General features: G+C 41.8%; 1 protein-coding gene across 1 annotated transcript; it reads left to right on the top strand.

The window, feature by feature from the left end:
* Nucleotides 1-38,052: 38,052 nt before the first annotated feature.
* HECTD2 (HECT domain E3 ubiquitin protein ligase 2) lies at nucleotides 38,053-90,283 on the top strand. Its single transcript, XM_087701915.1, has 21 exons — nucleotides 38,053-38,555; nucleotides 50,731-50,860; nucleotides 54,266-54,401; nucleotides 57,862-57,964; nucleotides 59,506-59,595; nucleotides 63,684-63,748; nucleotides 64,435-64,480; nucleotides 66,263-66,372; nucleotides 71,657-71,805; nucleotides 73,515-73,638; nucleotides 76,403-76,499; nucleotides 77,471-77,578; nucleotides 78,669-78,801; nucleotides 79,775-79,863; nucleotides 81,148-81,306; nucleotides 83,293-83,367; nucleotides 85,463-85,550; nucleotides 85,727-85,833; nucleotides 86,814-86,929; nucleotides 87,013-87,156; nucleotides 89,258-90,283. The coding sequence occupies exons 1-21, from the start codon at nucleotides 38,283-38,285 to the stop codon at nucleotides 89,376-89,378; spliced, it is 2,463 nt and encodes an 820-aa protein (XP_087558041.1). The 5' UTR covers nucleotides 38,053-38,282; the 3' UTR covers nucleotides 89,379-90,283.
* Nucleotides 90,284-127,570: the final 37,287 nt, after the last annotated feature.

Here is a 127,570-nt window from a genome sequence, read left to right as displayed (position 1 = left end):
TTCAAATCTCACCGGCTCAAGGTTGACTCAGCCTTCCATCCTTCCGAGGTGGGTGAAATGAGGACCCGGATTGTTGTTGGGGGCAATATGCTGACTCTGTAAACCGCTTAGAGAGGGCTGAAAGCCCCATGAAGCGGTATATAAGTCTAACTGCTATTGCTATTGCTAATCCATAACCCAATTCATTCAGATTCGGCTTTGGATGTCAGAACCAAATTACTGTAATTTATTTTTATAAGCCCTAGTTAAAGTAATCTCTGATTTAGCTAAATCGTGAATTCTACCATTGTGGTTTCTGAACCATGCCTTATAATTTAATTATGAACTATGACTAGCTAAAGAAGCCATGATTAAAAAGACAGCTTCTTGAAAAGCATAAACCTGGCTGTTTCTTTTAAAAACATTGAAAAGGTAACTTTTCAAGTAAATACCGTATTTTTCAGAGTATAAGACACATCTCCCCCGCCAAAAAAAAGGGTGAAAATCTGGGTGTGTCTTATAGACTGAATACAGCATTTTTTGGCCTACCGAAACCCCGCCCACTTTGCAAAGATGGACGTGCATATGATTTGGGAGACTTCCAAAGTGCTCCTGAGGGCTGGGGAGAGCCGTTTTTGGCTGTTTTTGCCCCTCCACGTCCCCCAGGAGCACACTCAAAAGCATCCCAAAACTCTGCATGCCCCTTTTCTTTGCAAAAAAACTAGGTGTACAGAGGGTTTGGGAGGCTGCAGGGTGAAAAAACGTTTTTTTTTAAAAAAAATTACCTCTTCAAAATCATGGTGCATCTTATACTCCGGTGTGTTTTATAGTCCGAAAAATACGGTAACTATTGGGAAAATGAACTGAAGTTGTAAATTTTATTTATTTATTTATTTTTTATAAATTTTTATTTTAAACACATAAGCACATCGACAGAAACAAACACATGACTTAAAAACAACATAGGAACAATAAGTTCCATCGTATATCATACCGCAGTTCCGAATCGGTTTCTTTGCAGTTGGTGTTTTCCCTTCTATACATTTCTATCTTGCATTCATAATCTCCTTATTCGTTATCCATTTTTATGTACAATTCTTTATTTATTTATACTTAGCTATTTATGATCAAGTATTAATTATCTATATTGTGCTTTATATTTTTACTGTCATTTATTCTCTTACATACAGTTCTAGGTATACATTCACATAGTTATTCTTTTTCTTTGCCATTCTTATATTATTATTATTCCATTTAAAAGGATATAAGGTATAGTTTGGAATGCTTTGTTTACCATCCTTCGCACCTGCTATGACACCACCTTGTTTTCTCTTTCTTTTCTTTTCTCCCTCCCTTCCTTCTCTACTTCCTTCCTTCCTCCTCTCTGTCCCCTTCTTCCTTCCCTTACCTCTCCCCTACTCCCACCCTCTTTCTTCTCCTTCCTACCCTCTCTCCTTCTCTTTCTCTCTCTTCCTCCCTCCTCTCCTTCTCTTTCTCTCCCTTCCACCCACCTCTCCTTACCTCTTTCTTCTTCCCCTACCTCTCCTCCACACTTCTTTTTCCTCTCCTACTATCTCTCCTTCTCTTTCTCTCTCTTCCATCCTCCACTCCTTTCCATTCCTTCATCCCGCCATTCTCTACTTCCTTCCTCCCCTCCTTTCCTTCCTTCTTCCCTTTCTTTCTTTTTCTATTGTTATAGGTGTCTCTTTTAAATCCCAGTTTATGTTTTTTGGGGGATGGTATTTCTTGGGGATGGTATTTCCAAGCCCACTTTTGTTTCATATCATTTCCTTTTTTTTCTCTGGCATTCTACAGTCTATATGCCAGCTATCGTCCTGATTTGATTTCACCAATCATGACCCCCTTGTTTTACTCATAGCTATTATTTTTGAGTGTTATTCTATTCTTTCATTGCTTTTTATTTCTTTGCTCCATCCATCTATACCAATTGAAGTTGTAAATTTTAAAGAGCAGAAGCCCATCACAACTTAACTGCTTCAAGGAAGCATTGTTGAGGTTATTTCACACATAAATTCCAAAGAGCAGCAGTATATAATGGAATATAGCAGATTTATGGAGGAAAAAATGGTTGAGGTTCCACTTGTCAGTCTCTACACTTCAATCCAACACCTATAATCACAGAATATGGAGAACATATGGAGAGACATATGGAGCACATGGCTGAACAAAACCTGGAGCTGTAAATCTTCTGTTTTGCGGCTGATAACATGAAGTTAGGTCCATCATCGCTCTCTGTTGAGAGAAGCAGTGGCGGGTTTCAAAAAATTTTCGAACCTACTCTGTGGGTGTGGCCTCTTTTGTGGGAGTGGCTTGCCAGCCATGTGACCTGGTGGGAGTGGCTTGCCGGCCATGTTTTTTCTCTTTCTCTCTCTCTGTGCCACATACTTCCCAACGACCGATAAGATCGCACAGGGAGGGCCTTCTCTGGGTGCCGTCAGCCAGACAATGTCGGCTGGCAACTACCCGGGGAAGGGCCTTCTCTGTAGCCGCTCCGACCCTCAGGAATAAACTGCCCCCGGAGATCCGGACCCTACCCACTCTCATGGCCTTCTGAAAGGCTTTTAAGACCTGGCTATTCCGGCAGGCCCCGGGAATGAGTGAGGGAAGGAGGGAGGGGGGATGAGTGAGGGAAGGAGGGAGGGGGGGATGAGTGAGGGAAGGAGGGAGGGGGATGAGTGAGGGAAGGAGGGAGGGGGATGAGTGAGGGAAGGAGGGAGGGGGGGATGAGTGAGGGAAGGAGGGAGGGGGATGAGTGAGGGAAGGAGGGAGGGGGATGAGTGAGGGAAGGAGGGAGGGGGGATGAGTGAGGGAAGGAGGGAGGGGGGATGAGTGAGGGAAGGAGGGAGGGGGGATGAGTGAGGGAAGGAGGGAGGGGGATGAGTGAGGGAAGGAGGGAGGGGGGGATGAGTGAGGGAAGGAGGGAGGGGGGATGAGTGAGGGAAGGAGGGAGGGGGATGAGTGAGGGAAGGAGGGAGGGGGGATGAGTGAGGGAAGGAGGGAGGGGGGATGAGTGAGGGAAGGAGGGACGGGGGATGAGTGAGGGAAGGAGGGAGGGGGATGAGTGAGGGAAGGAGGGAGGGGGATGAGTGAGGGAAGGAGGGAGGGGGATGAGTGAGGGAAGGAGGGAGGGGGGATGAGGGAGGGAAGGAGGGGATGAGTGAGGGAAGGAGAGAGGGGGGATTAGTGAGGGAAGGAGGGAGGGGGATGAGTGAGGGAAGGAGGGAGGGGGATGAGTGAGGGAAGGAGGGAGGGGGGATGAGTGAGGGAAGGAGGGAGGGGGGATGAGTGAGGGAAGGAGGGAGGGGGATGAGTGAGGGAAGGAGGGAGGGGGGATGAGTGAGGGAAGGAGGGAGGGGGGATGAGTGAGGGAAGGAGGGGGGGATGAGTGAGGGAAGGAGGGAGGGGGGATGAGTGAGGGAAGGAGGGAGGGGGGATGAGTGAGGGAAGGAGGAAGGGGGGGATGAGTGAGGGAAGGAGGGGGGATGAGTGAGGGAAGGAGGGGGAATGCGTGAGGGAAGGAGGGAGGGGGGATGAGTGAGGGAAGGAGGGAGGGAGGAAGGGAGGAATGAGGGAGAGAGGGAGTGAAGTCTAATAAGGTGAGAGGATGATTACTATTAAATAATAATATGTTTGGAGGATGAAAAGCTCTACATTATATCTATGAAACCTTGAGAAAACTTAAAGACAAGACACAAATATTGGACTCAAATCTCAGAAAACATCTTACATAAAAATATTATGCAATGAATAAAAATCTACTGAGAAAGAGCCTTAACCGTTGAAATAGTTAATCCCACCTATTCAAATCTGGAAATGTTTTAATATCCACCCTTGTAAAATGAATGGTCAAGGACACACCTATTGTTCAATTGACAAAAGGTTTATTGAAAGGATATTCTTCTACCGGTATAATGAATATATTTTATTTTTAAAAAATCCATTGCGGGGCAGAAATGTTGAACACAAAACTTAACAAACAGCATTAGTTTGATAAAAACGTAATGCTTGTCAAACTCAGTATCACTTTTCCTTATACTAATGTAGTCCAGCTATTGAAAACATCCACTGATCTGAATAACCTCCCACACAGGTTATCACCATCTGAGCTACAAAGATTTTAATTCAACTGAGCACAGGAATCTTAGACCCACTAGCTTACTCAGCCACTCAACATTAACTTTATTCTTTGGGGGTTTTCCCCCCCACTTGTATTTTTCAGTTTATTCTGATTCAGGAGCACTTTTTTCCCCCCTCCTACATTCTTTGAGATCTGTACCCTTGTCATTGATATTTTGAAATAAATACTATCACCATTCCAGAGAAGGTTCCATGTGCCTTCCATTTTTTCCCCTCCAGTCATCATCTACTTTTTGGAAACAATGAAACAGGCTCAGCACCATGTCAAATTATCCATAATACTGTCAGGACTGCTTCACTTAATAACCAAGAAAGAAACCACTCAACTCCATTTTGCAGAATTAAGAGTACGTTTACTGGTTATAAGTAGATAGTAGCTAAGCAAAGCTGGATCTGAGATAAAAGCGCGCACAAATATAGATATCAGTGTATGACCCATTCCCCTCCCCTTGGTAACCCCAGCCCATAGTCCAATCCAATTACTCCACAGGTGTCATGTGGGAGACATCTTCAAAAATCATCATCAGGTTGGTATGCCGGACAGTTGGCCTTGGCGGGAAACTCCTCTCCCTGCTCACATGTTGACCAACACCTTGTGTGTGTTTGTGTGTGTGTCTGTGTGTATTTCCTATCATAAAAATAACTCATTATACTTTGGTTAATATTTTAATAATGTTATACTGATTGTTGACTGTATACTTTTAGTAATTTTCTTGGTGCACTTATTGATATCATCTAGAATTATATCTTTATATGAGATACGACACAAAATCCAACTGCCGCTCATTTAGATGGACAAGAAGATCTGAAGAGACCCTTGAATTATACGAATCATCATGAGGACCAGGAATGAGCTGCTGGGGGTTCGCAGGGGTTAGAGAGAACCTCTAGCTAAGATTCTGTGCAGTTCGGAGAACCCCCAAATCCCACTCCTGGTTGGTTCCTATCCAAGCCACAACAAACAAAATTTAACCCATTCCTCTACAGTAATTCAACTGTTTCATAGTTAAATCTGCTTCGGTATCTCCTTTGTTCAAGAACATCTATCTTAAAGTCCAGGGACAGAGGCCCTTGCCGGATCTTAAACTATCGGTAAATACAATACTTTGTGTACCTTGGTAGCCGTAATTTCATCCCTTAACAAAGAGGGTTACGAGATGAAGATGCCATCCACGTTTTGCAACACAATGAGCCCTCTTCAACAATGTTAGACTTGTTCTAAATCTCAGCATATCCTCATTGTTTCCATGAATGGAAAACTTCTGCTTCAAAGCTGTTTGCTCTCCCTGAAAACTGACTAGCCATGGAAAATTGAAACTGGAAACAGCCTGGACAGACAGTTGGGTCTATTGTTAGTTAACTAGGTCAGTTTCAGCCCCAGATCATTTCATTTGGACGATGAATGACAGGAAGGAAGAAAAGAAAAGAAAAACAGAGCTGCAAACAGTCAAGACAATCCAGGTCAATCTTGGGTAGATTTTACGGAAGAATCCGCTGGTTGAGAATTTGTCATCTAGAAGCATCCAGTATTCTCTAGACTTATACAACACAGCCCCAATTTCATGTTGGTTCAACTTCCTTTTCTTTCAGGCCTATGAGCAGAAGAAACCCATCACTGTGTCAGTGCTACCCCTGAAAAGCATTCGGAGACTACAGCTAGTCCAGAATGCAGCCGCGCGAGCGATATTGGGTGTACCGAGATACACCCATATTACACCTGTCCTCCGCGAGCTGCACTGGCTGCCAATTGGTCTCTGAACGCAATTCAAGGTGTTGGTCATTACCTTTAAAGCCCTACATGGCTCAGGACCAGCGTATTTGCGAGACCAGTTGTAACCAATAGACAAAAATTGGCTCCATCAAAGGACATTTTCAAATCATGTATATTGCTCTAAACCTTACAATCTCCCTCCCTGTGCCCCATGAATATCCAAGAGTGGGGAAATGGCACCATGGACAGCGACTATTGGAAGGAATGGCAAAGCTCAGATCCGTTGTGTGAAGGGATGTAGACCTGAACTTGAGAATGGGAACGAATGAACAAGGAGGAACTTTGGAAAACATTCGTCCTGGAAAAGAAGAAAGCATGAGAAAGAAACTCAAAATCAACAATGCCTTGATGTTATTTGGCATAAAATGGAGGAGAGAAAAAACCCTTTAGATACTATTGATCGGTTCCACCACAAATCCGCGAAGCCCTTATCCGCGGAGACATAAGCGTGAAGACTAATTCGCACCGTTCTAAGCGCTAAGGAAAAACGTGACCCTACCGCGATGACATAATCGCGGAGGGCAAATTCGCGCATTCCCAAGCACTCAGTACCCTAAACCTAACCCTAAGCCTAACCCTAACCCTAAACCTAACCCTAAACCTAACCCTAACCTTAAACCTAACCCTAAACCTAACCCTAAACATAACCCTAAACCTAACCCTAAACCTAACCCTAACCCTAACCCTAAACCTAACCCTAAACCTAACCCTAAACCTAACCCTAAACCTAACCCTAAACCTAACCCTAAACCTAACGCTAAATCTAACGCTAAACCTAACGCTAAACCTAACCCTAAACCTAACCCTAAAACAAACCCCTAAACCTAATCCTAATGCTTACCTTAATTGAAGTCGGCTTTCTGCTGCGGCGCCGTTTTAAAGCGCCCTTCTGTTACCGCGCTGTTGTCGCAGCGGTGATGATGTGCGGTGATGACGTCGCGGCTTTAGCGCCACGATTTTATCACCGCGATTTTATCACCCGATTTTGACGAGCGCGGTTTTGTCGTGCCACGCTATTGATCTACCTTCTAAACCAATAAGGAGCATTCCTGAAATCCTTCCCATGCTGACAACTGGAAAGGATGGTGGGTGGTTACAAAACACCAGGGTTATCACTCTGAAGCTGCACCTGAGCCATAGGTTGATATTTTCAGCTGCAGACGTCTTCGGAACCATATTCAGCTGCAAAAAACAACCTTGGGGAGATGGGGAGATATCAACACAGATCCTCGGTCAAGGCATCCTGCAGGTGTGTAAGGGAGCTTTGTGTCACCTGTATATGATTACGAAGGCCTTGAATGTTTATGCAAAGAAAGAGCTAGATTGAAAACCATCTTTGCAGCCAATGACCCCCCCCTGCCCTCCTCCCATCCTTACCATCAACATTTCCCCCATAGAAATGGGGGGTGTCCCACATGTTTATGATGCATTATTTATTGATGTGCTCACTGTTTCCGCTAAAGGCAAAGTATCTCACAAGTGCCAGATGTCAATGAAAGAAATTTGAAATGGTTCTATTTTGGGAGGTTCACAATCTCCAGGCCTATCATACTGGGAGAGAATTGAGACTATTCAACCAAACAAAGGATGAATGATAATCAATGGTTCTGGCATTTCCATTCACACGATTCTACAGTTCCACTGGAGCCAATTCTTCCCAATTCAGAGCTCTTGTTTGAATGGCCAATTGGTAGTAAGATAACGGTTCTACCACAAAACCGCGGACGACAAAATCGCGGTCGACGAAAGTGTGTATGTGACGTCATCACAGCGCGACGAAAAAGATCGAAAAAGATCGAAAAATGTAAAAATAAAGCTAAAACCTTCCCCTAACCCCCCCAAACCTAACCCTAAACCTAACCCTAAACCTAACCCTTAACCTAACCCTAAACCTAACCCTTAACGTAACGAAAAATGTAACACTAACCCTTAACCTAACGCTAAACGTAACGCTAATGCTCTAACCCTAACCCTTAACCTAACCCTAACCCTAACCCTTAACCTAACCCTTACATTTATGTGAATCGGCTTGCTGTAATTTAATTTTTATTTCAATTTTTCGATCTTTTTCGTCGCGTTGTGATGACGTCACATACGCGATTTTGTCGACCGCGCTTTTGTGGAATGCGCTTTTGACGGGTCACGAAGATAACAGCGTTCCGTGCGCCTTCGGCATTTAGTCATGGTGGCCCCATCACCACGGAGATGTCTTTGGACAAGTGTTGGCTCTTCAACTTTGAAACGGAGATGAGCATCGCACCCTAGAGTCGGAAATGACTAACACATATGTGCGAGGGGAACCTTTACCCTTAACACACTTTTCTAATTTGGACTATGTATTCAGATCAGCATTGGGAATTGGTTCACCACTGCTGATGCAAAGTCAAATTATGTCTTTGTCATAGGCCAGATTATCTTTACAAAAAACAAACCAACTTAGATCTTCAGAGAATAGCACCGGTTTGCCAAAAACAGGACTTGCTCCAAGTTTTCATTTTTAGCACACACCCATTTCTGGGAAGCATTGGACTAATGTTGAACTAATAATAGCTCATCCTTCTTTTGGAGCCAGGCATTCTGCAACAATATTTTCTTTTTCTGAATCCCCCTTAAGTAAAAATTTTAAAAAATCAACCACAAAACTCCCACCAAATTTGGAAATGTATTAATCCTGCGGTTCCACCACAAAACCACGGTCGACTAAAGTGCGCTCGACGAAACCACGTATCTGACGTCATCACAGAGCGACGAAAAAAGCACGCTGTGAGCGGTAAAGCTAAAATTAACGCGTAAACCTAAACCTAACCCCCCAAAACCTAACCCTAAACCTAACGCTAACCCTTAACCTAACCCTAAACCTAACCCTAAACCTAATGCTAAACCTAACGCTAACCCTTAACCTAACCCTAAACCTAACCCTAACGCTTAACTTAACCCTAAACCTAACCCTAACCCTAAACCTAACCCTTACCTTAACGTGAATCGGCTTGCTTTAAAAGCGCTTTTTAAAGCGCCCTTTTTTCTCCGCGGTCGTATTTGTCGCGCTGCTGATGACGTCAGGTACGCGCTTTAATCGGGCGCGCTTTAGTGGACCGCGGTTTTGTCGTGCCACGTACTCCTGCAGGAAACAGTTGCAATTCTGGGATTTGCTTTCTGTACAGTACTTTTATTCACTTTGTATAGTTTTCTTTCCGGAAGGGCAGGCCACAATTTCTCTTTCATTGAGCATTTTTAACCACACCGCAAAGAAGTTACACCCATCGTTTCCTCTAACAACGGCAAAAGAGAAAGCAATCATTGTATGATCTATGTCCCTGCTGTAATTGTTTCTATCTATTCTTTTTTTTTTCTACACTGAGCCATTCAATAAGAGCTGTATCTGCTGTTCATGGAGTTCATCAGTACAAGAAAGTAGCATTTTTGGCATCCAGACGCTGCATAATAATAACATTTATTTTTGGTACCTGAAATCAGGGATTGTAGCAATAAAGTAGTGAAAAGCAGAATTTTTGACTGTTTTAAATACGGTGAGGGTATAAAAACTTTAAAAATGAAAAAAAAACACCAAAGAAATTGCAGTTTGGTATAGTGGTTAAGGTGCTGATTTAGAAACCAGGAGAATGTGAGTTCTAGTTCTGCTAAAGTAGAAAGCTGGCTGGGTGCCTGGGCCAGTCACTCTCTTTCACCCAACCCAACAGTGGTGGTGGTGTGAGTAAAATGGGACAAACGCAGTAGTCATCCTTACCTTTCACAGAGGCACTGAGTTTTATAAATAGGAGCATGATAGTGTAGAATAATCCTATCCAAGGACCAGTGGTGGGTTTCAAAAATTTTTGGGACCTCATCTGTAGGTGTGGCCTGCTTTCCGGGTCCACTGGTGGAACCTCTTCTAACCGGTTGGGTAGATTTGACGAACCGGTTCTACCGAATAGGTGCGAACTGGTAGGAACCCACCTCTGATGTACATGTGCATGCATGCACAAAGCAAGCAGGCACACGCGGGGCAAACACGTGGGAGGTAACAAAATGTGAAACCCACTGCTGTGTCTTGACCTCTACAGCACGCAAAGTTATACATCGAATAGCCCATATGGAATGCGTAGGAAAGTATCTTTAAAAGTAACTTAACACATCCCTTCCCAATCTTGTGTTCATGAAGTTCCCCCGTGCACCAGTCCTTGTTGTTCCTCTGTTGTTTATCACCAGCACTTAATATTCAGGAGTGGACTATTTTAGCTCCCTGACATTCAGGAAACTTTTAAAGACCTGGCTGTTTTCCCAGACTCTGAGACAGGATGAAGGTTGACCCTCTGCTGGATGGGTTTTCTTTGGCGATGTGATGTGTTTTTTTTTGGGAGATCTGTTTGTGAATTTCTGTAACATGCTTTGCATTGTTTACTTTCAAGCTGTCTGGAGGTGTTGGGAGTTGTTGAAAAGTCTATGAACTGTATGAGTAAATACATAAATGACCAGTAAAAGGCATGAAATCACCAGCCCTTAAAAAAAAATCCCATTAGTTAGGCTTTAAGCTGTGAAAGTTGGCAGGAAAGCTGTTGATCGTTCTCAGCCAGACATCCACCAACCAGCACTCCTAGCATAAGAGGTGTTAGCCACACACTGGACTTGGGATTCTTACTGCAGTTGGTCCAGAATACAGCCGCGCGAGCGATACTGGGTGTACCTAGATACACCCACGTTACACCCATCCTCCGCGAGCTGCACTGGCTCCCCATTGGTCTCCGGACACGCTTCAAGGTGCTAGTCTTTAGTTTTAAAGCCTTACATGGTTTAGGACCTAGCTACCTGAGAGACCGCCTCCTGCCATTTACCTCCCAAAGACCAATAAGATCACACAGGTTGGGCCTCCTCCGGGTACCGTCAGCCGGTCAATGTCGGTTGGCGGCTCCCCGGGGGAGGGCCTTCTCTGTAGCTGCGCCAGCCCTATGGAACGATCTCCCCGTAGAGATCCGGACCCTTACTACTCTTCCGGCCTTCCGTAAAGCTACCAAGACCTGGCTGTTTCGGCAGGCCTGGGGCTGTTGATTTTATGTTCCCCTTTTTCCCCCTTGAATTGTTCGCCGCCCTGAGTCCTCCCGGAGAAGGGCGGCATACAAATAATAAAATTCTATTCTATTCTTTCTATTCTAGTATCCAGCCCCACTCTTAACAGTATGCGTGGTGTGAAATTTTAATAATTGTGTTCTTATTTTAATTTTTATATATGTTTTTTGTCTTGTTGTGAGCCGCCCAGAGTCCCAAGGGAGTGGGCGGCATACAAATGTCAATAAACTCGAAACTCGAAACTTACTGGTGCGAAAAATCCACATGTCACAACTGTTAAACTGGGACAGCGACATGGGAAGGTTCTGAAGAAATGTGGGGAGGTTCTAGCCAGGGTTTAAGCTGCCAATGGCCCCTTCCACAGAACAATGCAAGGGAGATGTAGCAAAGAGAATATGAATAGGCAACCTACCCATTGTTTCCACTCGCCAGTTGGCCCACAGCAAATGGGTCACTGCTTACTTGTTGCTATTAAGACTCTCACAGGGTTAGGTCTCCTCCGGATTCCATCTGCCAGCCAATGTTGGCTGGCGACTCCCCGGGGGAGGGCCTTTATAGCTATGGCTATAAATCATCTCGACTCTAGGAGATGCCACCATCAAAATCACACTGACATTTCCTGTGATGCTTTGGGTTTATATCTCATTCCCGTATATGTTCCAGGTTCCACCATAAAACCGCGTTCCACTAAAGCGCGCTCGACGAAACCGTGTAGTTGACGTCATCACAGCGCGACGAAAAAAGCACACTGAATGCTAAAGCTAAAATTAACCCCTACACCTAAACCTAACCCCCCAAAACCTAACCTGAAACCTAACCCTAAACCTAACCCTTAACCTAACCCTAAACCTAACCCTTAACCTAACGCTAAACCTAACCCTTAACCTAACCCTAAACCTAACCCTTAACCTAACCCTAAACCTAACCCTAACCCTAACCCTTAACCTAACTCTAAACCTAAACCTAACTCCTAACCTAACCCTAACCCTAAACCTAACCCTTAACCTAACGCTAAACCTAAACCTAACCTCTAACCTAACCCTTAACCTAACCCTAACCCTAACCCTAACCCTAACCCTAACCCTAACCCTAACCCTAACCCTTACCTTAACTTGAATCGGCTTGCTTTCAAAGCGCTTTTTAAAGCGCCCTTTTTTCTCCGCGGTCGCTGTTGTTGCGCTGATGATGACGTCAGTGACGCGGTTTAATCGGGCGCGCTTTAGTGGAGCGCGGTTTTGTCATGCCACGTATGTTCCATTCCTTTAGGCAACTGTCAAGCTACTCCACTTTGTTCTTTAAGTAAGACAAACGCATAAAGCTTAAGAGCACACTCGGTGAAGCCCATTACTTATCTGAATAAGAGACTATAAAACGGAGCATTTGAAATTTGGAAAGTGATTTCACATAGCCTACATCTGTATCTAAAGAACGAGAAAGGGGAAAACGAGAAGGGGAGAGGGAAGTAGAGCTTGGGGGAATAGCTTTAAATGTGTTTCTAAGGTGGAAAGATATTTTTTCCTCTAATCTGATGTCAACCTTTTACCACGTATTTCTCATTGCTTTATCCAAGTTGACTGCGTTGATTTTGTTGGCGATTCTGCGTATGCGATTGTTGCCTCCTCTTGTTTTCTCAGGAATTTAAAAAGAGCTTTAGAGTTGTTTCCGTGAGCTTTATATGGGATTTTGAAATGAAAATCTTCCCCATGTACAAGATGGGGAAGTATAGGTGCATTTGAGACCCCTTATGTATTGAGACTGACTTAACAAAGTTTGTTAAGCTCTGAAGAAACTTCTGAAGCCCCCTTTTTCCCTCTCTTTCCTTCTATCTTCTACTCCGTTCCTGAAATCTTGAAGAAGATCTGAGTGGAAGGATTAAAGATCATTTACTGGGAATTAAAAGGACCGGAACTCTTCAATTGTTAAGAGTATTTAGCCTGATTAATAGCAGTCTAAATTAGCTTTTGCCTGTAATCCCGGTATAGAAGAATAGAGCCAGGAAGGTTTTTTTTATTGTTATCTTTTTGTTTTATAGCAATAGCAATAGCAGTTAGACTTATATACCGCTTCATAGGGCTTTCAGCCCTCTCTAAGCGGTTTACAGAGTCAGCATATCGCCCCCACAGTCTGGGTCCTCATTTCACCCACCTCGGAAGGATGGAAGGCTGAGTCAACCTTGAGCCGGTGAGATTTGAACCGCCGAACTGCAGATAGCAGTCAGCTGAAGTGGCCTGCAGTACTGCACTCTAACCACTGCGCCACCTCGGCTTATGTCAAAACTTTCCTCTGAAGCATAATAGAACAGCATGACTGTTTTAGAAGTCTGTAAAATACAGATATAAAGCTGCTTATTTTAAAGCAGGGGTGTCCAAATTGGGCACATTTTAAGACCCGTGGACTTCCAGGATTGTTTGGATGGGGTGCTGGGGAAAGTCTGGGAACTGAAGTCCACAACTCTTAAAGTCACCAAGTTTGGACACTCCTGTTCTCAAGTTCTCAAGTCAGGGATGGAATTCTGTTGTGACTCAGCAGAAGTTTGCTGTGAGTTGAGTCAGGATGCAGGAATAACAATGCAGCTGGGGCTCGTTAGTGTCGTCTTCTGGAGATAAAAGGACGGATGGTGCCACACCCTGGTTGCAGAAGTCAACGTTCATCGTTCGTTCGTGGTTCGTCGTTCATTGGTCGTGGTTCGTTTGTGAGAGGCACTTGGATAAGTGATTTGCTTTCTGTAACCCGGATTCGAAGAGACACTTGGAGAAGTGATTGGCTTTCTTTCTGTAAACCTGGTGTTGCTGTAAGAGCTCTTTGTTTTTGCATTCTGCTGTGTAACCTTTTTTGCCAGAGACATTATTTATGTTTATTTTTGGGCTCGCAGCCAGCGTGAGCCAGGACTGATAAAGTTATTTCCTTTTAAGTCTGTCTGACTGTCGTCTGTGAACAAGCGAAGGAGGGGGGGCTCAGAACAGAATTCTATCCGTTTGGACAGGTTCAGGCAAACCAGTAGCTCCGATTATCAGCTAGGACCGAACTGGTTCGCTCTGACTTTCAGCTGGGCCCACCTGCCCACCCCTGCGCTATACTCACCTATATTCCCTCTTTTGAAGCCCATGTGATAGGCGAGGTAGAGTGGATTACCACACCTCAGCTGTTTTCCTATGAAATGTGCACGCATGCGCAGTGCACATTGGGCATGTCAGGCGTGCGCTCAGTGAACCAGTTGTTAAACCAGTAGGATCCCACCCCTATCTCAAGTGTAAATTAGAAATTAATTGAAATAATCATTCGAAGATGGCCACCCCCCCCCCGCCGTAGATCTCTGGAGAGCATTGTTTCCGACCTGTTGGGGAACTTGCCTCGCTCCCCGCAGTCGCCCAAAATGCCTCTCCTTGATCTCCGTCCCTTCAGGACGGTTCCGATCTGCATAGGACCTCTCGACGGTGGTTTGCCGGCTGGGTTTTTGCGTAGCTCCACGGAGCTCGCTATTTCCCCAGCCGTTCTCGCCACAACGCTTCCGTACGCTCAGTGATCCGGTTGTTAAACTGGTAGGATCCCACCCCTACCTCAAGTGTAAATTAGAAATCAATTGAAATAATCATGAGCGTTTTCTTCTTTGTTATTTCTCTTTGGAAAACGAAGAAAGAAAGAGCATTCGCTACATGTTCATAAACTACCATGAAAGGGTGAAGGTTGAGGATTTATTATTAGCTCTTATTATTTATTATTATTAAGGTCATAAGCACTTTCCAATGTTAAGTATCTGAATCATCTTCAGGCCACTTTCCCGCTAAAGGTGGCATCATACTATACATACATTTCATGTCCTGCAAACGGTTTATTTTTAAACATGCCCTGAAGGTGTTTTCATGAGTGCTGACAACGTGGTGATCAGCTTTCAGTTCGGTGAGATTTGAAACTTTCAACAGATAAACATTGGGCAAGACTGTCTCTTGCGCGAGCATGAGCCATCTCTTGTGACACGCCGAGCATGTTGCTGATGGTATGCGTACACTGACCTGCCATCACTCAAGCTTTCCCACCATTTGTTTATGATGGATTTATTTGATTGATTGGATTTGAGGAAACTCTCGTTTATGAAAAGAATAACTAGGGAGTCCATATGTGTCCCATTGTGACCTCCAGAATGTCCAATGGTGACAATAGCAATAGCAGTTAGACTTATATACCGCTTCATCGGGCTTTCAGCCCTCTCTAAGCAGTTTACAGAGTCAGCATATTGCCCCCAACAACAATCCGGGTCCTCATTTCACCCACCTCGGAAGGATGGAAGGCTGAGTCAACCTTTGAGCCAGTGAGATTTGAACCGCCGAACTGCAGATAACAGTCAGCTGAAGTAGCCTGCAGTGCTGCATTTAACCACTGCGCCACCTCGGCTACATGTGTAGTAGCCGACAGACAGCCTGGACCATGTGCTTTTACAATGAAATGGATTTTAGAAAAGAATGTAGATGTATCATCAATAGCAATAGCAATAGCAGTTTGACTTATATACCGCTTCACAGGGCTTTCAGCCCTCTCCAAGCGGTTTACAGAGAGTCAGCATATCGCCCCCAACAACAATCCGGGTTCTCATTTTACTCACCTTGGAAGGATGGAAGGCAGAGTCAACCCTGAGCCGGTGAGATTTGAATGGCCGAACTGCAGAACTGCAGTCAGCTGAAGTAGCCTGCAGTGCTGCATTTAACCACTGCGCCACTCTTGGCTCATCAGAATGACTCCCCTGAGGCTGGATTCATCCTTTTCAGAATTCTTCTTCTACCAAGGCACATATGTGCCAGAGGTGTAGGATCAAAAACTTTCAAGAAGGTATTGTCGGGCATCTGTAAATGCTATGGTGGTCCCAGTCGCAATGGATGGCTGTGAAAGTTGGACTATAAGAAAGGCTGAAGCGCCAAAGAATTGAGGCCTTTGAACTATGGTACTGGAGAAGACTCCTGCGAGTCCCTTGGACTGCAAGGTGATCAAACCGGTCAGTCCTAGAGGAGATCAACCCTGACTGCTCTTTAGAAGGCCAGATCCTGAAGAGGAAACTCAAAGACTTTGGCCACCTAAGGAGAAGGAGGAAGGACTCCCTGGAGAAGAGCCTCACGCTGGGAACGATGGAGGGCAAAAGAAGAAGGACTGCAAGGCCATCCAACTGGTCAGTCCTAGAGGAGATCAGCCCTGACTGCTCTTTAGAAGGCCAGATCCCGAAGATGAAACTCAAATACTTTGGCCACCTAATGAGAAGGAAGGACTCACTTGGAGAAGAGCCTCATGCTGGGAACGATTGAGGGCAAAAGAAGAAGGGGACGACAGAGAATGAGGTGGCTGGATGGAGTCACTGAAGCAGTCAGGGTGAACTTAAATGGACTCTGGGGGATGGAAGAGGACAGGAAGGCCTGGAGGAATGTTGACCATAGGGTTGCAATGGATCGGACATGACTTTGTAACTAACAACAACATCTAAATGCACTATTGAAGGTCCATTCTTTTTTCTTCATGCCTTTCAGATGCCCCCAATAGCAATTTAAGACCACTTAGGCTGGTACTAGCTTGCATTTCCCAATCAGAGCTTAATATGCTTCATCGGTGCTTTTACAGAAACATACAAAGAGTGAATGACAGCTCTATTTCCCTAAGCAATTATCTTGATGTATCTAGGAATCCTGATAGAATTACAATTCCCCAGGGCATATACTTGAGTGTTTAAACATATGCACCCGTCATTCACACTTTTACATATTTGCTAGGGGAAGAATCATCATCCTATAAATCAGAGGCCCTGCCCAAAATTGAATTTTAAGAAAGCCCCCACCGTTTTCTACATGTACCACAGCAGACGTAAAATAAGGGTAGGGTTTTGAAGTCAGCAGCAAAACAATTTAGCCCTGTTGAATTCATGTAGTCGGAAACATTCCATGATTAAATATATTATCGTCATTAAAAGCTGATTTCATCTTTCTTAATTAAATGAAAATGGTGGTATGGTGATGGTAAAATATATAAATTTTTAACATATACAATTCAAACTGAATGGAATATATGTGATTGTGGAAGAAACGCACGAAATGTACTTTCTACAAGATGTAATGAAAGATTATTATTATTATTATTTTGTGCTTTTCCTGTAATAAAAGCAATAAAAAAATTTTAAAAAAAAAGTTGATTTCATCTTTTCAATATTCCTACATAATACAGCCATTCTGCAATTATATTTGTGTTCAGCTTGAAGAGGTCTATCATAATCAACCAAAGTTTTTCAGGAAGCAAAACTTTGGAAAACATTGTTGTCCAATGGAATCTTCCAGAAATCCCAAGGCTGTGGTCTTGCCTGGGAAGCAAATAGAATAGAATAGATTTCTTTATTGGCCAAATGTGATTGGACACACAAGGAATTTGCCGAGGTGGCGCAGTGGTTAAATGCAGCACTGCAGGCTACTTCAGCTGACTGCAGTTCTGCAGTTCGGCGGTTCAAATCTCACCAGCTCAAGGTTGACTCAGCCTTCCATCCTTCCGAGGTGGGTAAAATGAGGACCCGGATTGTTGTTGGGGGCGATATGCTGACTCTGTCAACCGCTTAGAGAGGGCTGAAAGCCCTATGAAGCGGTATATAAGTCTAACTATTGCTATTGCTAGATAGATGATAGGTAGAAAAAGAGAGAGAGAGAGATGTAAGTAGGTAGGTAGAGATATATAGATAGATCATAGATTGATAGATCGATAGATTGATTGATCAATAGATAGGTGATAGATAGATGATAGATAGATAGATAGATAGATAGATAGATAGATAGATAGATAGATAGATAGATAGATAGGTTGACTCAGCCTTCCATCCTTCCGAGGTGGGTAAAATGAGGACCCAGATTGTTGTTGGGGGCGATATGCTGACTCTGTAAACCGCTTAGAGAGGGCTGAAAGCCCTATGAAGCGGTATATAAGTCTAACTGCTATTGCTATTGCTATAGTGTGGGAAGTCCAGTTATTTTTTTAATCTGTAACATTCACATGGTTGCCCATCTTAAATAAATAATTCTAAATGAATAATAACCAAGGCACCAAAAAAAGCAAGAATTTCCTTTAGGTGTGTGTGTACATATATACACATAGATACACACACAGCATACGCATACACCCACCCACATCCTATTCGGTATATATTAATATATATATATATTATCAGCTTCTAATGTCAACATTTCTGGTCTTTCCTAGGAATCTAACAATTACTAAAATCAGCATTTCCTGGTGAGTTTGGCGAATCTCATTACAAGCTACAATTGCCACAACAATCTAACCATTCCAGAAATAATCAACCTGTGATAAGGAAGCCTAAACATATAAAACTATCCACCCCCTCTCCCTATTCTTTTTGATCTATAGAATTTTAACTCGGGTTTTTGAAAAATATGTGATGCTTCTTCCTCTTTCGCAACACCATCTAGTGGCGCTGATTTTTAAAAAAAAATAATACTTTCAAAAAAGGAAGGAAAGCAAGAAAGAATATCCTGAAATGTTACATTCCCATCAATTCAAGGACTCTTTCTGAACCGTCAACTTATCTATTATGCAGCAAAGAACCTAATTACATCTAGCAATAGCAGTTAGACTTATATACCGCTTCATAGGGCTTTCAGCCCTCTCTAAGCGGTTTACAGAGTCAGCACATCGCCCCCAACAACAATCCGGGTCCTCATTTTACCCACCTCGGAAGGATGGAAGGCTGAGTCAACCTTGAGCCAGTGAGATTTGAACCGCTGAACTGCAGATAACAGTCAGCTGAAGTGGCCTGCAGTACTGCACTCTACCCACTGCGCCACCTTGGCTCTATATCTCTATACATCTGTGTGCTTGGGTGATGTTTAGGTGATGTTTCTTCGTTTTATACTGTTGGAAGAAATATCCATCTGGTTCCATTCCAAGCTGGCAGAAAAAGACTGGAAACACCATGGAGGCTGATTGGAAAGATGCTTTATTGAACAAGAACCACAAAAACAGTTCTGGGTCAGCTGAACAAAATGGTTGAATGAGTGGATGGATCTTTATAGGTTTCTGTGACTTTGAAGTTTGGGCTGTACTGGGCAGTGGTGGGTTTCAAAAATTGTTCGAACCTACTCTGTGGGTGTGGCCTCATTTGTGGGAGCGGCTTGCCACCCATGTGACCGGATGGGAGTGGCTTGCCGCCCATGTGACCGGATATGAAATTATGAATTAGTACTTAGGTTGGTCCAAGTAGCTATTCAGAAACTCTGGCATTGAAGCACGCAAGTCTTAAAGCTGTCAAATTACAAGATCCTTGCACCCCTAACCCTTTAGGGGAAAAAAACCCCAGGGGTCTTCAAACTTGACAGCTTTAAGACTTGTGGACTTCAACTCCCAGAATTCCTCCTCCAGTCACGTTGGCTCAGGAACTCTGGCATTGAAGCATGCAAGTCTTAAAGCTGTCAAGTTACAAGATCGTTGCACCCCTAACCCTTTAGCAGTGGTGGGTTTCAAAAAATTTTGGAACCTCTTCTGTAGGGGTGGCCTGCTTTCCGGGTCCACTGGTGGAACCTCTTCTAACCGGTTCGGTAGATTTGACGAACCGGTTCTACCGAATAGGTGCGAACTGGTAGGAACCCACCTCTGGTACTGGGGATAGTGCAATGAAGGGACTTGTGTTCTGAAAGAGTGTTGGGCAATTCGTATTGCGGCTAATGTCCTGTGTTGGATCTTGGGTGAGGGGTTGTTTTCTAATTCTACCATTCTGCCAAGGAGCTTCAAAATATCCTGTCTTGAATGGATTTCTTCCTGCACTATTCGCTTTGCTTGTGAATACAGCTATCTAGATACTTGTCTTCCTCTTTCAATAAACTCTTTATCTCTTAAGTGCTGGCATCTGGTGGGGGCTATTAAGCAATAGCAATAGCAATAGCAGTTAGACTTATATACCGCTTCATAGGGCTTTCAGCCCTCTCTAAGAGGTTTACAGAGTCAGCATATTGCCCCCAACAACAATCCAGGTCCTCATTTTACCCACCTCGGAAGGATGGAAGGCTGAGTCAACCTTGAGCCGGTGAGATTTGAACAGCTGAATTGCAGAACTGGAGTCAGCTGAAGTAGCCTGCAGTGCTGCATTTAACCACTGTGCCACCTCGGCTCTATTAAGAAAGAGTTCCTACAATAGTTTGTAATAATAAGCAAACTTAATCTTAAACTTCTTTAATCCAGTTAGAGAGTTTGTAGGATCTGTTGTTCAAATTGACATTTTTCGCTTATTTCGTTGATGTTATTTACTTAAATGCAGGTCAGTAGCTTATAATCATTCTCGATTAAATAAATGTAAACTATTTATAATTCACAAATAAACATGCATTATGTATTGCAGTAAAAATAGACCTTTATATGGTGATGATGTTAACACGTAGTACCTGTGACTCATTTCTAAATATACATCACTTTTCATTAGAGAAAGGAAGGCAAAGAATTTAAGCCAAGCTTTGGCACTCTTTCCTCGCTTTTAAAATTTAAAATCTAAGCTTTCAATGCTTACTCTTCTCCTGTAGCCACTGGCTGACCCCCTGGTCTTTCCACACTGCATAGGAAAGCATTCCTTATTTCAACACACCCTACACAAAGTATTTTTAGCCACACACACTCATGCTCTTCAGATTTGAATCAGAAGTAGGCAATAGCTCATTCTGGAAGTATTATGTCTTAGCTATTCACAATTTCACATCCAATTGCATGGCTATTATGCCCTTTCAATTTTATTTGAGAAATATGAAGGCAGAAAATGTTGCTCTTGAAAGTAAGCCGAATTAATCATGCACAATTCAACAGTAGTATGCTCAAAATATATATCCTTGGAGCACACAACCGTATTTTTCTGGGCAGGCAGGGATCAGCTGATCACTTACCAGATTAATAAAAGCTACTGAAAAGCTCTGTCAAAGTCCAATTGATGCTTTTCCCCCCCTCTCTTTCTGAATTTATCACCTTGGTGATAACAGAAAGTCATTGTTTTGCTTTAACTGTATTGGGTCTTTTTGTCCTAGGAACTGCCTGGTCTATTTTTCCCCTAAGAGGGACGGAGATTAAATGTTATTACTCACAGTTTAGCTCTCAGGAGCTTTCTGAAGTAGCTAAGGAAAGTAGTGCAGATCAAAATAACAGAATAAGAATAACAGAATGTCCGATCTTTTCTTAAAACCCTCCAGTGTCGGATCACCCACAACTTCCGGAGGTAAGCCTAGCTTGCTCAAGATTCACAGGGTCCCAATTTCCACACTCAGTCCATTAATTGCAGTGGTTGTTCAGACCAGTGGTGAGTTTCAAATATTGTTCGAACCTACTCTGTGGGTGTGGCCTTCTTTGTGGGAGTGGCTTGCCACCCATGTGACCAGATGGGAGTGGCTTGCCGCCCATGTGACCGGATGGGAGTGACTTGCCGCCCATGTGACCGGATATGAAGATGCCGACGACACTTGTCAGAACCACTTAAATGACCTCACACACAGCACTGGGCATGCATAAGAATAGGATGTAAACTTGTTATTTAAAAGGCATCTTTGGTTTGCGTTAAAACAACTTCAACACACGCAATGTTCTGATTGCACCACAAACGCAGTAGTCATCCTCACCTTTCACAGAGGCACTGAGTTTTATAAATAGGAGCATGATAGTGTAGAATAATCACATCCAAGGACCAGTGGTGGGTTTCAAAGAATTTTGGAACCTCTTCTGTAGGTGTGGCCTGCTTTCCGGGTCCACTGGTGGAACCTCTTCTAACCGGTTCGGTAGATTTGTGTCGTCTGCATATTTGATGAGTTCCCCATCTATCCCCTCATCCAAATCATTGAGGAAATTGTTGAAGACTCGTGGGCCTAAAACAGAGCCTTGGGGTACCCCACTGCATACTTCCCTCCATGTAGATGCAGTTCCATTGAGGTCTACACGTTGAGTGCGGTTGGTCAGCCAGTTATGAATCCATCTGCTGGAGATGCTGTCTAACCCACATTTTTCTATCTTAACAAGTAATAGTTTGTGGTCTACTTTATCAAATCCCTTACTGAAGTCCTAGTAAATTATATCCACAGCATTCCTCTGTTTTTGGCTCCATCTCTGGTTTCTAATAAACTGGAATAGTTAGCTAATAAGCATCCTAGGAGCTAGAAAAGCAAGTTCTACAAAGTGAGATGTTGGAGCTGAAGGCTTCACCTTCAGAAGAAGAGATTGGAGTGGAAAAGACCAACACCCTAAATAATTGTTACACCAAAGAGTGCATTAGCTTGTTGCCTATTAGCCCAGAAAGCAGACATAGAATAAAAATAAATCAGAACAAGACAAACATTGGTTGAATATTAGGAAAACCTTCCAAAATGGTTATACCAGTCTAGGGGTGGAATAAATTACCTAGGGAAGGGAACAGGTCCTTTTCCACCAGCTTAAGAGACATTGTGGGTGTATACAAGGAGCTGATTATGTGATTTTGTTTTTTTTTAAAGTATCATGTTTGCTCTAAGTAGTAAAATATCTTGGGCTGATCGTGAGTCAGTTCTCTTATTCTCAGAGGCTGGGAACATTACTAAGAAAAAATATTGCATGCTTAAGGACAATCGGTGAAGCTAGTACATCTAGTACAGCTAGTCCAGAATGCAGCCGCGCGAGCGATATTGGGTGTACCGAGATACACCCATATTACACCTGTCCTCCGCGAGCTGCACTGGCTGCCAATTGGTCTCCGGACGCAATTCAAGGTTAACTATGGTTATGTGGCATATTGGTTATTACCTTTGCTATATAGTAATAGTAACATGGTTATTATCTATGCCATGTGGTTATTACCTTTAATGCCATGTGGTTATTACCTTTAAAGCCCTACATGGCTCAGGACCAGCGTATCTGCGAGACCGCCTACTGCCATACACCTCCCAACGGCCGATAAGATCCCACAGGGTGGGCCTCCTTCGGATACCGTCAGCCGGACAGTGTCGGCTGGCGGCCACCCGGAGGAGAGCCTTCTCTGGGGCTGCTCTGACCCTGTGGAATCAGTTACCCCCAGAGATCCAGACCTCACCTACCCTCATGGCCTTCAGAAAAGCCGTTAAAACCTGGCTGTTCCGGCAGGCCTGGGGCTGTTGACCTTAGTGTTAAGGTCCAGCCCCGATTAGAACGTATGTGTGTTGTGAATTTTAAACTATTTTTTTACTTATTTTGCTTTTCATTTTTTCCTTCTTTCGTTGTAAACCGCCCGGAGTCCTTCGGGATAGGGCGGCCTATAAATTTAATAAATGAAATGAATTTACAGCAGAGATGGCATTCAAACCAGGGATTTTCCATTTCAATGAATCTGAAATCTGAGCAATTCTGCTATATCACCATGTATCTGACTATGTGTCCATTTCTAAAATGTATATCCTACATTTTGATTATTAAAAACGAATGCAAACCACATGATTCCCCTTGCTTGTTAAAGACACATTTTCTTCTTATGATTTTTCTCAACATGTCTTGTTAAGTAATCCCATGCAGCATACGGCAGAATAATATACATCTGTTTTAAATATCTGATTGCTGTTAAGCACTGAGAAACCAGCTGGTAAGCTAAACAGAGAGCCAAATGTGGCACAGTGGTTAAGATGTTCAAGTAGGAATGAGAAGATTGACTAAAGGGATTGCAAATCTAATAAATATATAAACATATTGGCCCAGACAATAGGCTTATATTCCTTGGATACTTCAACTAGAAGAAACAAATATCTGTCTGGGAAATAGAGATTTACTGATGACTCTTATGGATCCAACTTTTTTACTACACAATATTATGAAACAATGGCATATCACATGTTATTGGGCATCATTTTATTGCATGTCACAAATCCTGCATTTTTTTCCCTTTTTTTTAAAAAGTGTAAATGTGTTTTATTTTCCATTTTCATTTTCGTACAGTCACATATATACTGTGCATAACCGGGGTCATATAACATTAAACAATAAACACAGCCATTCCTCTTGTCAACAATACCCCCCAAAATAGAAACCCAATGTACCTCTTTGACCCTCCATACACCCTTTCTTTCGCCCCCCTCCAACTTTCTATCTTCCCTCCATCATTCCCCTCTACCCTACTTCCCCTCCCCCTCTACCACTCCTCTCTCCCAGTACACTCCCTCCCTTCCTTCTCTCCTCCCTCCCATCCTCTCTCCCACCCTCTCTACCCCTCTTTCTTCTATCCCTCTACTCCTCCCTTCGGTGTATTTCTACTATCTATTAATATATTCAGCATGTCCTATTTTTACAGTGGAATTATAGAGCAACAGTATACAAGTGCAGTCGCGTTACTTTAAAATCTAACACATACTATATATCCCCCCTCCACCCTAACACCCCATCTCCCTTCCCCCCCGACTTCCCAGAGCCCGTACACGGTATAGCTTTTTAACAAACACAGTCTAAAATATATTAAGACAAAAGAAATAATAAAAAAAAGGAAATTAATAACATCTCTGCATTGAACTCAGCTTCTTCCTGTTACCCTAACTTTGAGCAATATTTTTTTTATAACACACCCCACCAGTAAAAAGATTACGATTTGTTGAAGGCTCAGATGATGGTTAGCAATTTTGGTAATCAAGTATTTTTTTAATGTCCGTGTATTGGATTTTTTTAGACATAATGCTATTGCATGCTAAGTAGATTACCATATAGCATAAACATAACTTTTAAATACACTGGAAAACCAAAACATTCGTGTGACTTGCTTAATTGCGATATTCACCCACATTGCAGTGGTCTGGAAATAATTCTTTGAGATATGCCTGTATTCTAATGTTTGATAGTTAGATCAAAAGGATGAATGATGACTGGGAATTCTGTTTTTATCCTATAATTTCATTCACTAACCTAAACATATCATTCACCATCCTCACTGCTAAGTAGACAAGGTGCCTCATTTTGATCTTTGCTGCTCTCACAAGCAAGGAGTGAACCGATGATGAATTTGAGCAGATGTGCTATTCAGCAGTTTCCCACCAGTTCTGGAGAATCGATAGCAGAAATTTTGGGTAGTTTGGAGAACCGGTAACAGAGGTGGGTTCCTATCAGTTCGCACCTATTCGGTAGAACCGGTTCGTCAAATCTACCGAACCAGTTAGAAGAGGTTCCACCAGTGGACCCGGAAAGCAGGCCACACCTACAGAAGAGGTTCCAAAAATTTTTGAAACCCACCACTGACACACACACACACACACAGACAGACAGACTGACACAGAGAGAGAGAGAAAGAGAAAGAAAGGAAGGAAGGAAAAAAGAAAAAAGAAAGAAAAAGAGTGAGAGAGAGATGAAAGAAAAAAGGGACAGAGAGACAAAAGGAAGGAGAGAGAGAGAGAGAGAGAGAGAGAGAGAGAGAGAGAGAGAGAGAGAGAAAACACATGGCCGGCAAGCCACTCCCACCAGGTCACATGGCTGGCAAGCCACTCCCACAAAGGATGCCACACCCACAGAGTAGGTTCCAAATTTTTTTGAAACCCACCACTGACCGGTAAATACCACCTGTGACTGGCCCCGCCCCCAACTATTCTCTGCCTCCTGAGTCCCCAGAGAGGGAATGGGGATTTTGCAATAACCTTCCCCTGGAGTGGGGTGGAAATAAGAGATTTTACAGTATCCTTCCCCTGCCACTCCCACCAAGCCACCCCCACCAAGCCAAGCCAAGCCCACCAAGCCACACCCACAGAATTTGTAGTAAACTTTTTTGAATTCCACTACTAAATTGGAGGATTAGGAATATGCCAAGTTTGGGCAACTGAATGGATCCAGCAGAGTGTTTAATGGCCGGATGCCCTTCCTGTTGCCAACGTGGAGTTTTATTCAGCATTTATTCTTATTGTGCCCAGAGAGAGAAATATCTGCCTCTACCTAGGATCGAACTCACAGCCTCCGGATAGTGAGGCGAGAGCTCTAACTCTAGGCCACCACACCACTCCAAACTCTATACTTTTATAATTGGACTATTTGGTATAAAGGTGGCTCAGTGGTTAGGGTGCAGCACTGCAGGCCACTTCAGCTGACTGTTATCTGCAGTTCAGCGGTTCTAATCTCACCGGCTCAAGGTTGACTCAGCCTTCCATCCTTCCGAGGTGGGTGAAATGAGGACCCAGACTGTGGGGGCGATATGCTGACTCTGTAAACTGCTTAGAGAGGGCTGAAAGCCCTATGAAGCGGTATATAAGTCTAACTGCTATTGCTATTTCTATATTTTGCTTCTTCCATATCAATAAACTTCTGTGGCTCTCCAGATGTCACTGAACCTGCCAACTACTCCTCCCTCATCATTTAGGAAGCCAAGACTAATTATAATAAGTCAAGAATAATTATAAGACGCCGAGAGCCCATCGTTCTCTACATCACCCTTCCAAATACTGTACATTACTTGGTTTTCTCTACAGGGGCAACACCTCTTCAATTAAACGAGGCCAAACTAAGATGCTTTAACCAAGAAAGCCTTAATTACAAGGACAAATGAATTAGTCAGTTGATTTTCTAGTTCTGCAGGTACAGCCTGCCTTTCTTCAAAAGCAAACATTGTACTTCTCTCGTTAATCTCCCCCTAAAGCAATGATTCTGTGAGTTGGGTAAGTTTGGAAAATAGAGACTAGCCCAGAGGTGGGTTCCTACCGGTTCGCACCAGTTTGGTAGAACCGGTTCGTCAAATCTACCGAAGCGGTTAGAAGAGGTTCCACCAGTGGACCCGGAAAGCAGGCCACACCTACAGAAGAGGTTCCAAAAATTTTTGAAACCCACCACTGGACTAGCCCATGCAATGAACTTTCCCGGCTGAGGGAACCCTTCAGCCTGAGTATCCTTGAGTCTAACCCAACACCTCACCCAGTGGTGGGTTTCAAAAATTGTTCAAACCTACTCTGTGGGTGTGGCCTCCTTTGTGGGAGTGGCTTGCCGCCCATGTGACCGGATGGGAGTGGCTTGCCACCCATGTGACCGGATATATAGATGCCAACGACACTTGTCAGAACCACCTTAAATTACCTCACACACAGCACTAGCATGTATAAGAATAGGATGTCAACTTGTATTTTAAAAGGCATCTTTGGTTTGCGTTAAAACAACTTCAACACACGCAATGTTCTGATTGCACCACAAACGCAGTAGTCATCCTTACCTTTCACAGAGGCACTGAGTTTTATAAATATGAGCAAGATAGTGTAGAATAATCCTATCCAAGGACCAGTGGTGGGTTTCAAAAAATCTTTGGAACCTCTTCTGTAGGTGTGGCCTGCTTTCTGGGTCCACTGGTGGAACCTCTTCTAACCGCTTCGGTAGATTTGACGAACCGGTTCTACCGAAGAGGTGCGAACTGGTAGGAACCCACCTCTGACCTCACCCCTATACTATCTCTAAACCATCTTTACCAGTACAATTGTAGAAATTAAAATGTATCTCAGGGACAATGGCATGCATCTCAGGAAGTGAAAACATCTTTGAGGTTTTAAGAGCACGTGGCTTTGTTTTTCCTAAGGAGATTCGCCCAATGTCAAGGGTGAGTGATACCTTCTTGTTTCAGCTAGCCTTCTGACCAGTTTAATTGTTTTACCTAATGTTTAGCTTAATTCTGTCATTTTCTCCCTCGCCTCTTGGGCAAAATGCTCTAGGCTTTTCTGGACAGAAAAGCAATATAGAAATTGAAAGGAAATAAATAAACCACGGGGAGAAGTGATCTGTCTACTTCCAGTCAAAATTAACGATCAATTGATGACTCTGAGGAACAGGTTCACTTGGTTTAGCAAACCAAACCACGTGTCAGGCCTGCATTTATATTCCTTTTAGGATTTTGGCCTGCCACATTTTCTCTTATTTCATTGTGCTGTTTCTTTAAGTATAGTCAATGGGAGGCGGGATTAGAAGGAGTAGGATTGTGGAATGTATTGTTTTTCATTCTTTGCTAGAAGCCAAGGTCATCCTTTGTCTCCACACCAGTACACCTGACCGGAAGAAGCTGGGCATGGACGCCAGCGTGGAAGGAGGAGATTGGACCACGTGATGGGCCTGTGGGTGTGGGGGCAAGATCATGAACTTTTAACTGGGTGGGATTCTGATGTAACTTCCAGAGTTGGGATCCCCACAGCTATGTGCCAACATGCCTGCTTTATTAAATTGGAACTTTAAGCATGGTTTTGCCTGATTTGATTCTACATGGCATTTGGAACGCTGGCACCATGATGACAAAGTTCATTTTCTACAGATTGTTTCCAAGGTGAGCAAAAGGACCACATTCCTCCGTTATTTCGAGGCACATGCCTTGAGTGGGAAAATGTCTCATTAACTTGCTGTTGTAGAAGCACACCAACGCTCACAACTCCCACGTTCTTCAATTGATTGCTGGTAAGTAGTCAAACATTTGATAGAAGCTAAGGCTAGATGGTCTTTTAATAGCTGGTAATCTATTTAAAGGATTTGGTCTGTAGTGCATGGCAGAATCAGGAAGTAAACTCTAGAAGGGAAAGGGGGGGCAGAGAAACAAACATCAAAAGTGGGGGGGCAATCTTAATTTCAAGAATCCAAGTAAGAGAGAGCTTTAGGTAGAACAGTGTACGAACAGCCTGGTAAAACTGCCTACTTAATTGGCTAGCGGAGTAATTCGTAATTTCGTAATTTAATGAGTTTATATGCCGCCCAATCCTGTAGGACTCCGGGCGGCTTACAAATATGAGATAAAATAAAGTAACAAATAGGGGAGAAATGAAAACAGTTTAAAAAAACACAACATACATTCGGCTTAGCTGGGGGCTGGACCTGGTTCATAGATCAACAGCCCCAGGCCTGCCGGAACAGCCAGGTTTTGGTGGCTTTTCGGAAGGCCGCGAGGGTGGGAAGGGTCCGGATCTCTGCGGGCAGATTGTTCCACAGAGCCGGAGCAGCTACAGAAAAGGCTCTCCCCCGAGTGGTCGCCAGTCGGCATTGTCCGGTCGACAGCACCCGGAGGAGGCCTAGCCTGTGAGTTCTTATCGGCCACTTAAACTTCTATTTGTGTTATGTTTTGTTTTATATCTGTTTTTTTAAAAATTTCTCTTTATCTCTTTCTTTCAAGCAACTTCTCTCTCTTCTTTGATTCCTCACACAGCTTCAGTGGATCTTCCACTTACACGATTGTACCAGAGAGGTGGGTTGCTACCCATTCACACCAGTTCGGGCGAACCGGTAGTGGAAATTAAGACTGGGCAACACAGCAGCAACTCTGTGTATAACTCTGGACTGGACATAAGACTACAATCTGCAATTTGAGTTCACAATCAGGAAATATTCAGCAGGGTTCCTTCCCGTTTTCCCCCCCCACGTTGCTATGTGTGAAGTGGTTATGTCACTGCTATTCAATGTGAGTCTAAAAGTTCTATTTATAACAACTTTTCAAATAGCTTGTGGCTATGATTGTAAGCAACACTTATGATCTGCAACATTTAGAGCTGCAGAAGACCCTCCTTGTATATCTAAATACCATTAATTTTTAAAGATTTATTAAGTTGAAGATTTGCATCTATTATGTCACCCAAGTTGGATTGTATATGTGGAATATAAAATCTTTGTCAAAAGTAATTATCCCCAAACTGGATAATAGCAATAGCAGTTAGACTTATATACCGCTTCATAGGGCTTTCAGCCCTCTCTAAGCGGTTTACAGAGTCAGCGTATCGACCCCAAGTCTGGGTCCTCATTTTACCCACCTCAGAAGGATGGAAGGCTGAGTCAACCTTGAGCCGGTGAGATTTGAACCGCCGAATTGCAGATAACAGTCACCTGAAGTGGCCTGCAATACTGCACTCTAACCACTGTTCCACCTCGGCAGGGTACTTAGGCAACCACAGGCGTTCCCAACACGAGTGACGTTGAGCTGGCCATGTCAACCCTGGCCACCACCACCCCCGCGAGGTCAAACACAACCCTGATGTGTCCCTCAATGAAATTGAATTTGACACCCCTGCTCTAGCTCATTACTTGGCAGATATTTGATCTCATTCGGGAATATGGAGTAAACAATATGATAATAATATATTTGCTCTTCCTCTTTGCTCCTCTTTCTATTTCCTTTGGTCCTTTTCGTTTAACTGCCCTTCTCTCACCTTCAATTCCCTGCCTCGGTTTTTCTCTTCGAGGTTTCCTCAGAGTGGCACTCCTTCTTCCGCTCATTTTCTGCTGCCGATGACTCTCCTGCCTTGTCATATCCCTTATTTCCATAATTCCTTCCTCTCTTCCCACTCTCAGAGCATCTGGTTCCTCTAAAGTGGGCTGCCGCACGGCTAACATCCTGCCAAAGCATTGCCGTTAAGCATTTCCTTCGAACTTCCTACTCACAAATCCATCCTATTAGTTGTGATGCAGCACAAGAAAAGCCTGTCATCTCAGCCAATAGATCTGCAGGTTCAAGCTGAATAAAGCCGGTAAAATAAGTAGAAGCTATATTAGATATTGGCCTAATCTTTGCTTCCTGAAATAATCAAAATGATTGTAGCAAAAGGTTTTATAGATGGTACCAATGTGGAGTCTCCTAGCCTAGCTGCCACATTGGTTAGTAATATTTAATATAAAGATCAGTAAACATTTTGTAGATGAATTTTTAGACGTCAGTAAAGCATGAAATTTCAAGAAATGGGGAATGTGTGTCTTCTAGAGATTGTTAGAATATATCTCCCATTTGCTTTAGGCAGCAAAATCAGTGACAGAATGAAAGGAATGTGTTTTATTTATTTATTATTTATTTGTTAAATTTATTTGCTGCCTCTCTCCCCAACCCACCTCTCTGGTACAATCGTGTTAGTGGAAGAGCCACTGAAGCTGTGTGAGGAATCAAAGAAGAGAGAGAAGTTGCTTGAAAGAAAGAGATAAAGAGAAGTTTAAAAAAAAACAGATATAAAACACAACACAAATAGAAGGATATATATGGTTCTGGATGGTCCTGTCCACAAGTTAGATACGGCCCTCAACCCGCGGCAAAAAAATTGCTTATAACCTTGACCGTAGCTTTATGTCGTAGTCCTCGAGATGCATTTCTTGAAAAATGCATTTTCTGTCGCCCAGTGACGCGAGTGGAGTTTCTGTGGCAGAGTTTCAACAAACTGTAGTCTATGACTGCCCCTTGATGGCATGAAGAAGAATAGAATTCTGTTACCTGAAGTGTTAGTTCTGTGCTTTACCTTTTTTCCCCAAAACCATACAAAATTAGATATATCCATCTATGGTTCTTCCTTCAGCACTCCTCCAGGGCAGGTATAAGAGAACACCTATAGCTGAACGAGTTTGTATATGTGGTAAAAGGAGAAGTGGAAGATAATTCACATGTTCTATTGCACTGGGAGCTATACAGAGCTTGTAGGTCTGCACATATTCTCCCCTTATTAGAGAGATTGCCAGGGAGGGCAGACAATTTTTATCTAGGCTTCCTCCTCCGGGACACTAACCCAGTTACCACGTATGCAGTGGCAAAATTCTGTGCTGCTGCAATGTCCATAAGAAAACAAATTGGCTACAGAAGTATAGCACCATCTTGTACCAATTATCTGGACATACCTTTAACAATCTTTGGACCATAATGTTATTATCCACTTTCAATGTCAATACTTTTTAATTATATTTTAATGTTAGTATTTTTTAATATAGTGTAAAGACAAATGTATATTGCTGGTCTTTGACCGTAATAAAGATCTTACTTACTTACCATCTATGGTTCTTTTTAAGAAGTTGCAGAATGTCATTAATTCACATTTTTTTCTTTTTTTTATTCATAGAAAATATTTGGATTTAGACATCTTTGCCATGTAAAAAATAAACCAAAGTACCATAGTATGTAAAAAAAAGTTTTGGATTAGTATTTGCATTCTCCCTCCCTCCCTCCCTCCCTCCCTCCCTCTCTCTCTCTCTCTCTCTCTCACACACACACACACGCACACACACACACACACACATGAGTTAGATAGCATATCCCTCCTCTCTTCCCAGGAAACATTTAGACAGTTAAAGATCATTTTTAAAAAAATATATACTGTTTCTCCTGGTGTTTTCCACCAAATATTCTGCTGATAACGACAACCTTAACCAATTAAGATTCATGAAATAAATTCAGTCTTTTTATAAGGAGAGTCTTTCAGGTATCCCAGCCTTAACTTCGTTGGGAAATGTTCCCTGAGCAAAAAAAAATTGGTGTTGACATTTTGAATTTGCCTGTTGTTAAATCAATCCTTTAAAATACCCGATGCGTTGAAAAAATAATTTAGGTTTCCTTAAACCAAGTTGACTCAATAAAAGATTACTTGGAGCTGAACTCCTACATTATTAATATTACTGGGGAAGGATTTGAAAGTTGCCAAATCTACAATTCATGTCAATAAACAATTGAAAGGCATTTGTTAAGATATGTAGATATAGGAAGCTAGCCGGAAACTTTAACAAATAATAATAAATCAAAGTGCTAGTCATTACTTTTAAAGCCCTACATGGTATTGGACCTGGCTACCTGAGAGACCGCCTCCTGCCATTCACCTCCCAACGACCAATAAGATCGCACAGGTTGGGCCTCCTCCAGGTACCGTCGACCGGTCAATGCCGGCTGGCAACTCCCCGAGGGAGGGCCTTCTCTGTAGCTGCACCAGCCCTGTGGAACAATCTACCCGCAGAGATACGGACCCTTACCACTCTCCCGGCCTCTCCCCCCTTTTTTGAACTGTGAGCCGCCCTGAGTCCCCCCAGGGAAAAGGGCGGCATACAAATAAAGGGAAAATGAAAATGAAATGAAAAATCTCAGAACCAAAGATCCTCTGAAAAAGTAGGTAGAAAACTCTTAGGATTAAACCCTGGGATGGATGGAAATCTGGAATTTGATCCTGTGCTCTTCATTAGATTTACGTTCTGTACATTTATATACAGTATATGAATTATTTCTTTGTAATAAAGCAATTTATCAAAGCCTAGGAAGCCTCTCTCGTTACAATATGCAGGAATGAGTTTTTGGAGACTTATTTATTATGAGGTTGACAAAGTCTACTATTATGAATGCTTCTTATCACACACAAATTGTCCAAGAGGATAATTTAAAAAAAAAAGTTCAGCAGGAATAAAATCCCTAAATAATAAAGATTACAATACTTGTTTGCAAACAGCTGTAAAATGTTGCCCAAAGGAAAGCAGCAGAACATGCAAGAATAACAATACATTAAAATCAATAGTAAACAATACTGTATATGCTTTACTGCTTCTTTACACCCATTGTATCCCTCCCGCGCTTAATCAGCTCCAGACAGGGGCAACAGGGATGGAAATTATGACTGCCATTTTATTGCCTAGTGCACTGATTTCCTTGGCTTGGAAAAATATTATTTAAAAATAAACCAGTCATGAAGCACCAGAATGCTTAAAATAACTGAAACAAAACATTCCATTTTGTCCCCAAGCTAGTGCAAAAGTCTGGAACATGGGAAGCTTTGTTCTGAACTCAAAAAATATGAAATCTGTAATTTCTAATTTACATCCAAAACTTGTTCAAGCTTTGGGTTTGAAATGACTAACAGTTTTATCTCTCTATCTGGGCAGCTTTCAGTTAATCTGGAATGTTCTTCGCCATCTTGACTTGATATGAGCAGAATGAGAACAGGTCTTACAGTTATCCAGCATCATATAACAGAGGCATTTTAAACAGCTTTCACTAAGTGCGTTTTACTGCAGTATCTTTCTATGTGAAGACTTTTTTCTTATGTTTTCTTATTCACAAAAACACATTATAGAAATGATAATTAAATATAGCAATAGCAATAGCAATAGCAGTTAGACTTATATACCGCTTCATAGGGCTTTCAGCCCTCTCTAAGCGGTTTACAGAGTCAGCATATTGCCCCCAACAACAATCCGGGTCCTCATTTTACCCACCTCGGAAGGATGGAAGGCTGAGTCAACCCTGAGCCGGTGAGATTTGAACAGCCGAACTGCAGAACTGCAGTCAGCTGAAGTAGCCTGCAGTGCTGCATTTAACCACTGCGCCACCTCGGCTCTGGTATAAATGGTTAATTTATGATGACACTGAAATTTTCTCAGATTTCAAAATAAAAATGAGATTTTATTTCATATACACGTCAATGATTTCATTATATACATTGGAAAGATTTCAAGTAGATAAAAGGGCTTCATTTTGAATATTGTAAAATGAATTTGAAAGAGATGGAAGAATGGAATTTACATTGTTATAATCTTAAAGAGAACTTTTATAAAATTATGTACTGTTGATATTTGTCCCAAGAAAAATTGCCTAGTGTATAAAGATACTTTAAATTTCAAAGCCAACATCAGTTAGAGCATTAAACAGGAAGCCATACAAGATCTGAAAATGTATATTTTACATACATACATAGTATTTTTGGACTTAGGACTTGGACTTAATCTTCGTAAATGTCAACGTCCATAAGGCAGTGACCGTTGCATTGTGAAGGCCAGGGGCAGGATGTCACGGATTACAGCACGCCATTGATTCCGATTTAGGGCGGCTTGTTGGGCATCGGTTATCGAGAAATGGAGTGGTTGAAGATCGTGAGCCACTTGGGATATCCACGTTTTCTTTGGGGCATTTCGTGCGATTTTCCACCCATCCGGTCGCAGCGAGTTAATCGATCGGTAAGGTAATCGGCTATTGTCCATACGGCAAACGTGTCCAAACCATATGCATAGTATTTTTGCTGATAAATAAATGAAGAGAGACTAGTATAGATCTATTTCAAGCTATTTAGCTCTCATCAGGTAGCCATACCTTTACTGGGATTCGAACTTTGGATTTAAATACGTATTTTAATTCAGAAGTGTCTATGGAGATTCTCAGTCATCCAGGTCATGGTTGTCCCAAAGATGCTTTTTCAAGAGGCAAAAGGACTTTGTTTTTTCTTGGAAGACATTTCGCGTCTTATCCAAGAAGCTTCTTCAGCTCCGACCGGATGATGGAAAATGTACTGTTGTACAAAATACAGTATTTTTTTCCACTATCCAGTCAGAGCTGAAGAAGCTTCTAGGATAAGACGCGAAATGCCTTCAAAGAAAAACCAGAAAGTTCAGTTGCCTCTTGAAAAAGCACCTTTGGGATTTATTCAGAAGAACTTCAAGATTAATATGCAAGCCACAGATGTTGTTTTGAGCCTGAGTGAAAAAAAGCTGGAGAAAAGTTATAGAACTTTGTTTTTATATATGATAACAGCAACAAGACTTTTATATGCACATCGGTGGAAAGATTTGATCATACCCACAATAGAAGAGTGGTTTCTGAAGATAGAACTTGCTCAGATGATGAAATTGATAATTTTGATTATACTGTTGGAAGAAATGTCCTTCTCGGTTCAGTTCCAAGTGGGGAAAAAAGACACTGGAAACATGGAGGCTGCTTGGAAAGGTGATTTAATGGTGAACAGGATCACATGGTTTGCGCTCCTGAACAGAAAAGGGGGGTCACATGCTTCCAGATGTTGGGTGAAGAAGAAAAAGAGAGTGAGATGCTGAAAGTTACTGTTTTATACCCTCTCTGGCCTTTGATCTTATATTTTGATTGGTTATCAGTCTCCCATAGGGCCATGCAGGGGCAACTCTGTAGGCTGTGAGTCCATGTTTGTTATGTAGAATAGGTTTTTTAATGGCCCATTGACAAAGATGGGGGCTATTCAGAGTGAGTCTGCTTCTTGCCTAAAAACATGTTTCTCCATTTCTAATCCAGGGAAATATAATATCCTGGGTACTTGAGAGACCGCCTTCTGCCAATTACCTCCCACAGACCCGTTAGATCGCACAGGGTCGGCCTCCTCCGGGTTCTGTCCACCAGCCAATGCCATCTGGCTACTACCCGGGGGAGGGCCTTCTCTGTTGCAGCTCCGGCCCTTTGGAATGAACTCCCTGCGGAGATTCGGACCCTCACCCCTCTCCAGGCCTTCCGGAAAGCCGTCAAAACCTGGCTGTGCCGGCAGGCCTGGGGTTGATGAGTTCCCCTCCCCTCTCGACTTGTATGGCCGTATGACTCTTGTGTATTTTAATTATATGTATTGTGTTTGTATCCCCTTTCCCCTTTTGAGTTGTTCGCCGCTCTGAGTCCCTCCCAGAGAAGGGCAGCATACAAATAAATTAAAACTGAATCTGAATCTGAATCTTTTCAATATTTCCCAGGATATTTCATTTTTCTAGCAGAAGAGTGGGTTTTAACTTCCTACAATACAAAGCACATTACTTTATTTTAATGCCAGATGAAATTTGATTTAGGGGTTTGATTAGAAAAATAGTAGACAACAGCAAAAATAAAAGCAATCTTGTAATCTTAGAATAAGAAGTCAATCTAAATTTATACTTATAACTTATAAACGAAAATTGGAAATAATTTATTTATATCTCTACTTCTTTCTGCGCTTTTGGCTTCATTCTTCCTAGCCTTTTCTCTTAACTTTTTTCTTTCTCATATCGTGACAATTTTTTAAAATCTTCATAGCGTAAAAAGTCTAAGTTATTAAGACAATAAAAGTTTACTTCTATTAACTGCATAGCACAGCTATTGGATTTGAGGTGAAACTGCACTCCTTACGAAGACAACGCATTTGGTAACTTTGTAAGATGTGCTAAAATTAAAAACGTGCTACAGTATTTGCCATTTTAAGCGTCTTCCTGTAACCCTATAAAACCCAATGAAAATATTTATATACTTCCATAAAAGGTCTCAAAGATATGTGCTGTATACACAAATAATAAAAGTACATTCATCAGCCTTTTTTTTTAATGGAACCGCTCCAATAAACCATATTCAATGGGACGGTCAGATCCGAAAGGGGACCACTAGGTGATCGCAAAGCCACGCACAACTCTTCAATTTGTTGCAGTCCTCTGGCGGTCGTCCGGATTTCCGCAGCCCTCGTTCATGCAAAGCCAAAGGGTTCACCGACAAATGCGTGAGAGACATATGCGCGCCGACAAAACCGCCGACGGACAAATGAGCGCCGTCAAAATCACTAATTGGTTTTTGACAATAGCGCGACGACAAATGCGTGACGACAAAATCGCGTCATCAACAAACTATAGACAGCCCAGTGCGTGTGCTGGGCCTTTAACATAGTGGGACGCGTATACGTACGTTATAACCCTAACCCTAAAAATTTTTCGATGTTATTGTGCTTGTCATCGCGCTTTTGTCGTTGTGAATTTGTCGTCACGATTTTGTCGTTGTGAATTTGTCGTCGCGATTTTGTCATCGTGAATTTGTCGTCACGATTTTGACGTCGCGAATTTGTCGGCGTGATTTTGTCGTGAATTTGTCGTCACGATTTTGATGTCGCCAATTTGTCGGTGCGATTTTGATGTCGCATTTTAGTCAGCGCGCATATGTCCATCACACAATTGTTGGGTCACGAAGCCAAAGCAGGTCCCCTATTAAAACCTATGGGGAGAGGATAAAGAAGAAGAGAAAAGGCAGAAGGACAACCGGCGATCTTATTTAGGTTTCACCTCAGCTGAGGAACCGCGCGCAATCCTCCCTGCTGGAACTAGCAACCTGCCGCCCGCCTTCGCTCCGCGTGACGTCAAACGGTGCCATTCAAATAAAAAATAATAATAATAACCCCTGAATTGCGGCAGTTGCGTAACGAGAGCTCCCTTTCTCTGGCTCCAGCTCGGGAAGCCTCCCCGACAATACGGGGGCGACTCTTTTCCCTCACGCCTTTCTCGCCGGCACTCTTTGCCTCACAGAACAACATGGCGGGCTGGGTTTTGGAAGCCCGTTGAAGCGGGGACGGACGCGGGTGAGAGGAACCGCCGCAGCCTGGCAATTCGGCTGGCGGGTCCTCCTCCTCCTCCCTCATCGCCCGACGGGGGAAGCAATGAGAGAGGGCGGCAAGCGCTCCCCGCCGCTGCCACGTCCCTCCGCTGCTTGACCGCGGCCGCCTCCACTCCGCTCAGGGCAGGGAGCGCTTAGTCAGGCCCGCTTCAGACTGAGGAGAAGAGAGAAAGAGCGAGGCGCTGCGGGCATCTCCGGGGCGGTTGGGACGGAGCGGCGGCATCCTCCGCTCGGGCGCTTTTGGCGGGGCGGGAAAGAATAAGTGAGGGGGCGTTAAAGCCCCGCTCCAGTGGCCGCCGCCGCCGCCGCCTCAGGGCGAGCGCGGAAGGGTTGCCTGAGGTAACCGCCTTCCTGAGGTAACCGCGGCTGAGGGAGGCGGAGGCGAGCTGGGCAGAGACGGTGCCGGAGCGAGGGAGAGGATGGCAGGCAGCCCCAGAGCCGGCTGAGGGGAGAGAGAGAGAGAGAGAAGCCGTGAGGGGAAGAAACCAGAAGGGAACCATGGAGCTTCCCAACCCGCTGCCAACCGCCGCCGCTTCGGATCCCCTGCCCGCGGTCGGCGACAAATGCCTCATGCTGGGTTGCGACGTCAAAGTGGGGAGCGCGGATCCCCCGCCGGCGGAGGAGGCGAAGGGATCCCGGCCTCCGGAAGAAGGGGTGGCAGTTGCGGAGGAGGAGAAGGAGGAGGAGGAGAAAGAAGAAGAAGGGAAGCTCGGAGTGGGAGAAGGCGAGGAATTGCTTCCTCCCCTGCCTGAGTCGAGGTCGGCTTCTGGGGTAAGCACCACGAAGGGACCGGAATAGGAGGCTTCCCTCTTTTTGTCCCATTATTTGATGAGTGGGGTGGAGGGAATTATCCTGTTGAAGGGCATTTGGGGGATTGAACCTAAAAGTATCTTTATTAAACCTTGCCGTGAATCGAGTATGATAACATATTCACCCATAAAGTGGCTATACTACTGGGAAGGAAATGGGGTTATTTTTCCTGACAAGGGGGATGGAGCCAAGTTGGGTCTTTTGCTTGGCAGAGAGTTGAATCCTTCCTGAGATTTGGATCTCCTTGTCTCTTGCCTTAAGTTTTCCAGTTGACATTAGAAAGGAAGAGAGAGCAAAGCACATTCATTTTTTTAAAGGTTGTGGATTAGGCTAGCTTGTGATATTTATGTGGATTTCTCCTATTCATTCTCCCCACCCCACCCCCGCCACCATGGATAAATATCAAGGAAAAGTTATGTAGAAGGGTTGGAGTGAGAGGTTTGATTGATTGATTGATTGATTATATTTCTATGCCGCCCTTTTCCCCGGACGGGACTCAGGGCGGCTTACAATCCAAGTCAAGGGGGGGGGGGTACAAGGTAAGTTGCAGGAATACTTCAAAAACCTACTTAACCATCAAAACTGCTAAACAAGTCTTGGATATTAAATAGGCACCTGTTTATTCCTGATGCAGAGCACACCATGATTCCCATCCGTTTATTCCTGATGCAGAGCGCACCATGATTCCCATCACTTCTCCAACAAACAAATGTAACCCAATTCCACAAGTTTATGGGGGTTTGGGGGATTGAACCTAAAAGTATGTTTATTAAACCTTGCCGTGAATCGAGTATGATAACATATTCACTCATAAAGTGGCTATACTACTGGGAAGGAAATGGGGTTATTTTTCCTGACAAGGGGGATGGGGCCAAGTTGGGTCTTCTGCTTGGCAGAGAGTTGAGTCCTTCCTGAGATTTGGATCTCCTGGTCTCTTGCCTTAAGTTTTCCAGTCCCTTCAGCTGACATTAGAAACAAAGTCTTCCATCACATTTATTTTTTAAAAGATTGTGGATTAGGCTAGCTTGAGTACCTCTTGTGATATTTATGTGGATTTCTCCTATTCATTCTCCCCCCCCCCTTCCCATGGATAAATATCAAGGAAAAGTTATGTAGAAGGGTTGGAGTGAGAGGTAAGTTGCAGGAATACTTCAAAAACCTACTTAACCATCAAAACTGCTAAAATTAAATAGGCACCCGTTTATTCCTGATGCAGAGCACACCATGATTCCCATCCGTTTATTCCTGATGCAGAGCACACAATGATTCCCATCACTTCCCCAACAAACAAATGTAACCCAATTCCACAGGTTTATCTAAATTAGTTTATGGCACCAAACATGGAAGACTGCTATAAAACAAATATTTGCATAAATAGCTTATAATTTATGTCTTCTTTTGCAACCTGGTGTCTTCCAGATTTGTGAGTTGAGAACTATCATCTGCGAGTCACCATAGCAAGTGCCAGGCTAGTGATAGTTCGCTACTATTATGGTGTTAAAAATATCAGTTTATAATATTCCACATTGCTTCCTTCAAAATTAATCTAGCCCATTAACAAATCAGTATCCTTTCCGAACTTGCTTTTTGTTGTTTTAATGCAGAGCGCAGAAGGTCATGCAAGAATAGGAAACTAGCTTCTGGAACTACTGTGTGTTGCATCATTTGTTAGTTTGATAGTGTATTTGTTTACTTCCCATGGGAAGATTCATGCCTGTCATGAAAAACAGCAGGGGAATTATTACTGCGCTAAAAAAAGTTGAACATAGGCTGTTACTTTCCACCATAATCACTGCATTGTTAAAAATAATTTCTCCAAATCAACCAGTCTCTTGCCCAACTATCTCCTTTCTTACAAAAAAAAAAGCCCCCTAAGTTAAAGCTACAGCCAAAATAGAAAATTGGAGGGGTGCATTATTAAGGTTCCAACACAAATGCGCGTATGACAAAAGCGTGTGTGTCTAAAGCGCGGTGACAAAACTGTGCCGTCAAAACCGCGGAGACGAATGAGCGCTGAAGCACGCCGACAACAGCACGCCGACAGAAGTGCGCTGTAACATAACCCTAAAAATAACCCTAAACCTAACCCTAAACCTTACCTTAACTTAAATCGCGCTTCTGTCGGCGCGCTGTTGTCGGCGCGCTTTTGACGTTCGCAGTTATGTCGTGCCACGCATTATTAATTCCCACCTATTTCCACTTCCATCTGATTTATTCTGAGAAGAAATAGGAAGTATTCAAATTATCAGTGAGGCAAGTGCTCAGCAGTTCCTCAGAATAATAACTGTTTGCTGCTCACTGAAGCTTGGATTTAGAAGAGCATTTTTCCTGCTTAACATGATTTGCAGTTGTATTTTCCCTTGGAAAATATCAGTAAACCATTGTAGCTCTTATTTTGAAAAGGAATAGAGCTCCAGGTGTTTCATCTCCACAACTGCTGCTCTGATGCCAAGCATCTGTGCTACCTTTTGAACCATAACTGAAAAATTGTTAGCAGAATTAAGAATTATAAGTAAGAAATATATGGGAAAGGGAATCCAGGGGTTTCCCTATAACTGAATGAATCTAGGGGCAAATTGTATTTTGAACACTTATCATATCAGGGCAGGATAGTTACAAACACATATGGTATACATCTGTAATTAAAAATGTTTTAATTTAATTGATATAATTAAAGTAATCTTACCATATAACTTTAATTTCTCAGCTGCATTTGCTCCTTCAGATTAATTTAAATAACTTTTATTTTCATATGATCAGATTTTAAGAGTAACTTTTATGAAAAGAATGAGGAATTGGAACTGTTTGCTTATTAATTAAACTGATAGTCCACAAATCTCTATTAGTTATGATGTAAAAGATCCGTTGGACATTTATGGCATCCCTGCCACATTTTAGTGCACAGTGTCTTGATTATGGTATATAACAGAAGCAGAAAGGGAAATATATCTATCTATCATCTATCTATCTATCTATCTATCTATCTATCTATCTATCTATCTATCTATCTATCTATCTATCTATCTATCTATCTATCTATCTATATTTAGTGTCACAACCCCTGGTAAGCCCCAATTATGGGAGGAAGCTAACTGCTTCCATCATCTGTCAATCGGCTCGTCACAAGAGTCCATCACGACAGAAACCCAATATTTTTACTGTTGCCTTTGTTATATTTGTGTTTTTATTTGTGCTGATAAATAAATAAAGGGAGACTAGTATAGATCTATTTCAAGCTATTTAGCTCTCATCAGCTAGCCATACCCTTACTGGGATTCGGCTACCCTTACCCTTCCTAAGATGCAATACAGCACAGGTTCGAATCCCAGTAAGGGTATGGCTAGCTGATGAGAGCTAAATAGCTTGAAATAGATCTATACTAGTCTCCCTTTATTTATTTATCAGCACAAATAAAAACATATATATATATACACACACACACACACACATACATACACACATACACAAACATACATATGTATACATACACACACACACACACATACATACATATACTATTGAATACAAAGGCTTCAAAAATCTACATTTAGGATACAAAAAATGGAAAACGAGCAATGATGTACAAGGAACATTGTTACAGATGGAAGGAAGAAAGGTACTTACTGTTACTTTTTTTAAAAGATTGCATAAGCATCTCCACAGTGAAAAAAAAAACACATTTATACTATAGTGAGGAAAAGCATTCATTCTGTATTCTATGTTAAATGATTAAAAAAACACTTAAGAAGATGAAATTATCAAGCAGAGATCTTCACTAACAGTGTCATAGTCCCTCATATTCATTGTACTGAATATTACAGTCATAGCATAATGGAAAAGCCCTTCAATTATCAGTAATTTAATATGGTGCTATATTACTAAGAACAAGTAGTTTCTTTATAACAGATGGAAGGTAGAAAGGCATTTTGAACATGCATGATGTATTTGCAAACTCTATTTGCCAGTTCCAACTAGCACAGAAATAAAAGGGGAAAAAAACGCTATATTTTAATGGCTATATTAGTTCATATTTAAAACAACTATCTTCCTTTTTTCTAGATTTGTTTGCGAACTGCTTTTTACTTTAAGCCTTTCTCCCAGAAAAATACTCAGTTTGCTATCTGTAAAGGCAGCAGAGAAAGAGAATCACTAGTTAATTATTTTATCAAATACTGAACATCCTCAGATGAACTAATATTTCTAACTAATACTGAATCAATTATACCGTGTTTAGAAAATTCCTGAATAAAAAAAAGATGTAGACAAAAGTATAGATTTTCTAAATGCTGTCTTTTTCTTTTCTTTTCTTATTCTATATTACTTTTTATTAGGCTAATTTTTCTTATTAAAACTTTTAATAACATTAAAGTATAATTCGTGTTGAGATAATACGGTTGATATATAACTAATTCAGTGATAAAGTTAGATGCGCCATTCCAAATTCCAGTATCAAAATCGAATATCAGAGACTAACAGAAACCAATAAACTTAAAATACATGTAAAAAATGTAAAATTCTAAGGGCCAGCTTTGAAAAGACATCAAGGGAGACATTTGTTACACTACATTATGTATTTTTCCATATTCTTTTGGTAGTCACTATTGATATATTGAAATGCAGCATTACGTATATGGTATTTCATTTACAGTATTTGCTTCAATATCATGGGATTTCAACGATTTCAGATAGGTGCTTATCCCTACACAAGCATGTTTGATTAGAAAACTTTCTGGTTAGTAAACTATAGGCCAGATCTAAGAGACTGGAATGGGAGGTATATTCTATCTAAACTATTAATTCAGCGCTCCAGCATATGAAAAATTCTGAAAGAAAAGGGTCCCATCAAAGCTGATAGTATTGTTCATTGGTTCCACCACAAAACTGCGGTAGACTAAAGCGCGTGTGACTAAAGCGCGGTGACAAAACCGCACCGTCAAAACCGCGTGACAACAGTGCGCCGACAACACGTGCCGACAGAAGCGCGCTGTAACATAACCCTAAAAATAACCCTAAACCTAACCCTAAACCTAACGCTAAACCTACCCTAAACCTAACCCTAAACCTAACCCTAAACCTTACCTTAAGTTAAATCGCGCTTCTGTCGGCGCGCTGTTGTGGGCGCGCTTTTGACATCGCGGTTTTAGCACCGCGGTTTTGTCGGCGCGCTTTAGTCTACCGCGGCTATGTCGTGCCACGTTGTTCATTAACATTATGAAGAATCAGCCAGCTCTGTTTTCACTAAGAAAGCCAGATTTCATTTAAATAATTTAATTTTGAAGGGAAATGTACCTATTGGTTAGAAAAAGGTAATAAATTAGCAAACAAAAATTGTTTCTTTTTCTCTTCACTACATCAGAGAAATGGCTACATGACTTTTGATAGGAATGCAATCAATAGTTTTGGCAGGGTTGTTCTAGTTAAATATTGTGGCAGAATGCACCTACTAGAGGTGATGGCAAGCTTCAACTGGTCCAGAATGCGGCTGCGTGGGTTGTCATGGGGGCACCCAGGTACTCCCATGTTACACCCCTTTTAGGCGGCCTGCACTGGTTGCCGGTTATCTTCTGGGTGCGATTCAAGGTATTAATGATGACCTTTAAAGCGCTCCATGGCTTAGGCCCAGGGTACCTGCGAGACCACCTACTGCCACCGGTAGCCTCCCATCGTCCAGTGCGATCCCACAGAGTTGGCCTCCTCAGGGTGCCGTCGGCCAGACGGTGTCACCTAGTGACCCCCAGGGGGAGAGCCTTCTCTGTGGGAGCGCCTTCCCTCTGGAATGAGCTGCCCCCGGAACTTCGTATAATCCCCGACCTCCGGTCCTTCCGATGCGCCCTAAAAAATTGGCTTTTCCAGCAAGCCAGCCTGGCCTGAACAAAACAAATCAAATTATTGATTACTGCTAATTTGAATTTGAATTCTTTTTTTAAAAAATGTGTCATTGTCAATTTTAATTGGGTTTGGGATATCCCGTTTAATTTCTTCTTAACTTTTGTATTATGTGTTTCTTTTAATGTTGTACGCCGCCCTGAGTCCTTGGGAGAAGGGCAGCATATAAATCGAATAAACCTAAACCTAATAAGGCCAGACTGATCAGAATAATAGAAATAACCATGGCAGTGATAATAGTAGTAATAGTAGTAATGCAACATCTTCAATCCTATCCTAGCATTGTTGCACATGAAAAGATTCCAGATTAACCTTCCCTCCAATAGTAAAAAAAGGAAAGGGAGGAAATAATTTCCTCTGTGAGTCCATTCTCTGCCTTATTTAGACAAAAATAGTGTTTTACCAATATCAGAAACTAATAGTGTATATTTGATAGCAATCATTTATTTAATGCTGGTTTGAAGTTATGACGGTGTCAGCACCTCTTCATTGAGTAGTTAGGAAAGAAGACCACGAGACTCCATAGGTAGAAATCAAGTGTACTTTTACTAATTATAAATGATTAGAAGCGTAGCAAAGCGAAGACTGATTATTTAGGCTCGAAAGCGATTGATATATAAAATAACCCATTCCCCACCCCTTGGCATCCCAGTTACAGTCCAATCATAATTCTCCTAAGTGTCAGGTGTGAGATAATTTCGAAAGGCATCACCAAGATGGAATGTCGGTGCCGTTAGCCTTGGCGGGAACCTCCTCCGCATGCGTAGTCCGACAGGCAGCAGAACTCCAGAATCTTCCTCCAGCACAATTAGTAACCCCTCCCAAATACCATGCCCTCCCTCCCCGTTTCAATGGCAGCCGAAGCAGCAGCAAAGCAGAGGCTGACAGACGGTGTTGAAAAACTTGTGATCTGTCCTCAAATTTACGACTTGCACCACCTCCAGAACCACATGATCACAATTTGGGTTCTCATTTACACCACTTGCAGAATCCTGTGGTCATGTGATGGCAATTCCTGGTTTTCCCAGCTGATTTCTGACGAAGTCAGTGGGGGAAGTTGGATTCATTTAATGACCACAGTAAAAATTGTGGTAAAGTCAGATGTGACGACTCACTTAACAATTGCTTAGTGATTGAAGATCTGGCTCCAATTGTGTTTGTAAGTCAAGGACTGCCTGTATTGGACAGACTTCTTATTTAAATGCCATCAATTTGATTCAATGCATATTTCAATTTTTATACTGCTTTTCATTTTGCAAATCGTATATCAAGTCAGTAGTCACTTCTTTGGTAAATGCTCAGAAATATATTTGTAGCATGAAGAGATACGACACACCAATTTTAAGAGAAGTCTGTTGAAATACTCGTCCATGCTAAACTTATTTTCTTGAATGGTTTGAGTAGAATTATCAAAAGCAAAAACCATAAAATGTGTAAAAAATTACAACTATGTTAAATAAATGCCTTAGCGTATCCAGGGAGAGGAACAGATGGAGATTCAAGAACACAATGATATTTTGGTAACAAGCGTCAATGCTTATAAAACATATTAAACAAATATAGAAAAAGGAAGTATTGCATCTCGTTTACTTCAAATAATTTCTAAAATTCTAAAAATGGAAAAATATTCACTCCGCTATCTTGGCATTCTGCAAGTGGAAGTACTAACTCAAACAAGTATGATACATGTCCATTACAGTCCATTACAGTCGTAAGTCATCACAGTCACAAAGGGGGTCACACCGTGATTAATCTGATTTTACAACCTTTTTTGTGGAAGTCATTAAGTGAATACTTTAAGTGGTAATAAAAAATGACTTTCTGGTGGTAAAACAAACATTGTAGTCATAAAGTCATGTCCATTGTTTACTATGAGTCATTTTTGCCAAAAACTGCAAAAAGTTCTCGACAATAATGTTGTAAAATATTGTCATGTAAATGCTGGATGCTGCGAACAACTGTAGACGCAGGAACAATGCCAAGAGTTTAGCATGAGGTCACCTGACTGTCGCGGGGAGCAACCTTTGGTACTTCAGAACCGTGTAATAAGTAGCACAGGAGAGATTCATCATAACTTCAAATGGTCACTAAGTGACCAATTGTAAGTCAAGGACTACCTGTAGGCTTGTATGGGACCACAGCAGGGGTGGGTTTCAACCGCTTCACGGCGGTCCCTGCCAACCGGTTGGTCGCCGAACCCGGAAGTAAGTAACTTCCAGGAACGGCGAAGGGCGCGCCCGCCCGCCTGCAGTCCTTACCCGGTTTTGACGAGTTCTGCGCTTCCACGCATGCGCAGGATGCATACAGCACCTGCGTGATCGTCCAGGAGCAGCTGGAGCGCCCGTGCACGAGGACGCCGCCGGCCCCGTTCCAACCGAACCGGTTGGAACGGGGCGAGAAACCCACCCCTGGACCACAGGAACAGTGTGGAGTGTTGTGCTATAGTTCTCAGTGAATCTCAGATTTAAGTTCTCTAAGGGGAGATTTCTAGACCTTACTCAAGTTAATTCTTTAAAGTATGTATGTAATTTTTGCCAAATTTGGGGCAGTAAAGATAACCAAATCAAAGTTTTTAGTGGCTTAGGAGTTAAAATTCTCCATACTATAACTAGAAAAATCAAAACCTGTTATATAAATTAAAATTAAAATAAATGTTAATAAAACTATTAAATGTTTTTATAATGTAGGTTTTTGTGCCGCGAAAGTCTGCATTTTATTTTACTTTATTAGGTGTATTTATAGAATTCTTAGATAAAGCTTTTGATCATTTAAACTTATCATTTGTTATAAAAATAGTACTTCCTTGCCCTAGGAATTCATGTCTTCCTAGGGCTGGGTCAATGAATTTTCTATCTCAATTTAATTATGCCAATGTTCAGAGTACTACGAATTTTTTAACTTTTTCAGGATGTGGAATCCAGAACGCCCTGAATGGGAAGAAAAGCTCTATAGTTTAGTTGTGTTTAAGTGACATTTTAGATTCTCTTACATTTTCATGTATTCCTCGAGTTCCACATATAGTAAAGTTTGAAAATCCCTTGTTAAGAGTGTCTGAATGGTTTCATATTAAACTTTATATTACATATTTATATACGTAATGCCTTATTATGTTTTGGCTAGTCATTGGGGTTCCCAAACTGTAGTTTTTAACATAGTGCAGTATGTGAAGCCAGTAGCAATAGCAATAGCAGTTAGACTTATATACCGCTTCATAGGGCTTTCAGCCCTCTCTAAGCGGTTTACAGAGTCAGCATATCGCCCCCAACAACAATCTGGGTCCTCATTTCACCCACCTCGGAAGGATGGAAGGCTGAGTCAACCTTGAGCCGGTGAGATTAGAACCGCCGAACTGCAAATAACAGTCAGCTGAAGTGGCCTGCAATACTGCACCCTAACCACTGCGCCACCTCGGCTCTTGACATAAGTAAAATGTGGCTTATTCAATAAACCATTGTTAACATTTTTTTTATGCAGGTGCTAAGTGAATCATTGCAGTTGTTAAGTTAGTAACACAGTTGTTAGTTAATTTGGATTCCCCATGGAACTTGCTTGTCAGAAAGTCACAAAAGGTAATCGCATAAGTCTGGACACTTGTAGTTCATTCATTATGACTTAAACTGTCATTGGCTGTGTCCCACAGTTACATGATCATGCTTTACAATAGTTTTGCCAAAAACCAATACTTCTTTCTTCCGGTTTTCAGCAATACCAAACAAACCAATGGTTCACTTAATGGCCATGATGATTCACCCAATAACCACAAAAAAAGGTTGTACAATCAAATGGGTCATATGACTTGTTTTACAACCGTTACAACATAAAACGGTAATGGGCAAGTTCCATTACTGTCATATGTTGAGAACTACCTGTATAGCAATAGCAGTTAGACTTATATACCGCTTCACAGGGCTTTCAGCCCTCTCTAAGCGGTTTACAGAGTCAGCATATTGCCCCCAACAACAATCCGGGTCCTCATTTTACCCACCTCAGAAGTATGGAAGGCTGAGTCAACCTTGAGCCAGTGAGATTTGAACCACTGAACTGCAGATAACAGTCAGCTGAAGTGGCCTGCACATGCTAGCCAGATGAATACTGATGGGTGCTGGTAGGCAGAGGCAGAATTTTCTTTCCTTATTTTCCTCCCCCAAAACTAAGGTGCATCTTATACTCCGGAACGTCTTATACTCTGAAAAATGTGATACTTACGTCTCCACAATTTTTTATATTTTGCACCAAAGGAATGCGACCCACAACAAAGCTAGACTGTATGCGTAAGGCAACTGTGCCAAATGCAGCATGCTTGGAAAAATGCTTGGAGGAATTTTCATGTCACTGTTTTCCTTTTTAATATAGCATCTGTTTACCATGCCCAGCAATCCTTTGTCCTTCTAATATGAATACAACTATCATCTATGTTTCCTTAACTTTGCAACATACAGACACACACACACACACACACACACACACACATATCTCATCGACAGGACTAAAGGGATCAGGAGTAATGCTTATGAAGATTTGTGGCACGACAAAACCGCGCTCGTCAAAATAGCGGTGATAAAACCACGTCGCTAAAGCCACGATGTCATCACCGCGCGTCATCACCGCCGCGACAACAGCGCGGCAACAGAAGGGCGCTTTAAAACAGCGCGGCGGCAGAAAGCCGATTTAAATTAAGGTTAGGATTAGGTTTAGGGGTTTGCTTTAGGGTTAGGGTTAGGGTTAGGGTTAGGGTTGGGTTTAGGGTGCTTAGTGCTTCGGAAGGCGCGGATTTGCCCTCCGCCCTTATGTCAGCGCGGTAAGGTCGCATTTGCTTTAGCGATTCGGACGGCGCGGATTAGGGTTCGCGCTTATGTCTCCGCGGATAAGGGCTTCGCGGTATTGTGGTGGAACCATGAAGATTGAGGATCAGGAAGGAAAGAGGGGAAGAATGGATAGCCAATTGACTTTGCTTGTCAGAAGGTTGCGAAAGGTGACCATATGACCCCAGGATACTGCAACTATCATAAATATGAGTCAGTTGCCAAGCATCTGAATTAGAATCACGTGACCATGGGGTTGTTGCAACAGTCATAAATGTGAAAAACATGATCATAAGCCACTCTTTTCAATGCCATTGTAAGCTCGAATGGCCACTAAACCGTTGTAAATTGAAGACTACCTGTAAAATGTTCCATATGATGGAATCCTTATTCTCTATATTCTGTAAAGAAACAAAGGGAACATGGTATGGGAAATGAGAGAGGTGGAAAATTGGATAAATTGGATAAATGTATTGATGGATGTTACAATGTGTGTGAAAATAATAATGTATATTGATACAGTCTTTGTGTTCACCCTTCACAGTTTTAACGTTTATTCAAAAGGCTGCAGACGAAGCAACCTATTACTTTCTCTCCGTTATTTTTCCTATCAGAAACTCTGAAAAATGTTGTTTAAAAATGTATACCTCTTTTTGGCAGGTGGTGTGTAACTCTGCCTTTCCATCATTCATTTCATTCAGTGGAATTTATATGCCATTCCAAACGAGAAGGTCTCCTAACAGTTTACATTTATTTCTCAGAATAATAGAATTAGAATTAAGTCTCCATTCCACCCCATTTCACATTAACTTTAAAACAACCTTCATCATGCATTCTAGTTTTGGATTTATGCCAAGTAACAATAGAACCCTGGCTCCAAATTCATTTTGAAATCAATCAACATTAAATATATAGCACTGACTTACATTTGAATCCTCATTCATCAGTGAAATATAGATCCCCTCCTCCTGTATTGTATTCCAAGTTGTATTATTTTTAGGTTCCACCACAAATGCACGAACGACGAAACCGCGCCTGACTAAACCGCGGTGACAAAACCGCGCCGATGAATGAGCGCTGAAGCGCGCCGACAACAGCGCACCGACAGAAGCGCGCTGTACCTAACCTTAAAAATAACCCTAAACCTAAACCTAACCCTAAACCTAACCCTAAACCTTATCTTAACTTAAATCGCGCTTCTGTCGGCGCGCTGTTGTCGGCGCGCTTTTGACATCGCGGTTTTAGCGCCGCGGTTTTGTCAGCGCGCTTTTGACATTCGCGCTTTTGTCGGGTCACGTTATTTTTAAATATGGAAGTTTTTAATGTGTACCTTTTTTCTAAACCATTGCCACTGTGTTACTAATAAGAAAAAGTAATGTTCTATGAACTGGAACCTTGTCAAAGTACAGCGTCAAGCACTTTTAAAAAAATTTTTCTTCTAATTTCAGGGAATGGAGAGAGGACACAAACATGATTTTTCTCCTTTCAACAGTTTCATTTCAACTATCAGCCAAAAGAAAGAAGATTCTGTCAATGAAAATTCATCTGAACAATTAGTTATTACTGATATAAAAAATGGTGAGAAAATAAAAGATTTAATTTTTAGTCATTTCTAGCTGGTATTTGAAGATGTTCTTTTTATTTGTTTTATGACAATGCTTTCGGTACTTTTTGTAGAACTCTCTGTGTGTGAAGAATTAACATGACACACAGCACAGTAAGAAACAACCTTCTAATAAGTACAGTTATAATAGATCAGTAGGGATTATAGGATGCAATAACTGAAATGAATTTTAATACAGATGGTATTCAGTTTGCACATGTAAGTTAATGAATAGTAATAATAGTAACCTGCCATCTGCTTAATTATGTTTTTCAGACAGCATTTGTTCTTCCAAAGATTTTCTAAAACTTTTGATTGCAAAAAAGATTTCCTAATTGTTAGTATGTTTAGGAAAGTCTTTTCAAAATTACATATAAGAATAACTGGAGTTGAATCTGTCTTTATAGGAAGAAGAATTATGAATGAATAAGCAAACATCAGAATATGCCAAATGTTGGAAATTTGTAGCATTTTATTTTATTATTTTATAGCCCATTTACAATGTGGTTTCTGATTCTTATCCTTCGTATACCCTCATTTAAAGGATTTAACATTTTATTAAATGGGGACTTTAGTTGCATAGGCTAAATATGTGAAGCAAAATGTAATCAAAGCAAGTATGAAAGAGCAGAGTTGCATCATGACATTCATCCATATGGATGCCTATGTTTAACTGCAGAATAGAAATGATCTGAATTCTATATTTGAGGTTGAATATTTGGGTAAAATGAGGATCTAGATTGTTGGGGGCAATAGGATGACTCTGTAAACCGCTTAGAGAGGGCTGCAAAGCACTGTGAAGCGGTATAAAAGTCTTAAGTGCTATTGCTACTCCATACACACATCCAAACTGTCTCTGTCAAGACCACGCACTTGTAGTAAAATGAATTCTCTTAGAATCTCTTGAGGAATGTAGGAGGAAAAGTGAGTCTTAAAGCTTATTACAAGTGACAAGTAATTTAAATATTATATATGAAACTCATCACAAAGTTAATGGCTGGAATTAAACATACAATTTTCCTATTTGTAAAGAGAATTAGAAAAAAATGACAGTTGAGTTTTCACTACACAAAACCTGCTTTTTAAAGTTAGCTGTTTTCCAATCGTCTTGTATTTTTACCAGTTTTCCAGGTACGTTAGCTGTTTTTGTCAGTAATGTATAGAAATCAAACCATCAGAGTTAGCAGCTACAGGTAGTTCTAGATTAATGACCATTTATAACATTCAAAGTTACGATGTCCTTGGAAAAAGTGATTTATGGCATGTACTCACATTTATGGCTAGCACATCATCCCCATGATCACATAATTATAATTCAGGCATCTAGCAACTGACTTGCATGTATGACCTATTGTAGCATCCTATGCTGATGTGATTTGCAGCCTTTTTTTGTTAATTTCAGGAAAAGAATGCACACCGGGAAATCTGGATTTGCTTACCAACATAAAATTGGGTTTGACTCAAATTATAACCACATCTTATGACAGAAATTCCTGTCCATTATAGCTTGTGTGTCAGCACCTCTTCATTGAGTAATTAGGAAAGAAGACCACGAGACTCCATAGGTAGAAATCAAGTGTACTTTTACTAATTATAAATGATTAGAAGCGTAGCAAAGCGAAGACTGATTATTTAGGCGCGAAAGCGATTGATATATAAAATAACTCATTCCCCACCCCTTGGCATCCCAGTTACAGTCCAATCATAATTCTCCCAAGTGTCAGGTGTGAGATAACTTCGAAAGGCATCACCAAGATGGAATGTCGGTGCCGTTAGCCTTGGCGGGAACCTCCTCCGCATGCGTAGTCCGGCAGGCAGCAGAACTCCAGAATCTTCCTCCAGCACAATTAGTAACTCCTCCCAAATACCATGCCCCCCCTCCCCGTTTCAATGGCAGCCGAAGCAGCAGCAAAGCAGAGGCTGACATTGTGATTCAAGGATTACCTGTACAGACTCTATTTTGCTATAATGGGTTTTTACATTTTGTGTGTGTGTGTCTGTGTGTTGCATTTGTGCTGATAAATAAATAAAGGGAAACTAGTATAGATCTATTTCGAGCTATTTAGTTCTCATCAGCTAGCCATACCCTTACTGGGAATTGAATGAGAGCTAAATAATCAGCTTAATCTCAAATTCTACAGAAATTAAATTTTCCTAACAATTCTACAAGGAATTGTGACTAGTTTAAAATTGGGGAAAGTTGCATATTATTGCTCTCTTCTAGTTCTTATTTAAATATAAATACCGTATATACTCGAGTATAGGCCGGCCCGAATATAAGCTGAGGCACCTAATTTTACCACAAAAAACTGGAAAAGTTATTGACTCGAGTATAAGCCTAGGGTAGGGAAATGCAGCAGCTACCGGTAAATTTCAAAAATAAAAATAGATACCAATAATGTTTTTGAATATTTATTTCAAAGAAAAACAGTAAACTAGCTCTGGGACATCGCTATGTGGCTGCTTGCCATAACAAGGAGGAGGTGGGACATCGTTGCAGAGCGGCAGGAGGGGGAGGAAGGGGAATCGTAAGACAGCCCTGCATTACATTAGAACGTGAGGAGGGGGGATGGTGCGGTGCGCGCTGTGCGGCAAACTGACACAGAGGGAGGGGAAACTCACAGGGGCGCCGGGCCATTCACGAGCATCACCCAGCGGCATGGCCCCACCCCTTTTTCTCCTCCATTTCGGGCAAATTTTTCACTGACTCGAGTATAAGCCGAGGCGGCTTTTTTCAGCCCAAAAAGTGGGCTGAAAAACTCGGCTTATACTTGAGTATATACGGTAGTTCAATTAGATCTCTAGACAGCTGAACTCTAAATCATATTGTCTTCTTTCTGCAATGCCAATATAAATTATTAGAACATTTGTGAATGTATTATTTTAATTAAATGGTATTCCTATAATGGCTTTTTAACTGAGAACTTTTTTGACTTTTAAAACTCTATTAACTTTTTAAACTGTTTATTATGTAAAGATGCTGGTTTTCTTCCCCAGCAGAGTTCTAAACCCATTTCAAAGAAGTTCTGGAATGAAAAAGAATTATGAGGTCACTTAGAGGCTAGGATTAGAAAGCAACATCCTCTCATAAGTATCCTTCAGAAGTAAATTTTATAACCTTTTTTTCCTGCCATTCTTCAAATTCAATATGGGTGCAGAAAAATTATCTTTTATGACTTGTAGAAATATGTGGTTATTTCCCCATCACAATGTAGTTGTAAAATCGTAAATAAGAATTCCAATTTTAAATACATATTTATCTTAATAATATTTACTCAAGGTTGCGCTATTTTGGATAGCTGCTTTCACGCGCTATTTACCTGAGTATTGTAATATTGATTTTTGTTTTGTTTCATTTTTCTCTTTTATTTTTAAATTAGCAAAAGAACAGTCCCTTGGCCTTGGTGTTAGGCAAAAGCAGCGTAATTCGGTGGATATACTTCCAGTAGAAATGAAAGTTTCAATCCCACTGGAACCCTCCCGTCTCACCCAAACAAAACCTATGAAGGAGTTTTGGTAAGCAACGTTGCTACATATTTGCTACAACTAAGTTCAACTTATCAGTGTATGGTCTGCTCAAGGTAATTATTGTTATTATTACTTGGTGACGACTTTGTGAGTAATAGGCCAATTATCGCAGAAATTACTGTAATTTATTTTCACTTTAAAAATATTACGTAAAATTTCTGACTAAACCAGTGCTTACTTTTTTCACTTAGGCCCAGAGGGCTTTTAAAAATACTGTACATATTCATGCAAGGCTTGTGGTAAAGAAAGGTGTTTAAAAGCCATTTTTTTCTCAAGGATAAACATATCTAGTTTCCTTAATTTCTTCTCGTGAGACATAGTTTCCTCTTATTCTTCTTAACTTCTGCATCTCTTTTGTTTCCTCTGAATCATTTATAAAAACTCAAAATAAGGATTCACCAATACAGAATGCTGTGCAGTAGTTCAGTTCAGTTCAGTTTATTGGTCTTGTATGCCGCCCACTCCCGAAGGACTCCGGGCAGCTTACAATAAAAAGGGGAAGGGGATAAATAGACAAACAACAATTTAAAATACACAACATTCATAGTTACTGTGGGGCTGGATACTTCAACAACCCCCCGGCCTGCCGGAGCAGCCAGGTCTTTGTGGCTTTGCGGAAGGCCGGGAGAGTAGTAAGGGTCCGGATCTCCACGGGGAGCTCGTTCCAGAGGGCTGGAGCTGCAACAGAGAAGGCTCTCCCCGGGGGGGTCGCCAGCCGACATTGGCCGGCAGATGGGATCCGGAGAAGGCCGAGCCTGTGTGATTGAATCCGTCTTTGGGAGGTAATTGGCAGGAGGCGGTCTCTCAGGTACCCAGGTCCGATGCCATGCAGGGCTTTATAAGTAACTAATGGGTAGCCAGTGCAGCTCGCGGAGGATAGGTGTAACGTGGGTGTACCTGGGTGCACCCACAATCGCTCGGGTGGCTGCGTTCTGGACTAGCTGAAGTCTTCGAACACTCTTCAAGGGTAGCCCCATGTAGTAGAAGTATTTATTTATGTGTTTCCTGCCTTTATTAGTTTTACAAATAATTCAAGGCGGGGAACATACCTAATACACTTTTCTCCTCCCAGTTTCATCAGAAAGAGATTGGCCCAAGGTCATTCAGCTGGCTTTCATGGCTGCAGCAGACCTGAAATCATAATCTCCTGCTTTCCAGCCAGGTGCCTTAACCACTAGACTAGATTGTCTTTCTGTGGTTTGCAAGCTAAACTTCTGTCGATACAATCAAAACTGCATCTGCCTTTAGCAATCACGTTGGGCTGCTAACTCATATCAGCCGGGTGATCATCTATTGTTCCCATGTGGATACCTGGAGTAATATCGTCAGTTATTTAATCTCATCCCTACAAGATAGTAAGCTTCATAAGCCAGTTAATCTCACCAAACATTCGTTATTTTTTTTAATCTTCACAGGAGGAAATCAACAACCATTATTTCTCTCCACTTGGTCCTTTGCAGATAATAGTTGCATCCATTCTGTTGTTCAGGGTTTTTGCAGTTGCTGTTACTGAAGGTGCGGCTATTCATCCTAGTCACTTATTCCTTTTCCGAAGACTTACACAGTCTTCTGCAAAGGCCTAAAAACTATTGTGGAGCCTCAAGGCTGAAGAATATGTATTTATTTATTTATTTATTTTATTTTATTTATTTGTCTTGTATGCCGCCCACTCCCGGAGGACTCCGGGCGGCTCACAAAAGACAAGGGAAAGGGGGAAAACGAGACAAAGACAACATATTAAAAACAAAACCAACATTCACAATTTCTGTGGAGGTAGATGCTTCTCAGCTCCCCCCAGCCTGCTGGAACAGCCAGGACTTGGTGGCTTTGCAGAAGGCCGGGAGGGTAGTAAGGATCCGGATCTCAACAGGGAGCTCGTTCCATATCTTGTTTTTGGTCCACTGTTGTTAAATTTTTTTTTCTTTGATTCCCTTATGAAGAACGGCTTTCTCTGACAGCTTCAGTTACAGAACTTTATTTGGTCGGCTTGAAAATCCGTCTCTCTATCTGTTATAGTTCTTTTAATTAAGAACCACAAAAGCTTACATTTGCCACAAATTTATGCTAGATTTTTTAGGCAGCTGCAAAAACACATCACAGGTATTGTAACTCATAATAACTTCCTGGCTTGTGTCAGTGGTGGGTTTCAAAAAATTTTGGAACCTACTCTGTGGGTGTGGCCTCCTTTGTGGGAGTGGCTTGCCAACCATGTGACCTGGTGGGAGTGGCTTGCTGGCCATGTGTTTTCTTTCTTTCTCTCTCCCTCTCCCTCCCTCCCTCTCTCTCTCCCTCTCCCTCTCTCCTTCCTTTTGTCTCTCTGTCCCTTTTTCTTTTTTTTCTTTCAATTCTCACTCTTTCTTTTTTCTTTTTTTATTTATTTATTTCTTCCTTTCTTTCTCTTTCTCTCTGTGTCAGTCTGTCTGTCTGTCTGCGTGTGTGTGTGTGGGGGGCAGTGCTGGGTTTCACAAATTTTTGGAACCTCTTCTGTAGGTGTGGCCTGCTTTCCGGGTCCACTGGTGGAACCTCTTCTAACCGGTTCGGTAGATTTGACGAACCGGTTCTACCGAATAGGTGCGAACCGGTAGGAATCCACCTCTCGTTCATGTCCATTTATCTTCATCTTTACTTCTTACCCTTAGAAAGGTTTTTTATTTCTTTTTTGTCCCCATCTCAAGCTCTCAGATTAGCCAAGAGTTCAATTTCATCTTACAGGAACAGTTTTTCCAGATTTTTGAACTCCACTGACAAACTATTTTTTAGTTTTTGCTCAGTGAACTTGTCTTTCTGCAATATTTGCTGCAGCCTGTACTTACGAAGAAGCAATAATTCACAATAAGCAATGTGCCATTTTCTGGCTATGCACCTTGCAGGAAAAGTGCTGATCATAATCCTTCAAACCCATACTAGATTAGATTAGATTAGATTAGATTAGATTAGATTAGATTAGATTAGATTAGATTAGATTAGAAGGTTTATTTATATGCCACCCTTTTCCCTGGGGGGACTCAGGGCGGCTCACAATCCAAAGGAAGGGGGGAAAACAGACTTTTACATATAAGACAATACATAATTAAAACACAACATTCATACCATACTCAGATTCTGTTTGCTCATCTAGCTAATACGAAGCTAATCAACTTCTGTTGTTGTTCCTGGTCATTTGTTTTTGAACGAATTATTTGGAAAGTGTTGTATGTTATTCAGCGTTAATAAAAAATGGATACAGGTCTTTGAGGTTAAGGCTTTGTTTGTATTAATGTGATTAATGTGATATTAATGTGATATTAATGTGTTAATGTGATATAAACATAAGGCTTATTGTGTGTGTGTGTGTATGTGTGTGTGTGTGTATATATATATGTGTATGTGTGTGTGTGTATATATATATATATATATGAAATTCAATAAGAGATTAATTTATAACATGTTGCATTTTGGACTTTCTTAGGGACGACATAGAAAAAGCTAAGTTAACAGGAGACTGGAAGGAAATCTATGACTTTTATTCAAAAACATTTGATTCTTTTCTGGAAGTTAACACTGCATTTAAGGTAAAAACGGCTACGTTTTCACTGCTTTTTCCTTTCTTTTCTTTTCCAGTTTGTGACTTTAAAACAGTAATTACCAATAGTGTAAAATATAGCTTGCCAGTAATAATGTTATGTAATTAAAACCAAATAAGCTAAAATAGAAAATGGATAGATTAAAGAAAAATATTCTTATTATTTTTATATTGCTTCAGTCATTTTCTCAATTGAAGTTTTGTGTTTTTGGAAATGTATATTTTGTAAATATTATGAAAACTACAACTGTATCTGTAAATAAATTAAAACCAGAAAGTATGAACTCCAGAAAGAAAAAAAACATAGGGAGACTTCCTGCTTAAAGAATAGGTAGAAATTTTGACTGGTGGGACGTCACCCTGAACTGGTGCACTTCAGAACTGGTCATCCAATTTCTGAAGTGCACCACTTGCAGTCCTACCTGGACCTTACACATCTCCGTAACTTACACGTCAAGTGAAACTATTGCAACACGCTTTATGCGGGGCTGTCTTTAGAGACAACCCTGAATTTTGTACAGCTGGTACAAAATGCAGAATGTAGCACTGACTGTTCAGTTCCACCGTAACGAACACCCATTTTGGTGATGGCTGTAGATTTCCAGGCAAAATTCAAAAAATTCAAAGTGCTGATCATTACATTTAAAGCCCTACATGGCCCAGCACTGGATTATATCAGGCAAGCCTTACCAGAATGGGATCTGCCTTCCCAAAGTGATGATCAAAAAAGAATCCATTGGAGTCCCCTCTATCATCTGAGGTATGTGATATGGACAAGATGGCAGGAGTTCTTGGTTACCACCAGTTTACAACATTTTTCCCAGAAACACACATAACTCCCCTTCTTCAGTCTTACTTGAGAGACCGCCTCCTGCCAACTACCTCCCTAAGACCGATCAGATCCCACAGATTAGGCCTCCTCCGAATTCCATCTGCCAGCCAGTGCCGACTGGCAAATCCCCGGGGGAGAGCCTTCTCTGTGGCTGTTCCGGCCCTCTGGAACGAGCTCCCCGTGGAGATCCGGACCCTCACCACCCTCCAGGCTTTCCGCAAAGCCACAAAGACCTGGTTGTTCCGGCAGGCCTGGGGCTGATGAATTTCCAGCCCCACTTGAAATGTTGTGACTGTTGTTGTTGTTTACTCTGTCTGTCTTTTGTCCTATTTGTATTCCCCCCCCCCTTTGGTCGTTAGCCGCCCGGAGTCCCTTGGGAGTAGGGCGGCATACAAATTAAATAAACATTCAAACATTCAACATACATTCAAACATTTCCACAAACACAGCAATTTTATTTCATCGTACCTTTGGCCAAAGCTGAATTGAGGTGCTACGACGCTGTTGTTCATTTGTTTCTCCAATGTAAACTTTTATTATATTAGTTTTTAAGTGTATCATCTCATTGCTGCCCAAAATTCCATTTAATTATAATGTTTTTAAAAAAATAAATAATGCTATTCCAAGAATTATAGTCGTAACACAAATTGAAAATACATTAGAGAAGGTTATCTCATGTTTATTATTTCAATTTGCAGAAATGTACTGACACTCCTTTTAATTCCATTGAAGATTGTGGAATTGATGCTAAATATGTGAATGAAGTTTATGATACTTTACTTCAAGCTGTAAGTCAACTGTTTGCTTTCTGCTTTCTAATCTTGTACAGAATACTATAATATCTTTATATTACAGTTCAATTTTTTTCCAGTTATTATTTTAGATATTGGGTAGCTTCTGGGTTTATACAGTTGTTGTAAGTGTCAATATTTCTGAAGTACACTTTAATAATCACCAGGATTTATAATCTCTTTGAATTTGTCTAATATGTTTTTAAATTATAACTGAAAAGATGGTTGTATGATGCTGTAAACAGCAGAAGGTTTTTTTAATGGTTATTAAATCTAAACTTACGGTATACAGATAAATATTACATGAATATCCCCACTTGGTCTGAAATATCTTTTTGCCTTTGAAGTAATCACTGTAGAACACTATAAATAATAAATGCTAATTTTATTCTTATATATCATAGTGTAGTTATTTTCAAAAATAAATTATTTAACTTAGTTGCATAATTTAATCTGTCCACATAAACCTGAACTGAACCATGAAATAAGTTTATATGGGAAAGATAGGGACAATATGAATTTGAACATATATTCATTTTAAACAGAGAACAGATCTAAATAACTTTCCAATAACATTGTATCATAACTAACATATCTAAATAATACTTTCAAACTGAAATGTTTCTGGATTTTAATTAATTTCCACATCCCAAAAATGTTATAGATGCTACTGGTTTTAATTGCAGACTATTTATCTGTAAGGGCTGGAAAAAGAATATTGCTTGCTTTGGGGTCTGTGAAATTCTGCATAAATGGACAGAGATATAGATGTTTTACTTGAGATAAAATCATTTCTGTAAAAAATTGTATGGGAAAATGAAAAATTATCATCTCTTGGAAGCGGTCGGTAGGGATTATATGTTTTATGTATTTATTTTTAAAAGATTTCAGATTTCAGATTTCAGATTTAGTTTATTTGTATGCTGCCCTTCTCCGGGAGGGACTCAGGGCGGCGAACAACTCAGAAGGGGAAAAGGGGACACAGACACAATACACGTAATTAAAATACACAAGAGTCATACAGCCATACGAGTCGAGAGGGGCGGGGAACTCATCAACCCCAGGCCTGCCGGCACAGCCAGATTTTGACGGCTTTCCGGAAGGCCTGGAGAGAGGTGAGGGTCCGAATCTCCGCGGGGAGTTCATTCCAAAGGGCCGGAGCTGCAACAGAGAAGGCCCTCCCCCTGGTGGCAGCCAGATGGCATTGGCTGGTAGACGGAACCCGGAGGAGGCCGACCCTGTGCGATCTAATGGGTCTATGGGAGGTAATTGGCAGCAGGCGGTCTCTCAAAAAGAACTCTACGTGCTAATTCACAATGCTTTGTGAATTCTCTCCCTCTTTCAGCTTCTTTTCAAATACTCCCATGACTACAGAACCTGATCAATGTTGGATGGTCGGCAGCTCTTTTCTAAAAAGGAGCTGCAAAATAAGAGAAGAGAAAAATACTATGTTGATATAACATATTGAATGAAAATATCAACTGTTGGCTTAAGTTATTTGCTAGCACAGAAAAACAGAAAAAGAAAAACATTTTACATGCAAGAATAAAAATCACATATACGATATATAAATACTCACATGGAAACAGTGCACTGTGTACATATTGAATAATTTCTGAGAAAATACTCATCTGTTTACATGACAAAATAAATCATACGCTGTTTTCTTCAGCCCTAAATTATTGTTCATAAGTTAGACCCTGAAAATTAGTTGCGGCCGTTTTTACAATGCTCTCTGTACTTTGAGAGAAAAAGAAGCAAGGGAAAAAAAGATTTCTAGCACATGAATACCAAGCAGGCAAAATTCTTTTGAAATATTTGATGAGATTTCTATTTATTAAGTTTATAGTAAAATCAAATCTTTGGATTGAGCCAGTTTGATTTCAAAAAGAACATTGTGCACCTCGACGAAAAAGCCAAATAAATTCGGTCTCCATTTTTGTATTTGACACCATAATGCAATTTAGAAAGACAGTTTTGAAATCTGATTTAATTTGGAGATTCAATCTAGTTATACCCCCAAATATCTGAATCACATATTTGTATAGCCCTAAACTCTAGACCCAATAATATAACTAACACAAAAATAATAAAAAGTATTATCATGCATGAAAATAAAAATGATCTATCTTATAGATACTCAAGGGTAAGACCTAATTTTTGTGGAGCTTAATATTCATAGCAATACTGGGTATATAAAAATCTAGAAACATAGTAATTAGTTTGAGAGGAAGATGCTGAAGTGATCAACAAATGCATTGTTGAGTTACAGCCATTTATCTATCTATATAAGAATGGAGAAATTTTGAGTAGTTGCTGCCATCCAGTTTAAAAAGTAGATAATATTAGAATGTAACATTTGAAATTATTCTCTTAGGATATTAAATACTTCAGTGATTTATAAATAGGAACATTTAAAAGTAAACTTCCACTAACAATTGTTTACTCCTTAAGAGTGTGTAGAAATCTATGATTATTTTTAAATTACCTCCACTCGACCAATTAGATCACATAGATTAGGCCTCCTCCGACTTCCATCAGCCGGTCAATGTCGACTGGCAACCACGCCAGGAGAGCCTTCTCGGTGGCAGCTCCGACCCTATGGAACGAACTCCCCGTGGTGATTCGTACCCTCACCACCCTCCAGACCTTCCGCACAGCCCTTAAAACCTGGCTGTCCCGACAGGCCTGGGGTTAAAGATATTGACCCCACCCGAATTGTATGAATGTTGTGCTTTTAACGATGTATTGTTTTATGTGTTTAACATGGTTTGTCCTCCCTCCCCCTGAACTGTGAGCCGCCCTGAGTCCCCCCAGGGAAAAGGGCGGCATACAAATAAAATATCTATCTATCTATCTATCTATCTATCTATCTATCTATCTATCTATCTATCTATCTATCTATCTATCTATCTATCTTGCAATATTTAATAGCTCAGTAAGAACATTTCAAAGAAATAGGTATGACTAAAGCCCTATTCATCTATATCATGGAATAAAGTAGAATATATGACTAAATGTGCCGAGGCTGTGCTTCCCGTTGCTCACAATCCATTAATTTAAATGTCATTTAGTCTTACATGCTCTAGCTTTGCTACCAAAAACATAAACAGTCAGAAAAAACATCTGTTAATTCTGAAAAGATAAATTACTCTCTTTCTCCATTAGAGGAAAATACACTTTTCCTTTAGTTGTAACTTTCAGTATTATGATTTAGTACAGGGGTGTACTAAAAACTCAAGACCCATTGGGTTGCATCCGGCCCACGGGGGTGCTTAGCCCTGGCCCACAGAGCCACCCTGGAAACCAGTGGAGGACCGGCTTGTGGTTGTCTCTTCCAGCGAAAACGGAGCTCGGGAGGGCCTTATACCCACCCTGGCCACATCCCCACACTCGCCAAGGTCAAACACATCCCTGATCCAGCCCTCAATGAAATTGAGTTTGACACCCCTGATTTAGTATGTTATTGGCTGTTGTGTAGTTAAGTGATACCATAATGAAACTGGTGTTTTACAATGAAATATTGTTCCTAAAATAAATCTAGAAATGGGAAAGAGACATTTTGTAAAGTTTTAGATACAAGGGGATTTTTCCATTACAATAAAAGCTGTTATTTTTAAAAAACTGGAATTGATCATCCATCCATCCATCCATCCATTTATCCATCTAGCTATCTAGCTATTTATCAATCAATCAATCAATCAATCAATCAGTCAATCATCTTTTTTTTCATACTGACCTACCTAACTACCTACCTACCTATCTTTGTACATATGTGTGGTTGTGTGTGTGGGTGTGTGTATTATCATCATCAGTCTCAGAAGTAACCTTTGAAAATGGTCATAGCTATTTAAACAATTGCATGAAAGATCACCAATTGATAATTTTGAAAAAAAGTTACACTTTGGGATTCCTTCTGCATTTCAGAATTATGCTTTAAAAAGATATTGCATTTTATGTAAATGTTTTTAAATTCTCATTTTTACAATTGTGATCTGACCACTTCGTAATAATAATTGTTTCGACTGGGCTATTGATAAAAATCTATTTGGGTTGTTATTTCACTCCTTTTTCATTTGTTCTAGCCTCAAGATATCCAGAAGTGTGTCCTAAAAGGAATAATTAATGGTTTATTGCATGAATGGAAAGGGTAAATACAACTAATTTTTATATATGTCTATAACATATGACATTTCAATTTCCACAGAATTTGCATTTTAAATACATAACTTATTAGACATTCGAGCCAATTTAATGCAGTGGTTAAGGTGTTGGCCTAAGGAGAATGTGAGTTCTACACAATCCCGCCTTAGGCATGAAAACCCTCTAGGTGACTGTGGGCTAGTCTTAGCAAAACCCTGCTTGTGGGGTTGTTGTGGGACAAGAAGAGGAAGGACTGAGTTGAATTGAGTAGTTACACATTGTTGATCTTAACATTTTTTGCAATGTCTATTAGCAGAGATCAATATTAGGTCTCTGTACAAAATTGTGGCATATTTCTATTCTCTGCATTTCACAATTTACAAGTTTATTAATATATAATTTTAAGATGTGAGTTTGATAAATAAAAACTCACATGAACAAAATGCAAAACATCTTTTTCTGATGAAAAAATCTCATTCTATTTTATAGCTCCAAAGTGTTACATATAACTAGGGATGATTTTGTCATACAATCGGAGATTATTAATGTCTATACGGTATGTCTTTATAGTTATTCTTAAACATTTATGCACAGTCTAGCTAGTATAAAATAGCTGTAATTCCTTACAGTTGAGCATGCATTCACACACTTAAGATTGTGCCTTTCATTTTTCACGTATTAATGTTCTTTCAGGCCACAAACAAAAGATGATCTCAGAGCATATTTTGTTCTTCTACAGGTAAGAAGGGGGGGGATTTATTCAGGGGTCTTTGTATGCCAATTACTGTTGCAAGTAATGTTATTTTACCTAACACTCATTATGCCAGTCATTGTCACACACTGAGGAAATCAGGAGATTCGGGCAGTTCAAATGAGTATAAAGATGTATTGCAGACTTAAGGTCCCTACAAGAATCTGACCTACTACCAGTGGAAATTAGTGAGAAGTAGAAATACAAAAGGAATTCAAGGTGGGCTGGACTTAGATATTTTGTGGGAGCACAGGGTCTCATGACTGATGATGTGTTTGACCCCTCCCTTGAGCTCAGCCTGGCTAGCTTAATTCCATCATTACTCAACAGCACTGTTGGGCAAGGTTGCTTGTAGAGCCGAGGTGGCGCAGTGGTTAAATGCAGCACTGCAGGCTACTTCAGCTGACTGCAGTTCTGTAGTTCAGCTGTTCAAATCTCACCGGCTCAGGGTTGACTCAGCCTTCCATCCTTCCGAGGTGGGTAAAATGAGGACCCGGATTGTTGTTGGGGGCAATATGCTGACTATGTAAACCGCTTAGAGAGGGCTGAAAGCCCTATGAAGCGGTATATAAGTCTACTATTGCTATTGCTATTGCTAAAGCAATTACCGTATTTTTCGGAGTATAAGACGCACCAAGATTTTGAAGAAGCAAATTAAAAAAAAGTTTTTGCACTTTGCAGACCTCCCAAAAATGACCCATTTTTCGTGAAAACGGGCCTGTTTTTAGGAGGCTTATAGAGTGCTCCTGGGGGCTGGGGAGGCAAAAACGAGCAAAAAACAGCCCATTTTTCACTCATTTTGCCCTCCCCAGCCCACAGGAGCACTCGGGAAGCCTCCTAAAAGCTATGCATGGCCATTTTTGCAAAGGGGACAGGGTTTCGGCAGGCAAAAAATGCTATATTCAGTGTATAAGACGCACCCAGATTTTCACCCTCTTTTTTGAGGGAAAAAGGTGTGTCTTATACTCCGAAAAATCACTGACAGAATCATACAATACTCCATCTATTTTCAATGCAAAGGAAAAGGCAGTCTTTTCACTTCTAGATGTCTTGCATGGTTACTTCTCTAAATTGAACTCATTGATTCGTGACCCGTCAAAACCGCGGTCCACAAAAGCGCGCTCGACGAAAGCGCACATTTGCCGTCATCACAGCGCGACGAAAAAAATTAAAAATTGAAATAAAAATAAAATTAAAGCAAGCCGCTTCACATAAAGGTAAGGGTTAGGTTTAGGGTTAGGGTTAGGTTAAGGGTTAGGGTTAGGTTTAGAGCGTTAGGGTTACGTTTAGCGTTAGGTTAAGGGTTAGCGTTAGGTTTAGCATTAGGTTAACAGTTAGGTTTAGGGTTAGATTTAGGGTTAGGTTAAGGGTTAGGTTTAGGGTTAGGGTTGGGGTTAGGTTTGGGGGGGGTTAGGGTAAGGTTTTCGCTTTATTTTTACATTTATCGATCACAGCGCGATGTTTTCGTCGCGCTGTGATGACGTCACGTACGCGCTTTCGTCAAGCGCGCTTTTGTCTACCGCGGTTTTGTGGTGGAACCCATTGATTAAGTCACCAGGAACCGAGGAAATGCTACTTTTTAAAAGAATCATAAAGCAATCCCTGTGTTGCTCCATAATGAGAAAAAATCCACAGTTGGGGTATACTTTATCGGAACCAATCAAAATACCTCACACTTATTTCAGTAATATTATTATAATTTGGAGACAGATAGTTTATTTTGTTTTTTTTTTTACAATATACTAATGAAGTGTTTTTAATCTTTTTCAGAATCCTCTGTTTAGTAACACAACAACGTATGTTATTTTTGCTCACTTGCTGAGACAGATTGCTGCCTTACCGGAAGAGGATCACCACTACCTAATTCACTGGTTTAAGAAGTAAGGCTATTTTCTGCTGTTTAAAATTACGGGGTTTATGTTTTCAGTTATTATAAGTGGTTTTTATTTATGTAGGGTAGTCGAAATACCCTGAAGTACTCACGACTATTGAACAAAATCTTGCTAAGACTTATAAACTCCTATGTTTTATATTAAATTAAACTTTATTCATTATTACAACAAAAACTGCCCTGAATGACCTTGACTTTCTCAAACTACTGGACAAGGAAATTCTGTGCCTAAACCAAAATGTGAAACCCACTGATTTCAATGACATTAATTCATCGATTTATAGTTATAGTTATCTAGTTGCAACTACATGCAGAATTGGCAACAATAAGTTAGAAAAAGCAACTGTTATCTTTCATAGAAAGGGTTAATAATTCTGCTGAATACATTTTCTCTAGAATATTTATTTCTCTTAGCAGGTGGTGGAGACATCATCCAGGCATGGGTATGACTGCGTCAGGATCCAACACAACTGGGTCTACAAATATTGAAGACACGTCCACGAGGTTCCTCCCCAGAAATAGACTCAGTCGATCCTTCGATTAGCCGTGTCTCCGCATCTCTCCTTGCTAACTAATTCATTTTTTCCCTAAAATGTCTCCAAATTTCTACTAAAAAAATCTCTAATTGGCCCTCTTTCAAATTGTATTCGATTGGCGCTACTTTTTCGCTCCTATTAAGGCGTTGCAGCCTCTAGGAGGCTCTTGCCTCTCTCCGACTTGGCTGTTTAGGCAGTGGAGAACGTTGGCGGCCAGCCTATGAGGGTTTCCCTCAGGCTCCTTTCATTGCCTCTCTCTGCTGCCGCCCCACTCGAAAGGCCGATCTCTGCAGCCGCGCCACCAAAGGAGCTGATTGCTGCAGCTGCGCCGCCCAACAAGACGACCGCTGCAGCCGTGCTGCAGAGAAGCCGATTCCAATCGCTGAAGCCGCTGGAGCACTGAGCGTTTCACTCGCCGCCGCCTTCTCCTGCCGCCTCAGCAGCGTCCTTCGTACGGGTTCAAATTCCATTCCAGATGCCGGAGCGTTTGGCGGGCAGCTGATTCGCTAGCAATAAGCCACCTGGTCGGCTCGCTACCTCAGCTCTTCCTCAGAGCCCTATCTACCCAGGCAGCCGTTTGATTTAAGCACAAAATCTGTGGTGGCCATTTTGTTTAGGCGGGAAGCCTTCAACGATAACTGTGAGTAATGGCGACCAACGAGACCACGGTTTCTCAGTGGGATGATTCATCCACTCCAGCTGTCCCTTCTATTCCGGTTCCCTCTGAACCTAGAAGCAAAAAGAGAGCCTATAGCTCCAAGTCTTCTACTGCCAAGCCTGCTAAGGCCTCTAGGCCGGCCCCTCCTCAGGAGGCCCAAAATGTGACTACCCCGAGTGCAGTTCTTGACAAGGCCTCTGACCCTGCTCCGCAAAAGGCCACTTCTAAGACCAATCATTGTTCTACTCCCATCCCTGCTCCTCGGGTTTCTCCCCCAACAAATTTCAATCCCATGGAGGATCTCTCCACTGATACCGATGGGGATGTCCCCCCCTCCCCAATGGCTTCTCCCTTAAACCCAGAGGATGGGATTGGATTTCAAGGGGATTCTGACTCTGAAGGGGATGGTAGCGTCGCCCTGGACATGGACATGGATTCTCCTGCCCCCAGGGCTGTGTCCGTCAACCCTAATGATATGGCTGACATAGCAGCTGCCATCGAACGGGGCATTACTGCAGGCCTCCAACATCGGCCTCCTGCTGCTGCCACCCCTCATTGCTCCACTTCTAACAAATCAAAGAGGGGACATTCTAACCATTCTCAAAGGGCAGTTTCTACAAATGCCTCTCAGCCTTCTGCTTTTGACCCTGAGGAACAGGTCACTCATGATTCCGACCTGTCAGAGGACGAGGACTTGACAACTGCTCCTTCTGCCTTATTGGGCTTATTCAAACCTGCCTGGTTAGAATTCTCTGTTATCTTGGTGATATTTTGTTACTATCCAGGTTGCCACATCAGGCCCACCGGGACGTCCAGCTCACCCTTCAGACCCTAGAGGACCATGGCTTTCTGGTCAACTTGAAGAAGAGTCATCTACAACCCACGACTCGTCTCACACACTTGGGGGCAGTGATAGATACTTCTCTGGAACAGGTCTTCTTATCTCCAGAAAGTCAGGTGAGCATTTGCGACCAGGTCTCATCCATCTGCGGCCAGCAAGCAGTTCCTCTCATTCAACTGTCCCAACTACTGGGAAATATGGTGTCGGCTTTCCACATCATTCCGTGGGCCAGATTCCACAGTCGCCAGCTCCAATGGCTGTTGCTCCCGTATCAGAAGACAGACTGCAGTTGCTCGACACACAGAATTCGCTTGATCTCGGAAGTAAGGCGATCCCTACGCTGGTGGCTCTCCCCTGCTGTGGAACAGAGACCTCTATTTCGTGACCCCCCCCCCCCATGCATCACTCTAATGATGGATGCAAGTCTGCAAGACTGGGGAGTTCACATTCTGTCGCACACGGCCCAAGGCCTTTGGTCACGCTCCGACCAGAGGAACAGTATCAACTGGTTGGAACTAAGAGCCGTGTTTCTCGCCCTGCTTTGGTTCGAATCTCTCGTGTCCAATGAGCACGGGCTCGTCCTTACGGACAATACCACCCCCAAAGCACACATAAACCAGCAGGGGGGGACAAAATCTAATGACTCTGTCTTTCCAACTGATATCTTGGGTGGAAACCCACCTGTTGTCTCTCCGGGCCGAGCACATATCAGGGGTCCAAAACACTCAGGCAGACTACCTCAGCCGCATGCACACCGATTCAGCAGAGTGGAGCTTACATCAGCACATCTTCCAGCAACTGACGGTCAGGTTCGGACTTCTGGTTCTCGACCTGTTTGCCTCTCAGGACAAAACTGCGGCTCCAGGGGCGGAGGGCATGGATGCTCTGAGGAGCGAGTGGCCTCTGGGACTTCTGTATGCCTTTCCCCCTACCCCTCTCATTCAACGAGTGGTGCGAAAACTGCTGGTGGAAAGGGCAGAACTAATCTTAATTGCGCCCCGGTGGTCCCGCGGGCCCAAGTTTGCTGACTTCATGAACCTCTCTGTAGCTCCACCGTGGCAACTGCCTCAATTCCTCTCGCTGCTCCTCCAGGAGTCATTCCAACATCCCGACCTTCCTTGGTTGCGTCTCACTGCTCGGAGGCTGAGCGGGAAGCTCTAAGGACTGCCAACCTGTCCGCCTAGGTCATTCATACAATTCAAGCCTCCAGGCGCTCTTCTACTAACCGCATTTACGATGCCACTTGGAATCAATTCTCTGTCTGCTGCCATACAAAGGGCATTGTTCTTCTACAGGCTTCTATTCCTTATATTCTCCACTTTCTCCAACGGGGGCTGGATCTAGGACTCTCGCCAAATACTCTTCGTCACCAAGTCACGGCCCTGTCCTCAGTTCTCTCTCTGACTTCTGCTCAGCCCCTTTCTCATGAATCTCTTATTCGTCGTTTCTTGAGAGGTGCCACAAACATCAAGCCGCCGACAATACACAGATTCCCAACCTGGGATGTCTCCAAAGTCCTGGAATCCTTAACTCAGTCTCCATTTGAGCCTTTGCATTCTGTGTCTTTACATGATTTGACATTAGAAGTGGTTTTGATTGTAGCCATTAGCTCTGCGAGGCGAGTTTCCGAGTTGGCAGCCTTGTCCGACAAGATTTAGACAAGATTTATGCATCTTTCACCCGGATAAGGTAGTCCTTCGGCTTGATCCGGCCTTTGTACCGAAGGTAAATTCTGTATTCCATAGAACCCAGGAATTGGTGCTTCCCGACTTCTGTCCTCAGCCATCACACAGGCTGGAACGTAAGTGGCACTACCTTGATGTACGACGTGCTTTACGTGTTTATAGTAAATGAACTGCTACTTTCAGGCGATCTGAGGCTCTTTTCGTCAAGTTCCAGCCAGGAGGTAAGAGAGGCTCCAAGGCCTCCTCTTCGGACATTGTCATTGGGTACGGGCAGCTATTTCTAGGGCATATTCTGCACTGTCTCTGCTTGTTCCACCTCATATCACGGTGCACTCTACACCTAGCGTGGCCACCTCTGCGGCCTGGTCATCTCAAGCTTCGTTGGAGGAGATATGCCGAACAGCCACATGGACCTCAATTTCTCCGTTCATCCGCCACTACAAGCTCGATAGCGTGACCCGTCAAAACCGCGCTCGACTAAGCTGCGCCCGATTAAACCGCGTCGCTGACGTCATCAACAGGGCGACAACAGCCAGCGCGGAGAAAGAAAGGCGCTTTAAATAGCGCTTTGAAAGCAAGCCGATTCAACTTAAGGTAAGGGTTAGGTTTAGGGTTAGCTTTAGGGTTAGGTTTAGGGTTAGATTAAGGGTTAGGTTTAGGTTTAGGGTTAGGTTAAGGGTTAGGTTTAGGGTTAGGTTTAGGGTTAGGTTAAGGGATAGGGTTAGGGTTAGGTTAAGGGTTAGGATTAGGTTTAGGGTTAGGTTAAGGGCTAGGTTTAGGGTTAGGTTAAGGGTTAGGTTTAGGATTAGGTTTAGGGGGGTTAGGTTTAGGTTTAGGTGTTAATTTTAGGTTTAGGGTTTACAGCGTGCTTCTGTCTCCGCGCTGTTGTCACCCTGTTGATGACGTCAGCTACGCGGTTTAGTCAGACACGGTTTAGTCGAGTGCGGTTTTGTGGTGGAACCGCTCGATAGATACACCTCAGCAGAAGCTTCTTTTGGACGACGCATGTTGCAGCTTGTGGTTGCTACTTAAGCTTTCTTCTCTTATTTCATTCCCTCCCGATGGGACTATTGGGCTTCGGTATGTCCCATGCCTGGATGATGTCTCCGCCTACTAGGAGAATGGGCGTTGGTTCCTACCTGATACGCCCTTTCTCAGGACGGTGGAGACATCATCCAGCCCCACCCTGTTACTTTTGACTTACTCCTGGTTTTTCTTCTCTGTTGTTTTCCTTGGGGAGAGATAACATTTATCGCTTCAGATTGCTTACACAGCGGTCTACAAGTCACTCCTTCATCTATTTCTGGGGAGGAGCCTCGTGGGTGTGTCTTTAATACTTGTCGACCCAGTCGCATTGGATCCTGACGGAGTCATACCCATCCCTGGATGATGTCTCCACCGTCCTGAGAAAGGGCGTATCAGGTAGGAACCAACGCCCAATTCCTCATGAACATTTTGTAGAAACATTTTGTGGAACTGTTATTAAGATGTAAGAACTATGAATTCCGTTAGCGCTCATGCTGTTATAAAAACAATGTTAATATATTTTATAGGATGTCACTGAAGCGAATCAAGCAAATTATAGATAGAATCTTACAATTTATTTCTTTGCGCCTGTTTCCGGCAAAACTTGAAGATTTGCCTCCTATGGAGAAGTGCACCTGGTGGATTCCATCAGCAACCAAAGTTTTGTCTTTATTTAGTAAGTTTGTTTAGTTGCAATTACTATTTTATGAGTTCTCATAGCTATAAGGCATTAAATCATCACAAGTTATGTCAGTATGAAATGAGTCTTTTTCTCTTTAAACCAACGTATCACATAATAGCAGAAAACTTTTAAATAGAACATGTATGTAACAGTCTTTATATGGTGCTGTACTTTATAATTATTTTTAGCCACTTTTAAGAGAAAATATTTAAAGGTTTCCAGATTATAATAGCAGTAATATTTCTAATGGCTTGGAAGATTTGTGATTACAGCTGTTATAAAGAATGTCATTGCACATTAATATATTGCAGCTCTGATATTGTTGCAGTTATCCAAATATATAAAAGTGAGACTTAAAAAAAAGAATGCTGCGGTAGCTTAAGTGTTCATCTTTACTAACATTTTTAAAAGATCAGAATCACGTATAGTAGTATTTGACATACAACCATTTATCTATCTATCTATCTATCTATCTATCTATCTATCTATCTATCTATCTATCTATCTATTTATTAGACTTATATACCGCTTCATAGTGTTCATCTTTACTAACATTTTAAAAAGATCAGAATCACGTATAGTAGTCTTTGACATACAACCATTTATCTATCTATCTATCTATCTATCTATCTATCTATCTATCTATCTATCTATCTATCTATCTATTTATTAGACTTATATACCGCTTCATAGTGTTCATCTTTACTAACATTTTAAAAAGATCAGAATCACGTATAGTAGTCTTTGACATACAACCATTTATTTATTTATTTATTTATTTATCTATCTATCTATCTATCTATCTATCTATCTATCTATCTATTTATTTATTTATTAGACTTATATACCGCTTCATAGTGTTCATCTTTACTAACATTTTAAAAAAGATCACAATCACGTATAGTAGTCTTTGACATACAACCATTTATTTATTTATTTATTTATTTATTTATTTATTTATTTATTTATTTATTTATTTATTTATTAGACTTATATACCGCTTCATAGGGCTTTCAGCCCTCTCTAAGCGGTTTACAGATTTTTTTAGCAAATTGAGTCAGCAAATTGCCCCCCACAGTCCGGGTCCTCATTTCACCCACCTCGGAAGGATGGAAGGCTGAGTCGACCTTGAGCCGGTGAGATTTGAACCGCCGAACTGCAGAATTGCAGTCAGCTGAAGTGGCCTGCAGTACTGCACCCTAAACACTGCGCCACCATCTCGGCTCCTTTGTTTAGTGACTGTTTTGAAGTTACAACATTGCAACATCCCCGTGATCAAAATTCAGCTGCTTGGCAATGACAATATATTTATGACAGTTGCAATGTCCCAGGGTCTCATGGCACCACTATTTGTAACCTTGTCGTCTGGCTTCCAACAAACAAAATCAGTGTGGGAAATGCTTAACAGCTATGGCAAAAAAAAAAAAAGGTCATAAAATAAGGCTACCTCCTTGTTTAGCAACAGAACTTTGGGGCTCAGTTATGATTGCAAACTGAGGACTACCTGTATGTTACCACCAAAAACTATATAAAGTTTTCTTGTTCCACTCATACTTTTAAAAGTCTAAACTTATCCCTTCTGTTAAGAGAATATTGTTGCATCAAAGAATATTATTGGTGTTTTTTTTTTGACAAGTCTTAATTTCATTGTTTAAAACAAGGTTGCCAAACAATCTTACTAATAACTAAATATGTCGTTGCAGATGCTTCAAATATTCTAGCTAATTCTACTCTTATTCCATATACGGATTTTTATAATTCTACGCTAGATCATATTGATCTCATGGAAGATTATCATAACTGGCAGTGTTATGGAAATTCTCATAGGTAAGTGATTATTTCTTTTTTTAAAAAAATAGAGCTTTAGTAGTAATTTTTATTTATAAAATAGCTTTATTAGTGTTGCACAGGTTATCAACCTGGACCAGATTATAGTCTCCTTACAATTTTTCTTCGGCTTTTGGTTCGCAAAAAATTCAGTGTGACATTTCTGACAGCTAAAATGTGCTGTCAAAAAGAGCCAAGGTGGCGCAGTGGTTAAATGCAGCACTGCAGGCTACTGCTAGATCAGCAGGTCAGCGGTTCAAATCTCACCGGCTCAGGGTTGACTCAGCCTTCCATCCTTCCGAGGTGGGTAAAATGAGGACCCAGATTGTTGGGGGCAATATGCTGACTCTCTGTAAACCGCTTAGAGAGGGCTGAAAGGCCTATGAAGCGGTATATAAGTCTACTGCTATTGCTTTGTTCAAAAAAATTGCATATCCACTCACAACACAGCTGTAAACGTTTTTTCTCCCCCCAGTATTCCGAATCAGTTTATTCTTAGTATTTGGCACAATCTGAACAATTTTGAAATACAAATGATAAAAGGATTTTTTTCAAAACAACTTTCCAAGAAACTTGGTGTAAAAGCAATGTAGACTTTCTTGACATTTCAAATTGTCCTCTTTTTGTGTGTAGCTCGCTAAACATTGAAAGGAGAGAATTAAATGTTAACAATAATGTAATGTTCTTAAAACTTCAAAGTGCTGTGTGGAATGTAAAAAGTATTTCAATTTTTGAGTCGAGGTTAGTTGAAGATCAAATATCCAGGATCATTTTTGTGTGTCATTTATAAGCTGCCTGTAATGCCCTTAAGGCTGACTTATTCTCTATATGGTGTTCTATCAGTAGCTCCTTCAGTGCTCTTTATTAGTCGTATCAAATTATTCTTTAGGCTCTAGATTTTCTCTATCTAATTTGCTTAATATGTCCTGGACTACATCATTTATATTTTTCAATGATAATTCTGAAACATCAGTCTGATACACATGGAAGGTACTACGTTGGAGAAAAGCTGGTTTAATCATTCTTTTTCATCTCCAGAATATCAATATTCATTTAAGGGAGATTTTATTTTATTTTTGTATAATTTGTAGAGTTATGTTCTCTAAAAGGAGGAGGAAGACAAAGATTGCCAGGATCTCTATCATAATTATTAAGTGTTTCTTTGATTGATTTGATTTTGATTTGATTTTATTATATTTATATGCCGCCCTTTTCCTCCGAAGGGGACTCAGGGCGGCTCACAATTCAAATCAGGGAAGAGGGGGTACAGAAAAAATATAAAAACGAAACATAACAATGCATAAATTTAAAAACACACAACAGTCATACCAATTCGAGACGGGGTCAACAGCTCTTTAGCCCCAGGCCTGTCGGAACAGCCAGGTTTTAAGGGCTGTGCGGAAGGCCTGGAGGGTGGTGAGGGTTCGAATCTCCACGGGGAGCTCGTTCCAGAGGGGCGGAGCAACCACAGAGAAGGCTCATACAGAGATTCCCCAGATATCCATTTTTCTTCTTCATGGCTTCTAACACATTTTCAGTGGTTTTTTCAATAAGTAAGTTGCCTCTAACTAGTGTTATTTCAAGTTTCCAAAGTGCAAATGAAGATAAACAGAGACAAAAACAGACAGAGGAATAAGCTGTAGAGGGATAACAACAGCGATAACAAGATTTCCTTGTTATGAAATGGAAGACTACATTACTTAGTAAATACAGCACTGGAAATCCGTGTCCCTTGAATTAGCTAAACATGCATACGTTATGAATTGCTAAGCAGTTAACTTCTTTTGAAAGTTGCCAAGGTGGCGCAGTGGTTAAATGCAGCACTGCAGGCTACTGCTAGATCAGCAGTTCAGCGGTTCAAATCTCACCGGCTCAGGGTTGACTCAGCCTTCCATCCTTCCGAGGTGGGTAAAATGAGGACCCGGATTGTTGGGGGCAATATGCTGACTCTCTGTAAACCACTTAGAGAGGCCTGAAAGCCCTATGAAGCGGTATATAAGTCTACTGCTATTGCTATTGCTATTGCTATTTTTTAACACAGGTAATCCTCAACTTAACAACAGTTCATTTAGTAACCATTAGAAATTACAATGGCACTGAAAAAAGTGACTTTTTTTTGCACACTTACGACCATTGCAGCATCCCTATGGTTATTGTGATCAAAATTCATATGCTTGGCAGCTAATGCATATTTATGATAGCTGCAGTGTCCTGGGGGGTCATGTGATCACCTTCTGTGACCTTCTGACGTGCAAAATCAATGGGCAAGCCAGATTAAGAGCCGAGAGTGGCGCAGTGGTTAGGGTGCAGCACTGCAGGCCACTTCAGCTGACTGTTATCTGCAGTTCAGGGGTTCTAATCTCACCGGCTCAAGGTTGACTCAGCCTTCCATCCTTCCTAGGTGGGTGAAATGAGGACCCAGACTGTGGGGGCGATATGCTGACTCTGTAAACCGCTTAGAGAGGGCTGAAAGCCCCATGAAGCGGTATATAAGTCTAACTGCTATTGCTATTGCTATTGACTTAACTGTGCTACTAACAACTGCAGTAATTCAGTTAACAGCTGTGGCAATAAAGGTCATAAAATGGGGCAAAACTCACTTAACTGCCTGGCTTAGCAACAGAATCAATTAGCAATTATGATCGTAAGTCAAGGATGACCTATATTTACCTACCGTGATTCAGTTCATTGTCTTTATATATTACTTCCATTAGTTTCTTTCAGTATAAATATATACACACGCCTGTAATATTTTGTCATTTAGGTTTTCCTTCTGTCAATATCCATTCATTATGTCTATAGCAGCAAAAAAAATTATAATTCAAAAAGATTCAGAACAACAAATGATAAATATTGCACGGGTAAGCATTCTTATCTATTAAATCAATTGCGTATTAAAATTGAAATAATGTCATTTTAGATATGTTGTATTCAATCTCTTCTTTTTTAACTATATTTAGATTTCTGTTGTGATACAGTTTAAGTTATGCTTTAAGTTAACTGCAGAATTGCTAGGAGTTGCAATATATCTGATATATATTTAATAAATTATTATCTACAAAAATGTATTAGGGACGGTTTACTCTCTGTATAGAGGGCTGGGAACTCTTCCAGGTATCTTGCAATTCGAAATAATGTCTCCTGCTTATTTGCTGACCTAATTCCTACTAAAGCCAACAAGTATGATGAAACACTTGTAATATCAAAGAGGGAAGATATTTATCTAAAATAATTATGGAACAAACTGTAAATGATTATGTTCTTTTTAAATGTCAGGGTGGAATGACTGTACAGGTACTAGAATTGTACTTTTACATGTACAGCTAGTTGTAACTATTCTTCACTTTACTGTCCCTCTTTCCTACAATGTATTATAAGACAGGTGGGCGTAAGGATTGTAAGGAGAAGTTAATTGCTAGCAAATTCTGTAAGCTAAGCGTGGAGCATATTTTTAATATCTGTATCAGTATTATAATTGCTGTCAAAACTATCCACAGAAGAAAGATGCCTATGTCACTGAATGCATACATTTATAGTTATTTGGTAATATTTATGTTTCTGTATCAAAAATTATTCCAATCAAAACCTATTGCTTAACCTAACATTGCATTTGATATACCTTTTCTGTATGATTGTCAACTATGTAGATTTGATAAGAGTATTAGCAATCCATATTTAAGGTCAGGGAGAAACATGTATGATTGGCATTCATATTAGATATTTAGGTTGCAAAAATTAGTTTACAGTATCATCGTATCTTTCATAATTCATAGAGGACTGTATATAACCATTATTATTTTTCCCTTCCACAACCTCTTCGGATTTGGAGCAGCAAAGCCTTGTTGATAAAGTGTCTCGGAGGCAGAGACCTGATATGAATATGCTATTCCTAAATGTGAAAGTAAGAAGAATGCACCTAGTTAGTGATTCATTGGATGAGGTATGCAAAATGGTTTCTGCTAGATCTGTTGAAAGAAACAGTCTTGATGGGTTCAGATTGATATCCTTGCCATATCCAAGTCGTAAATCATTTTGATTTGTCCATAGATCCTAGCTCAGATGAATTGGTCAATTATGCTGAGGACAGAAAATAAATGATGGAGAAGAGACCATGTAAATCACAGTGTCGTAGAATCCAAAGGGCACTTCAGGACCTCTTCAGGACATAATGTCCGACTCTATGCCAAGTGCGGAGTTCCAAATTAAAGCATCCTCAGGAAATGGCTGTCTGGCCTCTGTTTGACCAGATCCAGGGAAGGGGAAATCATTACCTTTTCTGGGACCTGTTCCACTTTCTTTAAATCAGATTAGGATTTAAAGATTTTTAGGATTTTTATCTTAAAAGTTTAACTAAAATCTTCCTTCCAATAATATTATGTCACAGACAAAATAATGGAGAACAAGCTTTTTTTTTGCATGATATTTATTCCATTTTTCTCTTTGTAAGGTTATTTTCAATCTATTAAACATATATCCAACATTTCTCTAAGAGCCGATGTGGCGCAGTGGTTAAATGCAGCACTGCAGGCTACTTCAGCTGACTGCAGTTCTGCAGTTCGGCTGTTCAAATCTCACCGGCTCAGGGTTGACTCAGCCTTCCATCCTTCCGAGGTGGGTAAAATGAGGACCCGGATTGTTGTTGGGGGCAATATGCTGACTCTGTAAACCGCTTAGAGAGGGCTGAAAGCCCTATGAAGCGGTATATAAGTCTAACTGCTATTGCTATTGCTATTGCTCTGCATATTTTTATAATATATGTAAAAGAGGTGGTATATGAGCTATGCCGAATTAAGTAAAACTCTTACTTCTACTAATAGAAATAGAAATTGTATAGAGAGGTTAATGACATCCCTAATAGCTGAATCTTCTAAGACAAAAATGTGCTTGTCTTTACATTTGAGTGTTAGTTTGTATTATAAATGTTGGATTCGTATTCCCTGTTCTCCAAATGTTCAAATTGTATTGTTATCTTATTTCGTTTTATAAGACAATAGTTTTTTTTTAACTGTTCACCGTTTTGTTTTCAATAGCTCACAAGGAAGCGAGCAGACTTAAAAAAGAAATTGAAAGTTACATTTGTAGGAGAAGCTGGTCTTGACATGGGTGGCCTAACGAAAGAATGGTTTCTTCTTTTAATTAGGCAAATTTTTCAGCCAGACTATGGTGAGTTTTTAAGTTTCTACTTAGCGTTTCACCAAATAAGATAAAAATGAATCCAAACTTGTTTGTTTGTGACGAAGTTTTAAACAAAGACCTTTAAGCAGTGGTGATTTTTTTTTTTACTACCAGTTCTGTGGGTGTGGCTTGGTGGGCGTGGCAGAGGAAGGATACCGCAAAATCCCCATTCCCTCCCCACTCTGGGGCCAGCCAGATGCGGTATTTGCCAGTTCTCCAAACTACTCAGAATTTCCGCTACCGGTTCTCTGAGTTACTCAAAGTTTCCGCTACCGGTTCTCCAGAACCTGTCAGAACCTGCTGAATTTCTTTAGATTACCTAATTGCTTGTCAATTTGTTGCATTATTGGATCATTTGTGATAGGCTTAACCTGTATTCTCCCAATAGCAGAGCCTTTTAGTATCATACACAGGATATCAGATTCTCTTTCTGGGTAGAGAACTAATTGAAAATTTATCCTCAATTAATAGGGAGGCTAAAAGAAATTAAGAAATCCAGGAGAGGGTATCTGAAGTATGAAATAGTATTAGTGGGTAATGCTTCTTTGGAATGTTTTAAAGAATTATTACTATACCTATCCTTATCATGGTATGCTTTACATTTAAGGAAATATACTGTATACATCGTATTTTATTCAATATTGATGTTACATTTCAATTTTTTTTAACTATTTTACAAAACTGATATAAGCTCTCAAATGAAAATGAAAGTAGAATATGTTTTGTTTCCTCCAGCTGACCTTCCAGTTTTATTGTATTTCAGTATTTGAAATAAAACCACTAATGCAATTTATGAATAGAGAAATTATTCTCTTACTGTAATGATATAGGTATATATTTATTTAAAACCATTACTTGAACATCTTTGAGAGATGAGAATGAAAAATTTAGACATGGTTAACAGTATCTTTTGAGAACATTAATATAATTTCATTACAAAAACATTTATTCTCTCCTACAGGGATGTTTACGTACCACAAAGATTCTTACTGTCATTGGTTTAGTAGTTTGAACTGTGATAATTACTCTGAATTCCGATTGGTTGGAGCTGTATCCTTTTCTGTCCACTAGAAGGTGCTGTATACACAAACGATGCCCCATAATAAGACATTTTTACATTTTTAATGTATTTTTTATTTTCATAGCATACATTTGACTATATTTATAGATTTATGTACAGTGGAGACGAACAGTAGTTATGATAGAAAGATTATGTTCATATTTGACAGAATGGTTCAAATATGAAAAATAATAATTTATTCCAACAGAATTAGTTGCTGTTTACTGTCACAACGTATTAATAAAGGAAGATTGTATCATTGGCACAAATTAATATGTTCAAATAGAAGAGTTCTGGATTCAGTATTGAGTCATGATGGCCACATTCTAGACCCAAATACTTTTTAAAAGTTGCTTGCAGGACTTGATTATTATAGAACGAATACATATTAGGTAGTCCTCATTTAGCAGCCACAATTGGGACCAGCAACTCTGTCATTAAGCAGAGCAATCACTGAATGAATCTGCAACTGTGCTTATGATCTTACTTCAAATTTTCTTTGTTTTACAGACCTGTGAAGGTTGTAAATGAGAAGATTGATCACAAACTTACTTTTCCATCTCTGTTGCAGCTGCAAAAAGTCACTCCATGAATGGCTTTATTTATATCTTTGCTTGAAATGTCTTAATTTAAGAGTGTAAAAATAAAGATCATGTGTTTAAATCCCATTTAAAAAAAAAAAACATTATTTCACATAGAAAAAAGGATGCCGCCCTCTTCAGTGCCGCATATTGACTTGTCATGACGGGAACTGAACTCCACACCGAGGAGGAATCTTTTGAATAAAATTTAAATTTTCATGGTTATAATGCTGATATGTCAATATAATAGCCAAAGATGTATTTATAAAGTAGTTTTTAAGTGCAACAGGTTACACGCTTCGAGTCAATCTTGGCTCCCAGAGACTGTCTAGATAAGTCCCTGCAGTTTTCTTGGTAGCATTTTCAGAAGTGGTTTTGCCATTGCCTTTTTTATTTGTGGGCTATCATATTTTTTGGCAACATTTGGAAATGTCTTGTTGCCTTCTGGGATTATTTTTTTAAAAGAATTCCTAGGCCAGAATGGAATTCCATGGTCTATTACGGTAATAAGCTTGTTGGTGGATTATTTTGTGGTAGAAATTGGATTACATTTAGACGCAGCGTCAGTATTCTCAATATGTCATAATTTTATCACCCCTGTTTAATACGTGTATTAAGTCCTATAATGTTAGTAAAACTGATAGTATGCCCTAAAATGAGAATATGATTTTAAACTTAACATTCATCATCCAGCTTATGGGACTAGCTGTCTACAATAGTATCACACTGGATATTCGATTTCCGCTGTGCTGTTACAAAAAATTACTTAGTCCTCCCATTGTACCAAGTGACCTGAATACACCTGTAGGAATTGGTAATGTTACTATTGATGACCTCTGTCGGGTTATGCCGGTAGGTATAAGACTTATTTTGAAATGTCAACTTTTTTTTCGATACAGTATTGGTGGTTTTACTGCATTTGTGTTTATAGAGCAGAAAATACTATTTGTACTTTATAAAGTTCCTGTTTATCATTAGCAGATTCATATATTATTATTATTATTACACCATAAAACCCAGAAATAGCATATATTTTACATCAATGATAACAGGTAATGCTTTACCTCTGCTTTGTTTATACCGTGTCTGTTGGTGTTATACTTGCTGTATATGTTATGTACATTATCAGCCATATCTGCAAAGTTTTTAGTTCTAAATCAAACAGCCATTTCTATTTCTGTTGCATGATTAAAATTATTCATTTTGACAAATATAGCACTATTGTAAATAAGCACAAGGTGCAAATCTTTGAAAAAGAAACTCAGTTGTAAGATACTGAGAGCCGAGGTGGCACAGTGGTTAGGGCGCAGCACTGCAGGCCACTTCAGCTGACTGTTATCTGCAGTTCGGTGGTTCTAATCTCACCGGCTCAAGGTTGACTCAGCCTTCCATCCTTCCGAGGTGGGTGAAATGAGGACCCAGACTGTGGGGGGCGATATGCTTAGTAAACCGCTTAGAGAGGGCTGAAAGCCCTATGAAGCGGTATATAAGTCGAACTGCTATTGCTATTGCTATGGTCATCAGGAATTTGTGCAGCCCAGATCTTATAGCTCTATGTTAACTTGTATCCTCAAAGAAGTATTTGTTATTAAAATAAGGACTTTATAGAGATTCCATTTTTAAAAACAATAAAACATAGCAATAGCAATAGCAGTTAGACTTATATACCGCTTCATAGGGCTTTCAGCCCTCTCTAAGCGGTTTACAGAATCATCATATCGCCCCCAACAACAATCCAGGTCCTCATTTTACCCACCTCGGAAGGATGGAAGGCTGAGTCAACCCTGAGCCGGTGAGATTTGAACAGCCGAACTGCAGAACTGCAGTCAGCTGAAGTAGCCTGCAGTGCTGCATTTAACCACTGCACCATCTCGGCTCATGGAAATACATGGAAATGTATTTAAATAGATAATTTGGAACGGAGGTATTTTCATTGGGTTTTTTTTTATTATTATCCCTGTATGATGATGAAGGAACCTCTGTGCATGGGTTGATGTTCAAAACCTCCCTGAGTCGCTGGGAGCTGAGCAGCATATAAATTTAATACATTATGGCTCATCCCATAATCAGCCAGATGTTTGAACTGGATTTGGCATTGTTATCCATCTGCCAAGACCTATGCAGATGTTTTATGCAGTTTTACTTGGATGATCCTGCGATGATGTCTTTTATACTATTAAACAACAGGCGTCATTTCATTTCTAGATATAGCAGTAGTTGTGTAGGAAGCACTAAATATAAAGTAAGTTTTCCCCTTTTTCCCTTTTAAAAAACATTGATCCAGAAAGTAAAAATGGGTAACCCGTTTCCAGGGGTGGGTTTCTCGCCCCGTTCCAACCGGTTCGGTTGGAACGAGGCCGGCGGCGTCCTCGCGCACGCATGCGGCGTCCTCGCGCACACATGCGGCGCACGCGTGCACGCACGCGCATGCGTACTAGCGTCTGCGCGATGCTCCAGCTGCTCCTGGAGGATCGCGCAGGCGCTGTATGCGTTCTGCGCATGCGTGGAAGCGCAGAATTGTAAAAACCAGGTAAGGAGCGGGTGCTGGCGCGCGTGGGCGCGGGGGGGGGGCTTCGCCGTTCCCGGAAGTTACTTACTTCCGGGTTCGGCGACCAACCGGATCGCAGGGACCGGTGCGAACCAGTTGAAACCCACCCCTGCCCGTTTCAAAAGGAAAATCAGTGATGTAAATCATATTTGCTGCAGTAAGAGTGTCCATTTGGTATCTGATATGAAACGCTTGTGGCTGCTCGGATGATCTCCTACATAACATTTCTAGGACTGATAAGGAAAGAAGGGCATTCTGCGTGTTTTAATTTTCAAAAACCTTTCTTACAGGAGTTAGCTCACGGATTAAATGAGCTCCTAGCCTATGAAGGGAATGTTGAAGAAGACTTTTATTCAACCTTCCAGGTATTATAATAATAAAATCAGAATGTTTGAGTTGGAAGGAATCTAACAGGTCATAACTATATAATTATATAGAGCCAAGGTGGCGCAGTGGTTAAATGCAGCACTGCAGGCTACTGCTAGATCAGCAGGTCAGCGGTTCAAATCTCACCGGCTCAGGGTTGACTCAGCCTTCCATCCTTCCGAGGTGGGTAAAATGAGGACCCAGATTGTTGGGGGCAATATGCTGACTCTCTGTAAACCGCTTAGAGAGGCCTGAAAGGCCTATGAAGTGGTATATAAGTCTACTGCTATTGCTATTGCTATATATTATATAATTGTCTAATCCAGCCCCCTTGCTAAATTCAGGGATCTATTAAATTGTTCCCTCCATTATCCATTATTATTAATTATATTAATATTTTTTAAAACACTTCTCTATCATTTCTGACAACAGCAGCATTTAATTAGTTTAAGAATAAAGATGGAAGTAAAAACCGTCATTCAAAATATACTCCCTTTGTCCAAAATTCCGTATTATCCAAATTTTGTTTTTTTCCATCTTCCCAAGCAATTTATTACAATCATTTAGAATATTTTGGCTATTAATCTTTCTTTTTTTTAGCTTCTTTCTTTTTATCCTTTCTTTATTGCAGCTGGGGGCTAGACAGCACATCAGCCAAAATTATTTAATAATGTCAGATTTTATTTTAGTCTGGTTGGCTGCATTCAGTTTTCAATCATTCCATCTTTTCAGTAAGCTCTTGAAAGGCATGGAAGCCTCTACTTACTGCAAAGGACAGCTCAGAACACTTTCCCATGAAATAAATGTTACTGCAAATACCATTTGAAGAATTGAAAAATAATTTTAGCTACAGCCAAGGAACACCTTGTTTGCGTGTAAACGAGTTTTAATTTCTCTCAGAATTAATGGAAATGTACACATTTACCAAATCTCATATATGATCTGACTGAAAGGCTTAAACATTCTGACAGAAGTTCTGAGTAACATTTTTTTTCCTTTATACGTAGGTACAAGTGGTCCTTGACTTAACAACCATTCAATTAGTGGCTACTTGAAGTTACAAAGGCATTGAAAAAGTGACTTATGGCTGTTTTTCACACTTATGACCATTATACCACCTCTGTGATCATGTGATCAAAATTTGGATGTTTGGCAACATGCATGTACTTAAAATGGCATGTACTTATAATACAGTGGTGGGTTTCAAAAATTGTTCGAACCTACTCTGTGGGCGTGGCCTCCTTTGTGGGAGTGGCTTGCCGCCCATGTGACTGGATGGGAGTGGCTTGCCGCCCATGTGACCGGATATGAAGATGCCGACGACACTTGTCAGAACCACCTTAAGTTACCTCACACACAGCACTGGCATGCATAAGAATAGGATGTCAACTTGTTTTTTAAAAGGCATCTTTGGTTTGCGTTAAAACAACTTCAACACACGCAATGTTCTGATTGCACCACAAACGCAGTAGTCATCCTTACCTTTCACAGAGGCCCTGAGTTTTATAAATAGGAGCATGATGGTGTAGAATAATCATATCCAAGGACCAGTGGTGGGTTTCAAAAAAATTTTGGAACCTCTTCTGTAGGTGTGGCCTGCTTTCCGGGTCCACTGGTGGAACCTCTTCTAACCGGTTCGGTAGATTTGACGAACCGGTTCTACGAATAGGTGCGAACTGGTAGGAACCCACCTCTGTTATAATACTTCCAGTGTCACGGGATTATGTGATCCCCTTTTAACCCTTCTGACAAACAAAATCAATGGGGAAGCCAGATTCACTTAATGCGTTAACAGCTGCAGAGATTCACATAACAACTATGGCAAGAAAGATTGTAAAATGGGGCAAAACTTACTTAACAACTGCCTTGCTTAGCAATGGGAATTCGGGGGCTCAATTGTTGTAAACCAAGGACTTCCTGTGTTACATTTATATTCTACTTTTTCTTAAGAGGCTCAAGAGACACTATGCTTGATGTCCTCTGATCGTTTTTATCCTCCCAGCAACATTGTGAGGGGGAAAAAGAATAATAAGCAGATTTAATTTCCAATCTTAGTCTGTCGCTGCATCTCACTAGAATATCTTGTCTTGTCAGGTTTTTCAAGAGGAATTTGGTGTCATAAAGTGTTATGATTTAAAGCCTGATGGGGATAAAATACCAGTTACCAATGAAAATAGAAAAGGTATAGTATAATATAATGTAAAAGCCATTTGAATTAATTTGAACTCTTTTCAAAGTTAATCCCGATAATAATACACTAATTTTAAAAACTGAATATTAAGAGTTTCAGATTCCACTGCAGTAAACGCCTGTGATTAATATTGGCTAAAAGAAAATCTGAACTATTTTCTTTTTCAGAGTATGTGCAGCTTTACGTCGACTTTCTTCTCAATAAATCAATCTACAAACAGTTTGCTGCATTTTATTATGGATTTCACAGTGTCTGTGCTTCCTATGCATTGATGGTAAGAATAAAAAATGTTGAACAGAAAGGTAAAATGTGGCATATTTTGGAGGATACCTATGCATATACATAGTCCTTGACATGGCAGGTTGCTTAGCAACCATTTGAAGTTTCAAAGGACACCCCCCCCCCAAGGTACATACAATCTGTGGCGCAGTGGTTAAATGCAGCACTGCAGGCTACTGCTAGATCAGCAGTTCAGCGGTTCAAATCTCAGCGGCTCAGGGTTGACTCAGCCTTCCATCCTTCCGAGGTGGGTAAAATGAGGAGCCGGATTGTTGGGGGCAATAGGCTGACTCTCTGTAAACCGCTTAGAGAGGGCTGAAAGCCCTTTGAAGCAGTATATAAGTCTAACTGCTATTGCTATTGCTATATTCTGAAATTCTGACAGACAGGGAAGTTAGTATAAAGTACTTTGTAGTTGAATGTTCAGCTTAGGAAACCTTGGTTAAATTACTGCTGTAAGAAAGATATGCTTACAGGGAAAAAATGAAAAGCTTGTCATTTTGTAAAGTATGATTTTGTTCAATGTAGACGTTGTTACTTGCTCTAACCATAACAATTGCCAAAAGAAAACAAATTGGAGATCAATAATTATAATACATTTATATAACTAAGAAACATAAGATTGTATTTAAGTCTTTAGCAAAGAGTGTAACTAACTTAGTTTAAATCTAGCATACTGGAGTCAAAGCTACTGGTAAGATTGCATTGAAGAAATATTACAAGCAACTTTGAATTTGACAAATATTGTATCTTTGTTTAATTAATAATTACTTAATTCATATAACCTGAATTTAAATCTAGTGCTGTGAAGTTTTATATTTAGCCTGAACCTTAATTTAATAATGATTTCCGCTGGGGTTATCTATATTTTCCTTGTTTTCCCTGTAATATTTCCTGAAATGAAAGATTAAGAAACCTCAAATACTACAAAGGAAAAACATTCACCAATTTTGTACAATCCATTTTATTTTGCAGCTGCTTCGCCCTGAAGAAGTTGAAATTCTGGTATGTGGAAGTCCTGAGTTGGATATGCATGCTCTCCAGAAACACACACAGTATGATGGCTATCAGAAAACCGATCTTACTATCCGGTATTTTTTTTCTTTAATCTTTAATAGAAAAATATCGAAACTGATTTTGAGTTGGAACTGACACTATTTTGTATAAAATTCAGGAATTTTTGGGAAGTAGTACTCGAATTTCCTCTTGAACTTCAAAAAAAGCTCCTTCATTTTACGACAGGAAGTGACAGAGTGCCTGTAGGAGGAATGGGAGACCTTAGTTTTAAAATTTCGAAGAGCGAAGCATCCACAAACTGGTAAAAACTTTGTCTTATACTGTTATTAATCTGGCTTGTAAATCAGACATTACAGAATGAAATTAATGCATGTTAGCCAGTGGAGTGAGTCATTGAAAGTGTTGCTTGCTTGCTTGCTGTCTATCTGGACATCTAAAAGTAGATTTTTGCTTCTTTGAATGGCCCGGTCCCCAGGTCAGATTTATAAAACTTGTCAGCTTCTGCTTTGCTGCTGCTTCGGCTGCCATTGAAACAGGGAGGGAGGGCATGGTATTTGGGAGGGGATTAGTAATTGTGCTGGAGGAAGATTCCGGAGTTTCTGCTGCCTGTCTTACTGCGCATGCGGAGGAATTGAATTGGAATTGAATTGAATTGAATGGGTTTATTTATAGGCCGCCCTTTTCCCTGAGGGGACTCAGGGCGGCTAACAACTCATAGGGAGGGGGGTACAGACAATAACATATAACATTACATATAATTAAAAAGTAAACAACATTCATCCAACATTCGGGTGGGGGCAGATCAATCTCTACCCCCAGGCCTGGCAGGATAGCCAGTTCTTGAGGGCTGCGCGGAAGGTCTGAAGGGTGGTGAGGGTACGGATCCCCACGGGGAGCTCGTTCCAGAGGGTCGGAGCTGCCACTGAAAAGGCTCTCCTCCGCGTAGTGGCCAGCCGGCACTGGCTGGCAGATGGCACTCGGAGGAGGCCTAATCTATGAGATCTAATCGGTCTCGAGGAGGTAATCGGCAGGAGGCGGTTTCCCGCCAAGGCCAACGGCACCGACATTCCATCTTGGTGATGCCTTTCGAAGTTATCTCACACCTGACATTTGGGAGAATTATGATTGGACTGTGACTGGGATGCCAAGGGGTGGGGAATGGGTTATTCTATATATCATTTGCTTTCGCGCCTAGATAATCAGTCTTCGCTTTGCTACGCTTCTGATCATTTATAATTAGCAAAAGTACACTTGATTTCTATCAATGGAGTCTAGTGGTTTTCTTTCCTGATTATCCAATGAAGGAGTGCTGACAAAACTGTTTGTCAGGAATTCACTAAAAATAAATGAAAGCGAAAAGAGTGTTCAAGGGCCAGGACCCAATCCATTCCGCTCCTCTTTCCCACTCCTCTTTCCACAAATGCGGATAGAGACAGCCGTCCCCCTTTTCTCCACCACTGAATCAAAAATAGGGTCAGCACCATCTCAGAAAATGTGATGATATCAAAACATTGACCTGGACAGGTTGCCCCATAAATGTCACGATTACGCTTGCACAGGTATCCTGTTGCCTGATGCGAGTATAAAAGTCTCAGGACTGCACGATGAAATCGTGCGTATCTTGTCCTTTGCTCCCCCATTGCAATTGGCCATGATTAGGAGATCCATCATAATATTTAGCTATTCCCCGGTATCAGAAGGGTTGAAGTGAAATGATACCAAATGCTAAACATCACACGCTTCAGTGCTGTCAATTTCTGGTAAAGAAATTCTACTTCTCCCTTCTATGAGCATTCTTCCTTTGTTGTGATGGAGGGGGATCACTTTGAATTCAAATGAACAGAGCCATCTTATTTGCAGTACAGCAAATACATATTTGCACATGTCCTAGGCTGGATCAGAGCCATGTTTTAATATAGGCATCTAAATTATTATTATTTTTTGGGGGGGACTTTCAAAATATGTTTTATTTCTTTTAAAAAACACAAATATTTCATCATTCGTCAATCATTAAAACATTGAAGTACAATTTTTTTTTGTATGCCCCTCCCTCCCTCTACCCCCCCAACCCCCCTCCTCCTTCCCCCCCCCCCGACTTCCCAGAACCCGTACACGGTATGGATTTTTAACTAACACAGTCTAAAATCTATTGAGAAAAAAGAAATAAAGAAATTAATGACATCTCTACATTGACCTTAGCTTCTTCTTACTGAACTAACTTTTAACAGTTTAAATCATTTCTGATCTTAAGCATAGGCTAACTGGAATTTCTTGGTCCCGTATTTATTTTGTATATAGTCAATCCATTTTTTTCCAGTCTCGTTTATATCTCTCATTTGAGTGATCTTTAAGATATGAATTATTTCTTATTTAATATGCATGCCTTCTTTTGCTTATTTTAGGTTACCCATTGCCCATACTTGCTTCAACCAGCTCTGCCTGCCTCCCTACAAGACGAAAAAGGAGCTGAAGGAGAAGTTGACAATTGGGATTTCAAATGCGGAAGGCTTTGGTTTAGAATAAGACAACTTTTAAAAAAGCATAGCGGATGTAGCACCTGCTTTCTACTGTGCCTTGAAAGCTTCTTATGTTTCAATCTCTCAATACTGTGACAGTCTTACTTAGAACTGCGTGAACCGTTGCTGTTTTTTAAGGAGTGCATTCTTTTTTCTGTATAGAAATACGTTTAGTCTTTCTTATAGAAATTTTGTATAAAAGTCTTAATCTTTGCAATACCTGTCAGGATTATCAAATATACGATGCTATACAGTCATCTAATACAAGAAAGACAACTATCAAGAATTAATCTCTTATCACCTCGAATTGTTTTGCACTATACAGGGATGAGGTCCAGAGTAAATTATTATTGCTCACAATTGCTATAGCTCATATGCACTATATGCATATAGGAAGGGCGATATAGAAATTGTATTCTTCGTGATCAGTTAAGCCTATTTTCAGTTAATAACAAATTGTAACTGTTATTTATCTGAGACAAATTGAAACAACGTTTTAAAGATATTAAATATTATCTTGGTTTTCCTTTTCAGAATAAATTATTAATTTAAGATCATGTAAATAATTGCTCACGGGCCAATATGTTTTTGATAATACCATTTACAGATAAAGGTTTATTTTTACAGGGTTTCCAAAGTGTTAAATATTCAAGATTTTTACAACTGAACAGAATTGATTGTATAAGAATACAGAGGCTGCTATCTTAATCTTACCATCTTAAATTTATCTAGATTTAATGGATTAACTGTAAGTTTTAAATTGCATGTATATGATACCAGATTAATAGATTTGGCTATTTGGCTATTATGTGTTTGTAACTCCAATTTAAACAGGAAGATTGAATGTTTAATAATAGCAAATTTGGGATTTGTTACTTGATTAAAAACAAATCACTTTGGCACAATGAGAAATTAGTTTTAATATTTTTAAGTTATGCATCTTCACGTTACGAACATCATATTGTCTTTTATACAAGATTTAAAATAAAGTAAGCAACTTTTTCTATAAAAACGAATGTAATCAAACGACAGTAAATGCTCTAGCTTTTATTTTCTTTCTTACCTTCAAGTGTGATAGCTAATAGCCAAAATGGCTCTTAAAACCTGAGATTCATTTCCAGAGTTGTTGCCATGATCTCCTCCAAGTATCACAAGCTAGAGCCAAGCATTGTCTCCAAGATATTCTTTTCATGAATATATTTGGATAACAACTGCTGGGCTGGGAGATGTGGTGGCACAGTGGCTGGAATGCAGTTTTGCAGGCTCAGTAGTTTAGTGTCATATGGCATATTGCTCCCAACAATCTCAGTCCTCATTTTACTGATCACAGAAAGATGAAAGGCTGAGTCAACCTTGAACTGGTCAGAATCGAACTCCTGGCTGTGAGCAGTGTTTGCCTGCAATACTGTCTTATAAACACTGCACCACCATGATTCCTTTTGCTGCTTCTCTGTGTACAAGTCAGTAGTTTGGAGGGGGAAAAAATATTATTCCTTTTTCTGCAAGCACTTTTGTTTTATGCAACTTATCAGTTTATAACTGACTAAGAGCCGAGGTGGCGCAGTGGGTAGAGTGCAGTACTGCAGGCCACTTCAGCTGACTGCTATTTGCAGTTCAGCTGTTCATATCTCACCGGCTCAAGGTTGACTCAGCCTTCCATCCTTCCGAGGTGGGTAAAATGAGGACCCGGATTGTTGTTGGGGGCAATATGCTGACTCTGTAAACCGCTTAGAGAGGGCTGAAAGCCCTATGAAGTGGTATATAAGTCTAACTGCTAACTGCTATAATGATTTCAAGATTATTTTGTTGTGTGTGGTTGTGTCTGCTAATGTCTATTGATTTGGGGGATCTATTAGTAGCAAAGACCATACTTGACAAAAAATGCAATCAATGTTCAAATAATATCTAACCTCTTTAATATGACAATTATCCAACATTAGTCTCCAACCATTGCTGCAGTAAATGAGAAGATTACCAAGTGGTTAAATTCAGACTGAATTCAACAGGCCAGATGTGCTGCTTGTGGTTGGAGAATACAAATACCCAAACTGGAAATAGTAAGAGGAAAATGTAGGCAGAGTTTATGGCCTGGAGTGCCAAAGCAGGAAACTGAAGAAACCAGTCCAGATGTCAGAACATATTGTGGAAAATTGTTAAGAAGAAAAGAGAAGCCAAGAAAAAAATTCTCTGGAAGGAGCCGAAAGAGTTTCAGAGAGTGGTTGAATGACACAGCAGTTTTGCAGTGTTAAAACGACATTGAAGATGGAAACAGACACAGAGAGAGTTTCCCAAAATAAGTTTTTATTCAGAAGAAGATTAAATATCTGGAGATTCTCAATCATCCAGGTCATGGTTGTCTCAAAGGTGCTTTTTCCAAAGACAACTGGACTATGGTTTTTTCTAGAGGAAGAAGAAGAAGATGTTCTGCTTCATCAGTTTGGGATGGAACGATTAGTGCTGATAATCCTTCCCCGCACAACATCCTGTCAGAACTACCGTAACCACACCATCCTTCAGAACTAATCCATCCTCCACCATTAGAGCATCCGGCGACTTCAGCTAGTCCAGAATGCGGCCGCGCGAGCGATCGTGGGTGCACCTCGGTTCACCCACATAACACCTATCCTCCGCGAGCTGCGCTGGCTACCTGTTGATCTCCGGGTGCGCTTCAAGGTGCTACTTACCACCCATAAAGCCCTTCATGGTAGTGGATCTGGATACTTGAGAGACCGCCTCCTGCCAATTACCTCCTCGCGACCAATTAGATCACATAGATTAGGCCTCCTCCGGATCCCATCTGCCAGTCAGTGTCGACTGGCGACCACGCGGAGGAGAGCCTTCTCAGTAGTAGCTCCAACCCTTTGGAACGATCTCCCCGTGGAGATTCGTACCCTCACCACCCTCCAGACCTTCCGCGCAGCCCTTAAAATCTGGCTATCCTGTCAGGCCTGGGGCTAAGAGTGTAATCTATCCCCACCCGAATGGTATGAATGTTGTGTTCTTTTTAATTATGTATTGTGCTTATGTGTCATTGTTTGTATCCCCTTTCCCTATGAGTTGTAAGCCGCCCTGAGTCCCCCCAGGGAAAAGGGCGGCCTATAAATAAACTTTTCCAATTTTCCAATTCGGCCAGAACTGATGAAGCTTCTTGGATCAGAAGCAAAACATCTTCTTCGTCAAGGAAAAAAACAGTCCAGTTGCCCTTTGCAAACCTCAAACTGGCCCTATGGAACGATCTACCACCAGAGCTCCGGACCCTCCCCACTTTCTCAGCCTTCCGAAAGTCTATTAAGACCTGGCTGTTCCGGCAGGCCTGGGGCTGTTGACCTCTTGAATGAGGTCCAGCCCCACTAAGGTTGAGTGCATGTTGTGTCTTTTTAACTTGCCTTATCTTTCTATTTTTAAATTTTTTAGTATTCTTTTAAATTGTTTTTATGTAAGCCGCCCGGAGTCCTTCGGGATTGGGCGGCATATAAATTTATTAAACATTAACATTAACTTAAAGGATGGCCAAGGACAAATTGTAACTGATTCATAGATCAAGCGAAATGGAAGGGATACATTGGAATTCTACGCAATAGGGAAGTCAACATCCAAAATACCTTGAAAAATATTTGTTATTTACAAGAACCTATAATATTAGAAGATGAAGCAAGTCAGAGTTATTATCAAGATAGAATGCTACAGAAATCAATATATCTACAAAAATATGGCAAGATATAAAAGAATAAAAATTGTAGCTAAACTAGGCCATCGAAAGTGGAACACGACACAGATGTGAATAGTTTGGAAAAGCTCAAATCTGCATACCAATAAAAATAGGATAGGCCAAGTATATCGACATGTAGCGGAAATACACCAAGGAGCGGAGGACTGGGAAAGAAGAAAGATGGGCAGAGAGGGATGGGAGAGAGGGTGGGAGGGAAGGTGAGAAGGAAGGGAGGGAGTGGATCGGGAGAGAGGAGTGGTAGAGGGGGAGGGGAAGTAGGGTAGAGGGGGATGATGGAGGGAAGATAGAAAGTTGGAGGGGGGTGGAAGAAAGAGGTGTATGGAGAGCGGAAGAGTTATATTGGGTTTCTATTTTCTGGGGCCTTGTTGACAAGAGGAATTGATGCAATTATTGTTTAATGTTGTATGGCGTTGGCTATGTACAGTATACATGTGAGTGTATGAAAATGAAAATAAAAAAAATATTCAAAAGGTAAAAAACAAAGAAAGGAGAATTAAGACGGTCTGCCAGCTTACACAACATCCTTAATGTCAAAGGCTACCAAAATAATGCCCAGGATCATCTAAAGCAGATTACACCCACGTTACACCTATCCTCCGCGAGCTGCACTGGTTATCGATCAGTCTCCGGATACACTTTAAGGTGCTAGTCGTAACTTATAAAGCCCTTCATGGTATTGGATCTGGGTACTTGAGAGACCGCCTGCTGCCAATTACCTCCCACAGACCCATTAGATCTCACAGGGTTGGCCTCCTCCGGGTGCCATCTACCAGCCAATGCCACCTGGCTATTACCCGGGGGAGGGCCTTCTCTGTGGCAGCTCCGGCCCTCTGGAATGAACTCCCCGCAGGGATTCGGACCCTCACCTCTCTCCAGGCCTTCCGAAAAGCCGTCAAAACCTGGCTTTGCCGGCAGGCCTGGGGGTGATGAGTTCCCCTCCCCTCTCGACATGTATGGTTGTGCGACTGTTGTCTACTTTTATTATTTGTATTTTGTCTTTTATGTTCCCCTTTTTTCCCCCCTTGAATTGTTCGCCACCCTGAGTCCTCCCGGAGAAGGGCGGCATACAAATAATACAATACAATACAATACAATACAATACAATACAATACAATACAATACAATTAGATTAAAAGAAAAAGAAATACCAGATGGTCAGGCTGGTTTTAGAAAAGACCAAGGAATAAAAGACATTATTGCTGATACACACTAGATAATTGAGAAAACAAACAAACAAACAACCAATTCCATAAATCTGTGGGGGAGATTGGCACTCCCAAAATGTGTTAAATAAGGGAATAAAAATAAGTCAGTATGTACTTCAATGATTAGGGAAAGTAATTCATTTGTGTCAACCATGTCAATTTGTGGAATATATTTAGGAAACTGTCATTCCCAGAACATCTCGTTGCCTTCAGGAAAAACCTACACAGGAACATTCAAAGTGGCAAACCAAATTAACTCCAAGTAGGAAAACAAGTTTACCAGATACTCTCACATAATTTATTCAATTTAAATGCTTAATATATATTGAAGAATGCTGGGTTGGGAGAAGACAAGAATGGTTTTAAAATCAGGAGGAAAAAAACAATAATATAATGAAAGGACTACAATTGTGGATACTTTCCACGTTTTAGGAACAACTGTGAACCCTAAAGGAACCCAAAGTCAAAAACCAGCCTTAGGTGTGATAGCAATAATGGCCTTGGGAAAAAAATATTCAGATCCTGTGAGACATCTATGCCTGCTAAGACGAGAATGCTGTAGCAATGGATTTCTTTATGTCAATGCCAAAGTTTATTTATTTATTTATTTATTAGACTTATATACCGCTTCATAGGGCTTTCAGCCCTCTCTAAGCGGTTTACAGAGTCAGCATATCGCCCCCACAGTCTGGGTCCTCATTTCACCCACCTCGGAAGGATGGAAGGCTGAGTCGACCTTGAGCCGGTGAGATTTGAACCGCTGAACTGCAGATCACAGTCAGCTGAAGCGGCCTGCAGTACTGCACCCTAACCACTGCGCCACCTCGGCTCTAAGTTGGTGCCAGGTGCATAAGATCAGTTCCACAAGTGAAGGTCCAATTAAACTGATGTATTATCAAACTACCTATGCACCGGAATAATATATACCACTTTAGGTTCCACCACAAAACCGCGCTCAACTAAACCGCGTCCGACTAAACCGCGTAGCTGATGTCATCAACAGGGCGACAACAGCATGGAGACAGAAGCACGCTGTAAACCCTAAACCTAAAATTAACCCCTAAACCTAACCCTAACCCCCCTAAACCTAATCCTAAACCTAATCCTAAACCTAACCCCTAACCTAACCCTAACCCTAACCCTTAACCTAACCCTAACCCTAACCCTTAACCTAACCCTAAACCTAACCCTAAACCTAACCCTTACCTTAAGTTGAATCGGCTTGCTTTCAAAGCGCTATTTAAAGCGCCCTTCTTTCTCCGCGCTGGCTGTTGTCGCCCTGTTGACGTCAGCGACACGGTTTAATCGGGCGCGGCTTAGTCGAGCGTGGTTCTGACGGGTCTCACCACTTTACAGTGCTTTCCAGCCCTCTCTAAGCAGTTTTACCGAGTCAGCCTCTTGCCCCCAACAATCTGGGTTCTCATTTTACCCACCTCAGAAGGATGAAAGGCTGAGTCAACCTTGAGCCTGGTGAGATTTGAACTGCCACATTGCAGGCAGCCGGCAGGCAGCAGAAGTAGCCTGCATACCGCACACTATTCCACTGTGGCTCAGAAGAAGAAGGAATAGGATAGAAAATGTATCGGTGCATTTGAATTTTGATGTTGGAGAAGACTTCTGAGAATCATACCATGGATAGCCAAAACTACAGACATAAATCATAGAACAAATCGGAGTTCACACTCAAGATACAAATGACAAGGTTCAAAACACAATATTTTAGACACTTTATGCAACAGACCCAATACTCTATAATGTTTAGACAGGTGAAAGAAAAGAAAAGGATGACCAGCAACAAAATGGATGGACTCAATCCACCATTGAGAGGCTTGAAGAGCAGATTGAGGGATGGATAATCCTGGAGAAACGCTATCAAATGTTGGTCAACACCAACTTGATGGCTCATAAGCCAACAAACAAAACAAGGAGAAACTACATTAAAGATGAGTTCTATCTCTTCTGCCTTTCCCTTCCTTTCCCTCCATCACTACCAAAATTTGAAGAGTGCACAATTTTTTAAAAAACAAACAAGTCTCATTCGAAGAGCTCTGACACCGCAGTGTTAAATATTTTCTTCCTCCATGTAGATTTATAAGAGAAATTTCAATTGTAGTTTGCTATTGCCTTCTACCTAGTATGACTGAACTCCAGATCACCTAGTTGTCTTTCAACTTATAAAGCCCTTCATGGTGTTGGACCTGGGTACCTCAGAGACCGCCTGCTGCCAATTACCTCCCAAAGCCCCATTAGATCCCACAGATTAGGCCTCCTCCGGGTTCCATCTACTGGCCAATGTCATCTGGCTACTACCCGGAGGAGGGCCTTCTCTGTGGCTGCTCCGGCCCTTTGGAACGAACTCCCCGCAGAGATTCGGACCCTCGCCTCTCTCCAGGCTTTCCGCAAAGCCGTTAAAACCTGGCTGTGCCGGCAGGCCTGGGGTTGACGAGTTCCCTTCCCCTCTCGAATCGTGTGACTGTTGACTGTCTTTTTAAATTCTCTTGTACCTTGTTTGTTGTGTTTCCTTCTTGTTTACCCCCTTCCCCCCTTGGGTTTGTTAGCCACCCTGAGTCCCTCCGGGAATAGGGCGGCATATAAATCAGAGGTGGGTTCCTACCAGTTCGCACCTATTCGGTAGAACCGGTTCGTCAAATCTACCGAACCGGTTAGAAGAGGTTCCACCAGTGGACCCGGAAAGCAGGCCACACCTACAGAAGAGGTTCCCAAAATTTTTGAAACCCACCACTGATATAAATACAATAAACCTTAAACCTTAAACCTCAAGCCTAAAGGACGCTTAGAGCCGAGGTGGCGCAGTGGTTAGGGTGCAGTACTGCAGGCCACTTCAGCTGACTGTTATCTGCAGTTCAGCGGTTCAAATCTCTCAAGGCTCAAGGTTGACTCAGCCTTCCATCCTTCCGAGGTGGGTGAAATGAGGACCCAGATTGTGGGGGCGATATGCTGACTCTGTAAACCGCTTAGAGAGGGCTGAATGCCCTATGAAGCGGTATATAAGTCTAACTGCTATTGCTATTGCTATTGCTTAGAACTCTGATCTCCCTGATCTTTGTTCAGGGCCTTAACTGTTTAACCAAACGGACTCATCACAATATTGAACCTAAAAAAATAATATTAGGAACTTTCAATCGTCGTCCGCTTTCAACCCATAATATTCCTGCATTGATTGTTTTGCAACCTTTGGTAGAAATTGTTGGTTATAGTTAGGCACTGGTGATTCCATAAATAAATAAAAAATCTTTCATCAAGTTGCTATATTTATTTCATTGGAAAGGGTGCGAGTCTAAATATAAATGGTCAGAAATGACTTCCAACTGCTCCCTGCAAGGAGAGCTGAATCTGATTTAGGGACCACCTGACACCCACAAGAGAAGTACAATGGGGAATCGTTTCCCTCCAGAAACTTGAGTTGCTTCGTTTTTCCCACCACCGTGCCACGATTTATGCAGGCATTTATTTTCGCTACGGTGATCTTCAAGCCAACGAAATTTAATTCTTTCCAGAATTAGCTGCAAAGCTGGGTCACTTTGACCCATAATGAAGCCCTCTATCTGTCACGAAAGGATTGGGAACGTCAAAACTTGGCATTCTCCCAGCTGCCACGAAGTCTTCAAATGTCTACAAGATGTCGAAGAGCCCACAGCACTCCCCTGTCTGCCATCCCACCCGGGATTTTTGTAAGAATTGTATGATCTCTTTTTAAAAAAAAATAAAAATCCTGAGCCTTAAACCTCACACCTTCTGATCTATGCAGCGATTGTATCTTTCTGATTAATGAGGCACAGCTGAACTTAACAGTAGCTGGCTGACTGCCCTAGCACCGAATAAATAATTCTATTAATATTTATTTGTACCGCCGTAGGAATAATCTGCAGGCAAGAGCGAGCACCGTTAAAAAACAGGATCCCTGTCTTGGTTTTTCCCTTTTCCACAAAGAGCGTGAAACTAATATTTCTCTCGAGCTCCGCTCTGTCTTTGGCTTCCAGCAACTATGCCAACAGTTGAACAGGAGTAAGAAGAGAGCTGTGGGCTGTGTTCTCTGGCCACTGTCCAGCCCTTTTGCAGCTTTCTCAAGAGTCCTTTCAAAATTTAAAGTCCAAAGTCGGCATTGCTTTTGTAAATCACGGGGGAAATTCTGCGGAAGGGCTGCATAGACAACCTAATGAACCAAAATTCAGACTTCTAGACCAATACAAAATTGTTAGGGCTGCAATTATAGCCTCACAACTCCAAGCAATCTAATAGTACATTTATCATCCTGAGGAGCCTTTGTTCCACTGCCAGAAAGAGCAACATGTAAAGGAACAATATATTGAGTTCCTCCAGCACACAAGTGCAGTTTCAGAGTTTCGGGTGTGTAGGTGGGGTGGAGGGAGATGGTTGCTCGGAGCAACTTAACAAGACTGTGATCTTAGCCTAACGTTGGCATAACTATGAAAAGAGAAAATATTGGCACGGAATCCACCCTCTAAATTGTTTCAAACTACTGTATGTTCCAGATTAGGAGTTCTTCTTCAATGCTCCTTTATTCTCAATTTCTTGAAAGGTAGCTGGGCTCGCCTTTCTGTGCAATGACACAGAAAGAATCTTGCGGCACTTTTTACAGAATAGCAATAGCAGTTAGACTTATATACCGCTTCATAGGGCTTTCAGCCCTCTCTAAGCGGTTTACAGAGTCAGCATATCGCCCCCAACAACAATCCGGGTCCTCATTTTACCCACCTCGGAAGGATGGAAGGCTGAGTCAACCCTGAGCCGGTGAGATTTGAACCGCCGAACTGCAGAACTGCAGTCAGCTGAAGTAGCCTGCAGTGCTGCATTTAACCACTGCGCCACCTGGGCTCAGAAAAGCATTGAACATGATAAATTGGGTTCTAGTGCATAAAAATTCTAAACTAAGCTATAAAAATGTTTTCCTTTAAAAAAAATATGGAACATATTCTTGTCGCCAAACTCTTCGGCTAAGGAAGTTGCTTCTCCCCCGTTTTCTTTCCTTATAATTTTGATGTAGCTTTATATTGTTAATACTATACTGTTGTATGTATGCTTTTACAGCTACGTAGTCCAACATAATGAAGTAAAAAAAGAAAACTCTAAACCGCAACAGTGCACAATAGTTTTTGAAATGTCTGTATTGACAAGTAACAGCATTTAGTTAACATTGTTAATTGAATAATAGCTGTAGCAAAATCATGGGGAGAAGGGAGAGAAAAATGGACTCAGACTATCAAATAAGGAATAGATTCACAGTGTAAACTACAATTGGTCACACTAAGCACGTTATGAGAATTAGTTTGGGGTAGTGGTTAAAATACCAAGGTATATACCGCTTCATAGGGCTTTCAGCCCTCTCTAAGCGGTTTACAGAGTCAGCATATCGCCCCCAACAACAATCCGGGTCCTCATTTCACCCACCTCGGAAGGATGGAAGGCTGAGTCAACCCTGAGCCGGTGAGATTAGAACCGCTGAACTGCTATTCCCTAGGACAGGAACCATAGCATTCATTGGTCTAACTCCCTCTATCCAGTATAAAAATATGACCTATAACCTTGACATAGTCAACTTCCTCCCGAGGCTCCAGGGGTTCTTTTTTCAAAGATTGGGTAGAGAATTTGTTGGGAGAGGCTGAAGGATCAAAACCATCTCGGTGTTCAAACGCCACTTCATAGTCCCAAACTAGCTGAATTTGAGTCCAAGTTAAACCAAAGCAATTTAGAAAGCACTAAAGAAGGAAAATAATACGGCAAAGAACTCTTCAAAGAGCCGAGGTGGCGCAGTGGTTAAATGCAGCACTGCAGGCTACTTCAGCTGACTGCAGTTCTGCAGTTCGGCTGTTCAAATCTCACCGGCTCAAGGTTGACTCAGCCTTCCATCCTTCCGAGGTGGGTGAAATGAGGACCCGGATTGTTGTTGGGGGCGATATGCTGACTCTGTAAACCGCTTAGAGAGGGCTGAAAGCCCTATGAAGCGGTATATAAGTCTAACTGCTATTGCTATTGCTATTCATTTTTATTTCATCTCTATTGTTGTTCAACCCATAAGGTATTGATAACGGTGAGCCTACTCAAGCAGCTGAGTAGGATCGTTCTGTACTTTTTAAAAAATATATAAATCTTCAGAAAAGATCCCTCTTTTCCTATTCTGAAAGTAATGGCTCTTCCAACAATCAGGGAACAGAATGCTTTTTATTCATAAGCCAAATTCTTAATTTGTTCCATTATAGTTTAACCAACTTGAAATCCCTGCCCTTTTAGTCCATAAATTAATTATTCACATATTTAGTTAAAACCATTACATTCATCAACTTGAGAATCCTTCAGTAGGCTGACAAGACTTAATTAAATTTAGAAACTATTACAGTACTTCCTTCACCGCAAGCATCTTTATTACCTTCCAAGTTTTGTAAGGAAACAATCCAAATTTCATTTTTTTTAATCTTGTGACTTTATATAATTCTTTCACAACGGTAAGTAAGAAGAAACTTAAATGATGATGTTCGGTGAGAAGACCATAGGTAGGAAAATCCATCTCAAAGATTACGCGCCATCAAGTTGTTGCTGACTCTGAGCAGCCACACTAGGTAGATTTTTCTCCTTGTCAATCTGTCCGTAAACCTGGTTTTCAGATTTTCTAATGGTGAACTCATCACCGCTGCAACTCAGTGCATTCACCGTTCTGCTGGTTCTTTTTCCTTTCCTTCCACCTTTCCCAGCATAAGAGCCTTCTCCAAACAGCTTGGTCTTCACATCATATACAGCTAGTCCTCAACTTACGATAGCAATAGCAGTTAGACTTATATACCGCTTCATAGGGCTTTCAGCCCTCTCTAAGCGGTTTACAGAGTCAGCATATCGCCCCCAACAATCCGGGTCCTCATTTCACCCACCTCGGAAGGATGGAAGGCTGAGTCAACCCTGAGCCGGTGAGATTTGAACAGCCGAACTGCAGAACTAGAGTCAGCTGAAGTGGCCTGCACCCTAACCACTGCGCCACCTCGGCGCTTTAACACTAATTGGTTATGCACACAGAAGGTAAAATTATATCTGATTCTTTCAACTCTTCCTACTTCTTCATAATTATAATACTATGTGATTTGATCACATTATAAGTGCAATAACTACTGAGTCGATATTGTGTGTTGAATGTTTGCACGTGAAAAAAACCCATTACTGTCCACATGAATTTTGGTGAACATTCTTCTTCCTTTCTAACCTATTAGGGACCTTACTGTCAGAGATATCAATTCTTCAAGTAACACATGCACACAAAGAAAAATTAATAGAGTTATATTTCGTTCGGAGACTGCAGCTAGTCCAGAATGCGGCCGCGCGAGCGATATTGGGTGCACCGAGGTACACCCACGTTACACCTGTCCTCCGCGAGCTTCACTGGCTACCAATTGGTCTCCGGACGCAATTCAAGGTGTTGGTTATTACATTTAAAGCCCTACATGGCTTAGGGCCAGCATATCTTCGAGACCGCCTACTGCCACATACCTCCCAGCGGCCGGTGAGATCCCACAGATTGGGCCTCCTTCAGATGCCGTCAGCCAGACAGTGTCGGCTGGCGGCTCCCCGGAAGAGGGCCTTCTCTGTGGCTGCTCCAACCCTTTGGAATGAGCTACCCCCAGAGATCCGGACCATACCCACTCTCATGGCCTTCAGGAAAGCTGTAAAAACTTGGCTGTTCCGGCAGGCCTGGGGCTGTTGACCTCATTGTTGAGGTCCGGCCCCGATTAGAATGAATGTATGTGGTGTTGTGATTTTAAACTGTCTTTTTTCCCCTCTTTTTTTCCCCTCTCTTTTTTGTAAGCCGCCCGGAGTCCTTCGGGATTGGGCGGCATATAAATTTTGATAACAAATATTAAATAAATAAATTTCTCCCTTTTTCTTACTTCTCCCTTCTTATTTCTTCTTTTTCCTGGAATGGGGACAGAAAAGAACAGCTTCTCAGCCTTTTTTCTCCATGCTTCTGTTTGAAGTCTGGACAAGCCCTGCTGCCTTCTTTGCCGTCTTTGTTCAAAAGCTTTTTATCTGTATTGAAAGAAGAAAGAAGAGCTCATTTTTATTTATTAAAAATAAAATGCAATTAATCTTAATTTTGTTCTTTATGTTTTCTGTGAAAGCAAACTCAACATTTTCTCCTGCCCCATCAATCAGAAGTAACTGAAATTAAAGAGTAATTATGATATTTACTATAAACTCACTGAAATCCTCAAAGACGAACAAGAAAAAAAAGTAGAGGATTGCAGAGAGGAAGCTTTTAATTAGCAATGTAGAAGATTTTTTTGTTAAATAAGAATGACATCTGAGTAAATATTAAATAAGCAATTGATGAGAGGAATGGTTTTCTGGCTGGATAAAATTTCTCTACACTGACCTTTGATGGAACTAATATTTTATTTCCAGTTCATGCTGATTATGGAAATTACTTGCTTCATATTGCCAAAAGACCCCATATGGATTCATTACCTGGGAGTGCTATTTGCCTAGTGGAGCTGGAGAATGAGTTAATTTATTTTTTTATGTAATATAAGATGTGGCAACAAGGCATATTAAGAATAAAGCTAGTATTTCATAAACCAAAACACATGCAGTTACAAGTTCTTGAAACTAGGTTGCTTGGGATAAAGCAATCATGTAAAGCCAAAGTAAATTTACTGGTATCTTTAAAATATCTATAGTACCAAATTCGAACAAGAAAAAAGGGGGACTCTATATTGTAAACGAGCCAATAATTTCTGGCAGCTGCTAGTTTTTCAAAGAAAATAAGCAGAAATTGTAGGAGTTGCCTTTTGCTTGAAGCAATTTTTGCTGAAGCTCAGTGCATAGCTGTTTAAGGTCGAAACTCAGACCTGGAATTATCTTAATCAGGCATCGCTTATCATGTCTTTGTTACGGTGCCTATGGGCTTTCCAAACTGTTTCCATGCCAAGAATAACATTGCTTAAAACAAGAGATGTAAAGCTTCTCTGTCTTCAAGCAATATGGATGAAGAGAAAAAGTACGAACAGCATGAATCGCATAGTTTTCCAAACCTCTTCAACTGAAGTGAAACGGTAGAAATTTGAACAGGATTTGGGTTTATACCAAATCAATGTATTGATTCAACTTAGTCCGTGGAAGAGAACTTATCAGTCTCAGAAGTGAATCGGTAGAAATTTGAACAGGATTTGGGTTTATACCTTTACCTGATCATGGTAAGTATGTTGTACTTATCCAGATTTTGCTACAGTTTGCATCCTTTCTTCAAAGTCCAAGAGATTAAAAACTTGACATGGTGGGAATCACTGGCTAGTTTCAAGTTTCAAGTTTATTAGAATTTGTATGCCGCCCACTCCCATAGGGACTCTGGGCAGCTCGCAACAGACAAGACACATTTAATTTTTAAAAATAGAGATAAAAAATAAAAATACAATATTAAAATTCATGTCACCCATTCCATCTAAACGGGACTGGATATCAATCAACAGCCCCAGGCCTGCCGGAACAGCCAGGTCTTGACGGCTTTACGGAAGGCCGGGAGAGTGGTAAGGGTCCGGATCTCTGTGGGTAGATCGTTCCACAGGGCCGGAGCAACTACAGAGAAGGCCCTCCCCCGAGGGGCCACCAGCCAGCATTGTCCGGCTGACGGCACCCGGAGGAGGCCCAACCTGTGCGATCTTGTTGGTCATTGGGAGGTAAGTGGCAGGAGGCGGTCTCTCCAGGTCCTAAACCATGAAGGGCTTTAAAAGTAACGACTAGCACCTTGAAGGCTACAGAAGAGTAATGTTTTTCCATTTCAAAAATCCCTGCATTGTTTATATCAGTTGATTATCCAAACTACTTTTTGCAAAGTAGTCCAAACTACTTTAGTCCATGAGGACCCAGACTGTGGGGGGGGGGGGCATATGCTGACTCTGCAAACCGCTTAGAGAGGGCTGAAAGCCCTATGAAGCGTTATATAAGTCTAACTACTATTGCTATTGCTAGTTATGCTTCTTACCACCACTATTGTTCCTCTCTGGACTTCCTTAAGGAGAAGGGCTGGAATTTCTGAATCCGGAATTCAAAGAGAGGCAAGTGTCTTCTAAAGATGTAGAGGCTGATTCCAGCCTAAAGTGGGAATCATTTCTGAATCCTCATTTGAGATATGGGAAACTCTACACCTGATTCTAAAAGATGGTTTGAGTCATTGCCTAAACTTAGAGTCCAGTTCAGTGGTGGGTTTCCATTTTTTTTAAATTACCGGTTCGCTCGTGCGTGCAACAAGGTTCATTCGTGCATGCGCAGAAGCGTCTGGACGGGTGGGCGGAGCCCCCCATCACAGCTACTACCAGTTCACTCGATCCTTGCCAAACCAGGAGTAACCCACCTCTGGTCCAGTTGGCAGAAGATGCTGATGATGATAGCAATAGCACTTACACTTATATACCACTTTACAGGGCTTTACAGTCCTCTCTAAGCAGTTTACAGAACCCACATGTTGTCCCCAATAATCTGGGTCCTCATTTTACCGAACTCAGAAAGATGGAAGGCTGAGTCAATCTTATTTATTTATTTTATTTAGTTACTGTATTTTTGGAGTATAAGACGCACCTTATACTCCAAAAAAGAGGATGAAAATCTGGGTGTGTCTTAGGTTTAGGTTTAGGTTTAATTTATTTGTATGCCGCCCTTTTCCCTGAAGGGACTCAGGGCGGCTCACAACTCAAAAAGGGAGGGGAATATAAACAGAGTTACAAAAACATTAAAAAAAAAGTGGTTAAATGCAGCACTGCAGGCTACTTCAGCTGATTGCAGTTCGGCAGTTCGGCTGTTCAAATCCCACTAGGCTCAGAGTTGACTCAGCCTTCCATCCTTCCGAGGTGGGTAAAATGAGGACCCAGACTGTGGGGGCGATATGCTGACTCTGTAAACCGCTTAGAGAGGGCTGAAAGCCCTATGAAGCCCTATGAAGCGGTATATAAGTCTAACTGCTATTGCTATTAAAGAAAAGTTATTTCTCTGGTCTCCTGTTAGATAGGGTAATGGAAAGGCACACTCAGGCTAAAGGCAACGACAGCTCTTTATTGTAACAGAACAAGTCTGTACAATCCAGCGAAGGTTGAGTCTGACAGCAGCTCTTTTATAGGGAGCTGTCAGACCCTTCGACCAATGAGATTAAACCCCGCCGGAAAAGAGGACCTTGGTGGAAACCACTATAACTGAAGCTAGTATCTAACACTCCTCCCCTCTTAGATGGAATCATCCTACTGGTAATGTAGTCACGCGGGTAGGCGGGTCTTTTGGTAGCTCTGCCAGACCTGCACAGTTCAGTCGGAGGGTGTTCTTTGGACAGGTCGGGCGGACCTGTTTGCTCTGCAGCTCCGCTTGGTGGAAGCTCCTGGAACCTTTCACAGGCCATGGCTGGAGCTTCTAGAGCTGGTTCCAGTGGTGGGTTTCAAAAATTGTTCGAACCTACTCTGTGGGTGTGGCCTCCTTTGTGGGAGTGGCTTGCCGCCCATGTGACTGGATGGGAGTGGCTTGCCGCCCGTGTGACCGGATACGAAGATGCCGACGACACTTGTCAGAACCGCCTTAAATGACCTCACACACAGCACTGGCATGCATAAGAATAGGATGTAAACTTGTTTTTTAAAAGGCATCTTTGGTTTGCGTTAAAACAACTTCAACACACGCAATGTTCTGATTGCACCACAAACGCAGTAGTCATCCTTGCCTTTCACAGAGGCACTGAGTTTTATAAATATGAGCATGATAGTGTAGAATCATCATATCCAAGGACCAGTGGTGGGTTTCAAAAAAATTTGGAGCCTCTTCTGTAGGTGTGGCCTGCTTTCCGGGTCCACTGGTGGAACCTCTTCTAACCGGTTCGGTAGATTTGATGAACCAGTTCTGCTGAATAGGTGCGAACTGGTAGGAACCCACCTCTGGTTGGTTCGCTTGGAGCTCGCTGTGGGCCTGCAACACAACCAGATAAATTCCCTCGGGCTTGAGCTGCCTGTGGAAGGAGTGACTTCTTGCTCCTTTTGGGTAGGGCTTTGGCTAACGTGCAGGACCTTGGTGGAAACCATTATAACTGTATCTAGTATCTAACATCTCCAGAACCCAGATCTTCTCATCTCTTCTCTCCCCAGCAGGATGGCAGCAGTAATACAAAGGAACTTTCTGGCAATGAGCCAGGAGCTATGACTCCCTGGATTATTATGGCAACAGTGGGGGGTGAAAAATCCAGACCAATGTCGGTGATAGAAAAGAGAAATAGGAAAAAGTAAAAACTTTCTTTATTGATCCCATTAGTCTCTGGACCCGCTTCAAGGTGCTGGTCATTACCTATAAAGCCCTACATGGCATCGGACCTGGGTACCTGAGAGACCGCCTCCTGCCGATTACCTCCCATAGACCGATTAGATCTCACAGGTTAGGTCTCCTCCGGATTCCATCTGCCAGCCAATGTCGGCTGGTGACTCCCCGGGGGAGATCCTTCTCTGTTGCAGCTCCAGCCCTTTGGAACGACCTCCCCGTGGAGATCCGGACCCTTACTACCCTCCCGGCCTTCCGCAAAGCCACCAAGTCCTGGCTGCTCCAGCAGGCCAGGCGGCTTGTGAAACATCCAGCCCCATGGAAACTGTGAATGTTGTGTATTTTAAAGTGTTGTCTTTGTCTATTTATTCCCCCTTCCTTTGTCTATTGTGAGCCGCCCGGAGTCCTTCGGGAGTGGGCAGCATACAAGACAAATAAATAAATAAACAAAGAAACAAATAAATAAATAAACAAATCCCTAGTGGCCCTCTGGCACATTAACTCTAGAAAATTCACCACGCACACCAACACAAACACACAGACAGATCAGGACAAGGCAATTCCCATGCAATCATTTCCATGGGTGATTCCTCTAGGCCTCAAGGTCCTTCAGACAGATAACAAGCGCCTTGGCCCTTGCAGAAAAACACGGAGACTGATTTTGGCACAATGAAATAGAAATTCCACTTGGAATTCCTCGGGAGATTAATCAGAGGAAAACAGCAGCCGTCTAGCAGTTTGCCTGAACTCTGTACAGTATGACAAGCTCCAGATGCAGAAAGTCTCTCTTCTTTGGTATGCAAGCATGTGGATCTCCTTTCCTTTCCTTATCACTTCTATGGGCACAAACCAGGGGTGGGTTTCAACCGGTTCGCGGCGGTCCCCACGAACCGGTTGGTCGGCGAACCCAGAAGTAAGTAACTTCCGGGAACGGCGAAGGGCCCACTCGCCCGCCCGCGCTCCTTACCCGGTTTTGACGAGTTCTGCGCTTCCACGCATGCGCAGGATGCATACAGCGCCTGCGCGATCCTCCAGGAGCAGCTGGAGCATCGCACAGACGCTAGTACGCATGCGTGCACTGCGCGCGTGCACGAGGACGCCGCCGGCCCCGTTCCAACCGAACCGGTTGGAACGGGGCGAGAAACCCACCCCTGGCACAAACCTTCCCTGATACGTTGCTAATATTTCAGCAAAGAGGAGCTGCCCCATTCTCTGTGAGAGCACATGGACATGATCCAATAAAACAAACTCAAACAGGACTCAACTTCGGGCTATTGACTGCAACAAAGGATTTGACTGGATTTTGACATTATTCACACAGCAGTATGATCCAGACGTTTGGGTAGCAGAAATCTGGATTGCTGCAGCCCAAAAATCGTGGAGCCAGTTTGGTGCAGTGGTTTAAGGTGCCAAGCTATAAATTGGGAGGCTGTGAGTTTAAGTCCCACCTTAAGCAAAAAGCCAGCTGGGTGACCTTGGGCTAGCTACTCACGTCTTTTCAGCCCTAGGAAAGAGGCATTGGCAAGCCACTTCTGAAATCTTGCCAAGAAAACTGCAACACCTTGTCCATGTAGTCACCAGGAGTCAATACTGACTCGCCTCTCCACCCCCCCAAAAAATATGGTAACCATACCATATATAGATACCCTATTGTTAGACTTTGACTAGAAATTAAAAGCACACTTTTATACGCGCTCTACATGGGGCTGCCCTTGAAGAGTGTTCGAAGACTTCAACTGGTCCAGAACGCAGCCGCGCGAGCGATTGTGGGTGCACCCAGGTACACCCACGTCACACCTATCCTCCGCGAGCTGCACTGGCTTCCCATTGGTCTCCGGACCCGCTTCAAGGTGCTGGTCATTACCTATAAAGCCCTACATGGCATCGGACCTGGGTACCTGAGAGACCGCCTCCTGCCGATCACCTCCCATAGACCGATTAGATCGCACAGGTTGGGTCTCCTCTAGATTCCATCTGCCAGCCAATGTTGGCTGGCGACTCCCCGGGGGAGAGCCTTCTCTGTCGCAGCTCCAGCCCTTTGGAACGACCTCCCCGTGGAGATCCGGACCCTTACTATCCTCCCGGCCTTCCGCAAAGCCGTTAAGTCCTGGCTGCTCCAGCAGGCCGGGGAGCTCTCGAAATATCCAGCCCCACGGAAACTGTGACTGTTGTGTATTTTAAAGTGTTGTTTTGTGTATTTATCCCCTTCCCTTGTTTATTGTAAGCCGCCCGGAGTCCTTCGGGAGTGGGTGGCATACAAGACCAATAAACATCAACAACAACATCAAACATATCATGTGTGGAAGCGGTCTGTCCACAACATATACAACAAATACTGGAGCTCACTTGGTAGGCAGTGTAACTGGACAGAATGAGCTGCAAAATTGGAATTTAAGCTTTTATATAACATTCCTTGTTCCGTGCCAAGAAACAAAGCAGTGTTATAAATTTTACTTCTGCCCAGACATTGCAAAGCACTGGGGAGAGGAATTAAGAGCCGAAAGATGTTTTCTCACAGATTTTTGACCCAGAGCCATAAAAGACTATCCTTCTTGTAAACCAATGACTTTATCCCTTCCTTGGAACTTCTCGGCGCGTTCTCCTTTCACCTCGGCTTCTTAAAAATAAAAAAAGTCGGTTACCACAGTCATGAGTTGGAAGCTCTTCAACCAGTTACTCAGTTAGTAACTGAGGTAAATGATTTCACAAAGAAGCTTTGCAAAACATGGGGACTGAGGAAGCTCGGAAGGAATGCAAATGAATGATGCGTTTGAGAAGTGAAGCGAAGGGGCAGCAAAACTTTTAAAGTATTGTAACGAGCATCTGAGTTCAGGATTAGACAATGCTATAGGTAATTTAAAGCCCAGTGTGGGCCCAGCTGAGTTGTGGCAATGATTGAGTTGTCAGTTTATCTTTGGGGGAGAAAATGCATTAAGATACTCGCCGTGAGGAAATCGGTAATAACAGACCCATTTATCTGACAACTTAGCAAGATTGCCATTATCTTTCTACGGAATCCAGTCAGAAAGAATAATGGATATAATTTCCAAATGGATTCTCATTTATCCCCAGATCAACACTAAATGTCTGGTATCATTAACACACTCTGACCAAAAAAATCCCCAACAAATATTCTTCCATCTCTGTCATTTAATAGTTATTGGTAAAAAATATGGTTCACTGACAAATGCGCGCCCGACAAATGCGTGCCGACCATGTCCGATTTTATTCATGCTTTTAATGATTTGCAGAACCTGGACGAATGGGTAAACTAGACTCAAACTTTCTGTTACACAAGGCTAAACAATTCTTCCTTTTGCACTTTTGTAACCCAAGGCAGCCTAACTAGACCACAGGTTTATAAAAGTAGAAAAGATCAAGCGTGCTTAACCCTTTCTTCCAAGGTTTTTTTCCCCCCAGTTCAAAATTACTCTCTTTTTTTTTCTTCAAGAAAAGTTCATTCTTTGCTGGTTTGTGATTTGGAGAGGGTGGTCTGTTTGTTTTTAAGAGGAGAAAGGTTTAATCTCCATCAATTATTACTCATCATTACTCCTCCATTCAATTATTCTTCCAGGTGGGCTGGGTGGGAGAGACAAGGAGAAGGGAAACATGAAAGTCCAAAATATTTGACATTTTGATATAAATCTCAGTACTACCAGCAGAGAATATCAGAAGCATAATAAAGCAAAATTAAGTGTCTATAATTTATCTTTTAATATCTCTCTCCCTCTCCCTCTCCCTCTCCCTCTCCCTCTCCCTCTCCCTCTCCCTCTCCCTCTCCCTCTCCCTCTCTCTCTCTCTCTCTCTCTCTCTCTCTCTCTCTCTTTTAGCCTGTCTTAGCTTCAGTTGCTTATACAAAGCAGAGGTGGGCTCTATGGCTCCTTTATGATTTAACTCTCAGAATTCCTAAGCTAGCATGGAGTTCAAGTCCACAAGTCATTAAAGGACCATAGTTCCCTGTTGTGGCCCAACAGGAGCCGTTGGAGCTGCCACTAGGCTCCGACAGCGAGGGGACCTATGAGTCGGCCCTGGAGGATGTGGAGGACCCTGGACAGGGTTCTGACTCGAGCAGGGCGCAGAGAGACTGGTGGGCCACCAGGTGGCGCCTGAGCCTTGGATCAGTGGGGAGGAGACAAGAGAGAATGATCCAGAAACCACCTGTGAGTTGTTCCGGGATGCACACCATCGAAGGGCTATTCGGCGGCAAGAACAACTACGTAATTACAGGAGGTAATTACACTCAGCTGATGGTCATTAAGCTCCTCTCCCAGACAATAAGAGAGACTGCTTGTGCCACACCCTTCTTGCAGAAGTCAACGTTAAGGACTAACAAGAAACAAACTTGGCAGGCTGGATTGCTGCCAGAGTTTGTTTGCATTGCTGCCAAGTTCTGTAGGACTTGCTGCCAAAGTCCTTATCTGTCTGTTGATTTGGCTTTCAGCCAACGAGAGTCTGGACTTATTAAAAAAACATTCTCATTTACATTTGTCTCGGCTTTCGTTCCTGGACGGAGGAGGGGGGCGGGTCAGAACAGTTCCCCATCCCTGATACAAAGGGAGGCAGAAGCACCACTAGCGATGGAAGCAAATACCAACTAAGCATCACAGTTGATATGAAGAGCCACTTCTCAGTCACCATCTCTTCTTCCAGGGGCTTCAGAGACAACTGAAGTCAAGGTTCAAGGTTCAAGGTTCATTTTATTTACATGCCGCCCTATTCCCGGCGGGACTCAGGGCGGAGCACAAACCCAAGGAGGGGAAGGGAAACACAAAAACTACAACAAAAAGCACAGGGCATTTAAAACAACCAACAGCCACACGATTCGAGAGGGGAAGTCAACCTACCATTATCCCACTCATCTTGAAGTGCTGAGAGTACCATGGGTGGCACGACAAAACCGCGCTCTACTGAAGCGCGCCCGACTAAACCGCGTCGCTGACGTCATCAACAGGGCGACAACAGCGAGCGCGGAGAAAGAAGGGCGCTTTAAATAGCGCTTTGAAAGCAAGCCGATTCAACTTAAGGTAAGGGTTAGGTTTAAGGTTAGCTTTAGGGTTAGGTTTAGGGTTAGGTTAAGGGTTAGGGTTAGGTTTAGGGTTAGGGTTAGGATTAGGTTTAGGATTAGGTTTAGGGGGGTTAGGTTTAGGTTTAGGGGTTAATTTTAGGTTTAGCGTTTACAGCGTGCTTCTGTCTCCGCGCTGTTGTCGCCCTGTGATGACGTCAGCTATGCGGTTTCGTCGAGCACGCTTTAGTCGAACGCGGTTTTGTGTTGGAACCAGTACCATGGACCAATCAATGTTTTCCACCAGCTGATCAATAGAGCAGGAAGAACAGACCATTCAATCATTGTGCAATCCCTCCCATCCATATTATTAGTTCCTGTTACATGCATCAGGTAATTTGAAAAGGAAAAAAAGGAGTGTCTTCTATATTGAACATCTGGAAAGCTTCTAAGATCCTCTCCTTCTACATTAAAAAGAATATGCTATGAAATAATTCTTTTTGGCATGATGGGAAAAGAGAAAGGCTGTTGAGCTCAGGGGCCAGGGGGGGTAAAGGGAGAAGGAGAATTTCCACCCATGGAGAAATGCCCGCGGGCGCTGGAGAGCTTCAGTGTTCAAGTGGAACTATTGCCTTTAGTTCAGCTTCAATTATGCCTCACCTGAGCATGAAATGCATTGGTTCAACTGCTGAATACAGACAATGGTATCAGATCACACCTGTCTAGAGGGGATTCAAACACTCTATAAAAACTCCATGTGGTTGAGAAGGAAGGGAGGGAGGGGATCGGGAGGGAGGAGTGGTAGAGGGGGAGGGGAAGTAGGGTAGAAGGGAATGATGGAGGGAAGATAGAAAGTTGGAGGGGGGCGGAAGAAAGAGGTGTACGGAGAGTGGAAGAGGTATATTGGGTTTCTATTTTTTGAGGTATTGTTGACAAGAGGAATTGTTGTGATTATTGTTTAATGTTGTATGGCTCTGGCTATGCACAGTATATATGGAAGTGTATAAAAATGAAAAAAATGGAAAATAAAAACCTTTTTCCAAAAAAAAAATTCCATGTGGAAAAAGGCCTGAAATACAGAACAGCATTCCCCACCCTATATAACCCTTCTATAACAATCTACCTGGCATTGCTAGGCCCACCTGAAGCTGTAATTCAAACCAAAGTTCTTACAAGGGAGATTTCTACAATCCTCAGAAACATTTCACCAGGTTATCAAAACTCCCAGGTTGGGGGGGGGGAGGGCGGGAGGGAGGGATGTATATTAGGCTTGAGGAGGGGTGTTAGATTTTAAAGTAATATGATTGCACATGTATACTGTCTTCTCTTATTTTTTTTTCTTTAAAACTAAGATATGTTAAGTATATTGATAGGGAAGCATAAATACCATCAACATAGAATGGAGTTTGCTCAGAAGCTGAAATACACCAAGTGAATGAGAGGAAGAGTGGGAAGCAGAGGAGAGAAGAAAGATAGGAAGAGAGGGATAGGAGAGAGGGTAAGGGGGAAAGATGAGGAGGATAAGGAGGAGTGGAATGAAGAGAGAGGAGGAGGAGAAAGGAAGGGGAAGTAGAGTAGGAAAGGATGACGGAGGGAAGAAAGGAGGTAGGAGAGAGGTAGAAGAAAGAGGTGTATGGAGAGCAGAAGAGCTAAAAATGGGTTTTTATCTTTCTGGGCGTTGATGGCAAGAGGAACTGATGTAATTACTACCAAGGTGGCGCAGTGGTTAAATGCAGCACTGCAGGCTACTGCTAGATCAGCAGGTCAGCGGTTCAAATCTCACCGGCTCAGGGTTGACTCAGCCTTCCATCCTTCCGAGGTGGGTAAAATGAGGACCCAGATTGTTGGGGGCAATATGCTGACTCTCTGTAAACCGCTTAGAGAGGCCTGAAAGGCCTATGAAGCGGTATATAAGTCCACTGCTATTAATACAATAGGATATTGGCTATGTAATAGTATACATTTATTTATTATTTATTTATTTATTAGACTTATATACCGCTTCATAGGGCTTTCAGCCCTCTCTAAGCGGTTTACAGAGTCAGCATATCACCCCCACAGTCCGGGTCCTCATTTCACCCACCTCGGAAGGATGGAAGGCTGAGTCAACCTTTGAGCCGGTGAGATTTGAACCGCTGAACTGCAGATCATAGTCAGCTAAAGTGGCCTGCAGTACTGCACCCTAACCACTGCGCCACCTCGGCTCTTATTACATGTGATTGTATGTTATGAAAATGGAAAATAAAAAACATTTTTGTGAGAAAAAAAACTCCCAGGTAACTCCAGCTGGGTATTACCCACATAGGGTATTTCTATCTGGAACATGGATACACCTGGGAACAAGAGATTTACTTCCCAAATTTGGGGAGAAACAGTTACCAAATCAGTCATAGCAATAGCAATAGCAGTTAGACTTATATACCGCTTCATAGGGCTTTCAGCCCTCTCTAAGCGGTTTACAGAGTCAGCATATTGCCCCCAACAACAATCCGGGTCCTCATTTTACCCACCTCGGAAGGATGGAAGGCTGAGTCAACCCTGAGCCGGTGAGATTTGAACAGCCGAACTGCAGAACTAGCAGTCACCTGAAGTAGCCTGCAGTGCTGCATTTAACCACTGCGCCACCTTGGCTCTTAAATCTGGATCTTTTTTTTTTTAAAGAGTATTTTATTAGTCAAATTCTAGATCAAGCTACGAGAAGTCCTTCCGCCATTAATCACAACTAGGAAAATTCAGAGAAGACAATACCCAAATGAGATTTCTTGTCAGCACTCCCCCATTGAATAATTAGGAAAGAAAACCACGAGACTCCATTGATGGAAATCAAGTGTACTTTTGCTAATTATAAATGATCAGAAGCGTAGCAAAGCGAAGACTGATTATCTAGGCGCGAAAGCAAATGATATATAGAATAACCCATTCCCCACCCCTTGGCATCCCAGTCACAGTCCAATCATAATTCTCCCAAGTGTCAGGTGCGAGATAACTTCGAAAGGCATCACCAAGATGGAATGTCGGTGCCGTTGGCCTTGGCGGGAAACCACCTCCGCATGCGCAGTAAGACAGGCAGCAGAAACTCCAGAATCTTCCTCCAGCACAATTAGTAGTCCCCTCCCAAATACCATGCCCCCCCTCCCCGTTTCAATGGCAGCCGAAGCAGCAGCAAAGCAGAGGCTGACATCCGGCCCTCCTCCGGAAAAAGGACTTATCAAGTTTTATATAAATGCACGAAGAGGACAAATGTTGTCTTTATGTGGTCCATCAAGTGATGCGTAGAAGATCCGACAACACTGATTGCAGGCTTGTGTACACCTGGGATACGCATAAATGCAGATGTCATAGATAAACCGTAGCATATTCAGAGTATTTTCTTTAGGATATGTAAACATGAATTATAAGAAACTTGATTTGTTTTCTTTCTAGCACACGAATGTGAACAAGGAGACTGTTTTCTCAACCTGATTGAAGCAGAATATTTGACTGGGATCCAAGTAAGTTTGGACCGTGTGTTTACACTGGCAATTTTTCGAAGGTTACCCACTCACAAATCAGGATCGCTATCCAGCTCACTCCTTCTTGACACTGGACATTGCTTCAGAGATTGGGATCATGTGATAAAAGCAAGAGGTTACATTTTAACTGACCTTTGCAAGCTTAGTTTCCCTGGGATGTAGCAAGTTAGCCAGAAATAGGAAATATCTGTTATTTTTAGTCTGGCGAATGTTAGCAAACAACCAACGGAATGATATAATTATTTTAATGTTCAGCACTTTTCTGAAATATTTATCTTTGATGAAGTAATGCTTACTTTTACCTACTAATCCACTTTTATTTATCCATGTGTTTGGAGGTTTCTTACGTATGAACATTTTAGTAAATCTGGAGGTTTGTCATGGAGAACAGTGTACAAATATTCTAAATAAATAAACAAATTTGTCTTTAGTAGGTGCTTGAAGGCTTCATAACACTGGAAATTTTTCTCTTTTTTTTCTGGTTTATGATAAATTTTTATTTTAAACACATAAGCTCATCAACAGAAACAAACACATGACTTAAAAACAACATAGGAACAATAAGTTCCATCGTATATCATACCGCAGTTCCGAATCGGTTTCTTTGCAGTTAGTGTTTTCCCTTCTATACATTTCTATCTTGCATTCATGGTCCCCTTATTCGTTATCCATTTTTATGTACAATTCTATATTTATTTATACTTAGCTATTTATAACCAAATATTGTTTACCTATAATGTGCTTTATATTCTTACTATCATTTATTCTCTTAAATGCAATTATAGGTATACACTCACATAGTTATTCTTTTTCTTTGCCAAGCTCAGGGTTGAGTCAGCCTTCCATCCTTCCGAGGCGGGTAAAATGAGAACCCGGATTGTTGTTGGGGGCGATATGCTGACTCTGTAAACCGCTTAGAGAGGACTGAAAGGCCTATGAAGCGGTATATAAGTCTACTGCTATTGCTATTGCTATTGCTAAACCGCTTAGAGAGGGCTGAAAGCCCTATGAAGCGGTATATAAGTCTAACTGCTATTGCTATTGCTATTCCCACTCTCTCGGCCTTCCGAAAAGCCAAGGTGGCGCAGTGGTTAAATGCAGCACTGCAGGCTACTGCTAGATCAGCAGGTCAGCGGTTCAAATCTCACCGGCTCAGGGTTGACTCAGCCTTCCATCCTTCCGAGGTGGGTAAAATGAGGACCCGGATTGTTGGGGGCGATATGCTGACTCTCTGTAAACCGCTTAGAGAGGACTGAAAGGCCTATGAAGCGGTATATAAGTCTACTGCTATTGCTATTGCTATTGCTAAACCGCTTAGAGAGGGCTGAAAGCCCTATGAAGCGGTATATAAGTCTAACTGCTATTGCTATTGCTATTCCCACTCTCTCGGCCTTCCGAAAAGCCACTAAAACCTGGCTGTTCCGGCAGGCCTGGGGCTGTTGAACAAGGTCCAGCCCCACTTAAATGGAATGTATGGTGTGTTGTTCTTTAAATTATATCTCACATTATTATTATTTTTAATTCTTATTTTTATCTTGCTGTAAGCCGCCCAGAGTCTTACGGCGTTGGGCTGCATACAAATTTATTAAATTGCTAAAATTGCTAAATTGCTCTGGAGGTCTTAACTGAGATTGAGGAAAACATTTTAAAATACTGACAATGGTTGAAATGCAACTATAATCACCTGCATTTAATCATGTAATATAACCATTTCAGACACGTCAAGGGTTAGTTTATATGCACAAATATCTCTTTTTGATTCTTATTTCATTATCCTAAAGTCAAAAGACATCAAAAGGGAATAATGAATCGTACACAAACATAAATTAGGGGATGATTCTCCTGGCTTCTGAATTTCTGCTTCCAAAACCAGAGACAGTTCCAATTTGCTCCTGTGGCTACTCTTCCTTCTGGTCTCTGCATCAGAAATGTAGACCTAATAAAAGAGGCTGTCGAAAGATTTGGCCCAGGGACATGATGAAAGAATTTGGCTCAGGGACAAGATCTTGTGATCTTGTCTCTCAAATCTCTTCTACTTTTATCCCAGCCCATCCCATGACTTGCAGTGGAGGAATTAAAATAAGACAGTAAGTACATAAACAAATAATCTGGGAAATAAAGGGATACAACTCTTTAATTAGTTTATTTATCTATCTATCTATCTATCTATCTATCTATCTATCTATCTATCTATCTATCTATCTATCTATCTATATCTATCATCTATCTATCTATCATCTATCTATCATCTATTATCCCCCCTCCCTCCAACTATCTATCTATCTATCTATCTATCTATCTATCTATCTATCTATCTATCTATCTATCTATCTATCTATCTATCTATCATCTATCATCTATCTATCTATCATCTATTATCCCTCCCTCCCTCCAACTATCTATCTATCTATCTATCTATCTATCTATCTATCTATCTATCTATCTATCTATTTATTTATTTATTGTTACAATTTATATGCTGCCCAATCCCGAAGGACTCCGGGCGGCTTACAAAGAAAAAAGAAAATAAAGAAAGGAATTTTTTTTAAAAAAAGGATAGTTTAAAAATTCACAAGACGCGCATTCGTTCTAATCGGGGCTGGACCTTAACAACGAGGTCAACAGCCCCAGGCCTGCCGGAACAGCCAGGTTTTAACAGCTTTCCTGAAGGCCACGAGAGTGGGTAAGGTCCGGATCTCTGGGGGGTAGTTGATTCCTAAGAGTCGGAGCAGCCACAGAGAAGGCTGTCCTCCGGGGGCCCGCCAGCCGACACTGTCTGGCTGACGGCATCTGAAGGAGGCCCAATCTGTGGGATCTTACCGGCCGTTGGGAGGTATGTGGCAGTAGGCGGTCTCGCAATTACGCTGGCATTAGTTGTGCACTGCTGAGAAGAATCTCAAGGACTTTACATCTGTTAGAACAGAGTTTCTCAATTTGAACAACTTCGAGATGTGTGGCCTTCAACTCCCAGAATCCCCCATCCAGGTTGCCCGGATTGAGAAACACTGTTCAAGCAAATGTCCATGGAGATTCTCAGTCATCCAGGTCATGGCTGTCCCAAAGGGGTATTTTTTCAAGAGGCAACTGGCCTTTCTGTTTTTTTCTTTAAAGACATTTCACTTCTCATACAAGAAGCTTCTCCAGCTCTTCAGAGAAGCGAAACGTTTTCAAAGAAAAACCAGAAAGTCCAATTGCCTCTTGAAAAAAACACCTTTGGGACTGTTAAAGCAACCTGTAAACACACTTAGGATTATTCTGCTCAACACTACACATAAAAATCAGGTCAATGGTCCAAGGATTCAGAAAGAATAAATCCAATCCTGTATGGGTTATCCTCTTAGTGGGACTGTAGGGCCTACAATGGCAACATACATGTTATGCCTGAGCAGAGGTGGGTTCCTACCAGTTCGCACCTATTCGGTAGAACCGGTTCGTCAAATCTACCGAACCGGTTAGAAGAGGTTCCACCAGTGGACCCGGAAAGCAGGCCACACCTACAGAAGAGGTTCCAAAGATTTTTGAAACCCACCACTGGAGGAGAGAGAGACAGACAGACAGACAGACACGGAGAGAGAATCACATAGAGAGACATAGAGGGAGGGAGGGAGAGAGGGAGGGAGGGAGAGGCAAAGACACACACACACACATAGACAGACTCAAACAGAGAGAAAGAGAAAGGAAGGAAGGAAGGAAGGAAGGAAGGAAGGAAGGAAGGAAGGAGGAAGGAAGGAAAGAAAGAAAGAAAGAAAGAAAGAAGAAAGAGAGAAAGAAAAAGTGAGAGAGAGATGAAAGAAAAAAAGAAAAAAGGGACAGAGAGACAAAAGGAAGGAAAGAGAGAGAGAGAGAGAGAGAGAGAGAGAGAGAGAGAGAGAGAGAGAGAGAGAGAGAACACATGGCCAGCAAGCCACTCCCACCAGGTCACATGGCCAGCAAGCCACTCCCACAAAGGAGGCCACACCCACAGAGTAGGTTCCAAAATTTTTTGAAACCCACCACTGGAGGAGAGACAGACAGACAGACAGACACGGAGAGAGAATCACATAGAGAGACACGGAGGGAGGGAGGGAGGGAGGGAGGGAGGGAGGGAGGGAGGGGCAAAGACACACACACACACAGACTCACACAGAGAGAGAAAGAGAAAGAGAAAGGAAGAAAGAAAGAAAAAAAGAAAGAAAAAGTGAGAGAGAGATGAAAGAAAAAAGAAAAAAGGGACAGAGAGACAAAAGGAAGGAAAGAAAGAAAGAGAGAGAGAGAGAGAGAGAGAGAGAACACATGGCTGGCAAGCCACTCCCACCAGGTCACATGGCCGGCAAGCCACTCCCACAAAGGAGGCCACACCCACAGAGTAGGTTCGAAAAATTTTTGAAACCCACCACTGTGCCTGATTGACATACCTCAGGTTCTTTGGCATAGCTATTAAAAAGGGGTGACGCGATTGAGAAATATTTCAAGTGGAGACCAACCTGTAACCTTCACCAGTCAAGAGACATAACATTGGTTGGGTAAAATGAATCAAACATCTGTCCTGAATAAGGTGGACTCATGTTTGTATCATCCGTAACAGAATGCGGTGTTATAGCATGTGTGCTCACAATTGATTTCTGTTGCTGAATCAGACAGAAGGTGCATAAACTGAATCTGGGTATTCCTCCTTGGCAGAAAACAGGAAAAAGGGGGACAAAGTATTCTTTGTAGGCCACGTGAGTCAGACTTTGACCTTCTTAAAAGAACGCCAAAAGTCAAATACTGATGCAGTGTCTAATAAATATTTCTGAGCATATAATTAGCACATGAGAACATGAGAATTTTCACATCCGCATCTTATTTTCTTCCACTGTGGGCAAAAGGAAAGACGATTATGTAATGATTAACATATTGCAGATGAATAACTTGTTCTTTAGTTGGGTCTCTGTTCTAACCCCCCCCCCCTTCTTCGCTCGTTCACAGACGACAGGGAGACAGACTTAAAAGGAAATAACTTTATCAGTCCTCGGCTCCCGCTGGCTGCGAGCCCAAAATTAAACATAAATAAAGTCTCTGGCAAGAAGATAACAGAATGCCAAAACAAAGATCTCTTACAAAGCAAAGCACTTCTTCAAGTGTCTCTTCGAATCAGGGTTACAGAAAGCAAATCACTTATCCAAGTGCCTCTCACAAACAAACCACGACCGATGAACGACGAACCACGAACGAACAATGAACGTTGACTTCTGCAACCATCAGTCCTTTTATCTCCAGAAGACGACACTAACGAGCCCCAGCTGCATTGTTATTCCTGCATCCCGACACAACTGACAGCAAACTTCTGCTGAGTCACAACAGGTCTCTTAGGTGACATTGACCATGTATAGATCAGAGGTGGGTTGCCAATTTTTCTACTACCAGTTTGGGCGCCCTCACGCATATGCATCATGCTTCTGCGCATGCGCAAAAGTGTCTGGGCGGGTGGGCGGAACCTTCTGCCGCCACTACTACTGATTTGCCCAATCCGGGCTGAACCAGAAGCAACCCACCTCTGGTATAGATCTATACATATGTTGGCTAATGAACAAGAAGAGCCGAGGTGGCGCAGTGGTTAAATGCAGCACTGCAGGCTACGTCAGCTGACTGCTATCTGCAGTTCGGCGGTTCAAATCTCACCGGCTCAAAGGTTGACTCAGCCTTCCATCCTTCCGAGGTGGGTAAAATGAGGACCCGGATTGTTGTTGGGGGCAATATGCTGACTCTGTAAACCGCTTAGAGAGGGCTGAAAGCCCTGTGAAGCGGTATATAAGTCTAACTGCTATTGCTATTGCTAAGAAGCACGATCAAGAGGTAAAGATCTGAGCATTCTTTTTCTTCTTCTTTCCTTCTTTCTTTCCTTTTATATTAGGCAACCTCGAACTTAAAATATATTTCTGTTGTGCTAGAAAAGCAATATGTATCTACTAATGACAGGAACCAACATGGTGCAAATACGGTTAAGAGATTATTTTTTATTTTTGTCCTCAGTGTTTTTTAGGGGTTTCAAAACTATCCGTTGTTCAGCCTATCCCCAAAGAAATATATCTCAAGGAATATAAGGCCTTTCTTTTTCCTTGTTAATTTTGTTTTCTTTGTTAATTTTGTTAATTTCTTTGTTAATTTCATTATAAAAACGCTGCCGTTCCGTTTTTAGGCAGATTTGTGGGGCATAGTTGATGTAGATCATGTTTTTTTTCTCATTTCAAGCATTCCTTTGTCTAAGAAAAGTAACTTTAAATTAATTTCCCAGGAAAAGGAAATCCTGTGAGGCAAAGGGGAAATATTTGGGGCCCGGTCTGTATTACATTGCTTTAGGGGGGAAAATGGTGAGGGAAGTAAAGTGTGGGGGGGGGGGGAGAATCATAAAACAATAATAATCTGATTTTAAAGGCAATGACAAGCATGATACTCTCAAGGATAATATTAGGTCATAAGTCTGCTCTATTCAAGGCAGATGTTTGGTTCATTTTATCCAACCAATATTATTTGAATTTGAATTTAATAAAATTTATATGCCGCCCATTTATAGGACTCTGGGCGGCTTACAAATACAAAAATGAAGTCAAAAACTAAAATATAGGGAAAAGAAAAGAGAGATTTTAAAAAACAACACACCATACATTCAGTTCTAGATGGGGCTGGACCTTTGACAGCCCCAGACCTGCCAGAACAGCCAGGTTTTAGTGGCTTTTCGGAAGGTCGAGAGAGTGGAAAGGGTCTGGATCTCCGCGGGCAGATCGTTCAACAGGGACGGAGCAGCTACAGAGAAGGCCCTCCATCGAGGGGTCGCCCGCCGACATTGGCCGGTCGACGGCACCCGGAGGAGGCCCAGCCTGTGAGATCTTATAGGTCGTTGGGAGGTATATTACGTCTCTTGGCTGGTCAGGGTGACAGGACGGTCTCCACTTGAAATATTTCCCAATCACCTCACCTCTGCTGAAAAGCAATACGTAATAAGACTACTAAAGCCCCTTTCTTACTTCACAGTTATTAGTGTATCAACCTTCCATGCAGACTATTTACGCACTATCCGTATTCTTTTCCTGGACTATCTTCGCATTTGAGATTTGAGATTTGAGAAGTTTATTTATATGCCGCCCTTTTCCCTGGGGGGACTCAGGGCGGCTTACAACTCGAAAAGGGGGGGGGAAACAAACATTTAACACGTAGGACAGTACGTCATTAAAAAACACAACATTCATACCATTCGGGCGGGTTACGGTCTTTAGCCCCAGGCCTGACGGGATAGCCAGATTTTGAGGGCTGTGCGGAAGGTGTGGAGGGTGGTGAGGGTACGAATCTCCACGGGGAGATCGTTCCATAGGGTCGGAGCTGCCACCGAGAAGGCTCTCCTCCGCGTGGTTGCCAGTCGACATTGACCGGCAGATGGGACTCGGAGGAGGCCTAATCTATGGGATCTAATAGGAGGAGGTGATTGGCAGTAGGCGGTCTCTCAAGTACCGCATTGGGGTGGTTTGGCTCTTCGCTAATAAAATCATTTCTGGCTCATAAAGTCATTTAGGATGAAATGATCGTATTTGCAAAACAGGCAAATGTCCCAGGTCAAATTCCTAAGGGACGGTGATGCCGAAAGAGTTCAATCTCTTAATGCCTATAATTCCTTGTGTCTAAATTGGATATAATCATTCCTTTCCGTGCCTAAATGTTTAGCATTAGGCATTCCCTCCTAATGAAAGAGAAGAGATGATCCCTCCTTTGTTGGAGCAAGTGTCACAACAATGTTGAGTAAGCATGCATCTACAGGTTTTTCATGTTACACCCAACGCACCTCAATCCCTCCTCTTTTTTCTCTGTTGGTTGCTTGCATTGTTATTCAGTGTACATGAAGTCACCTCAAGGCTCGATTACTGCAACACACTCTACATGGGGCTGCCCTTGAAGAGTGTTCGGAGACTACAGTTGGTCCAGAATGCAGCCGCGCGAGCGATATCGGGTGTACCTCGGTACACCCATGTTACACCTATCCTCCGCGAGCTGCACTGGCTCCCTATTGGTCTCTGGACGCGCTACAAAGTGCTGGTGATTACTTTTAAAGCCCTACATGGCATTGGACCTGGATATCTGAGAGACCGTCTCCTGCTACACACCTCCCAATGTCCGATAAGAACCCACAGGCTAGGCCTCCTCCGGGTGCCGTCGACCGGACAATGCCGACTGGCGACCACTCGGAGGAGAGCCTTTTCTGTAGCTGCTCCGGCTCTGTGGAACGAGCTACCAGCAGAGATCCGGACCCTTCCCACCCTCGTGGCCTTCCAAAAAGCCACCAAAACCTGGCTGTTCCGACAGGCCTGGGGTTGCTGATTTTCAAATCAGGTCCAACCCCCAGTTAAACCTAATGTATGTTGTGTTTTTTAAATTGTTTGTATTCTTTCCGCTATGTGTCATTGTATCTTTATTTCGTATTTGTAAGTCCTCCGGGATTGGACGGCATATAAACTCATTAAATTGTGAATTGCACATTGAAGTAAATTCTGCAAATTACCGCCCCAATCTATCCTCTAGGGTTCTAGGAGGTGCTTCATATCTATCATCAGGAGTCTCCAGTCACCAGTAGGTAAATGAAACTCTGTGCTCCTATCCAAATGCTCAAGGAAAGTGATTTCCCTCACTAATAGTGCACAATTCAGGGGCACGATGAATCTTGAGATATTTTTATTATTTAAAAGCTGATTGGAAAGGAACATGTTGCAAGAGTATCATTCGTTCATTATAGCAATAGCAATAGCAGTTAGACTTACATACCGCTTCATAGGGCTTTCAGCCCTCTCTAAGCGGTTGACAGAGTCAGCATATTGCCCCTAACAATCCGGGTCCTCATTTCACCCACCTCGGAAGGATGGAAGGCTGAGTCAACCTTGAGCCGGTGAGAATAGAACTGCTGAACTGCAGATAACAGTCAGCTGAAGTGGCCTGCAGTACTGCACCCTAACCACTGCGCCACCTCGGCTTCACTGATTACAAGTTTGAAAAGGCAAATGTGGCTCCACCTGCAATCAAAGGCTCCGATCGGAAGGCAGCAGGGGAAGGGGGGGTATGGCAGAGGAGCTGCTTTCAAGCCATTAGAAAATATATCCAATCCAACTTCTGTGTTTGTTTGAGAGTGAGTGAGAGAGGGATCCAACTTCTCTGTGTGCGCGTGTCTGTTTGAGAGAGGGGGGGAGGGAGGGAGAGAGGGAGGAAGGAGGGGGAGGGAGAAGAAAAAGAATGAAGGAAAACTTATTTTGCGAGGGGGGAAATGCTGTCACTTTAAATCGGAACTGAGCATGCCTGGCTGTGGAATTCTGGGAGTTGAAGTCCACAAGTCTAAAAAAAATGCTGCCTCACCAGCCATAAAGCTCACCGCACGTCACTGTATTAAGCCCATCATTTGCCAGGCTGAGACATGTTTGCAAGGGCACACAAGCATTGCTGTACGACCCACTCTTTGGCATTTAAAGACGACAAAGAACAGGGGGCAAAAAAGTCATGATACCATCACCATGCAATTAAAGCACCCACCATTTAAACTTTTTGATACCCCACAAGGTCATACCTGACAAAAAATCATATAGCATTAAAACCATTTTACATTTAAAACGTTTTAACAATATGCACCCCTTGTCGTCCTTGGTATATTTTCCTCTTGTGTTGTGGAAGGAAGTTCTTCTGCTTGTTAAATCTGCAACTATAAATGGTTGGCCGGCATTTGAACCCGATTTATTTTTGCATACGGAGGTATGTAACGTGATGACAAGTGTTGTGGGGTGATTAGAGGTGCGTATTTTCATTTTGTGGTGTTTAGCTGTATCTTTCAGAGCTACACAAAGGGTGAGTAGCAATATTTAGAGTTGATTTTGTTTCTGCACACATATGCACACAGGTCAAAAAATGTTATTTGTAGTTGCTAGAGGATACCATAGGGGAAAATACAAGACTTAAGTCTTCTATGTATAATATATTAAGTAAAACATGTATTTTTGCCTTTGAACTCAGCCCCAACTAGAGAGAATCACCCACCAAAGTAAATAGAGCATCAGAGATAACAACAGTTTTACAGAGGTTAAATCTTACTTGCGGGTATCTCAGCTTTCAACAGGCTTCCAGCGTGATGGATTTGAGGGAGGGGAAGAATGAAGACAGTCTTCATATACAGATTAACAGAATTAGACTGGACCTCGTAGGTCATCTAGCCCAACCCTCACTTCCAAACAGGAGACCTTACACCATTTCTGACAAATGGCACTCCAATCTCTACTTGAAAGCCACCAGTGATGAAGCTCACACAACTTCTGAAGGCAACTTCTGTTCCATTGGCCGATTTATTTATTTATTTATTTATTTATTTGTTTGTTTGTTTGTTTGTTTGTTTGTTTGTTTATTTGTCTTGTATGCCGCCCACTCCCGGAGGACTCCGGACGGCTCACAAAAGACAAGGGAAAGGGGGGAAACGAGACAAAGACAACATATTAAAAACAAAATCAACATTCACAATTTCCGTGGAGGTAGATGCTTCTCAGCTCCCCCCCCCCCCCAGCCTGCTGGAACAGCCAGGACTTGGTGGCTTTGCGGAAGGCCGGGAGGGTAGTAAGGGTCCGGATCTCAACAGGGAGCTCATTCCAGAGGGCTGGAGCTGCAACAGAGAAGGCCCTCCCCCGGGGAGTCGCTAGCCGACATTGGCTGGCAGATGGAATCCGGAGGAGACCCAACCTGTGCGATCTAATTGGTCTGAGAGAGGTAATCGGCAGGACGCGGTCTCTCAGGTTCTCACTGTCAGAAAATGTCTCCTTATTTCCAGGTTGAATCTCTCCTTGATCAGTTTCCATCCATTATTCCTTGTCTAGCTTTGGAAAAATAGCTTGAACCCCCCCCCCAACTCTTTCCCATAGCCTTAGTTTCAGATGAAAAATGAAAAATCGTTCGTAGTGACATCAACTGATTTCTCTCTCAGCCACAGATGTAACATCAGTATAAATTCCTGATAAGAATATTATTGTAATTTGGAGACAGTTTCACAGTTTTGAGACTTGGGTTGGTGCAGTGGCTAAGGCACCAGGCTAGAATCCAGGAAACAATGGTTTCATTTTATTTATTTATTCCGTCAAGCATGTATTACACAACATATTTAAATATAAACAGGATTTTGGATACATAGCAATAGCAGTTAGACTTATATACCGCTTCATAGGGCTTTCAGCATATTCAGAGTCAGCATATTGCCCCCAACAACAATCCGGGTCCTCATTTTACCCACCTCGGAAGGATGGAAGGCTGAGTCAACCTTGAGCCGGTGAGATTTGAACCGCCGAACTGCAGTCAGCTGAAGTAGCCTGCAGTGCTGCACTCTAACCACTGCGCCACCTCGGCTCTCTATACATGAAATGGATATGAATAAAAATAAACATTAGGACAGGGATGGTAGGCACATTGGAATGCTTATGCACACCCCTTACACACTTAGGAAGGGGGTGAGGTCAACAGTATATAGTGTAAGATTAAAGTTATGGGGGTTTGGGGATGAAACCATAGAGTCAGGTAGTCCATTCTAGGCATTGACCACTCTGTTGCTGAGGTCATATTTTCTGCAATCGAGTTTGGAGAGGTTTACCTTAAGTTTGTATCTGTTGTATGCTCGGGTATTGTTGTGGTTGAAGTTGAACTAGTCATTGACAGGTAGGACATTGTAGCAGATAATTTTATGTACTATGCTTAAGTTAGACTGAGGGCAGCCTAGTTCTAAGTTGTCTAAGCCCAAAATTTCAAGTCTGATGGCATAAGGTATTCTGTTGTGAGCAGAGGGGTGGAGGGCCCTTCTTGTGAAGTATCTCTGACCAGGGCCGGATTTTCCTATAGGCTAACTAGGCTTCAGCCTAGGGCCTCGAGATCAAGAGGGGCCTACATTCAAATTGTTAGCAAAATTAAAATTACACTATTCTAAAAACAGTGAACACTAAGACACTGAACCGAAAATAAGGAGAAATTCTACGCAGATGACTAATAAACAAACATAAAAATGTATTGGTTAAGATCGTTCCAGCGCCGCGGCAGTTGGGGAGCCCAGGATAATGAGCAGCTGTTGCTCATTAGGGTCTTCTCCTGCAGATAAAAGACGGATGGTGCCACGCCTTAGTTGCAGAAGTCAACGTTCGTGGTTCGTCGTTCGTGGTGTGTGGTTCATAGTTTCGAGATTCGAAGAGGCACTTGGATAAGTGATTTGCTTTCTGTAAACCTGGTTTGCTGTAAGGGCTTTTTGGTTTTGCTTTTGCTGTGTAACTTTTTGCCAGAGACTTTATCTACGTTTAACTTTGGGCTCGCAGCCAGCTTGAGCCAGGACTGATAAAGATATTTCCTTTGAAGTTCTGTCTGACTGTCATTTGTGAACGAGCGAAGGGGGGGGGGGTCAGAACAGGTGTGGTAGGTCTATCTATCACATTAATTACTTTTGAGATT

This window comes from Thamnophis sirtalis, unplaced genomic scaffold (assembly GCF_051295495.1).
Source record: "Thamnophis sirtalis isolate CommonGarterSnake01/CBP01778 unplaced genomic scaffold, rThaSir2_p1.2 scaffold_15, whole genome shotgun sequence".
Lineage (NCBI taxonomy): Eukaryota > Metazoa > Chordata > Lepidosauria > Squamata > Natricidae > Thamnophis > Thamnophis sirtalis.
Note: the sequence above shows the minus strand (reverse complement) of the source record. Positions and strands in the feature narration are given on the sequence as shown.

Bases quoted from the DNA above. Each gene is read 5' to 3' on its own strand.
- HECTD2 (XM_087701915.1), top strand. From the start codon at position 38,283: ATGGAGCTTCCCAACCCGCTGCCAACCGCCGCCGCTTCGGATCCCCTG. The intron at 57,965-59,505 runs GTAAAAACGGCT...TTCAATTTGCAG, and splicing joins AAGTTAACACTGCATTTAAG to AAATGTACTGACACTCCTTT. The intron at 63,749-64,434 runs GTAAATACAACT...ATGTTCTTTCAG, and splicing joins TTATTGCATGAATGGAAAGG to GCCACAAACAAAAGATGATC.